At 47.7% G+C, this 141,392-nt stretch overlaps 8 protein-coding genes and 1 long non-coding RNA gene across 10 annotated transcripts; 1 reads left to right on the top strand and 8 right to left on the bottom strand.

Moving 5' to 3' along the window:
* Positions 1-1,366: 1,366 nt before the first annotated feature.
* On the bottom strand, positions 1,367-2,902 carry LOC119701971 (inositol 1,4,5-trisphosphate receptor-interacting protein-like 1). The gene has a single exon (XM_038139291.1). It carries the CDS (start codon positions 2,900-2,902, stop codon positions 1,367-1,369), a length of 1,536 nt encoding a protein of 511 aa, XP_037995219.1.
* A 4,352-nt stretch (positions 2,903-7,254) lies between these two features.
* LOC119701972 (inositol 1,4,5-trisphosphate receptor-interacting protein-like 1) lies at positions 7,255-8,295 on the bottom strand. Its single transcript, XM_038139292.1, has one exon. The coding sequence runs from the start codon at positions 8,293-8,295 to the stop codon at positions 7,255-7,257; it is 1,041 nt and encodes a 346-aa protein (XP_037995220.1).
* A 4,845-nt stretch (positions 8,296-13,140) lies between these two features.
* LOC119701973 (inositol 1,4,5-trisphosphate receptor-interacting protein-like 1) lies at positions 13,141-14,697 on the bottom strand. Its single transcript, XM_038139293.1, has one exon. The coding sequence runs from the start codon at positions 14,695-14,697 to the stop codon at positions 13,141-13,143; it is 1,557 nt and encodes a 518-aa protein (XP_037995221.1).
* Positions 14,698-19,038: 4,341 nt separating this feature from the next.
* On the bottom strand, positions 19,039-20,595 carry LOC119701974 (inositol 1,4,5-trisphosphate receptor-interacting protein-like 1). Its single transcript, XM_038139294.1, has one exon. The coding sequence runs from the start codon at positions 20,593-20,595 to the stop codon at positions 19,039-19,041; it is 1,557 nt and encodes a 518-aa protein (XP_037995222.1).
* A 4,314-nt stretch (positions 20,596-24,909) lies between these two features.
* On the bottom strand, positions 24,910-26,466 carry LOC119701975 (inositol 1,4,5-trisphosphate receptor-interacting protein-like 1). The gene has a single exon (XM_038139296.1). The coding sequence runs from the start codon at positions 26,464-26,466 to the stop codon at positions 24,910-24,912; it is 1,557 nt and encodes a 518-aa protein (XP_037995224.1).
* A 4,321-nt stretch (positions 26,467-30,787) lies between these two features.
* LOC119701976 (inositol 1,4,5-trisphosphate receptor-interacting protein-like 1) lies at positions 30,788-32,344 on the bottom strand. Its single transcript, XM_038139297.1, has one exon. The coding sequence runs from the start codon at positions 32,342-32,344 to the stop codon at positions 30,788-30,790; it is 1,557 nt and encodes a 518-aa protein (XP_037995225.1).
* A 4,605-nt stretch (positions 32,345-36,949) lies between these two features.
* On the bottom strand, positions 36,950-38,317 carry LOC119701977 (inositol 1,4,5-trisphosphate receptor-interacting protein-like 1). The gene has a single exon (XM_038139298.1). It carries the CDS (start codon positions 38,315-38,317, stop codon positions 36,950-36,952), a length of 1,368 nt encoding a protein of 455 aa, XP_037995226.1.
* Positions 38,318-44,145: 5,828 nt separating this feature from the next.
* LOC119702076 (potassium channel subfamily K member 16-like) lies at positions 44,146-61,015 on the top strand. Of its 2 annotated transcripts, XM_038139534.1 has the most exons (6): positions 44,146-44,467; positions 46,483-46,603; positions 48,304-48,470; positions 50,023-50,191; positions 53,240-53,400; positions 59,703-61,015. In XM_038139534.1, exons 1-6 carry the CDS (start codon positions 44,273-44,275, stop codon positions 59,715-59,717), a joined length of 828 nt encoding a protein of 275 aa, XP_037995462.1. In that variant the 5' UTR covers positions 44,146-44,272; the 3' UTR covers positions 59,718-61,015. The 2 variants fall into 2 exon arrangements, with proteins under 2 accessions (XP_037995462.1, XP_037995461.1); XM_038139533.1 differs by lacking the exon at positions 59,703-61,015 and having other exon boundaries at positions 53,240-55,436.
* A 54,981-nt stretch (positions 61,016-115,996) lies between these two features.
* Positions 115,997-118,333, bottom strand: LOC119702226. Its single transcript, XR_005257286.1, has 3 exons — positions 118,216-118,333; positions 118,000-118,035; positions 115,997-116,454 (listed from the first exon to the last, which is right to left on the bottom strand). It is a non-coding gene; the product is annotated as an uncharacterized LOC119702226 (long non-coding RNA).
* Between the last annotated feature and the right edge of the window lie 23,059 nt (positions 118,334-141,392).

A 141,392-nucleotide genomic window follows, 5' to 3' on the forward strand; every position in this document is an offset into this window, starting at 1 on the left:
GGACGGGCCGTGGGGCAACCTGGCCTAGCGGAAGGTGCCCCTGCCCTTGGCAGCACGGCTGGAACGAGACAATTTCTAAGGGCCCTTCCAAGACAAGACATTCTGGGATTCTGCGATCAGAGGGGCTGCCCGCAGCTTCGCTTCATTTCTGTTTTGAGCCGGTTCAGCACTTTCTGTTTGCTTGAGTTCAAGGAGTCCTTTCATGAGCCCAGATTCACAGTGTGTGACAGTTACCGCTCCTTTAGGCCTGGCTGAGATCAATAAAATCTAGCACACTCCAGATTCTGTAAAATTGCATTTTATTGAATGAAGAGCAAAGCATTTTCCAGCTCGCCACTCATAAATGCGCTCATTCTAGGCTATTAATATGGGTCGCAAGAGATAGCGACACTGGATATGGCTTTACATGTATATGAAAATGGTATCATTAATGTAATATGTTACAGGCATCCAGTGCATAATCCATATTAGACAGTTATATTCAAATATAATGTAAACAGCATTTATGTATCATATGAAGGTTTTATATGTTACAAATATATCTATTATATGGAAAGCCTTCCAGACATAGACGTATTAAGAGGAACAATATGTGTCATAAGAGATACTTAAACTAAATATATGCTCTACTGTTAGTATTAAAACGTAATTACATATTCAACTCTTTAAAATTACTTTTTATCCTGACATCATATCTACTTATTTGATATATTTTATGCTATTTATATTAGTATATTGTTTTGTTTTATGGGGATTTACTTGTATATATAGTTTATAAATATTATAGTCTATAAAAGGAATGCACTATCTATGATAGATGAATAGGAATTCATCTATCTATGAAATAAAAATCTAGATTCCTCTATATACAAAATTTCCGGGCAGCTCCAACACAGGTGGTCCAGTGCTGACGTCAAGGTGTCCCTTCCAGGGACAAGGAGAGACTCCATCCATTGACTCATCCCAGGCCAGCAGTGCAGATTTTTCCTCTGGTCCTGCACAAAGGCCAGGAAGAGCTGCTGCATGTTGCAGATGGATGTTGGAGACTTTGGCCCTGCATGTGCGGCATGTGTCCTCTTCATCTGCTTTTTCCGCAGTGGGAGAGTTCATAGGCAAACCGGGCTCAATGAAATCTGGGTGCTTTTTTTGGAAATGAAATGATGCAAGGAGGAAGAACACACCCTCCCGTGGCCCTCCACCTGCTGAGGCGGCAGGAGAGGCAGTGGGACCACCGCCAGAGCCTTTGCACGCATCCTCTTCTCCCTAAAGCACCACATTGGTTCTAGGAGGTGGCTCTCTCCTGCCCACTGTGAGCTGCACAAGCACAGCTCTGTGCTCATAGCCATGACTCCTGCCCTTCATTCGGTCAATCTTCAGCAAGAAGGATTCTCTTCAGCCACTTCTGCAGAACCTGGTACTCATAGAGTGCCTGGGTGTGGAGATCCGGCCGCTGCGCCAGGTGATGGAGGAGATTGTATGTCTCAGCCGTCCGAACATCTGGTGGTAAAATGATGTCCTTAGGGAGCCTCTGGTTACCCACAATGAAGTGGTTGAGGCGTTTTGCTCGCAAACATAAGTGCAGGCTCTCGCTGATATCCTCTAGTCGTTGCAGGAAATCTCTCCTGCGCCACATTGAGATGGGTATGACGTTGAGCAGGTGCATGACAATGGTCTTCATGGTGTAGGTGGAGAAGTCGAAGCCCAGCTGAAGACGGGTGAAGAACTGCAGGCATTTGAGGTGCATGCTGTCAGGGGGAGCCTGCCTGGCAATGTGCTTGAAGAACTCAGCCTCTGCCACAGCGTAAGACTCGGGCCAGATTGTGCTTGCTGTGTGGGCCTCTCTAGTCTGGCTGCTGACAAAGACGGCTGAGTCACCTCTCTGCACCCCAAACAGCATCTCAATCCTGAAGCTTGCTTCTGTGTTCATCACCTTGAATTGGCAGGAGCGTGTGGAGGGCAGCAGCACTAAATGCCAGTTGTGTGACTGAGGCAAAGCTGGCCAGACTGCTTTCACCAGCTGCCGGAACCAGCGGGCCGTTTTGTGCACGTCAAGGTAGGAGCCGGTGCACAGGGTGTCTAGGAGGCTGGGATCCTGATTCCTCCTCAGCTCCTCTTTGGGGTGATGCAGGAAGCACAGCATGTCCCCAGCCTGCTGCTCCCTGCTGCAGATGCACTCCAGCTGCACGCGGACACGGAAGTTCCTCACCTGCCTCTGCCCTGCACTGTCCAGCTCCAGGTGGAAGCTGTGGCCTCGGGGAGGTTCCATGGGTATGAGCACGCGGTAGACGACATCCTGCTCACGGGGACTCCAGCCTTCAAAGGCACTGCCCACCCCGATGGCTCGTTCCAGGACTGGGTAGAAACTGTTTGCCAAGATGTGGCCAAAAAAAACCGTATAATTGTCCATCAGGTGAGTTGTCCAGTGACAGCCTGCCTGCAGGTCCTGTACAGGCCACTGGATGCGCTCCATTATAACTCGTCCAATGCGATCATCAAGCTCAAAATCTTCTTCTTCTTGCACTTCATTTACGACATTGTCATTGTTTTCTGCAATTTCAGCCTCATTGTCATCTTCATTTGCAGCAACATTGTCCACTTCCTCTTCATTTGCACCCCGGTTTGCTTCTTCACCCTCCTCTCTCCTCAGGCTGTTTTTCCACCCGGTAAACCACAGGACCAAGAGCAGGACCACGAGCACAGCAACAGAACAGAGCTGCAAGAGTGGCTTCTCCTTCTGGGGCAGCTGTTCCACCTCCTGCTCCAGCTGAAGTCTCTCCCATTCCAGGTGTTGTGCACGCGCTTGCATGCGCAGACTTGTTTCCTCATCCAGTGCATCAGCCACAGGCTGTGGGTACTGGGTGAGGCTTTTCAAGAGCACAAAAAGGAATACTGTGGGATCCATGGTCTACAGGAGGATAGAGAGAAGGCCTTGAGTGAGGAGAGGAGGGAAGGAACCACTGGTAGCTGCATGGAGGAAAAAGTCCACAGGGATCTGGGGGCAGGAAGGACAGGGCCCCACACAGCTGGCAGGCAGCAAGGCCTGTCTCACTGCCCCCCAACAGCAGCAGCAGCAGCAGCACTGTGGCCTGCCCAAAGCTCTCCCGTGAGGGGCTGTCCCTGCATGCAGGAGGAGAACCCAGCCCTGGGTGCAGCGTTTCGGCCCCAGCCCTTCTTCCCAGACCAGCCTCCCCACCACGTGTGCACTCACCGCTTGCCAAAGCAACACAGGGCCAGCGTCACCTGCTGGGGCCTTTTACAGCTGCCCCCATTGTGACACGTCCCCCGTGATGTCACAGGTGTCACAGCACGTCACAACCCAGCCAAGCCCACCCTTTTTCCCTGGAGCCAGCTGCTGGCTCAGGCACTCAGAGTGGCCCTGGTGTATGGCTTAGGGCTGTCCTCGACTGAAGCTTTTCCAAAGGACTCCCATAGTTGTCGCTTTTGTGATTATTTTCATCTGCTCTTTATCGGCCATCTCCTAGATATGCCTGTAGGAAGGCACCCTTGAGGATCATTGAGTCTAAGCTTTGACTCCTCACTGGTTGAGATACACTTAAATCTTGGGGTCCGTGCGGTTGAAAAAGTCCCTGAAGATCACACAGTGCAGCTGCAAACTTAACACTGCCTACTGCCCCAATCAGCCAGGTCCCCAGATGCCACATCCACACCACTTTTAAACCTCTCTGAGGGCGGTCACTCAGAGCCATTTCCCTAGGCAGCCTGTTCCCAGCTTGAAGGAATATTTCCTAGAGATCCAATCTAAGCCTCCCGTGACACAACTTGAGGTCATTTTCCTCTTCTCATGCTGTTTGTTCCCTGGGCTGATACAATGACCCCCACTTAGCTACAGCATCCCTTTGGGGAGCACCTGCATGGTGTCAGGGCATTGGGCTGTGAGACCAGCTCCTGGCAGAGGAGAGAAAGGTGGTGCTTTTGCACTGTACTGCCTGTGATCCAGTGGGACAGAAGGGGTTCTCAGTTGGCAGAAGAGTTTCAGGTTGCTCAGAAGGGTTTCCACGTGAGGAGAACTTTTCTGCCAAATACATCAGCCAAGGAAATCCATGCCCTTCCAAGCAGAAGGAAAAATCAGAATTTTCCTTGGAGAGAATTGGAAGGCTTGGAGTGACAGTCAGTGCTGCAATGTCCCTGCATGTCCATGTGGATTTAGCTAACCTTCAAAGCCAGGCTGCAAAGAGGGGATCTCAGCAATTGAGAAATGGCCTCCTGCTCTGGGGCCTTCCATGGCACGGGCAGCACAAGTGAGAGCCCTTCCGTGGCCTTTGCCTTCAGCAAGACCCCTGTTTGGCCAAACCCTGAATTCCCTGTGAAAGCGGCTCAGATTTACACAGCCCAAAGCTCTTTGGTCTCAGGACAGGCTGGAGAAGGAAGAAAATCATCACCTGGCTTTGGAGACCCCTGAGGGAAGCAAGGATGAGGAGTGTGCTGGGAAGACACCATCGGCACAGCCCAGCTGCTCCTCTCAGCCATCAATGATAGAAAATTCAAACATTTCTGTTTGTGTTTGGGACCTTTGTTGTGTTTTGTTTGGAGCTTTTTCCCCCACAGGAAAACCTGTGGCATTTGCCATATTGTACACCTGGATTTGAGTGGTCCACTCTCAGTGCAGACTACATGGAACTCAAATTGTGCCTTTGCTCCTCTCTTTCCCCTGGTACAATGTGTCAGTTAAAGGAATTGATGGGTAACAGAGTTTCTCTTTTCTCACCTGGTGCTCAGGAGCTGGGAGAGCCGCCCACCCCCCTCCCCTGTCCCGGCTTGACCCGAGGAGGGTTCTGCAGTAGGGTAAGGTGGCACGTTGCCAGTGGCTGAGCTGCCAGCACTGGTGCTAGCCATGGTGGAAGGCTCATCTGTATGGAATGAGTCAGCTCACAGCTGCCAGCATCTGGGCTGTGTCCCAGCCTGCATTGCAGCTGCCATCACTTCCAGGGGCATAAACCTGACACTGACAAGTTCCCCTGGAAACCATGTCCCCAGGTGCCACCTCCACACATTGCTGAAGGGCCTCAAGCAATGACAATTCCAGCAACTGCACAGGCAGGCGGTGCCAGTGCTTGACCACACTTTCAGAGGAGAAATCTTTTCCTAATATTCACTCTAAGCCCCCCCGGCAGGACTTGAGGCCATATCCTCTTGTCCTCTCCCTAGTTTCCTGGGAGCAGAGGCTGATCTGCGCCAGCCCCACGCTGCTGTGTGGGAGCTGCAGAGAGTGAGAAAGTTCCTCTCTGATCTTGACTGTGGCTGCAGCCATGTGTGCCCCTGTGGCTGTGCCCGGCACTGCCGGCCCTGCTGCCCTGCTCCCGGTGCCCTGTCCCCGGGCAGAGCCGTTCCCTGCCCGGCCACGGCGCCATGGGCTGCTCCCTGCTGCGGTCCGGGCTGTGCCCAGAGCAAGCTCCCCCTGCGGGTGGCCCCGGGCCGGCCGCGTGTCCCCAGCCGGCTGTGCCCGGGCAGCTGCCTCAGCCGTGAGGGCTGCAGAGCTGCGGGAGCCCCCGGCTCTCTGCCGGCCGCACTGCAGAGCTGCCAGCTCCAGCTGGCAGGGCCTCAGCGCCCGCCCTGTGCCCTCCCGCATGCACAGACAGGCCAGGCCCCGCTTGCTGCTCTCATGGCGGCACTCCTGGCCCCAGCGCTCTGCAAGGGCTTCTCCAGGGGCACCTTCCTGCGGCCTCCTTCAGTCCCTGCCCGGGAGCCAGCAGACACCTGCAGAGGGGCTCTTGGCAAGGGCCTGCAGGCACAGCACCAGGGCCAGTGGCTTCCCAGAGACACAGGGCAGCCTTAGGCTGGAGATGTGCGAGGAATTCTGGCCTCTGAGGCTGCTGAGGCCTGGCCCACGCTGCCCACAGAAGCTGTGGCTGCCCCAGCCCTGGCAGCGCTGCAGGCCAGCTTGGACGGGCCGTGGGGCAACCTGGCCTAGCGGAAGGTGCCCCTGCCCTTGGCAGCACGGTTGGAACGAGACAATTTCTAAGGGCCCTTCCAAGACAAGACATTCTGGGATTCTGCGATCAGAGGGGCTGCCCACAGCTTCGCTTCATTTCTGTTTTGAGCCAGTTCAGCACTTTCTGTTTGGTTGAGTTCAAGGAGTCCGTTCATGAGCCCAGATTCACAGTTACCGCTCCTTTAGGCCTGGCTGAGATCAATAAAATCTAGCACACTCCAGATTCTGTAAAATTGCATTTTATTGAATGAAGAGCAAAGCATTTTCCAGCTCGCCACTCATAAATGCCGTCATTCTAGGGTATTAATATGGGTCGCAGGAGATAGCGACACTGGATATGGCTTTACATGTATATGAAAATGGTATCATTAATGTAATATGTTACAGGCATCCAGTGCATAATCCATATTAGACAGTTATATTCAAAGATAATGTAAACAGCATGTATGTATCATATGAAGGTTTTATATGTTACAAATATATCTATTATATGGAAAGCCTTCCAGACATAGACGTATTAAGAGGAACAATATGTGTCATAAGAGATACTTAAACTAAATATGTGCTCTACTGTTAGTATTGAAACGTAATTACAAATTCAACTCTTTAAAATTACTTTTTCCTGACATCATATCTACTTATTTGATATATTTTATGCTATTTATATTAGTATATTGTTTTGTTTTATGGGAATTTACTAGTATATATAATTTATAAATATATAGACTATAATAGGAATACACTATCTATGATAGATGAATAGGAGTTCATCTATCTATGAAATAAAAATCTTGATTCCTCTATAGACAAAATTTCCGGGCAGCTCCAACACAGGTGGTCCAGCGCTGACATCAAGGTGTCCCTTCTTGGGACAAGGAGAGACTCCATCCATTGACTCATCCCAGGCCAGCAGTGCAGATTTTTCCTCTGGTCCTGCACAAAGGCCAGGAAGAGCTGCTGCATGTTGCAGATGGATGTTGGAGACTTTGGCCTTGCATGTACGGCACGTGTTCTCTTCATAGGCTTTTTCAGCAGTGGGAGAGTTCATAGGCAAACCGGGATCAATGAAATCTGGGTGCTTTTTTTGGAAATGAAATGATGCAAGGAGGTAGAACACACCCTGCCGTGGCCCTCCACCTGCTGAGGCGGCAGGAGAGGCAGTGGGACCACCGCCAGAGCCTTTGCACGCATCCTCTTCTCCCTAAAGCACCACATTGGTACTAAGAGGTGGCTCTCTCCTGCCTGCTGCGAGCTGCACAAGCACAGCTCTGTGCTCATAGCCATGACTCCTGCCCTTCATTCGGTCAATCTTCAGCAAGAAGGATTCTCTTCAGCCACTTCTGCAGAACCTGGTACTCATAGAGTGCCTGGGTGTGGAGATCCGGCCGCTGCGCCAGGTGATGGAGGAGATTGTATGTCTCAGCCGTCCGAACATCTGGCGGTAAAATGATGTCCTTAGGGAGCCTCTGGTTACCCACAATGAAGTGGTTGAGGTGTTTTGCTTGCAAACATAAGTGCAGGCTCTCGCTGATATCCTCTAGTCGTTGCAGGAGATCTCTCCTGCGCCACATTGAGATGGGTGTGACGTTGAGCAGGTGCATGACAATGGTCTTCATGGTGTAGGTGGAGAAGTCGAAGCCCAGCTGAAGACGGGTGAAGAACTGCAGGCATTTGAGGTGCAAGCTGTCAGGGGGGGCCCGCCTGGCAATGTGCTTGAAGAACTCAGCCTCTGCCACAGCGTAAGACTCGGGCCAGATTGTGCTTGCTGTGTGGGCCTCTCTAGTCTGGCTGCTGACAAAGACGGCTGAGTCACCTCTCTGCACCCCAAACAGCATCTCAATCCTGAAGCTTGCTTCTCTGTTCATCGCCTTGAATTGACAGGAGCGTGTGGAGGGCAGCAGCACTAAATGCCAGTTGTGTGACTGAGGCAAAGCTGGCCAGACTGCTTTCACCAGCTGCCGGAACCAGCGGGCCGTTTTGTGCACGTCAAGGTAGGAGCCGGTGCACAGGGTGTCTAGGAGGCTGGGATCCTGATTCCTCCTCAGCTCCTCTTTGGGGTGATGCAGGAAGCACAGCATGTCCCCAGCCTGCTGCTCCCTGCTGCAGATGCACTCCAGCTGCACGCGGACACGGAAGTTCCTCACCTGCCTCTGCCCTGCACTGTCCAGCTCCAGGTGGAAGCTGTGGCCTCGGGGAGGTTCCATGGGTATGAGCACGCGGTAGACGACATCCTGCTCACGGGGACTCCAGCCTTCAAAGGCACTGCCCACCCCGATGGCTCGTTCCAGGACTGGGTAGAAACTGTTTGCCAAGATGTGGCCAAAAAAAACCGTATAATTGTCCATCAGGTGAGTTGTCCAGTGACAGCCTGCCTGCAGGTCCTGTACAGGCCACTGGATGCGCTACATTATAACTCGTCCAACGCGATCATCACGCTCAAAATCGTCTTCTTCTTGCACTTCATTTACAACATCGTCGTTGTTTTCCACAATTTCAGCCTCATTGTCATCTTCATTTCCAACATCGTCATCTTCATTTGCGGCAACATTGTCCACTTCCTCTTCATTTGCACCACGGTTTGCTTCTTCACCCTCCTCTCTCCTCAGGCTGTTTTTCCACCCGGTAAACCACAGGACCAAGAGCAGGACCAGGAGCACAGCAACAGATAAGAGCTGCAAGAGTGGCTTCTGCTTCTGGGGCAGCTGTTCCACCTCCTGCTCCAGCTGAAGTCTCTCCCATTCCAGGTGTTGTGCACGCGCTTGCATGCGCAGACTCGTTTCCTCATCCAGTGCATCAGCCACAGGCTGTGGGTACTGGGTGAGGCTTTTCAAGAGCAGAAAAAGGAATACTGTGGGATCCATGGTCTACAGGAGGAAAGAGAGAAGGCCTTGAGTGAGGAGAGGAGGGAAGGAACCACTGGTAGCTGGATGGAGGAAAAAGTCCACAGGGATCTGGGGGCAGGAAGGACAGGGCCCCACACAGCTGGCAGGCATCAAGGCCTGTCTCACTGCCCCCCAACAGCAGCAGCAGCAGCAGCAGCAGCAGCAGCAGCAGCAGCAGCAGCAGCAGCACTGTGGCCTGCCCAAAGCTCTCCCGTGAGGGGCTGTCCCTGCATGCAGGGGGAGAACCCAGCCCTGGGTGCAGCGTTTCGGCCCCAGCCCTTCTTCCCAGACCAGCCTCCCCACCACGTGTGCACTCACCGCTTGCCAAAGCAACGCAGGGCCAGCGTCACCTGCTGGGGCCTTTTACAGCTGCCCCCATTGTGACACGTCCCCCGTGATGTCACAGGTGTCACAGCACGTCACAACCCAGCCAAGCCCACCCTTTTTCCCCAGAGCCAGCTCCTGGCTCAGGCACTCAGAGTGGCCCTGGCGTACTGCTTAGGGTTGAAAAAGTCCCTGAAGATCACACTGTGCAGCTGCAAACTTAACACTGCCTACTGCCCCATCAGCCAGGTCCCCAGATGCCACATCCACACCACTTTTAAACCTCTCTGAGGGCGGTCACTCAGAGCCATTTCCCTAGGCAGCCTGTTCCCAGGTTGAAGGAATATTTCCTAGAGATCCAATCTAAGCCTCCCGTGACACAACTTGAGGTCATTTTCCTCTTCTCATGCTGTTTGTTCCCTGGGCTGATACAATGACCCCCACTTAGCTACAGCATCACTTTGGGGAGCACCTGCATGGTGTCAGGGCATTGGGCTGTGAGACCAGCTCCTGGCAGAGGAGAGAAAGGTGGTGCTTTTGCACTGGACTGCCCATGATCCAGTGGGACAGAAGGGGTTCTTGATGGGCAGAAGAGTTTCAGGTTGCCCAGAAGGGTTTCCACGTGAGGAGAACTTTTCTGCCAAATTCATCAGTAAGGGAAATCCATGCCTTCCAAGCAGAAGGAAAAATCAGAATTTTCCTTGGAGATAATTGGAAGGCTTGGAGTGACAGTCAGTGCTGCAATGTCCCTGCATGTCCATGTGGATTTTGCTAACCTGCCAGGCCTGGCTGCGAAGAGGGGATCTCAGCAATTGAGAAATGGCCTCTTGCTCTGGGGCCTTCCATGGCACGGGCAGCACAAGTGAGAGCCCTTCCGTGGCCTTTGCCTTCAGCAAGGCCCCAGTTTGGGCAAACCCTGAATTCCCTGTGAAAGCAGCTCAGATTTACACAGCCCAGCCTGAAGAATGCCAGAGGACAGACAAGCCCAACAGAGGTGCAAGTGCAATCCAGCTTACGCTACAGCTTTCTGCCTTGTGTGTCTGGAGCCTAGGAGGGGAAGGCTGCGTGGCTTGCGGTGACTTTCACCAGCTCTCCTGCTAACAGCCCTGGGCATCCCAAAGATCTTTGGTCTCAGGACAGGCAGGAGAAGGAAGCAATTCATCACCTGGCTTTGGAGACCCCTGAGGGAAGCAAGGATGAGGAGTGTGCTAGAACAGCCCAGCTGCTCCTCTCAGCCATCAATGATAGAAAATTCAAACATTACTGTTTGCATTTGGGGCCTTTGTTGTGTTTTGTTTGGAGCTTTTTCCCCCACAGGAAAACCTGTGGCATTTGCCATATTGTACACCTGGATTTGAGTGGTCCACTCTCAGTGCGGACTACATGGAACTCAAATTGTGCCTTTGCCCCTCTCTTTCCCCTGGTACACTGTGTCAGTCCAAGGAATTGATGGGTAACAGAGTTTCTCTTTTCTCACCTGGTGCTCAGGAGCTGGGAGAGCCTCCCACCCCCCTCCCCTGTCCCGGCTTGACCCGAGGAGGGTTCTGCAGTAGGGTAAGGTGGCACGTTGCCAGTGGCTGAGCTGCCAGCACTGGTGCTAGCCATGGTGGAAGGCTCATCTGTATGGAATGAGTCAGCTCACAGCTGCCAGCATCTGGGCTGTGTCCCAGCCTGCATTGCAGCTGCCATCACTTCGAGGGGCATAAACCTGACACTGACAAGTTCCCCTGGAAACCATGTCCCCAAGTGCCACCTCCACACATTGCTGAAGGGCCTCAAGCAATGACAATTCCAGCATCTGCACAGGCAGGCGGTGCCAGTGCTTGACCACACTTTCAGAGGAGAAATCTTTTCCTAATATTCACTCTAAGCCCCCCCGGCAGGACTTGAGGCCATATCCTCTTGTCCTCTCCCTAGTTTCGTGGGAGCAGAGGCTGATCTGCGCCAGCCCCACCCTGCTGTGTGGGAGCTGCAGAGAGTGAGAAGGTTCCTCTCTGATCTTGACTGTGGCTTCAGCCATGTGTGCCCCTGTGGCTGCGCTCGGCACTGCCGGCCCTGCTGCCCTGATCCCGGAGCCCTGTCCCCGGGCAGAGCCGTTCCCTGCCCGGCCACGGCGCCATGGGCTGCTCCCTGCTGCGGCCCGGGCTGTGCCCAGAGCAGGCTCCCGCTGCGGGTGGCCCCGGGCCGGCCGCGTGTCCCCAGCCGGCTGTGCCCGGGCAGCTGCCTCAGCCGTGAGGGCTGCAGAGCTGCGGGAGCCCCCGGCTCTCTGCCGGCCGCACTGCAGAGCTGCCAGCTCCAGCTGGCAGGGCCTCAGCGCCCGCCCTGTGCCCTCCCGCATGCACAGACAGGCCAGGCCCCGCTTGCTGCCCTCATGGCGGCACTCCTGGCCCCAGCGCTCTGCAAGGGCTTCTCCAGGGGCACCTTCCTGCGGCCTCCTTCAGTCCCTGCCCGGGAGCCAGCAGACACCTGCAGAGGGGCTCTTGGCAAGGGCCTGCAGGCACAGCACCAGGGCCAGTGGCTTCCCAGGGACACAGGGCAGCCTTAGGCTGGAGATGTGCGAGGAATTCTGGCCTCTGAGGCTGCTGAGGCCTGGCCCACGCTGCCCACAGAAGCTGTGGCTGCCCCATGCCTGGCAGTGCTGCAGGCCAGCTTGGACGGGCCGTGGGGCAACCTGGCCTAGCGGAAGGTGCCCCTGCCCTTGGCAGCACGGCTGGAACGAGACAATTTCTAAGGGCCCTTCCAAGACAAGACATTCTGGGATTCTGCGATCAGAGGGGCTGCCCGCAGCTTCGCTTCATTTCTGTTTTGAGCCGGTTCAGCACTTTCTGTTTGGTTGAGTTCAAGGAGTCCGTTCATGAGCCCAGATTCACAGTGTGTGACAGTTACCGCTCCTTTAGGCCTGGCTGAGATCAATAAAATCTAGCACACTCCAGATTCTGTAAAATTGCATTTTATTGAATGAAGAGCAAAGCATTTTCCAGCTCGCCACTCATAAATGCGCTCATTCTAGGGTATTAATATGGGTCGCAAGAGATAGCGACACTCGATACGGCTTTACATGTATATGAAAATGGTATCATTAATGTAATATGTTACAGGCATCCAGTGCATAATCCATATTAGACAGTTATATTCAAATATAATGTAAACAGCATGTATGTATCATATGTAGGTTTTATATGTTACAAATATATCTATTTATGGAAAGCCTTCCAGACATAAACGTACTAAGAGCAACAATATGTGTCATAGGAGATACTTAAACTAAATATGTGCTCTACTGTTCGTATTAAAACATAATTTCATATTCAACTCTTTAAAATTACTTTTTATCCTGACATCAAATCTACTGATTTGATATATTATATATTATTCATTTTAGTATTTTTTTGGTTATATTAACTAGTATATATAATTTATAAATATTAAAGTCTATAATAGGAACACACAATATATCTATCTATGAAATAAAAATCTAGATTCCTCTATATACAAAATTTCAGCTCCAACACAGGTGGTCCAGTGCTGACATCAAGGTGTCCCTTCCAGGGACAAGGAGAGACTCCATCCATTGACTCATCCCAGGCCAGCAGTGCTGATCTTTCCTCTGGTCCTGCACAAAGGCCAGGAAGAGCTGCTGCATGTTGCAGATGGATGTTGGAGACTTTGGCCCTGCATGTACGGCACGTGTTCTCTTCATCTGCTTTTTCCGCAGTGGGAGAGTTCATAGGCAAACCGGGATCAATGAAATCTGGGTGCGTTTTTTGGAAATGAAATGATGCAAGGAGGTAGAACACACCCTGCCGTGGCCCTCCACCTGCTGAGGCAGCAGGAGAGGCAGTGGGACCACCGCCAGAGCCTTTGCACGCATCCTCTTCTCCCTAAAGCACCACACTGGTACTAGGAGGTGGCTCTCTCCTGCCCGCTGCGAGCTGCACAAGCACAGCTCTGTGCTCATAGCCATGACTCCTGCCCTTCATTCGGTCAGTCTTCAGCAAGAAGGATTCTCTTCAGCCACTTCTGCAGAACCTGGTACTCATAGAGTGCCTGGGTGTGGAGATCCGGCCGCTGCGCCAGGTGATGGAGGAGATTGTATGTCTCAGCCGTCCGAACATCTGGCGGTAAAATGATGTCCTTAGGGAGCCTCTGGTTACCCACAATGAAGTGGTTGAGGTGTTTTGCTTGCAAACATAAGTGCAGGCTCTCGCTGATATCCTCTAGTCGTTGCAGGAGATCTCTCCTGCGCCACATTGAGATGGGTGTGACGTTGAGCAGGTGCATGACAATGGTCTTCATGGTGTAGGTGGAGAAGTCGAAGCCCAGCTGAAGACGGGTGAAGAACTGCAGGCATTTGAGGTGCAAGCTGTCAGGGGGAGCCCGCCTGGCAATGAGCTTGAAGAACTCAGCCTCTGCCACAGCGTAAGACTCGGGCCAGATTGTGCTTGCTGTGTGGGCCTCTCTAGTCTGGCTGCTGACAAAGACGGCTGAGTCACCTCTCTGCACCCCAAACAGCATCTCAATCCTGAAGCTTGCTTCTCTGTTCGTCGCCTTGAATTGGCAGGAGCGTGTGGAGGGCAGCAGCACTAAATGCCAGTTGTGTGACTGAGGCAAAGCTGGCCAGACTGCTTTCACCAGCTGCCGGAACCAGCGGGCCGTTTTGTGCACGTCAAGGTAGGAGCCGGTGCACAGGGTGTCTAGGAGGCTGGGATCCTGATTCCTCCTCAGCTCCTCTTTGGGGTGATGCAGGAAGCACAGCATGTCCCCAGCCTGCTGCTCCCTGCTGCAGATGCACTCCAGCTGCACGCGGACACGGAAGTTCCTCACCTGCCTCTGCCCTGCACTGTCCAGCTCCAGGTGGAAGCTGTGGCCTCGGGGAGGTTCCATGGGTATGAGCACGCGGTAGACGACATCCTGCTCACGGGGACTCCAGCCTTCAAAGGCACTGCCCACCCCGATGGCTCGTTCCAGGACTGGGTAGAAACTGTTTGCCAAGATGTGGCCAAAAAAAACCGTATAATTGTCCATCAGGTGAGTTGTCCAGTGACAGCCTGCCTGCAGGTCCTGTACAGGCCACTGGATGCGCTCCATTATAACTCGTCCAACGCGATCATCACGCTCAAAATCGTCTTCTTCTTGCACTTCATTTACAACATCGTCGTTGTTTTCCACAATTTCAGCCTCATTGTCATCTTCATTTCCAACATCGTCATCTTCATTTGCGGCAACATTGTCCACTTCCTCTTCATTTGCACCCCGGTTTGCTTCTTCACCCTCCTCTCTCCTCAGGCTGTTTTTCCACCCGGTAAACCACAGGACCAAGAGCAGGACCAGGAGCACAGCAACAGATAAGAGCTGCAAGAGTGGCTTCTGCTTCTGGGGCAGCTGTTCCACCTCCTGCTCCAGCTGAAGTCTCTCCCATTCCAGGTGTTGTGCACGCGCTTGCATGCGCAGACTCGTTTCCTCATCCAGTGCATCAGCCACAGGCTGTGGGTACTGGGTGAGGCTTTTCAAGAGCAGAAAAAGGAATACTGTGGGATCCATGGTCTACAGGAGGAAAGAGAGAAGGCCTTGAGTGAGGAGAGGAGGGAAGGAACCACTGGTAGCTGCATGGAGGAAAAAGTCCACAGGGATCTGGGGGCAGGAAGGACAGGGCCCCACACAGCTGGCAGGCAGCAAGGCCTGTCTCACTGCCCCCCAACAGCAGCAGCAGCAGCAGCAGCAGCAGCAGCACTGTGGCCTGCCCAAAGCTCTCCCGTGAGGGGCTGTCCCTGCATGCAGGGGGAGAACCCAGCCCTGGGTGCAGCGTTTCGGCCCCAGCCCTTCTTCCCAGACCAGCCTCCCCACCACGTGTGCACTCACCGCTTGCCAAAGCAACACAGGGCCAGCGTCACCTGCTGGGGCCTTTTACAGCTGCCCCCATTGTGACACGTCCCCCGTGATGTCACAGGTGTCACAGCACGTCACAACCCAGCCAAGCCCACCCTTTTTCCCCGGAGCCAGCTCCTGGCTCAGGCACTCAGAGTGGCCCTGGCGTACTGCTTAGGGCTGTCCTCGACTGAAGCTTTTCCAAAGGACTCCCATAGTTGTGGCTTTTGCGATTATTTTCATCTGCTCTTCATTGGCCATCTCATAGATATGCCTGTAGGAAGGCACCCTTGAGCATCATTGAGTCTAAGCTTTGACTCCTCACTGGTTGAGATACACTTAAATCTTGGGGTCCGTGCGGTTGAAAAAGTCCCTGAAGATCACACAGTGCAGCTGCAAACTTAACACTGCCTACTGCCCCAATCAGCCAGGTCCCCAGATGCCACATCCACACCACTTTTAAACCTCTCTGAGGGCGGTCACTCAGAGCCATTTCCCTAGGCAGCCTGTTCCCAGCTTGAAGGAATATTTCCTAGAGATCCAATCTAAGCCTCCCGTGACACAACTTGAGGTCATTTTCCTCTTCTCATGCTGTTTGTTCCCTGGGCTGATACAATGACCCCCACTTAGCTACAGCATCCCTTTGCGGAGCACCTGCATGGTGTCAGGGCATTGGGCTGTGAAACCAGCTCCTGGCAGAGGAGAGAAAGGTGGTGCTTTTGCACTGGACTGCCCATGATCCAGTGGGACAGAAGGGGTTCTCGGTGGGCAGAAGAGTTTCAGGTTGCCCAGAAGGGTTTCCACGTGAGGAGAACTTTTCTGCCAAATTCATCAGCCAAGGAAATCCATGCCTTCCAAGCAGAAGGAAAAATCAGAATTTTCCTTGGAGAGAATTGGAAGGCTTGGAGTGACAGTCAGTGCTGCAATGTCCCTGCATGTCCATGTGGATTTTGCTAACCTGCAAGGCCTGGCTGCGAAGAGGGGATCTCAGCAATTGAGAAATGGCCTCTTGCTCTGGGGCCTTCCATGGCACGGGCAGCACAAGTGAGAGCCCTTCCGTGGCCTTTGCCTTCAGCAAGGCCCCAGTTTGGGCAAACCCTGAATTCCCTGTGAAAGTGGCTCAGATTTGCACATCCCAAAGCTCTTTGGTCTCAGGACAGGCAGGAGAAGGAAGCAAATCATCACCTGGCTTTGGAGACCCCTGAGAGAAGCAAGGATGAGGAGTGTGCTGGGAAGACACAATCAGAACAGCCCAGCTGCTCCTCTCAGCCATCAATGATAGAAAAGTCAAACATTACTGTTTGGGTTTGGGGCCTTTTTTGTGATTTTTTTGGAGCTTTTTCCCCCACAGGAAACCCGGTGGCATTTGCCATATTGTACACCTGGATTTGAGTGGTCCACTCTCAGTGCGGACTACATGGACCTCAAATTGTGCCTTTGCTCCACTCTTTCCCCTGGAACAATGTGTCAGTTCAAGGAATTGATGGGTAACAGAGTTTCTCTTTTCTCACCTGGTGCTCAGGAGCTGGGAGAGCCGCCCACCCCCCTCCCCTGTCCCGGCTCGACCCGAGGAGGGTTCTGCAGTAGGGTAAGGTGGCACGTTGCCAGTGGCTGAGCTGCCAGCACTGGTGCTAGCCATGGTGGAAGGCTCATCTGTATGGAATGAGTCAGCTCACAGCTGCCAGCATCTGGGCTGTGTCCCAGCCTGCATTGCAGCTGCCATCACTTCCAGGGGCATAAACCTGACACTGACAAGTTCCCCTGGAAACCATGTCCCCAAGTGCCACCTCCACACATTGCTGAAGGGCCTCAAGCAATGACAATTCCAGCAACTGCACAGGCAGGCGGTGCCAGTGCTTGACCACACTTTCAGAGGAGAAATCTTTTCCTAATATTCACTCTAAGCCCCCCCGGCAGGACTTGAGGCCATATCCTCTTGTCCTCTCCCTAGTTTCCTGGGAGCAGAGGCTGATCTGCGCCAGCCCCACGCTGCTGTGTGGGAGCTGCAGAGAGTGAGAAGGTTCCTCTCTGATCTTGACTGTGGCTTCAGCCATGTGTGCCCCTGTGGCTGCGCTCGGCACTGCCGGCCCTGCTGCCCTGCTCCCGGAGCCCTGTCCCCGGGCAGAGCCGTTCCCTGCCCGGCCACGGCGCCATGGGCTGCTCCCTGCTGCGGCCCAGGCTGTGCCCAGAGCAGGCTCCCGCTGCGGGTGGCCCCGGGCCGGCCGCGTGTCCCCAGCCGGCTGTGCCCGGGCAGCTGCCTCAGCCGTGAGGGCTGCAGAGCTGCGGGAGCCCCCGGCTCTCTGCCGGCCGCACTGCAGAGCTGCCAGCTCCAGCTGGCAGGGCCTCAGCGCCTGCCCTGTGCCCTCCCGCATGCACAGACAGGCCAGGCCCCGCTTGCTGCCCTCATGGCGGCACTCCTGGCCCCAGCGCTCTGCAAGGGCTTCTCCAGGGGCACCTTCCTGCGGCCTCCTTCAGTCCCTGCCCGGGAGCCAGCAGACACCTGCAGAGGGGCTCTTGGCAAGGGCCTGCAGGCACAGCACCAGGGCCAGTGGCTTCCCAGGGACACAGGGCAGCCTTAGGCTGGAGATGTGCGAGGAATTCTGGCCTCTGAGGCTGCTGAGGCCTGGCCCACGCTGCCCACAGAAGCTGTGGCTGCCCCATGCCTGGCAGTGCTGCAGGCCAGCTTGGACGGGCCGTGGGGCAACCTGGCCTAGCGGAAGGTGCCCCTGCCCTTGGCAGCACGGCTGGAACGAGACAATTTCTAAGGGCCCTTCCAAGACAAGACATTCTGGGATTCTGCGATCAGAGGGGCTGCCCGCAGCTTCGCTTCATTTCTGTTTTGAGCCAGTTCAGCACTTTCTGTTTGGTTGAGTTCAAGGAGTCCGTTCATGAGCCCAGATTCACAGTGTGTGACAGTTACCGCTCCTTTAGGCCTGGCTGAGATCAATAAAATCTAGCACACTCCAGATTCTGTAAAATTGCATTTTATTGAATGAAGAGCAAAGCATTTTCCAGCTCGCCACTCATAAATGCGCTCATTCTAGGGTATTAATATGGGTCGCAAGAGATAGCGACACTCGATACGGCTTTACATGTATATGAAAATGGTATCATTAATTTAATATGTTACAGGCATCCAGTGCATAATCCATATTAGACAGTTATATTCAAATATAATGTAAACAGCATGTATGTATCATATGTAGGTTTTATATGTTACAAATATATCTATTTATGGAAAGCCTTCCAGACATAAACGTACTAAGAGCAACAATATGTGTCATAGGAGATACTTAAACTAAATATGTGCTCTACTGTTCGTATTAAAACATAATTTCATATTCAACTCTTTAAAATTACTTTTTATCCTGACATCAAATCTACTGATTTGATATATTATATATTATTCATTTTAGTATTTTTTTGGTATATTAACTAGTATATATAATTTATAAATATTAAAGTCTATAATAGGAACACACAATATATCTATCTATGAAATAAAAATCTAGATTCCTCTATATACAAAATTTCAGCTCCAACACAGGTGGTCCAGTGCTGACATCAAGGTGTCCCTTCCAGGGACAAGGAGAGACTCCATCCATTGACTCATCCCAGGCCAGCAGTGCTGATCTTTCCTCTGGTCCTGCACAAAGGCCAGGAAGAGCTGCTGCATGTTGCAGATGGATGTTGGAGACTTTGGCCCTGCATGTACGGCACGTGTTCTCTTCATCTGCTTTTTCCGCAGTGGGAGAGTTCATAGGCAAACCGGGATCAATGAAATCTGGGTGCGTTTTTTGGAAATGAAATGATGCAAGGAGGTAGAACACACCCTGCCGTGGCCCTCCACCTGCTGAGGCAGCAGGAGAGGCAGTGGGACCACCGCCAGAGCCTTTGCACGCATCCTCTTCTCCCTAAAGCACCACATTGGTACTAGGAGGTGGCTCTCTCCTGCCCGCTGCGAGCTGCACAAGCACAGCTCTGTGCTCATAGCCATGACTCCTGCCCTTCATTCGGTCAATCTTCAGCAAGAAGGATTCTCTTCAGCCACTTCTGCAGAACCTGGTACTCATAGAGTGCCTGGGTGTGGAGATCCGGCCGCTGCGCCAGGTGATGGAGGAGATTGTATGTCTCAGCCGTCCGAACATCTGGCGGTAAAATGATGTCCTTAGGGAGCCTCTGGTTACCCACAATGAAGTGGTTGAGGTGTTTTGCTTGCAAACATAAGTGCAGGCTCTCGCTGATATCCTCTAGTCGTTGCAGGAGATCTCTCCTGCGCCACATTGAGATGGGTGTGACGTTGAGCAGGTGCATGACAATGGTCTTCATGGTGTAGGTGGAGAAGTCGAAGCCCAGCTGAAGACGGGTGAAGAACTGCAGGCATTTGAGGTGCAAGCTGTCAGGGGGAGCCCGCCTGGCAATGTGCTTGAAGAACTCAGCCTCTGCCACAGCGTAAGACTCGGGCCAGATTGTGCTTGCTGTGTGGGCCTCTCTAGTCTGGCTGCTGACAAAGACGGCTGAGTCACCTCTCTGCACCCCAAACAGCATCTCAATCCTGAAGCTTGCTTCTCTGTTCGTCGCCTTGAATTGGCAGGAGCGTGTGGAGGGCAGCAGCACTAAATGCCAGTTGTGTGACTGAGGCAAAGCTGGCCAGACTGCTTTCACCAGCTGCCGGAACCAGCGGGCCGTTTTGTGCACGTCAAGGTAGGAGCCGGTGCACAGGGTGTCTAGGAGGCTGGGATCCTGATTCCTCCTCAGCTCCTCTTTGGGGTGATGCAGGAAGCACAGCATGTCCCCAGCCTGCTGCTCCCTGCTGCAGATGCACTCCAGCTGCACGCGGACACGGAAGTTCCTCACCTGCCTCTGCCCTGCACTGTCCAGCTCCAGGTGGAAGCTGTGGCCTCGGGGAGGTTCCATGGGTATGAGCACGCGGTAGACGACATCCTGCTCACGGGGACTCCAGCCTTCAAAGGCACTGCCCACCCCGATGGCTCGTTCCAGGACTGGGTAGAAACTGTTTGCCAAGATGTGGCCAAAAAAAACCGTATAATTGTCCATCAGGTGAGTTGTCCAGTGACAGCCTGCCTGCAGGTCCTGTACAGGCCACTGGATGCGCTCCATTATAACTCGTCCAACGCGATCATCACGCTCAAAATCGTCTTCTTCTTGCACTTCATTTACAACATCGTCGTTGTTTTCCACAATTTCAGCCTCATTGTCATCTTCATTTCCAACATCGTCATCTTCATTTGCGGCAACATTGTCCACTTCCTCTTCATTTGCACCACGGTTTGCTTCTTCACCCTCCTCTCTCCTCAGGCTGTTTTTCCACCCGGTAAACCACAGGACCAAGAGCAGGACCACGAGCACAGCAACAGATAAGAGCTGCAAGAGTGGCTTCTGCTTCTGGGGCAGCTGTTCCACCTCCTGCTCCAGCTGAAGTCTCTCCCATTCCAGGTGTTGTGCACGCGCTTGCATGCGCAGACTCGTTTCCTCATCCAGTGCATCAGCCACAGGCTGTGGGTACTGGGTGAGGCTTTTCAAGAGCAGAAAAAGGAATACTGTGGGATCCATGGTCTACAGGAGGAAAGAGAGAAGGCCTTGAGTGAGGAGAGGAGGGAAGGAACCACTGGTAGCTGGATGGAGGAAAAAGTCCACAGGGATCTGGGGGCAGGAAGGACAGGGCCCCACACAGCTGGCAGGCAGCAAGGCCTGTCTCACTGCCCCCCAACAGCAGCAGCAGCAGCAGCAGCAGCACTGTGGCCTGCCCAAAGCTCTCCCGTGAGGGGCTGTCCCTGCATGCAGGGGGAGAACCCAGCCCTGGGTGCAGCGTTTCGGCCCCAGCCCTTCTTCCCAGACCAGCCTCCCCACCACGTGTGCACTCACCGCTTGCCAAAGCAACGCAGGGCCAGCGTCACCTGCTGGGGCCTTTTACAGCTGCCCCCATTGTGACACGTCCCCCGTGATGTCACAGGTGTCACAGCACGTCACAACCCAGCCAAGCCCACCCTTTTTCCCCAGAGCCAGCTCCTGGCTCAGGCACTCAGAGTGGCCCTGGCGTACTGCTTAGGGTTGAAAAAGTCCCTGAAGATCACACTGTGCAGCTGCAAACTTAACACTGCCTACTGCCCCATCAGCCAGGTCCCCAGATGCCACATCCACACCACTTTTAAACCTCTCTGAGGGCGGTCACTCAGAGCCATTTCCCTAGGCAGCCTGTTCCCAGCTTGAAGGAATATTTCCTAGAGATCCAATCTAAGCCTCCCGTGACACAACTTGAGGTCATTTTCCTCTTCTCATGCTGTTTGTTCCCTGGGCTGATACAATGACCCCCACTTAGCTACAGCATCACTTTGGGGAGCACCTGCATGGTGTCAGGGCATTGGGCTGTGAGACCAGCTCCTGGCAGAGGAGAGAAAGGTGGTGCTTTTGCACTGGACTGCCCATGATCCAGTGGGACAGAAGGGGTTCTTGATGGGCAGAAGAGTTTCAGGTTGCCCAGAAGGGTTTCCACGTGAGGAGAACTTTTCTGCCAAATTCATCAGTAAGGGGAATCCATGCCTTCCAAGCAGAAGGAAAAATCAGAATTTTCCTTGGAGATAATTGGAAGGCTTGGAGTGACAGTCAGTGCTGGAATGTCCCTGCATGTCCATGTGGATTTTGCTAACCTGCCAGGCCTGGCTGCGAAGAGGGGATCTCAGCAATTGAGAAATGGCCTCTTGCTCTGGGGCCTTCCATGGCACGGGCAGCACAAGTGAGAGCCCTTCCGTGGCCTTTGCCTTCAGCAAGGCCCCAGTTTGGGCAAACCCTGAATTCCCTGTGAAAGCAGCTCAGATTTACACAGCCCAGCCTGAAGAATGCCAGAGGACAGACAAGCCCAACAGAGGTGCAAGTGCAATCCAGCTTACGCTACAGCTTTCTGCCTTGTGTGTCTGGAGCCTAGGAGGGGAAGGCTGCGTGGCTTGCGGTGACTTTCACCAGCTCTCCTGCTAACAGCCCTGGGCATCCCAAAGATCTTTGGTCTCAGGACAGGCAGGAGAAGGAAGCAATTCATCACCTGGCTTTGGAGACCCCTGAGGGAAGCAAGGATGAGGAGTGTGCTGGGAAGACACAATCAGAACAGCCCAGCTGCTCCTCTCAGCCATCAATGATAGAAAATTCAAACATTACTGTTTGCATTTGGGGCCTTTGTTGTGTTTTGTTTGGAGCTTTTTCCCCCACAGGAAAACCTGTGGCATTTGCCATATTGTACACCTGGATTTGAGTGGTCCACTCTCAGTGCGGACTACATGGAACTCAAATTGTGCCTTTGCCCCTCTCTTTCCCCTGGTACACTGTGTCAGTCCAAGGAATTGATGGGTAACAGAGTTTCTCTTTTCTCACCTGGTGCTCAGGAGCTGGGAGAGCCTCCCACCCCCCTCCCCTGTCCCGGCTCGACCCGAGGAGGGTTCTGCAGTAGGGTAAGGTGGCATGTTGCCAGTGGCTGAGCTGCCAGCACTGGTGCTAGCCATGGTGGAAGGCTCATCTGTATGGAATGAGTCAGCTCACAGCTGCCAGCATCTGGGCTGTGTCCCAGACTGCATTGCAGCTGCCATCACTTCGAGGGGCATAAACCTGACACTGACAAGTTCCCCTGGAAACCATGTCCCCAAGTGCCACCTCCACACATTGCTGAAGGGCCTCAAGCAATGACAATTCCAGCATCTGCACAGGCAGGCGGTGCCAGTGCTTGACCACACTTTCAGAGGAGAAATCTTTTCCTAATATTCACTCTAAGCCCCCCCGGCAGGACTTGAGGCCATATCCTCTTGTCCTCTCCCTAGTTTCCTGGGAGCAGAGGCTGATCTGCGCCAGCCCCACCCTGCTGTGTGGGAGCTGCAGAGAGTGAGAAGGTTCCTCTCTGATCTTGACTGTGGCTTCAGCCATGTGTGCCCCTGTGGCTGCGCTCGGCACTGCCGGCCCTGCTGCCCTGCTCCCGGAGCCCTGTCCCCGGGCAGAGCCGTTCCCTGCCCGGCCACGGCGCCATGGGCTGCTCCCTGCTGCGGCCCGGGCTGTGCCCAGAGCAGGCTCCCGCTGCGGGTGGCCCCGGGCCGGCCGCGTGTCCCCAGCCGGCTGTGCCCGGGCAGCTGCCTCAGCCGTGAGGGCTGCAGAGCTGCGGGAGCCCCCGGCTCTCTGCCGGCCGCACTGCAGAGCTGCCAGCTCCAGCTGGCAGGGCCTCAGCGCCCGCCCTGTGCCCTCCCGCATGCACAGACAGGCCAGGCCCCGCTTGCTGCCCTCATGGCGGCACTCCTGGCCCCAGCGCTCTGCAAGGGCTTCTCCAGGGGCACCTTCCTGCGGCCTCCTTCAGTCCCTGCCCGGGAGCCAGCAGACACCTGCAGAGGGGCTCTTGGCAAGGGCCTGCAGGCACAGCACCAGGGCCAGTGGCTTCCCAGGGACACAGGGCAGCCTTAGGCTGGAGATGTGCGAGGAATTCTGGCCTCTGAGGCTGCTGAGGCCTGGCCCACGCTGCCCACAGAAGCTGTGGCTGCCCCATGCCTGGCAGTGCTGCAGGCCAGCTTGGACGGGCTGTGGGGCAACCTGGCCTAGCGGAAGGTGCCCCTGCCCTTGGCAGCACGGCTGGAACGAGACAATTTCTAAGGGCCCTTCCAAGACAAGACATTCTGGGATTCTGCGATCAGAGGGGCTGCCCACAGCTTTGCTTCATTTCTGTTTTGAGCCGGTTCAGCACTTTCTTTTGGTTGAGTTCAAGGAGTCCGTTCATGAGCCCAGATTCACAGTGTGTGACAGTTACCGCACCTTTAGGCCTGGCTGAGATCAATAAAATCTAGCACACTCCAGATTCTGTAAAATTGCATTTTATTGAATGAAGAGCAAAGCATTTTCCAGCTCGCCACTCATAAATGCGCTCATTCTAGGGTATTAATATGGGTCGCAAGAGATAGCGACACTCGATACGGCTTTACATGTATATGAAAATGGTATCATTAATTTAATATGTTACAGGCATCCAGTGCATAATCCATATTAGACAGTTATATTCAAATATAATGTAAACAGCATGTATGTATCATATGTAGGTTTTATATGTTACAAATATATCTATTTATGGAAAGCCTTCCAGACATAAACGTACTAAGAGCAACAATATGTGTCATAGGAGATACTTAAACTAAATATGTGCTCTACTGTTCGTATTAAAACATAATTTCATATTCAACTCTTTAAAATTACTTTTTATCCTGACATCAAATCTACTGATTTGATATATTATATATTATTCATTTTAGTATTTTTTTGGTATATTAACTAGTATATATAATTTATAAATATTAAAGTCTATAATAGGAACACACAATATATCTATCTATGAAATAAAAATCTAGATTCCTCTATATACAAAATTTCAGCTCCAACACAGGTGGTCCAGTGCTGACATCATGGTGTCCCTTCCAGGGACAAGGAGAGACTCCATCCATTGACTCATCCCAGGCCAGCAGTGCTGATCTTTCCTCTGGTCCTGCACAAAGGCCAGGAAGAGCTGCTGCATGTTGCAGATGGATGTTGGAGACTTTGGCCCTGCATGTACGGCACGTGTTCTCTTCATCTGCTTTTTCCGCAGTGGGAGAGTTCATAGGCAAACCGGGATCAATGAAATCTGGGTGCGTTTTTTGGAAATGAAATGATGCAAGGAGGTAGAACACACCCTGCCGTGGCCCTCCACCTGCTGAGGCAGCAGGAGAGGCAGTGGGACCACCGCCAGAGCCTTTGCACGCATCCTCTTCTCCCTAAAGCACCACATTGGTACTAGGAGGTGGCTCTCTCCTGCCCGCTGCGAGCTGCACAAGCACAGCTCTGTGCTCATAGCCATGACTCCTGCCCTTCATTCGGTCAGTCTTCAGCAAGAAGGATTCTCTTCAGCCACTTCTGCAGAACCTGGTACTCATAGAGTGCCTGGGTGTGGAGATCCGGCCGCTGCGCCAGGTGATGGAGGAGATTGTATGTCTCAGCCGTCCGAACATCTGGCGGTAAAATGATGTCCTTAGGGAGCCTCTGGTTACCCACAATGAAGTGGTTGAGGTGTTTTGCTTGCAAACATAAGTGCAGGCTCTCGCTGATATCCTCTAGTCGTTGCAGGAGATCTCTCCTGCGCCACATTGAGATGGGTGTGACGTTGAGCAGGTGCATGACAATGGTCTTCATGGTGTAGGTGGAGAAGTCGAAGCCCAGCTGAAGACGGGTGAAGAACTGCAGGCATTTGAGGTGCAAGCTGTCAGGGGGAGCCCGCCTGGCAATGAGCTTGAAGAACTCAGCCTCTGCCACAGCGTAAGACTCGGGCCAGATTGTGCTTGCTGTGTGGGCCTCTCTAGTCTGGCTGCTGACAAAGACGGCTGAGTCACCTCTCTGCACCCCAAACAGCATCTCAATCCTGAAGCTTGCTTCTCTGTTCATCGCCTTGAATTGGCAGGAGCGTGTGGAGGGCAGCAGCACTAAATGCCAGTTGTGTGACTGAGGCAAAGCTGGCCAGACTGCTTTCACCAGTTGCCGGAACCAGCGGGCCGTTTTGTGCACGTCAAGGTAGGAGCCGGTGCACAGGGTGTCTAGGAGGCTGGGATCCTGATTCCTCCTCAGCTCCTCTTTGGGGTGATGCAGGAAGCACAGCATGTCCCCAGCCTGCTGCTCCCTGCTGCAGATGCACTCCAGCTGCACGCGGACACGGAAGTTCCTCACCTGCCTCTGCCCTGCACTGTCCAGCTCCAGGTGGAAGCTGTGGCCTCGGGGAGGTTCCATGGGTATGAGCACGCGGTAGACGACATCCTGCTCACGGGGACTCCAGCCTTCAAAGGCACTGCCCACCCCGATGGCTCGTTCCAGGACTGGGTAGAAACTGTTTGCCAAGATGTGGCCAAAAAAAACCGTATAATTGTCCATCAGGTGAGTTGTCCAGTGACAGCCTGCCTGCAGGTCCTGTACAGGCCACTGGATGCGCTCCATTATAACTCGTCCAACGCGATCATCACGCTCAAAATCGTCTTCTTCTTGCACTTCATTTACAACATCGTCGTTGTTTTCCACAATTTCAGCCTCATTGTCATCTTCATTTCCAACATCGTCATCTTCATTTGCGGCAACATTGTCCACTTCCTCTTCATTTGCACCACGGTTTGCTTCTTCACCCTCCTCTCTCCTCAGGCTGTTTTTCCACCCGGTAAACCACAGGACCAAGAGCAGGACCACGAGCACAGCAACAGATAAGAGCTGCAAGAGTGGCTTCTGCTTCTGGGGCAGCTGTTCCACCTCCTGCTCCAGCTGAAGTCTCTCCCATTCCAGGTGTTGTGCACGCGCTTGCATGCGCAGACTCGTTTCCTCATCCAGTGCATCAGCCACAGGCTGTGGGTACTGGGTGAGGCTTTTCAAGAGCAGAAAAAGGAATACTGTGGGATCCATGGTCTACAGGAGGAAAGAGAGAAGGCCTTGAGTGAGGAGAGGAGGGAAGGAACCACTGGTAGCTGCATGGAGGAAAAAGTCCACAGGGATCTGGGGGCAGGAAGGACAGGGCCCCACACAGCTGGCAGGCAGCAAGGCCTGTCTCACTGCCCCCCAACAGCAGCAGCAGCAGCAGCAGCAGCACTGTGGCCTGCCCAAAGCTCTCCTGTGAGGGGCTGTCCCTGCATGCAGGGGGAGAACCCAGCCCTGGGTGCAGCGTTTCGGCCCCAGCCCTTCTTCCCAGACCAGCCTCCCCACCACGTGTGCACTCACCGCTTGCCAAAGCAACGCAGGGCCAGCGTCACCTGCTGGGGCCTTTTACAGCTGCCCCCATTGTGACACGTCCCCCGTGATGTCACAGGTGTCACAGCACGTCACAACCCAGCCAAGCCCACCCTTTTTCCCCAGAGCCAGCTCCTGGCTCAGGCACTCAGAGTGGCCCTGGCGTACTGCTTAGGGTTGAAAAAGTCCCTGAAGATCACACTGTGCAGCTGCAAACTTAACACTGCCTACTGCCCCATCAGCCAGGTCCCCAGATGCCACATCCACACCACTTTTAAACCTCTCTGAGGGCGGTCACTCAGAGCCATTTCCCTAGGCAGCCTGTTCCCAGGTTGAAGGAATATTTCCTAGAGATCCAATCTAAGCCTCCCGTGACACAACTTGAGGTCATTTTCCTCTTCTCATGCTGTTTGTTCCCTGGGCTGATACAATGACCCCCACTTAGCTACAGCATCACTTTGGGGAGCACCTGCATGGTGTCAGGGCATTGGGCTGTGAGACCAGCTCCTGGCAGAGGAGAGAAAGGTGGTGCTTTTGCACTGGACTGCCCATGATCCAGTGGGACAGAAGGGGTTCTTGATGGGCAGAAGAGTTTCAGGTTGCCCAGAAGGGTTTCCACGTGAGGAGAACTTTTCTGCCAAATTCATCAGTAAGGGGAATCCATGCCTTCCAAGCAGAAGGAAAAATCAGAATTTTCCTTGGAGATAATTGGAAGGCTTGGAGTGACAGTCAGTGCTGGAATGTCCCTGCATGTCCATGTGGATTTTGCTAACCTGCCAGGCCTGGCTGCGAAGAGGGGATCTCAGCAATTGAGAAATGGCCTCTTGCTCTGGGGCCTTCCATGGCACGGGCAGCACAAGTGAGAGCCCTTCCGTGGCCTTTGCCTTCAGCAAGGCCCCAGTTTGGGCAAACCCTGAATTCCCTGTGAAAGCAGCTCAGATTTACACAGCCCAGCCTGAAGAATGCCAGAGGACAGACAAGCCCAACAGAGGTGCAAGTGCAATCCAGCTTACGCTACAGCTTTCTGCCTTGTGTGTCTGGAGCCTAGGAGGGGAAGGCTGCGTGGCTTGCGGTGACTTTCACCAGCTCTCCTGCTAACAGCCCTGGGCATCCCAAAGATCTTTGGTCTCAGGACAGGCAGGAGAAGGAAGCAATTCATCACCTGGCTTTGGAGACCCCTGAGGGAAGCAAGGATGAGGAGTGTGCTGGGAAGACACAATCAGAACAGCCCAGCTGCTCCTCTCAGCCATCAATGATAGAAAATTCAAACATTACTGTTTGCATTTGGGGCCTTTGTTGTGTTTTGTTTGGAGCTTTTTCCCCCACAGGAAAACCTGTGGCATTTGCCATATTGTACACCTGGATTTGAGTGGTCCACTCTCAGTGCGGACTACATGGAACTCAAATTGTGCCTTTGCCCCTCTCTTTCCCCTGGTACACTGTGTCAGTCCAAGGAATTGATGGGTAACAGAGTTTCTCTTTTCTCACCTGGTGCTCAGGAGCTGGGAGAGCCTCCCACCCCCCTCCCCTGTCCCGGCTCGACCCGAGGAGGGTTCTGCAGTAGGGTAAGGTGGCATGTTGCCAGTGGCTGAGCTGCCAGCACTGGTGCTAGCCATGGTGGAAGGCTCATCTGTATGGAATGAGTCAGCTCACAGCTGCCAGCATCTGGGCTGTGTCCCAGACTGCATTGCAGCTGCCATCACTTCGAGGGGCATAAACCTGACACTGACAAGTTCCCCTGGAAACCATGTCCCCAAGTGCCACCTCCACACATTGCTGAAGGGCCTCAAGCAATGACAATTCCAGCATCTGCACAGGCAGGCGGTGCCAGTGCTTGACCACACTTTCAGAGGAGAAATCTTTTCCTAATATTCACTCTAAGCGCCCCCGGCAGGACTTGAGGCCATATCCTCTTGTCCTCTCCCTAGTTTCCTGGGAGCAGAGGCTGATCTGCGCCAGCCCCACCCTGCTGTGTGGGAGCTGCAGAGAGTGAGAAGGTTCCTCTCTGATCTTGACTGTGGCTTCAGCCATGTGTGCCCCTGTGGCTGCGCTCGGCACTGCCGGCCCTGCTGCCCTGCTCCCGGAGCCCTGTCCCCGGGCAGAGCCGTTCCCTGCCCGGCCACGGCGCCATGGGCTGCTCCCTGCTGCGGCCCGGGCTGTGCCCAGAGCAGGCTCCCGCTGCGGGTGGCCCCGGGCCGGCCGCGTGTCCCCAGCCGGCTGTGCCCGGGCAGCTGCCTCAGCCGTGAGGGCTGCAGAGCTGCGGGAGCCCCCGGCTCTCTGCCGGCCGCACTGCAGAGCTGCCAGCTCCAGCTGGCAGGGCCTCAGCGCCCGCCCTGTGCCCTCCCGCATGCACAGACAGGCCAGGCCCCGCTTGCTGCCCTCATGGCGGCACTCCTGGCCCCAGCGCTCTGCAAGGGCTTCTCCAGGGGCACCTTCCTGCGGCCTCCTTCAGTCCCTGCCCGGGAGCCAGCAGACACCTGCAGAGGGGCTCTTGGCAAGGGCCTGCAGGCACAGCACCAGGGCCAGTGGCTTCCCAGGGACACAGGGCAGCCTTAGGCTGGAGATGTGCGAGGAATTCTGGCCTCTGAGGCTGCTGAGGCCTGGCCCACGCTGCCCACAGAAGCTGTGGCTGCCCCATGCCTGGCAGTGCTGCAGGCCAGCTTGGACGGGCCGTGGGGCAACCTGGCCTAGCGGAAGGTGCCCCTGCCCTTGGCAGCACGGCTGGAACGAGACAATTTCTAAGGGCCCTTCCAAGACAAGACATTCTGGGATTCTGCGATCAGAGGGGCTGCCCACAGCTTTGCTTCATTTCTGTTTTGAGCCAGTTCAGCACTTTCTTTTGGTTGAGTTCAAGGAGTCCGTTCATGAGCCCAGATTCACAGTGTGTGACAGTTACCGCACCTTTAGGCCTGGCTGAGATCAATAAAATCTAGCACACTCCAGATTCTGTAAAATTGCATTTTATTGAATGAAGAGCAAAGCATTTTCCAGCTCGCCACTCATAAATGCGCTCATTCTAGGGTATTAATATGGGTCGCAAGAGATAGCGACACTCGATACGGCTTTACATGTATATGAAAATGGTATCATTAATTTAATATGTTACAGGCATCCAGTGCATAATCCATATTAGACAGTTATATTCAAATATAATGTAAACAGCATGTATGTATCATATGTAGGTTTTATATGTTACAAATATATCTATTTATGGAAAGCCTTCCAGACATAAACGTACTAAGAGCAACAATATGTGTCATAGGAGATACTTAAACTAAATATGTGCTCTACTGTTCGTATTAAAACATAATTTCATATTCAACTCTTTAAAATTACTTTTTATCCTGACATCAAATCTACTGATTTGATATATTATATATTATTCATTTTAGTATTTTTTTTGGTTTATGGGAATTAACTAGTATATATTTTTTATAAATATTAAAGTCTATAATAGGAACACACAATATATCTATCTATGAAATAAAAATCTAGATTCCTCTATATACAAAATTTCAGCTCCAACACAGGTGGTCCAGTGCTGACATCAAGGTGTCCCTTCCAGGGACAAGGAGAGACTCCATCCATTGACTCATCCCAGGCCAGCAGTGCTGATCTTTCCTCTGGTCCTGCACAAAGGCCAGGAAGAACTGCTGCATGTTGCAGATGGATGTTGGAGACTTTGGCCCTGCATGTACGGCACGTGTTCTCTTCATCTGCTTTTTCCGCAGTGGGAGAGTTCATAGGCAAACCGGGATCAATGAAATCTGGGTGCGTTTTTTGGAAATGAAATGATGCAAGGAGGTAGAACACACCCTGCTGTGGCCCTCCACCTGCTGAGGCAGCAGGAGAGGCAGTGGGACCACCGCCAGAGCCTTTGCACGCATCCTCTTCTCCCTAAAGCACCACACTGGTACTAGGAGGTGGCTCTCTCCTGCCCGCTGCGAGCTGCACAAGCACAGCTCTGTGCTCATAGCCATGACTCCTGCCCTTCATTCGGTCAATCTTCAGCAAGAAGGATTCTCTTCAGCCACTTCTGCAGAACCTGGTACTCATAGAGTGCCTGGGTGTGGAGATCCGGCCGCTGCGCCAGGTGATGGAGGAGATTGTATGTCTCAGCCGTCCGAACATCTGGCGGTAAAATGATGTCCTTAGGGAGCCTCTGGTTACCCACAATGAAGTGGTTGAGGTGTTTTGCTTGCAAACATAAGTGCAGGCTCTCGCTGATATCCTCTAGTCGTTGCAGGAGATCTCTCCTGCGCCACATTGAGATAGGTGTGACGTTGAGCAGGTGCATGACAATGGTCTTCATGGTGTAGGTGGAGAAGTCGAAGCCCAGCTGAAGACGGGTGAAGAACTGCAGGCATTTGAGGTGCAAGCTGTCAGGGGGGGCCCACCTGGCAATGAGCTTGAAGAACTCAGCCTCTGCCACAGCGTAAGACTCGGGCCAGATTGTGCTTGCTGTGTGGGCCTCTCTAGTCTGGCTGCTGACAAAGACGGCTGAGTCACCTCTCTGCACCCCAAACAGCATCTCAATCCTGAAGCTTGCTTCTCTGTTCGTCGCCTTGAATTGGCAGGAGCGTGTGGAGGGCAGCAGCACTAAATGCCAGTTGTGTGACTGAGGCAAAGCTGGCCAGACTGCTTTCACCAGCTGCCGGAACCAGCGGGCCGTTTTGTGCACGTCAAGGTAGGAGCCGGTGCACAGGGTGTCTAGGAGGCTGGGATCCTGATTCCTCCTCAGCTCCTCTTTGGGGTGATGCAGGAAGCACAGCATGTCCCCAGCCTGCTGCTCCCTGCTGCAGATGCACTCCAGCTGCACGCGGACACGGAAGTTCCTCACCTGCCTCTGCCCTGCACTGTCCAGCTCCAGGTGGAAGCTGTGGCCTCGGGGAGGTTCCATGGGTATGAGCACGCGGTAGACGACATCCTGCTCACGGGGACTCCAGCCTTCAAAGGCACTGCCCACCCCGATGGCTCGTTCCAGGACTGGGTAGAAACTGTTTGCCAAGATGTGGCCAAAAAAAACCGTATAATTGTCCATCAGGTGAGTTGTCCAGTGACAGCCTGCCTGCAGGTCCTGTACAGGCCACTGGATGCGCTCCATTATAACTCGTCCAACGCGATCATCAAACTCCAAATCGTCTTCTTCTTGCACTTCATTAACAACATCGTCGTTGTTTTCCGCAATTTCAGCCTCATTGTCATCTTCATTTCCAACATCGTCATCTTCATTTGCGGCAACATTGTCCACTTCCTCTTCATTTGCACCACGGTTTGCTTCTTCACCCTCCTCTCTCCTCAGGCTGTTTTTCCACCCGGTAAACCACAGGACCAAGAGCAGGACCAGGAGCACAGCAACAGATAAGAGCTGCAAGAGTGGCTTCTGCTTCTGGGGCAGCTGTTCCACCTCCTGCTCCAGCTGAAGTCTCTCCCATTCCAGGTGTTGTGCACGCGCTTGCATGCGCAGACTTGTTTCCTCATCCAGTGCATCAGCCACAGGCTGTGGGTACTGGGTGAGGCTTTTCAAGAGCAGAAAAAGGAATACTGTGGGATCCATGGTCTACAGGAGGAAAGAGAGAAGGCCTTGAGTGAGGAAAGGAGGGAAGGAACCACTGGTAGCTGGATGGAGGAAAAAGTCCACAGGGATCTGGGGGCAGGAAGGACAGGGGCCCACACAGCTGGCAGGCAGCAAGGCCTGTCTCACTGCCCCCCAACAGCAGCAGCAGCAGCAGCAGCAGCAGCAGCAGCACTGTGGCCTGCCCAAAGCTCTCCCGTGAGGGGCTGTCCCTGCATGCAGGGGGAGAACCCAGCCCTGGGTGCAGCGTTTCGGCCCCAGCCCTTCTTCCCAGACCAGCCTCCCCACCACGTGTGCACTCACCGCTTGCCAAAGCAACACAGGGCCAGCGTCACCTGCTGGGGCCTTTTACAGCTGCCCCCATTGTGACACGTCCCCCGTGATGTCACAGGTGTTACAGCATGTCACAACCCAGCCAAGCCCACCCTTTTTCCCTGGAGCCAGCTCCTGGCTCAGGCACTCAGTGGCCCTGGCGTACTGCTTAGGGCTGTCCTTGACTGAAGCTGTTCCAAAGGACTCCCATAGTTGTCGCTTTTACGATTATTTTCATCTGCTCTTCATTGGCCATCTCATAGATATCCCTGTAGGAAGGCACCCTTGAGGATCATTGAGTCTAAGCTTTGACTCCTCACTGGTTGAGATGCACTTAAATCTCAGAGTCAGCGAGATTGAAAAGTCCCTGAAGATCACACAATGCAACTGCAAACTTAACACTGCCTACTCCTTTAATAAACTGTGTCCCCAAATATTCCATGCCTTTTCAATCCCTCCAGGGGTATTGACTCAGCTATTTCCCTAGGCAGGCTGTTTCCATGCTTGATATTAGTTTTCATGAAAGCATTTTTTCTAGGATCCCATCTAAATATCTATATGTGATGCAACTTGAGGTCCTTTTCTTGGTCTTATGCTTGTTTTCTTTTGTCACTGGAGAAACGGAATCTTCACACAAGCCCCTTCTTAGCCTTATATTTTGTCAACAGCTCATATTTAAGAAATATCTCTGGCCCTCAAGTTCTAAAAATCAAATCTATGTATAAAATAAATTATTTATTAAACAGACAGAAGATAATCAATAAACAATCTCCATCAGAGTTACTTACTAATCAGTATAAAACTAAAATGAACTAGAAGTAGAACACAGCATAGCAAACAATGTATAACATGAAGGGATCTGTATTAAAGCTTGTCAAAGAAACAGCATTGATCAGGAGTCATATATTACACATCACAGTGATGATAATAATTTGGATTTCTTTCACTGAACCTCCACATCACTAATTGCAAAACAAGAGTCCTTGTCCACAAGAGAAACACCACACATTTCCAGAGAAATGTATAGAAAATTAGAAAATTTCTGCTTCATGAAAGTTTGGTATGGCTTTTATAGTTACAAAGTGAGGTGCCTGTGAGTCAGAAATCCAGCTTCCCTTTCCAGATCTCACTTCAACAATAGGATGTTTATTGGCAGTTGGGAGATGCCTGCCCACTGTTAGCCCCACGGTGCCAAAAGAACTCACTGCAAGACTGTTGGTCCTGTCTGAATTACCTGAGCAGTTAACAAACCACAGATCAGCTCTTGAGCAGAATGAGATGCCCTGCCACACCCGGGAGAATAAATCAACCTCCACCTGGCTACAACCTCCCTTCAGGGAGCTGTAGAGAACCATAAGATCCCCTCTGCAGCACTTTTTCTCACTGCTGAACACCCCCACTGTTGCAGTGGGCGGTGTTCAGAGTTCTGCGACCTTCTCAAAGAAGCCTCTTAAAAAAGACACCTTGCCGTCTGTGCTTGCGCCAGATGATTTCAGCTCTTTTATGATCCGACTGATGCAGAAGAAGAGATGGGGTCTTTGTGTGGAGTTCCAAGGAGAGCCTTTATTGAGCTTCTTCCTTGAAATGGTCCAGGGACAAAGAACCACTCAGGCAGGGAAAGCAGGGAATTATACAGGGATAATACATCTTGAGGGGTGGGACAGAACACTAGGGCCAATGGGATGAGGGCACAGGGGTGGAGCAAGGGGGAAGGTCCAATGGGATACATTGAATCTGCATGTCACAACAAGGCATGCTGGGAGAAGCATTTTTCCTCACCCTAGCAGGTGGTTATGGCTTGAGGGGTTTTTCCTCCAGGGGAGTACAGTAGATTCTTTCCTTGTTGGCCCACCAGCCTCCACGCCCCACCTCCCTCAGCCCTTCTTCATCAGACTTGTGCTCTTATAGAAACGTTTCTAATAAAAAGGACTAGCATTTGTGGACATCAATACCCTTGAAACTACATGCTCAGAGGCCCTTATTAATTAGTTCCTTGAGCTTGCTCTCCCACAACCCTTGGGAGTAGCTCCACAAACAGTTTTTTCCATAACGCCTAAGATTTTTTACTTAAGCATTTCTTGATTACTGTGACCAAGACAGCACCAATCACCTCTTCACCCACAAGACCATTTCTATGGACAAACAACACATCTAGGAGGGCACTTTTCCTAGTTAGGTCCCACAGTACTCGTGTCAAAAAGCTATTTTCAATGTGGACTTCAGGAATTTTCTGGGCTTGTTCCGTTCTTCTCTATGATGTCTCCATTTGCAGCTAAGAAGTTGAGCTACACCATGAGTATGACTTTGTGTGGCTGATCAAGAGATTTCCTTTCATTCCCTATAGCATCATCCACCAGTGTCATCATCCTGGCTCAGTGATCCATTAGAGACTGGGTGAAGCTCACAGAGGGAATAGATTGTCTCAGAAAAGGGATGACAGTCAGTGTCCAAGTGGTAACAGCACTCTCTCTCACAAGCCCCCTGGCCAGGATCTCTTCAGCTACATCAGGTTTGACTCCATGAGTATGCTTTTACTCTAGAGGAAAGGTGTGGCAGCAATTCCCTCTGCTGATTGAGCAGTGCCTTCCCCATGTCCTGCATTCTCAGATCTGTGTTAGCTTTTCCCCAGGGAGTGTCTAAGGATGGGTATCTTCTCCACGCAGACCCCAGTGAACACAAGGAGGAATATTAGTGATGCCTCTTGCATGGTCCCTGACCAGCTGGAGCTGCCAGCAAGAATTTCTGGGTCCATCTAAAATGGTCACCCTGGCTGTGACAGTATGAGAGGAAAGGGGGATGAAAGTCATCTTTGTAGCTACTGTAGTGGGATGACCCATCCTTAAGGGGAAGGAAGCACCGAAGATTTGTAAATGCTTGTGATTGAAAGGAATAACAAAAGTCAGGGGGTCCACAAACAATCAGAAAACTTTATTAACTAACTACACACTGGGCTTGGAAATCGATATGTTAGTCCCTGACCTACCATATAAGCACAAGGCAGTGGGTTTTGGATAAAGGGGTAGGGTTAAGGGGAAGAGAGGAATTAAAGAGGGAGAGATGAATGAAAAAAAAGAGAGAAATAAAAAGACGAAGAAAAGAGAGAGAAAAAGAGAACACCAGTCCTGGTTACAGTGTTGATTCAGTTAGTGGAATGTCAATCCTGGCTGCAGTGACAATCCAGTGGATAATCCTGGGTTCAGCATCAATCCAGCTGTGCCAGTCTGGTCTATGAGATGTCCAGGGTCCTGAGGGCACTTCCCAGGCTTGGGGGTTACCTTTTTATTGACAGGTTTCTCTGCCCTAAAGACAGCTTTCCCACTTTCCATGTCAGTTAATTAGCATGTACAGTCCTTTCTTTCAGGCCTTTCTGGACATGGGTCAGATGGCTTTGATAGTTTTTGGGGGTCTTAATCCTACTCTATAGTCCATGCCCTCTTCTTGGCCTTATTCTTGTGCTTATGCTGTACTGTGCTCTGGCTCTTTCTCACAGAAAAGTGCTGCACTGTTTCCTCCTGGCCCCCCTTTTCCAGCCAAATATTGGTCTTTCTCAGAGCATGTTAATACCAGCTGTCCTTGGCTATTACCAACAGTCCCTGCTTGGCTCCACTGCCATCCAATTATCAGTGTTAGAGACACACATTTTGGTCCCTTATATTCTGGGAATCAAGAGCTCCAAAGGTCTCACTTTAGACTGCTTTACAGTCACAACAGAGTGAGCTTTAGTCATAGTAATTTTCCATCATTCAGGTCTTTTCTCTGTAACTATATTTGAAAGTTTGTCAACAAAAACACTATTCCACTTGGGGTCTTAATCAGAAAAAGTCAGGAAAGAAAAATAATTCAGGAAAGAAAAATAAGTTTCCAAGGCTGTTCCTTAAAAAAAATGGTGCTAATTAGACACCTCTTAGTTCCTGGGAACAAATAATGTTTCTCATACATTCAAAGGGGGCTTAGTACAAATGGAGTTTGCCAAGGCCTAATGAGTGTTTCTCAGATTGTAGTGCAGCCAGGGGCAGGGGGAGTGCACCGCCACAATCTACCCTGCAATGGAAGTCAGCTTCTCTGGGCCTCCACATGGTAATCATCACTGTGGATGCTGTGGGAGACTGTCGAGATGACAGAGCTGCTGCTGCTGAGGACAGAGGGCTGCTGCACGACATTTTACCTTCTCCCTCTGTATCCCACATTCTCTTCTCGTTGTCTTGGCACTATGAGATGGTTTTCTGGTACTGCCTGTGAGGCCCACAAACGCAGCTCTGTTAATGAGCACCTCTTTCAGCAGCCATTGAGCAGCACACTTGCGAGCCGATGCTGAAGATCCTGGTACTCGCTCATTGCCTGGGAGTGGGCAGCTGGATACCATGCCAGATGATGGAAGAGATTGGGTGGTTCAGCTGATGCAATGTCCAGAGGCAAGCGGATCTCCTGAGGCAATCTCTTGTTGCCTATGATAAAGTGGTTAAGGCATTTCTCCTCCAGGCAGCAGCGCAGCTTTACATTGATATCTCCCAGGCGCCGCAAAAAATGCCTCCTTCGCCATCGTGACACGGGAATGGTGTTCAGGAGGTGCATGACAATGGTCTTCATTGTATAGGTGGAAAAGCCTGTGCCCAGCTGAAGATGGGAGAAGAGCTGCAGGCATTTGAGATGCAAGCTGTCAGGGGGGGCCCGCCTGGCAATGTGCTTGAAAAACTTCATCTCTGCCACATCATAGGTCTCCGTCCACAGAGTGCTTGGGGTTCCAGCATATCCTGGCTGGCTACTCACAAAGATGTCAGAGTCACCTCTCCGCACCCCGAACAGCATCTCAATCCTGACGCTTGCTTCTCTGTTCATCACTTTGAATTGGCAGGAGCGTGTGGAGGGCAGCAGCACTAAATGCCAGTTGTGTGACTGAGGCAAAGCTGGCCAGACTGCTTTCACCAGTTGCCGGAACCAGCGGGCCGTTTTGTGCACGTCAAGGTAGGAGCCGGTGCACAGGGTGTCTAGGAGGCTGGGATCCTGATTCCTCCTCAGCTCCTCTTTGGGGTGATGCAGGAAGCACAGCATGTCCCCAGCCTGCTGCTTCCTCCTGCAGGTGCACTCCAGCTGCACGCGGACACGGAAGTTCCTCACCTGCCTCTGCCCTGCACTGTCCAGCTCCAGGTGGAAGCTGTGGCCTCGGGGAGGTTCCATGGGTATGAGCACGCGGTAGACGACATCCTGCTCACGGGGACTCCAGCCTTCAAAGGCACTGCCCACCCCGATGGCTCGTTCCAGGACTGGGTAGAAACTATTTGCCAAGACGTGGCCAAAAAAACCCGTATAATTGTCCATCAAGTCTATTGTCCGCTCGCAGCCTCTCTGCAGGTCCTGCACTGGCCACTGGATGTGCTCATCTAGAAGCCATTTCAGATCATTGTCAGAAACATGTTCTTCGTCTTCCTCACTACTGTTCTCTGCCTCATTGCTCCTTTTCCTCCAGAAAAAATACAATCCCAAGAGAAGGACGAGGAGCCCAGCAGCAGCCCAGACCTGCCAGGACTGCAAAGCAAACCAGAGCAGGTCTCCCCAGACCCCTCCACTCTGCTTTGGGGTGAGATGCTCCACCTCCTGCTCCAGCTGAATTCTCTTCCTCTGCAAGCGCTTTGCACGCAGCTCCATGTGCAGATATTTCTCCTCATCCAAAACATCACCCACAGGCTGCACGTACTGGATGAGGCTTTCCAGGAGCATGAAAAAGAATGTTATGGCATCCATGGTCTGCAGGAGGATGAAGAGCAGGCTTAAATGAGGCCAGTAGGGAAGGAGATGACAATGAGGGCAGCAGGGATGGGAATAACCGGGATCTGAGGGCAGGAAGGACAGGGCCCCACACAGCTGGCAGGCATCAAGGCCTGTCTCACTGCCCCCCAGCAGCAGCAGCAGCAGCAGCAGCAGCACTGTGGCCTGCCCAAAGCTCTCCCGTGAGGGGCTGTCCCTGCATGCAGGGGGAGAACCCAGCCCTGGGTGCAGCGTTTCTGCCCCAGCCCTTCTTCCCAGCCCAGCCTCCCCACCACGTGTGCACTCACCGCTTGCCAAAGCAACACAGGGCCAGCGTCACCTGCTGGGGCCTTTTACAGCTGCCCCCATTGTGACACGTCCCCCGTGATGTCACAGGTGTCACAGCACGTCACAACCCAGCCAAGCCAGCCCTGCCTTTCGTCCCCACCCCCACTCAGGCACTCAGTGTAGCCTGATGCAATCAAGGGCTGGATACACACAAAGTGCACACTGAACTGGAGTTTAAGTTGTGGAAGGGCTACAGGTGTGGCTTCTGTGAGAACTTTCTAGAAGGTTATAGCTGCAGCTTGAGCGGCTCTCGTGCTGACACAATTCACAGTGGAGTGGAAGATCCGATTGTGGTGGGTCCAAGTGTGTGGTACCACTAAAGGGCTTCTGTACACTCACAGTTGTTTAGGAGGAGTGTCCACCCATCCTTGACTCCCTGGGGAGGAGGTGCCACATTCCTGAGCACACAGGACATGGAGAAGACACGGCTTTGTCAGTGTTGTCATTTTTGCTGCACCGTTCTCTGATGGCAAAAGCTCACTCTGGGAGTCAGATGAAGAGGCTGTGGCAAGGAGCCTGGAACTAGAGACTGCTGTTACCACATGGACACTGAACGCTCTCTCTTTATGAGAGAGTCCAATCCCTCTGGAAGTTTCATGCTGGGCAAAGATGCCAATAAATGGCATCTTGAGCAAATGCTTCCTCTGTTGAGTGTCTGTGCCTCACTTTGGTGGGGAATGCAGGCACCAGTACTCACTGCTTGTGGTCAGTTGACCTCAGCTGGACAGAGAGAGAAAAGAAGGAACAAAGACTTGTGGGCTGAGACAAGAACAGAGAGATTGCTCAGGTTCATCTGGGGGAAGCATATTTAATTTGCTACTGATCAAATCAGAGTGGGATAATGAAAAATAAAACAAATTTTCTTAAAATATCTTTACCACACCTCTCCCTTCTTCCTGGGCCCAGCTGATCTCCGTGTCCAGTGCTATGAGCCAGGACTCACACAGCACTTAAGTACTTCCCCGTGCTGGGTTGCCTGACACAGCAGCCCTTACCTCCTGAACACCAGAGGTCTTAGCCAGCTACCAAAGGCAAGTGACCAGCTTCAGCATTTTCTTCACTCATGAATATCAGCCCATTTCCTCGACAGCTGATAGCTCTCCACAGGAATTTGGCTTTGCAGACCTGAAATAACAAACTAGGAAGTAGGAGGAACTCCGTGGAATCCAGCTTTAGCCCAAGTATTTGATAATCTGGCATAAGATCACAGCATAAAAACCAAAATTACCCACGTTTGAAAACTGAATGTTCTGACCCGTTATGAGGAATAGATATTTATAGGGGAACTGTAAGAAAGTGTAAAAAATACTGATCATTTAATGGTTTTAGCCCTAAGCACAACAGGAAGTACAACCACAATCACATGGTAAGTAATTCCCATGGAAACTGATAATATTTTCCATTAAACTGGAATTTATTTCAGGCTATAATCTGCTTAAGGACACAGAATGCATAATGCTGCAGCAAGATGCCATATGTAGAAAAAGAAAATGGCTAAACTGTAGGTATGACTGGGGTGTGGAGGAGGAAAGGACACACTGAGGACAGGGGACTCAGCGTAAGAAAACCCTGTCCCAGCACATCATGTTACCGGCAGGAAATGTTCCCTGCCCTCTGTTACCACTGGATCTCACTGCCTGGGTTTCCCTGCACTGGACTGGGTAAATAATGCAGGTGGGAAAAGTCAGCATAGCTCCTCCTTCCCTGGTCCCTTAACTGCGTCATGGATCTCTCCTAGCTCAGGAACAAAAAGTTTTAATTAACTGCCTTAGCAGACTCACTGCCTCCATGTCTGCCAAGGCTATGACCAGCCCACCCAAGCTTCCTTTCTATCCTCCCTGGCCCAGGATCCCCCTCCAGCCCAAACCAGGGCTGTCAGTCTGTGTTCCAGTGGCATGGCAGGTTGCCCATTCCAGCTTGCCCAGCCCAGCCATGGGTCCCAAAAAGCCAAGCCCACCAGGAGACCCTGCCTGGCTGAGCTGCAGGATGAGCAGTTCAAGCTGCCTGGCTTGAACTCATCCTTTCTCATCACCATGAACTTGCTCTGTGAACACTCAGAAGGGCTGGCTGAACCTGCTGAGAACCTCCTGGTCTGCCCTGCTCCCTGGATGGGAGCAGTGGGACCGAGACACCACGGTGTTAGCACACTCAGCTCCCGGGCCCTGAGGCAGCTGCCAGCCCTCACAGCACCTGAGCCTGAGGTTTGCAGTGCCATGATAGCCACGTTCTGCCACCACCCCTTGCTAGGGTGCTACACCCCAGCCCACCACAGCCTTGAGCAGGCCAGTGGATCTTGTTGCTGTAACTACAAGCCACAGGTTGGGTGGCAGTGAGGCAGTCCTGAGGGAACTGGACCAGCAGAAGTCCTGTCAATTTATGGGTTGTGAGGAAGTTCTTGGTAGCTGGATCTATTGGTTTCCCACAACTGAAAGGTCCAGAGATGAGGCCTCACTTCCATTTCTTCAGCTCCTTGAGAAACAAATGCCATTGAATAGGTCTGTCAGACCATATGGCACCATACAGGGTTGGAGACTTGAGAGAAGAGATGCTGCCAGCAGAAATTTGTTTTGATTTACAAAAAGAGTTCTATTAACTTGCCTGGCAGTGTTCAAGGCCAGGTTGGATGAGGCCCTGAGCATGGCCCTTCCTGACACAGTGGATGGCTTCCTTGCCCACAGCAGGGGGGTTGGAAGTAGATGATTTTTAATGTCCTCCTTTCCAACCCAAACCATTCTATGACTTCTATGATGACTTGCACCTGGGTGGGATGTATTCATGATCTCCCAATAGCCAGAGGTAATGGTGGCTGGTTCACCAGGTACAGTGTTCCCATTTACCTTCCCAGCTATCTAGACAGGTTATCAGTGTGGTTATGAAGCAGTTGTGAGATGCCAGCATCAGCCTTTGGATGAGGGTATTGTACCTACAGCAGCTCCCAGCACTTGGGAAGTGCTTGGTTTTCATGCCTGGGTGGAATGGTGTCAAGCTAACCCAGTACCCAGACCCCTGTGGGGAAACTGAGTCAATAGTAGTGCTTTGTCTCAAGCCCCTGACACTCAGTAGCAATAACAAGCAGTACAGCTCTAGCAGCCTCCACCAAGAGCATGTTTTGCAGTTTTTAATCCAGGCAAAATAAGGAGAGAACAGTCAACGCTAATGGAAAGTACTCTCACCTTTACGAAGAATGGCTTCAAGTAAAGCATTCCACTGAGTAAATTCCCCCTTCCTTTCTTCCTCAAAGTAACTTACCTGCAAACATCCTAGCAGTGAACTGTGTTTTCCCTCCCTTGTTCCCCGTGGAGGTGTCAACCCAAGTATTAACAAGATGCTGTGTGATGGGATGCTCCTCTCACATCCAAACAATCTGTAGTGGTTATTAAAGGTACACAGGCAGGCTATTAAAGATTCTTTGTATGAAGAAACAGACTGAGAAAAGTCTATGTGTATTCCCTGTTCCAGAGCTAGACAAAAAACAAGGTCACCAAACTTCCTTGCAATCAAAGCTTTCTGGAGGTGCAGGCACAAATAGCCCCTTTGGAGAGGGGCTTAGAGGGAAACTCAACTTAGTACATATATACAGGCTGGAGGAGACAGCATAAGAAAGATGAGGTTTCCTGGCATCTTACCCACACAATCAAACCACTGCAGCTGCCATCAATATTGAAATTCTCATGATCTTCCATGAGTTTAATGATTTTTTAATCCACTTTCCCCTCAGATGAACTGAGGAAATAATGCACTTGTATTATCTTCATGTCTATTGAGAATGATGAAGACGTTGCATTTGTACATGTAAAGAGCTTTATCTTATCTCACGGGGCTGGGAGACTGGAGAGACACAAAAGAATGGAGCCATGGTTGTCCTTATTTTAGAGCAATAATTTAAATCTGAGGAAGAAGCACACCTTTGACGTGTAGCTTCAAAAGAAGTTAAAGGAAATGCGGCACATCCTGTTTCAACAAACCTTTTTCCAGTAACCCTAAGGAAGATCTTCAAACATGTAAGGGTTTCGGAAGCTGCTTACCTTCATTCATAGTCTTCCTGTTTTCCTCTAAGGTCAAACAGATTTATATGTGAAAGGACAACCTGCAGTTGACAGAGTGAAGCCATGTGCTGCTTCTTGTTTACACCAGTTCTGCAAAGCTAATACCAGAGTCTCTGCCTTTTCTTGATATTTTCAAACTCAATAAAACCACAAAGACTTGAGCAGAATAAGTGGTACATTTTAAATGCTTTTTCAAAGGGTGATTTGCTTCAGTGTGTTCTCATTATTAAAGTAGGGCATCTGCTGAAATAAAAAAGAAATTGTACACAAAGCAAATGAAAATGCTGGGAAATATAAAGTCAAGAAAAATTAATGTGTTAACAATGTCCACGGTGCAGCCAAGCTCAGACCTGTCTGCTGTCCATTCCAAAATCAATATCTTCATTCAAGGGCTTCCCTCTCTCACAAATTCTTCTCAGTGGCACCCAAATTCTTCCTGAAGCAAATGGAACAAGCTCTGACTGTTATATAAATGATTTCTCAATGCATGAGAACCATCCTTCTGAAATCAGCAGAGGCTACATTGCTGTAGGAAACAGAGAATCAAAGTCACTTAGGTTGGAAAAGACCCTTAAGGTCGTTGAGCCCAACCATTAACCCAGCACTGCCAAGCCCACCACTAACCTGTGTCCCTAAGCACCATGTCTGATGATCTTTGAGGTCTTTTCCAACCTAAACAATTCTATGATTTTATGACTCCAGGATCCGATGGCATAGCTACTTTTTTATCCATCTCCCTGTGCACCCAGTACCAGTGTAATGTATTCCCCTGGATGCAGTGCAGAGGAATTGCTTGCTGGCAGAAGAACCTGTTCAGATTTGGCACATATGAACCCACGGCCATTTGCCTGTGTGTCCAAGGTTTTGCTCTGAGCTGTTGAGGCTCTGCAGGGCTGCATGACCTGCCCTGTGCTGCAAGCAGACAAGTGAAGCCCAAAAGATCAGTCCAGCTGCATTTCCCTGAGGCTGCCCCCGAACACGGGGCAAGAAGGAGCTCCTGGGATCAGAGGCTTGCCCTGGAGTCCTGTTCTTGGACTCAGCAGGGCAAACAATGGTTTTCCAAGCAAACTCCCCTGTGAACCCCTTCCAGACTATCCTCACCTGTCCCCAGAGCCTTCTGAGCAGGAGATGGCCACCTGCCAGCTGCTCAAATCCTGACCCACTTTTCCTGAGAACTCAGCAAGGGAGAGTTTCACAGACAAGAGGAAATCCCTAAACAGCATGCAGTCCAGAGAATGGAAAGTTTTTTCTTGGGAGGGGTTGGGTTCATTGTGGTTCCCCCCCGTGCTTCCAGCTTCCCAATGAATGCATCTGGCAGCTCACTGTCCCTGCCAGTGCAGGATCCCAGCGGAAACCAGAGCGGGGAGGGCTCTTCCTGCCCGGGGGAGGCTTCCCAGGAGTGTGAGGGATTTACAGTCACCACCTCTCGCTGCCCATCCCCTGCAGAGTCGCCCTGAAGGCCATGTGCAGTGGCAAGCTGCAGACAGCCTTGCTGGTGGCTGGCTACTTTGTCTACCTGCTGGTGGGTGCTGCCGTGTTCCAGGCCCTGGAGAGGACTGCTGAGAAGCAGGAGAAAATGGCAGCTGCCCAGATGAAGGAGGCTTTTCTGCAGAACTTCACGCAGCTCACGGTGGCAGAGATGGAGCAGTTCATGAAGGTGAGTGGAAGTCCTTTCTCTCTCCTTTTTCCCCCCAATCAGATGTTGTTTCCTACTCATCCTCACTGCACAGGTAACTCTTACTGCTTTCCTTCTGATTGTGGTCACTTGGATTCTTCCAGCAAATCCCTCTCTGGTGTGAGCAGGCAGCTCACCCTGATGGTAAATACAGCTTGTGTAGCTGGACAAAACCTTGTGTGTGCTAGCTGTTAAAAATCCCCATCCCACAATATCCTGGGTTTTTTGGGGTCTTGCCTCCTGTTGATTCTGCTTTTAGTGCGGCTGTGCTCTTACACAATGGGTGGCATGGCAAGAAAAATGAGGCTGTCTGAAATGAATAGGTGTGGCTGCCACTCGGAACAGCGTCAGAGATTGTGCAAAGGAACAATAAGAAAAGGTCTGGATGGGGAAAAAAAACCCCAAAAAACCTCCAAATAACTACAAGGATGGTGGCATGATCAGAGTTTAGTTATTGAGGATGCTGCAGAAGAGAAACAGGTAGCCTGGCCAGGGGAAAATATTCCTGGTCATGGCACAGGAAGATGAAGATGAATATTGCTGTCTCTTCACCTTGAGTATTTTAGAGCTCTATCTGCTGTTAATGCAGGAGAAAATGAGGAGTTAAAGCCTTGCTGGAGGCATTTCCACATGGAAAACTAATAAAGTTCTTAAAGTTCTTTCTTAAAACTAATAAAGTTCACAGAATAAAGAAATGTGGGGTAGAACTGGTGTTTGTAATAGCAGAACAAGCAATTCAGCCCCTGTTTCACCCATGCATGCATCCTCTTCACCTTGTTTCTTATGGGTAGGGAAGAAGGTAAAAAAAAAAAAAAGAGAGCTTTTCAAGAAAGGAGGAAAAAAAGAAGATGAGCTTTTAAGACAAAGAAATCTTTGTGCAAGGGCTATGGAAATTATTTTTGTTAGCCTCAATTTTCTGAGACACCAGCAAAAAACTTAGTGAAGGAAGAAGCAGGGAGGAAGATTTTGCTGGTGCAATTTATTCCAGCACACGTCCTGCTTCTGGCAGGGCTCTGTCCTGGATTTTATCTGTAATTTTTGTTTCTGTACAAACCAGCCTGCCTTCCAGATGTCCAGTCTGATGTTCTCTGTATGCTAAAGACAGGGACAACTGGGTACTGTTTGCTTTTAAAATTTCCTTTTAACTTAAAAAAAAAAAAGAGAAAAAAAAATAACGGCACTTAGAATTAAAACCAAGGAAGAGTCTGAAAATGCATAAAGTGATAAATGATAACACTGGAGAGGTGTGGAAGAAATATTTAGTCAAGCCTTGTGTGGCAGGGCAGTCTCAACTCAACCCAAACCATCTCTGATAGATGTTCCTCTAACCTCCCCTCAAAGGCAACTTTGCAAACATGTGCAAATGTGTAAATTTATCTGTGTGTATTCATGCATGCAGTTTGGAGAAGAATGTGTATGTCAGGCTTTGCAAATCAATGGACTTTGTCTGAATTTGATTCTGTGACACTAATCAAAATACAGACTTGAAATTAAATGCTCAGTGTATCTCATGTGTACTCTGGCACAACTCACTGATGCACTGCTGGGAGGGATCAGAGCCACTGCTCATACAGGTGGGTGATCAGATCTTGGATCTACCGCTGCCATCTCAACTGCAAGACCAAATCCAACAATCAGCCACCCCCATCTCTTAAACCAGTGCTCTGCCACATCCTAGTCACTCACAGGATCATGATTTTCCAAACTACTTGGCCTGAAAGAAACAAGGTCCTTGGTCACACTGAAAGAAACCATTTCTCTCCAAACACCCACTAGAGCAGTCAGCACAAACAGGGCAGAAGTTGAACACCCAAAACCAATGGATAATGGCTTCCCAACCTTGGAGGTGAAGGTGTGGATAGTGTCAGACAATCTCTGAAGTGAGGTGAGTGGTACTCACAGGAGAAGAGCAGCAGTTGGCTAAACCTGGAATATTTTTGCGGCAAGCACTTGCGAAAAGCAGTCATGATGATACCAAACTTTGCTTTCTCTCCCAGAACCTGATTGAAGCCATTCAAAATGGAGTATACCCCGTTGGAAATGAGTCACAGTTTGAAGAGAGCAACTGGGATTTCAGCAACTCCTTCTTCTTTGCAGGCACAGTTGTCTCCACAATAGGTAGTCTAATGCTTTCCATTTATGTGTGCTTGTGTGTGAGTGATGTTTATTATAGCTGGTTATTAGGACGTGAATGGATAATACTTTGCAGGATAAAAACTCCAGCCCTTTGTTGTCATGGGTGGCAAGCAGGCATGGACTTAGTCCTAAGACCTTCCCAGTGCACAGTTCTTCATGCTTTATTTTGGCTTGTCAAATATCAGAGGCCTTTCCTATTATTTGCCACTTGTTTCTTCTTTTCAAATCATAATGTTTACTCTGCTGATATTTGTGAGTGGGAGATAAACTTCACTTTCCTGGTGTTTATTCCAGGCTTTAAATTTGAAAGTGCTGTAAACCATAAAAAATGTAAGGAAATAAGTGAATCCTGCTGAGGCCTGGGCACTGTCTCCAAAACCTGTTTTGAGCTATTAATTCACATATTCAATTAGTAACATGCCAGGAGGAAAAAAATGGGAAGGGGTAAAGGCAAATGCTGAGAATTTTACACTGGTGCTTCAAACTGTTCTGACCTTTACATGGCCTGCCTGCCCCTACCTGCTTCATCCTTTCTTTCAAATGTACATTCCAAAAAGTGCAGGCCTGCCAAACTTAAGGATAAAACCCATACTGTTGGCACCTGCTTCACAGTCATGCAGTGGAAGTCAAATCTGTGTTTTTACAGAGTGATGCTGAGGCCTCACTCCCACCAGACCCTAAGCACATCTAATCTGAGTGTGACATGTCCCGAGGGCCCCAGTAGTGTCCCAGCATCATGGGAGCTGTGTAAGTGCTGCCTGAGCCCACAGGGAGATCTCCTGCTGTAGAAGGGGAGGGTTCTGACCCATCATTGAAACCGGAATATTTCTGCAACAGGGAGCACAAGACAGCTCATGCATTTGGAAATTCAGTAGCCCAAAAATCACTCAGTTGCTTTGTCTTTTCCCCCTGAAGAAAACATTACCTTTTCCAAGTAATGGATGCCTTGACATGAACTCTGCATGGGAAATGCAGTTTCCCAGGGTCACTGATAGCATAAAGACATGCACAAAGTTCAGTATTCTTGCACTCAGGCATGCACCTCATGTGGTCCAAGAGTCTTTAGACTAAAGGACATGTTTGGGGTTATTCCTCTACTTAGATAAATCCTCTCTTAGTAGGACCTTAAGACAAATGGCTCTTTGGCATGAATAAATCAGCCACCAGCAAGGTCTGGACTAATTAGCACCATCTCTTCTAATGCACACTGCACTGGGACTGGAGTCAGTATCTGGAGATAGCAACTCCCTGGGATGGAGCCAGGGAGGTCACTAACACACAGGCAGATCAACAAGAAGCTGGAGATGGCTGCATGTGATCCTGACAGCCTGGGACTCCAGCTCTGATGTCTTCCAGATCCTCAGACGTCTATTTTCTGACTTTCCATGTATTTGTCACAGGACAGAGCATGTTTCCCATAATTACATCTTGATTGTGGTTTTGTTCCCACTAAGGCTGTGTTGGGAACACACAGTGCTTCTGCGTTCCCCCAGACATGCAGGGTGAACCACTTCATCTGCTTACTGCCTTTTTCAGAGGAAAAAAGAGTGCATTTGGGCTGAGAAGCACTAGCCACATCTTCTAGGGTCAAAGGCAGGCTGAACTGGACTAAGGGTGAATATGACTGTGAATTGCTGCAGTTCTTTGGAATATCTCCTCTGACCCATCTTTTTTTCTAATAGGCTATGGCACATTACATCCTAAAACTGCTGGGGGACAGATCTTTTGTGTGTTTTTTGCTCTTTTTGGAATCCCTCTGAACATTGTTTTTCTGCACCGTGTCGGTAAGATGCTCTCACTGCTCTGTAAAAAGCTGGGGAAATTCCTGTACGAGAAAGGAATGAGAAAGGTAATTGGTTTTACTTACTCAGGCACAATTATATGCTCATTTCTAGTGTTTTTCTCAAGTTTTATGCTGCCTTATCCTCGATTGTATTTGCTCTTGTGCTGGTTAGATGTTGTTCTCGGGCAGGGAAAGAGGCATTCTTCACTTGCAGAGCTAAGCAGACATGTCAGCCATGGAGGAGATGTTCAGACACAGGCATGCATTTTGTCTTCCCATCTTGAGGGCAGAAATCCAGCCCCCTTCAGCAATCTGTGGAGAGATGGGGCATCCCACCCCACTTCTTGAGACACTTATCTCAGGAGCCAACACCCTAAGGAAGTGTATGCATCCCTTTAAAATCAGTAGCGTGATTAAGCATCACCTTGAGGCTGCAAAAAGCAGGTGAGCTGTGCAAAGCTGTAAAAATTAGGTGAGGTGTAGAGGTTTCAATGGATTTTAACTCAATGCATAGTGTGCTACTCCTCCTAACTGATTGCCCAGTCCTTTAGTCTCTCTCCACCCTTAACTGTGACAGAAAGGAAGCATCAGGCTGAAGTTGTCCATTTGAGCCTGGTTGCTGAAAGATGAGGAGGCACCTGTAGCAAGCTACAGACAGGATGTCTTTTGTCTGGTTTATGCCCCAATTATTTTCAGCTCCTCCCCTTCTCTCAGCACTGCTGAGGAAGTGAGAATAGCTTTTCTGTGTCTCCCAAGGTAATTCTCCTTCAGGACAAGGTATGATTGCTACAGATAACCCTGTTCAGATTGCTAAATTTCTTGTCATATATGGCAAACTTAAACAGAAAATAAGGCTCAGTCAGATACAGACTCAAGTGTGTACACAATACATGAAGACATGAAAAGTTATCCAGCAGTTGCCCTTAATTTCCAGGCATTTGGAAAATTCTATACATAGAAACTATGTGTGTCTGGCTGATAAATCTCTGCATATAGCAAGTCTTTTTCTCTAGTCAAAGCTCCTTCATGACTGCTGGGAAGTAGAATGGTTTAAAGGTCACTGTCCAGGCTCTTCTTTATCAAGAGCTCATTTGTTTTTGTCGGTTTTTTTGGGTTTTTTTTTTGTAGTGAGATATCCACATGGGTTAGGAGCCAAGTTGTGGCATTGATGCAATGAGAAATAAAGTCAGTAATCAAGACTCTTGAAGATAGTACTGTCAGAAATGGTGCAATTGTTTTTTATTAAAAAACTCTTTTCCCAAGCAAATCTGAATTTAGGTGCCAACCCTAAATACCTAAAAATTAAAAATGAAGTTGTATGATGATAAGTGGAAATGGTAAATGTCATTAGATAGGAATTCCTCCATTAGTCACAGTCATTGGTACAATCAGGTAAAAGTCTACATCTTCCAGGGCCACTGTGGGCATGCAACACTCATAACACCTTACTTCCCCCTGCTTCTAAACAAGAATAAGGTATTTCCAGAGCAAAAGCTCTCAGTAGAAATCTTTCAGATCCTCTTGATCCCAGATAGCCACCCACTTTGAATAACCACTATTATATATAGCTTATTTGTGTTTCAAATCATGATTATAATTGAACTGGCTTATTTTTCAGAAGAAGATCAAATTTCTGACCCTTTTGTTCTTCCTGGCAACGGGGATCCTGGTTTTTCTGTGCTTGCCATCAGTCTTCTTCCAGATAACAGAGGGCTGGTCCTACAGTGAAGGAATTTATTTTGCATTTATCACCCTCAGCACCATTGGCTTTGGAGATTATGTTGTAGGTAAGATTGATTCCAGAGAGGAAGCTCATCAAAACACCAGGATAATCACTGTAATTCCCATGGGTTGACTGAATGTACTGTAGACACAAATCTGTCAAAAGTCTTTGCCTGGTCTTTGCCTTGTACAGTTCTGGGGGTAAATATTCACTTCTCTGGGGTTGTATGTGCTTATAAAAGCACATAAAAATATAATGAAATTAGGTGCTTTGGGGTGTAAAGAAGACAAGTATTTTGGTTAGGGAAGAGTGAGGGAATTTTTATTACCAAGAGGGAGCAGTTTATGACAGCTGTACAAAACAAAGTGTGTGTCACTGCTTTAGCCATCTCAGATTTAGGTTTCAAGGTGTAAAGTGAAGAAATAAGTGATCATGTTTCAGAATATATTACTTCACACGAGAGACTAAGAGGTGGAAATCCCAGTCAAGGGAAATTGGGGAAATCTACTCACACTATTAGAAGTGGGGCATCAATATATACATCACTGCAAAAGTGGCCTTCTTTAGTCTCCTGAGTATCTCTGGAGGTTTTCTATCCTCACAAGCCAGAGCTTAGGATTTCCCCTGAAGAAACATTGTTTAAGCTGCACTCAAGCATGCTGGAATGCTTCTCAAAACATTTCCGTGGATCTGCTGGACAAAATACACTCTTTGTGGAATAAGTTTCCAAAGGAACCGCAAAATAATTACCAGGAGCGAAATCTGTGTCCACAGAAGAAGCAGGAAACTGAACTCCATGGAGAATCCAAGATTTCTCTACAACGACCTGTCCTGCCATCATCTTGCCAGCCTGAACTTCTCCTCAGCAGAGATATGCAAAGAAAACTCTGGCTGATACTTGCACCAGTGCTGTCCTCACAGAGGGTCTGGAAGCCTCTCACACCTTTCTTAGGGACAGACATCCACCACACAACAAACCCCAGGCTCTGAAGCCTTGCAGAAGTGCTAGACAAGCCTTGGAGTCTCTCTGTGAGTTGGAAGGACTTCTTACATAAGGCTGATGACTTTGGCAGAGGGAGCCCACAAACTTTTCCAGGCACTGATGTGTGACTGTTGACTGTAATTTCTCTAAATCTATTCCATGAAACAGTCTGCTGTACAGAATGGTGGGGAGGGGCTGGTGCCATGCAGGAGAAAAACTGAGCATCAAAGTGTTTCATTGTCTTTCCTTGTCCAAATCACAGGTGTGTTTTACTATAATGACAGCAAGTCACAGCCTGAAAACCATGACTTCCACAGCACTCCTCTGCAGCCTTATTGCTTTACAAAAACAATTAATTGTATTTTAACTTTCTAATTGTTATTTAAAAATAACAATTAGATAGGCCTTGTGGCTCTATGATTTCACCTTCATTAGGATGACTTAACTGGAGCTGAAATATTTTTCTCTGCCAGTATTTATCTTAATTTGCCTTAACAACAGTAATGAAATGTTGATAAGTTTAATGCTTCACATCTTCACAATGAAATGAGCAGAATCAATGACTGCTCTGAGAATTATGCACTGAGAATTGCTTACAGATGATAAATAGTTTTGCACTGGTCAAGTGGAACAGAACAGGTTTGAGTTGATTTGCATTTTAGTAATTCAGGACTGGATTGTAGCTGACCTTGTTTGGGGAAGGCAGACATGCTGGGAAGATGGCTCAGCCTGGGTTTAACTGTTGGGAATACATGTACATACAGGTGATGCCTCTAGGGTGAAACTCCCTGGGGGTTGTTAACTGAATATTCCCTGCTCAAGTCCAGTTTTGGGTTAACAACACAAAGATGTTACTTGTGGCTTTGCTAACCCCGCATAATGAACTCCAGATAAGAGCACAACGAGGAGGTGCTTTGTACCAAGGCTGAGAATCCCTTTGCCAACTCAATGCCAGCAGCAGAAAAAGAAACGGCTGTTGGATACCTGTGCATGAGGACAAACCTGCCCGCTGCTGCCCCATTTCCAGAGCTCTTGGATAACAAAGAACAAAAATCTTGCCCATTAATCTATGCAGTACAGAGCACTGCAGGACTTGAAAAGAGTTACCAGCACCTGGGCTCCTCCTGGGCAGGTTCACCACGAGGTTTGTGGTGGTCTCTCTGTCCACGCACATTGCTGTGTTATCAACTATGTCAGGACACCTCTGGCAGTGACTTGGAGCACTCCATAAGCAATATCACCACATGTTCCTGCAGATGCCAGGGCCACATCACCTGTGGGGCCAAGCAAATCCTCTCTGTGTGTTGGGGGTGGGCTGCTGACATCTGAAAGATCAAACAAAATGACCCATGCAGAACAGCAGGTGTGAGGTCCTGGCTGATGCTAAGAGGCTCCGACTGCATGAAATAAGCTTTGGTCCACTGGTTTCCAGCATAGAAGGTTCTGTCCTTGGCATGTGTCAGTAAATTCTCATCAGTCATGTAGTTTTTTTAATGGGGGAAGCTCCTGAAGCCATTCAAAAGTGAGGTAGGAATTGCAGCTACCCTCTTTGTATGCTCGCAGGTACCTGTAATTTAAAGGAAATATTTATTAGGTTGTAATCACACTCTATAGAAATACAGGGAATTACAATTACCCAGATAATAATGGTTGTGTGGTTATAGTGGCCCATTGTGCCCTGCTTTTTGTGCTTTGGGAGTTTGGGTGTAATTCCAAGATAATACAATTTAACACTACTTCCCACATTATTTCATTTACCTGTCTGCACAGCAGTAGTACTGGGATTGATATGTAATAAGGGGAAAAAATAACTTACTCTGATGGTAATTCACCTCAATCACAGGATCGTAGAATCACAGAAATATCCTCTTCAATTCCAGTGTGTCATTTGGCAGGCCAGCATATTAGTATCATGTTTATTGCATGTATCAGTTCATTGCAACAGTAAGAGAATTGCCCAGCCTTAATGTAATGCTCTGGAGCTGAGAGTCTCCATTACAGCAAAAAAAGTCACTTTAAAGTACTCAATATAAAACATACTGATAAATTCATTAGGCTGTTCCACTTAACACTGGCAAGGCAATTTTAACTTTTTAATTTTCTCCTTCTTTCTCCCCCCCTTATCTTCAGGCAAACAGTCTGACAGGAAATACTTTTCCTACTATCGAGTGCTTGTGGCCATTTGGATTCTTTTTGGCCTTGCCTGGATTGCTCTGCTGTTTAATTTATTGACAACAGTACTAGAAGATACTGAAAAAATAATTGTCAAGGATCTCCGGCAAATTGGAAAGGTGAGTAAGGACAATGTAGGAAGCCAGCAAAGAAGATGCTGGCCTGTTCAGTTTATTCCAGAAGAAGAACCACTACCACCACGTGCTGGAGGGGATGCAATGAAAATGGAGTCATTAACAGCAGATTCTGAACACACAAAAAATGAGAAAAAGTGTTTCCTAATAGCAAAACTATTGCCGTAACGTGTTGAGAATTGAGTTCTTCATTGGAGAATTGCTAGTTAATTATTCTAAAGAAATTCCCATAGAAATAAAATTTCTCCTACCTTTTGCTGAGATATGACCTTTTAGAACTCAAGACTTGCAGTTACACAAAGCCTGGATATTAATGGTAAGAAATTTGCTCCTCAGTTTGCAGCTAGGTTGTGCTAACAGCCTGAGAAGTGCACTTGCTTTGCAAGGTGTTTTTAAGGTGCTTTCACAAACATGCAGAGGAGGGGCATGGAAGAACTTGCTGCTTCTGTTTGGATTTTGCAGTTTGCAAGAAATCATGTCTCTTCCAGGAACTGACATGCACAAGCTTTTCTGGCATTGCATAGCACTTTTGGAAGAAGAAATAAGGGTAGATAACTTAACAGGTGCCTGACTTGAGCCATCATATTGGATCAAGTGTTATGGTCTGAAAGACATGTTTAAATGACAAGACTTGAGCTCAGTTCAGAGACACTTGAAGCATCTAATGGATAGGGTTATGAAAAGGTTAGCATGTTAGAAATGATTGATTCTACCTCTTCCTCTTTTATACTAAGATGAATAAAGGCAATTTCAGCTTTTATCCCTGTGGCTCTGAAAAACTTTTCTGATGGTGTTTATAAAAAAACCATGTCTTTAATTCGATTTTTATAATAATTTTATTCTGCAAGTTTTTCATGAGAACAGAGAGCAGTTTGAAGGGAGGAGTCCTTGCTGCTATGTTTTGATTCCATAGGAACTATGAAGCCAATTAGCAATGATTCTGCGGTGCTGTTGCTCTCCAAGGGTGAGTGGGGTATAAACCTTCAACCAGGTGGAAAAAAAAGGATGTCAGGTCTGGGCATGGTTTTTCAGACATGCTGTCTGGCCTGCAGGCCACTTCTGGGTGAAGACTCTGACCTCCAAAGGGTTTATCTATGTGTCACAGGCCTTATGTGTGCCAAAAATACATGGAAACCCAGCCCTGAAGAGCTGGCCAAGCAGCTGGGGTAGACAGTCATAGAGGTGAAACATCCCATGTGGGTTTGTGGTCACACCGAAAGTCAGTCCAGCCCAACACCATCTCTGACCATGCCTAATGTGTCCCCCAGCAGTGCAGGGATCAGGCAGCTCTGCCATGCCCCAGCACAGGGGCCAGGCCCTCTGCCAGCCTGGCACAAGGCTGCCCATGCAGGAAATGGGGTCTGTACATCAAAATCCACGAAGTTGCCCAAATGCTGAGCTCACAGCAGCACCCACAGGAGCCCCCAAGGCAGTCCATAGCTTGAGTGCACCAGGTCCCTCACTCTGAGGTGACTTCTGACTTCGACAGTGCTGAAGCTGTCACTTGACAGGTTGCTGTGAGCCCCTCAAGCTCCTGTTTTGTCAGACTGAGTAATTGTTTTTTGCTCACCCTCTGGGTGTTACTTACAAAATGACCAGCCCATGCCAGAGTTATTCCTGTATGAAAGGGAGAATAAATTACAGCTATAAAGCAATTTCAGGTCATAAAGATGCAGTCAGCCTTGAAGCTGGATTCATAACTATCTCAGTCAAACAGAGCCATGCTTCTTGCCAAAGCAATTCTGCTGGTTCAAGACCTGGCATGTGGACCTGGCCAAATATGTACTTTCTTCCCCTCCAGAAATTATTTTTTATTTTTGTTACTCTCTAGGCTGACTTCTCACCTCGTATGTCTCACTGTCAGTAAATGTTTTTGAGGCAGCAGGAGCAAAACCTGACTGAAATCAAAGAAGGGTAGGAGGCACCAGAGCCAAGCAGAGAAAGCAGCTGGATGCTCCCAGGCAGGGATCTCTTCACCTCTCTGTTTCCCCTCTCACTGAGCATTAACCCACATTATTATTTTCCAGGCATCATTCTATTATCTTTTTTTCTTTTTTTTTTTTTCCCCACCCTTCCCAGAAGGATCATTAGCCCCACTCCCAGTCTAATGAGGGGACTGTCAGGGCTGGTTTAGGGGTGTGATAGTCCTGCCTTGGGGTGCAATACTCATTTTGCACAGCCTCTCATTATTCCTTCCATGGCAGTTCCTGGTGTCTGGAATGGAGGGTTTCTTCAACTTCTTCCCACTACTCCCTGTTGTGACAACACAACTCAGCCCTGGAACAGGCTGCACATGTCCCATTGGAACACAGAGTAACCAAAGATGCTTTTTTTTTAGGCATTTCAGGAAGGGCAAGAGAGACATCCCATGGCCTCTGAGTGTAAACAGCAAGCCCAGAGCCAGGCAGAGGCTCTTGGAGCAAAATAGGGCAAATTCTCGTTTCTTTGCCCTGGCAGGTGTTTAACCATGAAACCCAAGCACTTCCCACCTCCAGGAGCCCATCTGTCCTGTGTAGTCATTGCCGTAGGGTGCAGGCATTTTAACTCATTCCTCCTGCCATGCTCCAGGGTAAGGATGTGGCCCAGAGGGACTGAAAAGCCACCCAAGGCCAGAGGATCCAGGAACATTAGGCAGGAATGGCCATCGTGGGGCTGTCCACCTTCAGGCAGCAAGAACTGAGGTGTCCCTCCAAGTGTAGGTGCCAGCCTGGGAGCACAGAAAACACATCCATTAAAAAAATATAAAAATAAAAATTAAAAAAATATAAAAATAAAACCTCTCAGGAGAAGCTCAGCTGCTCTGAGAAAGAAAGCTGCCCATTCATAAATCCTTCCTCCTTTTGGAGAAGGGTCTTAGCTGTGCTCCTTGTGCCCTCCAGTGGCTGTGTGCTGCAGACCCTTTCCCTTCACATCCCTGCCACCTTCGGGGAGCCATTCTCCACCTCCCACTGTGCAGCTCCGTTTTATCAGTGAGAACCAGATGACACTGCCCTGTGTTTTTATCCAGTTCACACAAGCTTGCAAAAGGCTAAAAAAAAAAGCCTCATTCTCCAGAAAGAGATGGGGATGAACACCTCAGCCTGGTGCAGCCAAGGTCCCTGCCTCATGCCCACATGGAGACAGCTCTGTGGGGGCCAGCTGGGGATGTGGTGGCTTTCTGCCAGCAAACCATCACGAGAAGGATCCTCCCTGGCAGCACACACGGTGCTGATGGTGGGGAGCACTCCCATCACATGCCCCATGCAGAAGCTTGCCATGCACAAAATCTGTTTCAGGGTCAAGGCGCACATTCCCACCCCGTCCCACAAGGGAAAGGGATTGGTCTGGGAAAAAAATGTGCAAAAAGGCAAGTTTGTGTGCAGAATCTGGGGCCTGGAGAGGCTGGCTCCTTCTGCAGCAGCCTGGAGGGCAGGCAGTGCCTCATGCAGCACCAGGGGTGGAGATAGGAGCTGCAGATATGTGGAAGGAAGAACCAGCACCAAAGGGTGTGTGGTCCTCTCTGCTGGGAAAAGCAAGGGGAAAGCCTGGGAAAGCTGCAAGCCAGGGTGGGAGAAGAACTTTTTTGGATGTGATGTTGTTCCTCGTTCTTAAGCGGAATGATAAATCTGTCTCCAAAAGGGCTTAGGCACAGTGACAAATCTCTCCAGGGCTGGAGCAAGCAGCCTTTTCCAGCATCATCATCATCCTCAAAGCATTGCACAACAGCAGCAGAAGTTGTCCTCACATCACCCCTGGAAGGGGGAATTGTTGATTCCTGTGCAGGTAACAGGGCCCCAGAGAAAATTCAGTGTATCCCAAACTCATGCATCAGACCTCTGGCTCTCTCAGCCGGGACCAGGTGTCCTGGTATTGCTTACTGATAAACCAGACCCAGACAGTGGTTCTGTACTTGTTGAGGTTAAAAAAAAATAGACTTGAATTGAGAGCAGAATTAGAGCAGAGATTCTACTCCACATCTGGAGATTTAAAATAATCCCAAGATTTTTAATTCATGAGTATAAGCCAGGCTTTGCTGTTCTTCTGCACGTTCTCCTTGCCCAAGGGACAGAAACCAGTAATAAATCTGTTCCAAAATCCCTGTTCTGCCAAGTGACAGAGTGACAGAAATCCTCTGGGGACCAAGCAGAAGGGTTCTCCACTGGCAGATCTGTACAGCCTGCAGCCTTTTCTGGGAGTTGCTCAGAGCTCTCCCTGTCACCCATTCCCACTGTGCCACACAGGGGAATCCAATTTTCACAGAGCAGCCTCCTGTGCAACTGCCAGCTCTCCCACTGCAGCTTGTTTTCAAATGGGAAACATTTCCAAGGCAAGCCAAATACTTTCCAATACATTAAACCAGTTGCTGAAAAACTCCAGGAGTAGGATTGGGAAATATATTATCTGGGATTAAATGGCAGCAGCATGTTCCTGCATTCACTCTGTGCTGCTCCTCATACATCACCCACATCTTTGCTGCCAGCTAGGAAACAGTGTGCACTTCTGCGCTTGAAACCAAGGAAAAGCCATGAGGAATTATTTTTCCCCTCAGAAATTCAATTGCCTCCAGAGAGAACAGGAGATATTACACTTTGATCTGTCTTTAATTAGTATATGGGCTGTTAGGGATCGTTTGAGGTCTCCCTCAATTAATAGCCAGTTCATTTGGAGAGATTATTTTTTTTTCTGGAAGCAGAGGCACTACTCAAAACAGTGGAACACCTTGGCTAATCTAACATCACACAGCCAGTGGGATATTTTTTTTTTTTACAGCAATTGCTAAGCATGGGCCACACACATGCTGTTTTCCACTCTGCCACACTTGGACTTGTGCTTTCTTGCCTGACTTGTGACCAAAAGGCTGGATCCAGCTCAGAACTGGTTTAACAAACATAACTAATCACTCTACAAAGGCTTGTTTGTAATCCATCCCTCATAATCACACCCAAAGAAACAAAAACCCCAGGTTTTGGTGCCAGCCAAGTCCCTCATACCATTCTAGTAGGATTCAAAGTGGTGTTGAACATGGATTTGACACCAGATCTCACAGTGTGAGGAGAGGGAAACCTTTGGGATCCCTCACGTGGATGACTGGGGGAAGGTGTGATGGGATGTCTGAGGACCAGCCTGGGCAGCACTGACTTTATCACAGGTAAAGTCAACATTCGGCCCTTCTGGGGCTAAAAAGTTGGGGGGAAGTAAAAATTCTGCCTCCAGAGAGCCTTGTCCATGCTCCTGCATCCCTGCAGCCAGTCTCACCTCCAACCCAGAACAGGAACTCAAATCTGCTTAGAAAATTCAGTGTTTACTATCATAAGTGGTTCTGGACTCAATTAGGATAATTCTCAGTCATGGGTTTGGAAGGGCTCATTATGCTGAGTTAAAATTAGGGCAATTATTGAATCCATTTGATTACCAGACATGATTTAGGAGATGTGTCTCTTGAATAAACACTTTCCAAATTTCTCTTTCAATTACTCTTACATTTGTGGTTAGAAACTACATATGTACTTTGTGGTGAGATGCTGAAGCATGAAATAATACATCCCCAGAAAGAGAGATACCCTGATAAGCAGAACAATAATAATAACAAGCATGAGTCATTGAAAAATGAAGGGAGGTACAATTTACAGTTTAAACTGATGGCTTCCTTGAGAGGGATTAGCCAGAAAGATGCTGATGTTCTCAAAGAACAAATGTGGTTTGAGGTGGATCCAGCTTCTCAAAGTAAAAGATGACTCTTCATCTTTTGGCATGGAGAAAATCATGCATCAAGACCAGGAAAGAGCATAAGTCAGAATTTGTGCTGAAGTCCCCATTTAAATGTTCCCTTCATTTAAATGACTCATTGAATGCTTTAAGACCAAGGACAAGGTCTTAAATTTAAAATGGTTTTGGAGATTTTACTGGAAACCTAAGCAGGTTTCATCTGTCCATTCTCAGCTTCAAAAGTCCAGGCATTAATCTCAAAATAAAATATGCAGTTCCTGAGAATTAGAAAGATGCAAGAGGCCCAGTATGGGCACCTTACAGTTGCTGGAAACAAATTCTCCTCATCCAAGCAGTCTGCCTCTTCACAAAGCATGCAGGAGCTGTTGAGTGTCTCTGTTGTTCAAGTCTGTCAAATCAGTGCTAGGGTTGGGGCCTGTATATTGCCCCAGATTAGATATAAATCAATTAGAGGTCAATGCCAATCTCTGCAAAACTTCAGCCACTTTCCCAATTGACAGTGTAAAAGTCCAACACATAATTTTTAAAAATATATTATTTTCCTTTCTTCCTTTCTTTCCTGATTTTTTTCTTCCTTACAGCCTTCAAGCTGGTGATGGGATGAAGGATGGATGCAGCAGAGCTCACTACAGTCCCAGAAATGCATGGGCAGCTCCTGGAGAACATGGCCCAGCAACAAGGCCTCCAAAGTGCTTAAAGGCTGAATGTAATGACAACAGTGGTAGCACAGTTGGGTGATGCCAAATGGCCAAAAATTGCCAGGGGGAAGCAAAAAAGAGGAATTTCCAGCAGTGGTTGTAAAAGTCTATTCCTTGCTTGCAGCAGGTCTCTGAGCAAAAGCCTGAATACAAGCTGCCCACACTTATTGCTCAAACATGGGTCATTTTTTGGGCTGGGGTTTGGTAACAACACTTCCCAGTCATCTCTGTAGGTGCTGAGCTGCCTTAGCAAACCAACCAGTGAAGGTGGAAAACATCCTCTAGGATGTTCTCAAGGGAGAAGCACAAGTTTTGGTGCATGAAATTTGCACACTGGCATTTGTAGTGGTGAACAGTGCTCAAGCATACTGGAGTGGAAGGGCTTTGGTGTGGCAGCCAGGGTGCCTTCCAGCTACTCTGCTGGGAGAGAGAGAGACCCCACAGAGACCCCTGCTTTGGCACATGGTTTTCTCAGTGAGCATGGTTCAAGGACAAAACCAGAGAATGGCAAACTCCTGCTCAAACCCCCAAAGCCCACACTTACTTCACACATGCCAAAAAAGCAGAGCAGTGAGTTACAGAAATGAGAAATGTGTTCACTCCCCGACCAAGGCCATCTGTCTCATGTGGAGACAGCAGGATGAGGAGAGGTGGTGTAAAGGACAGGCAGAGCACTCTCCCCTGTGGGATTATGGATAGTGGCTGGTTTTTTGGATCAGCCTACACGATAGGTAAACCCCTTTTTGCACAGGTGTCCATCAGCTGAGACAGTGCATTGTGGTTGTAGATGGACTTTATACAAGGACAGGGAGGGACAGGACAAGGGGAAACGGGCTTCAAACTGACAGAGGGCAGGGTTAGGTTAGATGTTAGTAAGAAATTCTTCCCTGATAGAGTGTTGAGGTCCTGGCACAGTTGCCCAGAGGAGCTGTGAGTGCCCCATCCCAGCCTTTTTCCTGGCCAAGCTGGATGGATGGGGCTTGGAGCAGCCTGGCCTAGTGGGTGTCCCTGTCCATGGCAGGGCTTTGGAGCAAGATGGTCTTTTAGGTCCTTCCCAATCCAAATCACTCCGTGTTTCTAGGATTCTGTAATGTCACTGTGCACACACACCACAGGGCCTCCAGATGTCACCATCGACCCAAGCAAGAAAGAGGCACAGCACAAACCGAGTAGAAAAACCTCACTCACAGACTTCTCCTTCAGTCCCTGCTCCCCTGCGTGGGACAGACAGACAGACAGACAGGAGGCTTTCCAGTCCACCTGGATAAAGTGCTTGAATCACAGACAAAATTAACGAATGTGGTTTTTAGCTGTGCATGCAAGAATTTTGTATGCGCATTATGCTGATGTAGATCACATGGGTGCTTCCCTGTGTGTAGGTGCTCATTATTTTACATACATATATCAAATCACCTATGTGTGTGTGTGTATATATATATATATGTATATAAACTTATATATATAACTTCATACCTTTTGGTCCGGAGAATCACAGGTTCTTTGCCATCAACTTTACCTGAAGATAAAAGCAAGGTGTGTTCTGCGGTGCCTTTTCTAACCATATACATATTCATCTCTTCCAGTACACATTCCTGTGTCCCATCCAGCTGATGAGCTGAGAAATGGAGCAATCAGCCCTGTATAAAGGATCTGAGAGCATAGGCACCGTGTTCCCAGAGAAAGAAGACAATATGCCCTCAAGTCTGTGTAGTAAGGTCAGTGTTGACTTTTCAAGGAATTGGTTGTCTCTTCTATTTCCCTCGGCTTGTTAAATTCATTTTATGGCTCTCTTTCAGCAACCTAAATTTGCCTGTAAAGAAAAAGAAAAAAAGGCTTAAAAAAATCACAACTCTGCCTCTTCTTCCCTTGAACTCCGCCCTCTCCTTACCGCCCACAAGATTAGGTGCATTCAACATTTATGGGGAAGGAAAAAGCCCTCAGCTCTGCTCAAGGCTGGCATTTACATTGTCCCTGTCACTGCGTGGAGCTGTGATGCAGAATAAAGTCACAAGCAGAGCCAAGCATTGAGGCAGCAGAGGTGTGGAACCCAAGGGGCACTGCTGGTCACCCTTCCAGGGCTGCAGAGGGGTGTGCAGGGTGGCAGAGCACCCTCCAACCTAACCTTGTACCTGCAGAAAACTGGGGGATATTCGGGGGCTGGTTGTTTAAACACGCCACACACCCTTCCCCCTGAACGTGACATTAAAAAAAAATCACAAAAGGAAATGCCAGATTGGGTTGGGGAATGCTTGTAGGGTACAGAGGTGTTGTTTTTACATGAAAAGACCCTCAGGGTGCTCCTGCACCAAAGTTTTCATCCTCACAAAGTTTGAGGAGGGCCTGGAGGGATGGTGACATGGAAGATTAATGGATCTCTCCCAGCCATAGGTTGTCAGTTAAGTCAAGCACTGCTAATGCAGGATGCTGTCCTGAGACCCCTGTTAGCCCAATGACAAAGCTTTTTTTAAGTCCTCTGTGTAAAAGGCATAATCCTTGTATGCCAATGGATCATATCCTCGAGATCCCTAGGGAGCAAGGCAAATGTGGAAAGAAAGGGAAAGGAAATCCCTTATTTCATAATGGTGCAAACAGACATGTCAGGAGAATTACATCAATATGCAGCACATGTGAAATTTAATACTCCTCCTAATGCATTTAGATGAGGCAAAACGTAAAGTCTGTATTGCCTCTGGGAATAATTCTGGTAGGAAGCTTTCACCACTAGGAACCAAGGTCTTTCTACTTACTCTGGAATTTGAGCCTTTGTTTTCAAAGCCTTCCTGAGAGACTTCAAAATCAAGTTTGTTAGGTGTACGTTACTCTTTGAAGATCTGTCTTCCAGAATGAAACACCAGTGCTCTTCCCAGCCATGCTGGTGTAAATGAAGAGCAGCAGGGTTGAAAATCAGTCAAATATTCACAAGGGCTCATCCAACCTGCCAGAGGAGAGGTTTTGCACTGCAGAAAACCAAGATAAGCAAACACAACAGAGCTCTTATCCTTTGCCTGGTATCAGCTGGCACTGCTGCAGGAGTCCATCAGACTTGCATGGATTTCCACCAGCTTTGACTGTGGCCCACAAGGCTCTCAAAGGCTTAGAAACACAATATTTGATTTGGAGTCCTCCTGCAGACAGGAGGAGCCTGAAGTCTTCTCGCTGGTTTCCCTCCCTTTTATCAAACCGTGGATATGGAATTCAGCAAAGGATACAGCTCAGATGTGGCTTGAATTCAGACAAGTGACTTGAAGTGATGATTTTCCCCCCTACCAGGCTGCAGATGATCGATGTATTATGCATGAAAATAGTGCCAGGCACAGATGGGGTGGGAGTAGAAGGTGTGAGCTGATAATGACAGCAGCCAAGTTCTGCTAGAAAAGACTCTACAACACACTTGCATGTTGGGCAAAAAAAGGATGCAACATGCATGAGAGGCTAGCCACGGTTTAAAGGGTCAAACAGATTAATTACAGTCAAAACTGAGATTTATGCAAAGATTTGAGTGGCATGGTTGCCAGAGAAACAGGGGAATAGCCTTGATGATTCAAGGAATCATCTTCCAATCTTGTGTTCTTGAATAACCATTAGGGAGCTGAGTAAAACACGTTTTCTGGGGTTTAAAAGCTGAAGACAGGGAATCCAAAGGGGTGACATAGTCCTGCATCAGATATTGCCTTCAGCAGGATCCTGGCACGTGCTCAGCACAGCGCTGAGAACTTGGCACCAGGTCCAAAGCTGAAACAAACAGGAATTTCTTCATGGACATTTCTAGGGTTTGGATCCAAGCCACTGAAGACCAGCATGTGAGGCCTAATCCCGTAAAAACAGTCAATGTTTGGATGGGAAACATGTCACTGAGCTGGAGCCAGGTGGGTGCAGACTTCCGTGGGAGGATGAGTCAAGAGAGCTCTGGCATCATCTGCAAAAGGACCTGATGCTGTGGGAGAGAGCTTAGCAAGTGTAAAAACCCATGAAGAAGCAGTGATGGTCCAAAGAAAAGCCCACAATTTCCCTGGTTGTCCTTGGAGCACTCTGGAGATCATTGCAAGACCAAGCACTTGAAATAAGCTGTTTCCCTTCAACCTGTGAGCCATGAGACAGGGATGGTCTGCTCCTCACACAGCTCCTCTGAAGAAACTCCAGCCTTGAGCACAGGACTGGCAAGATGCCATTGGCTTTGCCAAACCTGACCACAGCTGGTCCCTGATGCAATAAAATCTTGAATCACCAGAATCTGAGAATGTGATTGTCTGGAGGGTCACCAAGAAAAATCAGCAAAGACTTGCTGGCAACTTGCAATGCATTTGCCAGTTCCAGGCTCCATGGAAACCTGACCTGCCAAATTTCCTCCAAACAGGGCTCAGATGCTCAAATTTGCCAGTGGGGAAAAGCATTTCTGATAACGCTGCCCAACTTAAGCCTGCAAAGACCCTCAAGCAGAGAGAGCCTCACAAGGAATAAGGGTTTGTCTCACAAAATTCCCATACCCAAAGGGGTTGCAACCCACTCACCAAAAACCAAGAGCAAATGTGTGACAGAAAGGATGCACTGGGATACTGGGAGTAGCTCAGCATCCATGATGGTTCACGAGTGACCCATCAGCTCTGCCAGCCACTGGACTGGGATTTTTCTGCTTCCCCTCCGTCTGCCAGCTTGGCAAACCATCTCCACAGGGATCCACACATATCCTGAGACACCTTCCAACAGGCTTCCCTGTCACTGCAGCCCAACACTTCCCTAAAGTACAGTTTCACAACCCAACAGTTTCCCTAAAGTATAGGAGGACCTGAAGGGCTTGAGTAAGATCAGTTTCACTGGTTGCCCAGAAAAAAGCTGTGGCTGCCCCATCCTTGGAAGAGTTGGATGGGGCTTGGAGCAGCCTGGTGTTGTAGAAGGTCTCCCTGCCCATGAAACTGTCAGGGGATGGACCAGGGTGATCTGTAAAGTCCCTTCCAACCCAAACTATTGTGATTTCTATGGTTACTATGATCTCACTAGTTTTACACCCAATCAAGACCTGCCACAGACTAGTGAAAGCCCCTTCATTCCCACTCTAGCTGTCCTTAAGGTCACATTTTGTGGTGCTAGCACCATCGAGATCTGCTCATCAGTCCAGATCTGGCCTCCATCTGTCCTGCATCCTATCTCATTTTCAAGGAGCTCAGCAGAAATTTATGGATCAAAGCTAATCGATAATACCAGAGCCCTTTCACCATATTGCTTTCACTAAATTACTGCGTCCTTTAAAAACAGAAATCTTAGCAGACCGCAGTACAATGCCAGACAGACTGTCACTTCCAAATTATGTTTATTTATTCTCCCTCTGCCTCTTGGCTGGCCCCATTACCAGCATATCTCAGTGTCTCTCAGCCATCAGCATATTTGCCTCCCCTCCCTTCCCCCTACCCCGAGGTACATCTCCTCTCAAGTACAAAGTGGACTGACACGGCAAGTTTTTGAGCCTATTTAACACCAGCTTTATCTGAGGAGAACTAGATTCAGTGACAGAGCCTCAGAATTAATTACACGAAGGTGAATTCCCGTCACAGAGCCTGGCACGGTGTCACTGCAAACGTTTTAACAGCCAGTCCCTGCCTTTGTGCAGTGTAAAGCAATTATTTGTACCTGCTTGGTGAAACGTGTGGCATCCCCTTCAGAGGTGCTGCGACACAGCAAACACACCTCAACCCCTGTTATTCACAAGGAAAAGGGTGTGTAGTAGATCTTGGCTCTGCACAAAGTGCCTGGTGCTCAAGCTCAAGCTCTTCAGGGATCTGAATGCAGCAGTTTGTGTGTAATCTACACAGAGAATACCTTGCAGATGAGGCCCAGGGATGTGGCCAAAAGCAGAAATGGGACTCGAGGCCAAGGAAGCAAAGTGCAAATCTCAAACAAGCACATCCTTGCTGAGCCCCACCAGCAGGGAGGAATGGAAGACTGAACCCCCTCTTTCATCTCCCTTTTGTCAAGTATTTTCAGTCCTTTTCTCTCCCTTTTCACCTCCTGCATCCCAAGGGTACCTCTGGTGGAAACGCTTTTCAACTCTCACCCCAGGTGCAACTGCTTTCCCTTCCTGTGCTTCAGCTGTTACAGCTGACACATTCCTACCACATTCCTTCTTTATTCTCACCAAAAAAAGAGAAAAAAGAAAAAAAGAAAAAAAAAAGACATGTTCTGGGCATTTTCTTTACATACCTTTATTACGAATTTGCACAGAGCTGGAGCAAGGAAGGGAAACTGTTTCTCCCTTCCACTGCAGCATGCTCCAGGGCAAGGAAGGAAGGATGGAGGGATGGAGGGATGGAGGGATGGAGGGATGGAGGGATGAGATGAGGTTTGTTACAGTGCAGAGCAAAGGAAATTGAGTGCATAAAGGAGAGATTGGGGCACAGGGCAGAAACAAGCATTGGAGGGGACATCTCTGCCTTTCCTGGAGGAAAGGACCTGTCTGCACATCCCAAACTCTCCCTCCATTGGAGAGGGACTATGAGGCTCTTTTAAGATCAGAGGCAGATCAGATTGAGCCAGGGCCTTTACTCCTGGAAGAGTAAAATTGAAGATCATCTGTGGAGCACCTTGAGATGACCTGGGGAAGAAGTGCTGAAGGCCACATTGCTCCTGGGCAGAAGGTTCCTCTGTGGGGGTATGTGGTGGCCTCCCCAAGCAGAGGGGGACAGGATGAGCCATCAGCCCAGCCCCAAGAGAGGAAGTTTTCCAGCTGATGGGCAGGAAAATGGGGCTATTCTCAGTGAACTCCTCTGTGGTGCAGAAACAAAGTCCTTTCTCATTAGGGAGGAATTCAATGGGCCTCTCTGGGAATCAGCACCACAGCACGCAAAAGGTCAGGTCTTGTTCTGGAAGCCTTTTTTCCTTTTGCCAGCCGGAAAAAATATTTTAAAATATCACCTAAAGAACACTGTTTCCCCATATTCCCTTCCAAATACAAAAAGGAGGAAATTGCCTCAATGTGGGGAGCGGTGCTGCGGTGGGGATGGCAAATCTCCCTGTCCAGCCCATGGGAGCCACGTTCTCTTTGCACCTGACAGCTTTGTTATTAAAAGACCGTGGCTAATTAAGAGGGGAAGGAACAATGGGAACGTCATATTCCCTCCACAGGGCATGGTGCAGAGATTGCCACATCTGTGGAGACCCTGCCAGCATCAGCTGTCACGGTGTGCCTGTTTGATGTGAGACTTTCTATGGGGAAATTCAGTCTGTTTGGTTGTCCCAGTTACACCTCTGGTGCCATCACTGGCCTGGCTCTGCCTGCCCCAATCTGTGTAAATTCTCCCAGTGCTCCAGTCACCTACAGAAATGTGCTTGCCACTCTCATCTTGGGGTGAAGACACATGGAGTCTACTCTGGCAATCAGAGCCATGTCAACACAAAGGTTTCTCACCTCCATGACCAGTTGCCATGACTCAATTCTGCTTTTGTAGCCTCTGAAAAATCAGATTCCTCAGGACCCAAGGACGTCCATCTTCATGTCCCATAGCCCAGAACATCCAACCTTTGCTGAAATCATTTTGAGTCCATGTTACATGGGAAAACTGAAAATGGTCTGCTGTCTATTGTAATCTTTCTGTGCCAGTCCCCTTTGATTCTCAAATTGTTTGTGAATATGAAATTCCACTTCTGTGATCGAGGCGAATTATTTGCTTAAGATAATTTATGGTTACTCTAAACTCAGCATGTTGACTAGGTAGTCATTTATGGATTTTCAAATGGACTTGTGGAGAGCTTTAATCACACATTGTCCAAACCCCAGGACCTGAACTGAAGGAGTTTTGTTTCAGCTCCCATCAGCTCCAGAGGTCACAGTTAAGTAAAATCGGCTTAAGCAGGGATTGGAAAACTGTGTCTACTACATTAGCAGAGAGATCAGATGACAGATTTGGTCTGGCCTCATTATCTAGCCATAAAAATGTAAGGGCCTGAAGTATTTAGGGAATGGGAATGCAGAGAGCAGGAGGGATTTCTGGAGGATCTCTATGCAGTATTTGCTGTCTGGGAAAATGAGACCAAAGGACCCCCCCACCCAAACTGTCTGATGTGAGCTCTTATCTCCAACAACAAACCGAAAGCAGGAGAATCAGTCTCTTCCTTTTGCAAACAGCTCAGGGAACAGGGGCTCCTGTATGTCTACAACATCTTGCATTTATTTTTAGCTTCATCTGTTTGGTTAGTGAGGTCACTGGAGCCCAGGCTTAAACATGTTCCCCTGACCTGCCAAAGCTCTGGCTTGCCTGTAGCTATACAGACCCCAAAGAAACAGAGCTAATGTGCAAGAGAATTTTATGTCAGTATTTTATGCTAGACTTTGAATCGCTGTGTCCTCATTTATTGCAACACTTCTTCTTTGGGTATGAAAATTGCAAAATGCACTTTGAGCAGTTTTGATCCCAGAAACCCATTTGATTGGGCTATTTCCTGGCTAAAGTAACTCCCATGCCTTTTCCAGTCATTCTGCATTTAGGATTTAATTTACACAGTTCAAGGATTAAATCACAATTTCCAGCCTTTGGTATAAGAACAAACAAACAAACAAACAAAAAATCCAGCCTTCCTTCCCCCCAGAGTTGGGAAGCATTATCCAAATCACTGCTAGGAAATGGATGTCAGGGTACCTGGAGCCACCACCTTCCATCATTTCCATCCTCATCTAAGCCAGAAAATGAGTTTGTGGGGGAAAACTTTCTCATGGAGCTGCAGAGGAATTAGCAAATAATGCTTTTTGGAAAGATAGCTTGTTCTGCAAATGCAATAAATTCCTGATGGAGTCCCCAAGCCCAGGGCTGGAAGCATGCCAGGACAGAGGTGCTGGCGAGCAGGCAAAATTCATCACTGCTCCACAAGTGAGGTGAAGCTGAGGAGCCTGCAGGAAACTCAGCAGGTGAGAGGGGAGGTAGCACAGCCCTGGGTCTTACAGGGTGAACTCTTGTCCTGACAGGCTTTTTGAGTGCTCTGCTGGGAACCATGAGCACACTGGCTTAAACCTTGCCTCCACAGCTCCTGCTCAGAGAAAAGATGTCCCCCAAGGAGAAAAACACCTCCAGAAGTGTGCATCTATCTTTATTTTCACTCCTTGAGTCATTCTGGGAAAAGCCCTTTTCTAAATGCTGACATAACCCTCTCTTCCCTAGGGAAATATTCGTGCAGCTGCAGGTGACTGAATTAGGGAAGCTCAGAAAAAGTTCCTGTTAACAAAATAAGCCACAGGGACTGCCCGTGTGCAGACTTTAGAGCTCCTGCAAATGCAAAACAAAATGTCCCTGCAGGGTGACTGGAGCTAATGTGCTTTGCTTTACATTTGCATTTGGCTCAGAGTCACACGGAGGCTTCTTGCTGGGGCAAAAGTGATAAAGAATTAAGCTTCTATTACTCAGCTGCTTGCAAGTATTTGCTATTTCTCTGGTGGAAAAAAATGTTGCAGAAAAAAACATGCCTTTTCCTCACATGCAACCAGAAAATGTTAAAGATTTGGTTCAGCTCTCCTCCTCTCTGCTTGGTGTGCCTTAAGTTCACACGCCAAGAAGAAATTCCCACTTTTCTATTAGCAGAATAAGAAATATTTCTGCAAGCACGTTATTCATCTAGAGAAGGCATGGTCACTGCCATAGCAGATTATATGAATCAAGGTACTTAACTCCAGAAAATGACAACTTGTTGACTTTCATTAAGACCTTCTGTTGGGTTTTTTTCATTGTTTCTGTCTCCTATCCTAAATTGTTAAGATATGTCACCTCCTTCCCAGAATGCCAAGAGAATGACTTATCGTGGAGTCACAGAATCATGGAATGGTTTGGGTTTGAAGGGGCCTTAAAGATCTTCCCATTCCAACCCCCTGCCATGGGCAGGGACACCTTCCACTAGTTCAGGTTACTTGGAGCCCCATCCAAGCTGGCTTTGAGCACTTCTAGGGATGAAGCATTGTTAGGGGTGCAGATACAGATATCCCCATGGATCCACTACCCATTTGCTAATCGCTGGTCAAAACTGCAGATAATTTGTGATCTATTTAATTGTTGAAACGTTTTGATAATCAGATTAGCCAGTAGGTCCCAGCATAAATGACATGATGGGAAATTGTTCAGAACTCACTGTAAACTGCTCGGAGACCTGTGCTGTGGAAAAGAAGTCTTTAAGATTTCCAGCCACACAGACCTGAGTATCCAGGCTCATTCTGAGTTGTTTGAGAATGGGCAGGAAAAAAAAATAGAAGAAAATCCCCTGATAATTCATCTGTGGAGGCTAATTTACTGGGTCTAATCAGAGCAAACATCTCTATGGCTGGAATGCTGAAATAAATTAAATATAAAGCCTTCAAGGTCATAGCTTCCCAAGCTAATAATGCAGCACTGCTGTGCTCAGGTGGAGATGCTCTGTGCTCCACGGTGAAAAATCTCCATCAGCTGGATGGAATGGGAATATTTCAAGCAGTGATCAGACCTGCATGAAAGAAAATGGAGTGAATAGAGGATATAGAGGATTCATTCTTCAGACTTGAGCAGCTCAATAAACGAAGTTTAGACGCTCAGATTGGAAATAAAATACCTAAAAAAAAGACATTTACATTTGGGGTGGGGGAGAGGTAATGTGGAGAGTTTGGAGAATGTTGCTAGTAAATGTAAGCTGTAAGATGCAAATCTTGCTGTTCTGCTCCCAGCTGCTGATGCAGAAGCAATTATGTATTTCAGGAGTGTCCAGGTTACACATCCCAACTCCTTCAGGGACCATCCCCCTGGATCAGAGGTTTATAACCCTCAGGCAGCCCCAGCTGACCAGAGGTTACCACCCCACCAGATGTGCAGCACAGCCATTCCTCTGCCTTTCCAATCCCAGCCCTGAAGAAATGGGGCTGCAGGAACAACAAATATCACCTTAACGAGGAGCAGGTCTCGGCTAAAGGCAGCCAGGAGGGGATGGATCAGGCAGGGGCAGATGAGGCAGGAAGCAGTGGAGACTCCAGACATGGGCACACTGCAGTGCAGGAAAGTCTCCTGGCCCATGTCTGGGTGGGTGGATGGCCTGGAAGGATCCTGGTTTCGGGTGAAGTCCTGAGCTTTTGAGGTCAGCCTTAGCAGCCCTGGTTATTGTCATCCTGAAACTCCTGGGAGGATGCCCTGAGATTTCTTTGCTACCACAGGCTTACTGTTCTTTGATTTTGATGTCAGCAGACATCAATCCATAGCAGGACTGGAAATGTGGCTGGTTTTATTTTTTTTATTGTATTTTATTATTTTATTTTAATTACTTTATTTTTTATTATTTTATTTGATTTTGTTTTATTTTGACAAATATGCATTTCACAGCCACCCTCAACTTCACACACTCATGCCTGTGAATCTCACCCTTCAAAATGACTGCTTCACCCTAGCTGTTAATTTAAAATTAGATCCTGTGCCTATAAATGCACACACACACACACACACAGTGCCATCCACTTTGGTTTAGTCTCCTCTGCATACATTATTATAGCACAATCTTGAAAGATGTGACCACAGACCTATTTGTCTGCCCTCCGTCAGACCCTGCTTTGCTCCATCCATCATGATCCAGACCCCCACACTGGGTGGTTGCTGGGTATTTCTCTCCCTGTTCATCACACAGCCTCTCATCCTCATTCCCTCTGCACACCTTTCTAACCCTGGGCTCAGCGTTCCTGTGAAATGCTCCCTCTTTGAGTCTGAAAATCTCACCAGCGCTAATGGGTGTGTCTTCAGCAGAGCCCTGTGCCACAAAATGATACCATTATCCCCGTTTTTGGAGATGGGGAGCAGAGTCGCAGCGATAGGAAGGTCAACAGCATTAAAAGCATCTGCTAATTTGAGAAAGCACAAGGCTGGATTTTTCAGAGTGCTTTTTTTCCACAGCACTTTACTTGGTCACAGTACAGGTGGCCTTTGACTGCATCTGTAATCATGAGAGTTTCACCCCGGGGTCTGGCAGAATGGGGTCACAAGCTGGGGACCAAAGCCACCAGCAGCATGCAATTAGTGCCCATCTCTGAGGGGTCTGACCCGACCAGAGACACACAGCAAAATTCCCTTCTGAAGCAGGCTGGGCTGGCAAAGCTCTTAAAAAACAAACACTGCATCTTCTGATGGAAAATATCACATCTCTCAGCTGTGGCTGAACAGTTTCCAACTTGTGGCTTGTTTCTCTGTGAATTCAAGCCTACCAGGAAGGTGCTGAGATTGCTGTGGAGGCATTCATGCCTCCGCTGGAAAAACCTGGGTGCGAAAATCAAAGCTGTGAAAACCACCAAATTTTGCACAGATGCCACGATAATAAAAAATAAAGAGCAGGCAAGAGGCTTTCCAGTGAGCTGGGAGACTCATCAGCTGAGTTGTCAGCTGGAAAACAGGCATTCCCTTTTTTCCAGAACGGGAGGTTCTTTTGCCAGTACCTGTCTGAGCTGAGATCCATCATGTTGGGGATGCTGCTTCTTCCTCTTTGCTTTTTTTTTTTTTTTTTTTTTTTTTTGCAGCACAGCCATAAAATCTGATAGTTTAAGCACCGTTGTGGTTACCTTCAATATTTAGACACCCTGTCAGCAAAACCCAAGCTGTCCTACATGTTCAGAAAAAAAGAACAAATGGATTGAAAATCCGAGGGATGGGGAGGAGGACCTTCTCCCTCTGCTTCCTGTGGTTACACAAATTCAAGTCTTTTAATAAAAGTATGTAATTCCCCATTTTCTGCCAAACTTTCCATTGTTTCTTTAACCTGAGGTAAGATTCCATGGCTTTTTTTTGTGTGCTTTCCTTTTTTGCTTATGCACAGCAATAACTGCACCAGCAGAGGTTTCAGCTGGTGCTTACATAAAATTCCACCTGATCACATTTATGATCCAGGGTTTTTTTTTAAATAAAACTAGTTTCATCAGGCTCAGTCCCAGATAAGGGCATATGCTGGCCAAAATGTGAAATGTTGTTGAAGAATTTGGTTTTTGTGCTTTCCAAGCTATTTCTGAATTTGCCAGAGAAGGAATAAAAATGCTAGAAAGCAAATTAGTTCTAATATTCTCTAACATTCACCCTTTTCATTTAGATAATGGTGGTTTGATTTTTTCCCCCAGTGTTCAAAACTAAAAGAATAAATTGCAATGAAAAACTCATGAAATTTCTGTTTCTGGACCTTATGCAGAGGTTCTCCTTTAGGGCAGGGGTTTTGCCCTGTGTGCTGCTGAGACTTCCAGGACGTGTCCTGAATTTTGGCAGGGTGTCAGCCTTGTTTCTCACCTTTATTTGGCTGCATGTCCATTTACTTTGAGCCCCTACAGCCTTTTTCAAAGCCCAGCAGAGCCAACAGAGGGATTTCTCAGTAATCCAAGGAGCCTCAGGTGTGGATGCCAGTTTAAAAAGCTGTGGTGGAAGAAAGAGGCATTGAGGGAGGTGGGGGAAGAGATCTGCTCTGGCACTCCAGGGTTAAGTTTAGGTAAATTGTGCTCACAAAGTAAAGTGTAGGAAATTAGGACAAGTGACAGATTGGCTCCAAAAGCACCCATTTAGGTTAAAACAGACTGTTGATGCAGCTGCACCCATCAGGGGCCACCTCGCCTTGGAAATGCAGCTCTGAGAGCTCCCCTTGGCAAAAACCCAAGTGGTTTCAAGAAGAAAACTCTCCTTCAGGGAGATGTGGTCCCCACCTGTGTTTCATCAACCCCCTCAACAAAATGTAGCAAAAGCAGCAGAATGACCAGCTTTTGCCTCGTCTGCTCATTCCAGCACCAGCCTGGTCCCAGAAATGGGGATCTGGTGAGGCAGAACTGGGAAGAAAATCCTGTTTTTAAGGACCTAATGAGAAAACCACCTTACAGATTTTGGCACACACGTTGCTCAAGCCACCAGAAAAGAGTAAGGACTTTGTTCCACCCTCATCGTCATTCGTATCTAGTAAATTGGCAAGGATTTAGGACATTGCCAGTATTTCCACATATGCAAAAAAAAACCCCACTACCCCCCCAAAAAGCTCTGTAGCCCATTACTCACATCCCCAGAGAAATCATAATAAGAGACACAGAGTTTACCACCTTCAAGCAGGAAATAGCTGCTTTTCTAATGCTTGCTAATTGCTTCACTTAAAACTAGTTTGATTACTTGGCACCGAGACAGTATTTTAAAGCTGAATTATTGCTTGGAACTTTCCTTTCACCTACCAAGAGCCCAGGCCATTAAAAATGTGTAGCAAAGGTCTCCCTTCAAGGTGTAGGATTGCCTGTTAACTCTTTAGTGAATTATAAGAGATGTTTGGCTTCTGGGATGTCTTTTTCTCTTGTTATATTTTATTAATAAGAGGTGCTATTTATTACTACTGGGTGCTGGAGGAAGTCATACCACGGAGTTATCAGACATATTCCAAAAAGCTTTTACCTGAAACCAATAGGATAAATTAATCACTCTGAGATTCATGTGAAAACAAATTATTTTTAAATTTGGCTTGACTTTTCCAATCAAGCTGGGCTACTTTTAGGGGGTGAGGGACATCAGGAGGATGAGCTGCACATACTGACCTGGAGAAGCACAGTGGCTTGGTTGTACCAAACATTGTCATTAAAAATGTCTTTGTCACAGCACTTCTTTAGGATCAGAAATTAGCTTGCATTTTGTACTTGACAGGAAGTCATTAAGAAATCTCCGCTGCTACAATAACACTGATGTGTAAATTGCAATCTTTCAAAAAAGAATTTGAATCTCAATGCCAAGCATCAAGAAGGTAAGAAGCAGCTCTGGAGCTGGTGTGTTCCTGATGTGTGTTCCTGGAAGTCTCCCTTCAGGTCTGGAGGAAAACCAGGCTCCATGGCCAGGGATGAGCCAGGCAGCAGCCATCTACCTCCTCAAACCCTGTCCAAACCCATCAGTTCTGTTCCCCACCAAATTCAGGATGAAGTTCCTTTATCCTCTTGGCAAATGAAGCTTTTCACAGCTATAGGAGCTGCCCTGTAGGATAGGGAACAGTTGTGGCTTTCTCCACACCCACTCCACTCAGGAGCAGGCAGCTCTGACCTCTGATTTATCTCTGAGGATTTGGGCAGCTTTGGCAGCCTTGCTGCAGAAAATCAACCAGGGGGAAAAAAAATGATGAAAAACTGGTGGTGACGTGGGTGTAGAACACAGCCTGGATCTAACACAGGATGTTTTGAGGCAATTAGTCAAAATATGTGGAAGAGGGTGGGCTTTGCTATCGTGCCATCACTTTTTTAGGCAGCAGGCATCCAGAATAAAAACTGACACATGAAAAAGTGTATCTTGAAAATGCACATAAAAAAAAAAAATCATCCTAAGTGCTACTCAGCCACAGAGAAAAGGCTTCCAATGAGGGACTGCATGTAGATCTATCCCCAGAAGAAACAGGGAATTATATATATAGCCCATGCATATGCACTGCACATGGCTGGGTTCATGATGTCTATTTCTGCTCTCACCAGGGCAATTTTTGAGCAAATTAGAGACTCTCTAGTGGCCAAGAGAACATTCTGAAAAGGGTCACTAGCTAAAATTGGCCTATTGATCAGGAAGCAGTCAAAAGGAACAAAAATATCTGAGCTTCTGTGCAGAGCGAGGAAAATAACACATTTTCTTTTCATCTTAGGAAGCCACTTGCAAAGCTTTCCATGGGAAGCAGGCAGATAAAACAGGCAGATCTAAGTGAAGAAATGCTTAGTGCACCAGACATGCCCCTGACTGGGAGCTGTCTCATCTAATCTCCAGTCAGCAATGAGCTTTAGTGAGAAAAGGCACTGGCAGGGCTCGAGTCTGGCATGGAAAACACCAGTTTCAGCTTCTTCAACAGCAGCTTTGGCACCCAGCATGACAGCTCTGGGTGCAGGATTGATTGAGAACATTGAGATGTTATTGAAGAGCCCCTTCACTTGCTATGTAGAAAAGGCCACCCCATACCTCCAGGACAAATATTTGTGTTCCTATGATCTTTTCTCCTCTTCAGCCCACTTCCTGCATCCTTTACCAGCTCCCCATACACTTGATGAAAGACTTACCAAGATCATGGCAGGAACTGAAACTTAACATTTTTGTTTTCAAGCTTCAAAAATATTTCCCAAACATCTCTTATTTCTCTGCAGGAAATCCCTTTAAAAACATTCTCCAGTGAGCAGTTAAGAAGTTAAACCAACACACATCTCATCTCAGGTTTCTGCTGGTAATTAATAAACCAACTGAATATCTGGTAGGATGGCAACTTTTATCATTTCTAGATAAATATTAATGCATCTGGTTATTTCCAGACCTCTGCTGATGTGATCAAAAAAGCAAATTAGACAGTGTTGTAGCAGTCTGCCTGACATTTCTTCTTTTGTGCTATTACTGTTAATTTATTCCTTTAAGCCAATTTTTGCTCTGTCACTACTGCAAAGGTTTTTCTCAGAAATTTAATTACAAATAAGAACCCTCCAACATGAAACTGCTACAGGATAAAAATCCATATTTAAGGTGTCATCTTAAAAGCAGCTCATACCTTCTGTGTGTGAGAGAGAGAGAGGGAACATGTGCACACACACCCATCAAGCTTATTTGAATGTGTAAATTTATAAACTCTCCTCTTTTTTTTTTTTTGTAAGGAAAACATTTACCTTGATGTTCTTTCATCCTTAGAACTAAATGTTTCTTAGTTAACTTAATATACATTTTTGCTCTGCAGAAAATAAAAAGATTTTATTATCCCTTAAAAAAATCCCGTGCATCTGAGGAGGTCCAAGATTTTCTGAGAACCCAACATTTTGTAAAGATTTTTGAGCATGCATAATTTTTTTGCCCATAAATGCCACCCACTCAGAAACAAAGGAACCAAAGTAGGCTGTAATTACTTCCCTACACAATGGATTCCAATTGCTTCCATCAAGAAATATTACATAATTATTATAACTTAGGGCTGTGATTATATATTTGCTCAAAGAAGAATCACACATAATAGCAAGCAGTGGAACTTATGGCTCTTTGCCTATTGTGTCAACTCATACATTTAAATTATTTGATTAGAAAACTAAATAAAGACCTTGAGTCCTAAACACTTTCTCATCAGTTGTCAAGACTGAAGGAAGTGATAAGTGATGGGACAGGCATATTTGTGTAGGAAAAGTGGAGAAGCAGGAGAGGAGAAGTTGTGTTTCTACCTGTGTCCTTAATCCATCCATGTCCATCCCTCCATCCATCCGAGTCTTGGGCAATCCTCTTTGTGCACATCTCACAAGGAATTTGCAAGGAGCTGATGAGAAAGATCATTTCTCCATAGAAGACAATGACAAAGGTCAGCCTGTGGAAGATGTCAAGAAAAATCTACTCCTCTTCCTCCTCCTCCTCATTTTCTTCTTCATGTTCTTGCAGCCTCTCTCCGTCTCCCCTCCCTCACACCAGCTGGATTCCTGGCTATTTGTACATCTCCCAGTGGAAGCAGGGTCTGCCCATGCTGGGATGTGGGAGGATGAGGAGGAGGCAAGGCTTCACAGGGGCTTGTCCTGCTTCTCAACAGTTCTGCGCGTTGGATTGAGATGGTTCATTTCTGGTGCTCACAGCTCGTGCCTCAGATAACCCACACATCCTGGGTGCCACCAGCACTTGGGATGAGTCCTCCAGCTCTGTATCCTTGGATAACCTGCACAAAATAAGAGACAGATGGCCATCAAAACCAGGACAAACAATCAGCTAAAGAGGGCAGACTCTGAGGATAAGATGCTGTTGTAGAAGGTGAATTTGATGCTGCTGAAGGTGAATTCCCCTTGCAGACAACATCCCTTGGTGCTGAAGCGCAGATCCCTCCATGCAGTCACCTGTTGCACTTACGACTGCAACAGTCTGCATTTTCTGAAAATCAAGAAACAGAATTTTAAAAAGAAATAAAAGGAGGATCCCTTTTGGGCCTGCAAATCACCATGCTGGTCATAGTAGTCTGAGAGAAAGGAGGGCACAGATTCAAATTTTGGCAGCAAGTCCAGTGTCTCTGTTAGCACAAAGGGCCAGCAAGGCAGCTGCAGATGAGTCTGTGACTTCTCACTGGCACTGAGCCACAGCAACTTCAAAGAGAAATGCCATAAGAAGCTGATTTTTCATGTGTGAGTGTGTGTGTTCTTTTATTAGGAATTTTTGTATTTCTGCCTCGTAATAGCAGAAGGAATATCACGATTTCCCAAGTGTAACAAATTCAATGTGTCATACATGCTGGATGGAAGTAATTTAACACGAGTGCTCTTTAATTTCATCGATCTCTGGCAAATGGGTCCTGGTTAATGATCAGGGGTTTGCTGTTTTTCCTTTTTAAAGTTAAATCTTTTAAAGTCCAGATGGAGAGGGCTTGCTACAGCTGTGCAAGAACAGTGACACTGATACATGCTGAACTCTGCGGGTGGTATTAAAAATCTGTCATCTACTTTAAAAGGATTTTTTTTGAAAGTCATTTTAAAGGGACATCATCAATTTGAAGATCACTCTGGATCTCATAATATTACAAGTAATATTTCAGACTATCACATGAAGCCAGCTGTGGGGACAGAAATCGATGCTATGTGCCAAGCAAGCCTCTTTGTATTTTCGTTATATTTTACACTGGACTTTTAAAATCTTCCAGGGAGAAGTTACAACTTCTCCTGCAGAAGTTACAAATTCTACAACTGTGAACTGCTACCGGCTGGCCAGGTAAGCCCCAGCACTGGTCACAGGCTGTTACATCAAGCCCAACACTTCCAGCAGCAAAAAAGGGCTGGGACTGGCCTCATCCTGTGCTGAGGGGGACATTCTTGGCAGCAGCCAGAAGCAGAGAAATGCTGGTGGTAATTTCCAAAAAAGAACATTTGTTTTTTTGCAACACTCCTCGGCATTAGGACAACATTTAGAGATGCAAGGAAGCCTCCTGGTCCCAGCTGCTTTGGCTCCCACTGTGACCTCCTCTGGTTTTTATTAAATCTTGGTTAGGACTGCTCCTTGTTCAAGGTGAGGGCTCTGATTTACAAGGGGCTGAGGCCGCACTTTATCTGCAGAGAGCAAAAATGCTTCAGAGAGGGAAAGCTCTCCCCATCTGAGAAGCTTCTGGAGTGGAAACAATGACCAAATTGCTTGGAAAGGTAAATCCCAGCACAGGGAAACACTAGCCAGGCTGTGGTCTAGAAGGGGATCGAGGAAACTAAACACTTTACAACTGAAAATGTGTTTTAGAGCTGGGGCAGGCAGCACATTTTTGTGCCTTTTCACAACCACCTCAGTTGGCTCACCACATAACCTGCTGGGCTTCATTTCAAAGCTCAGGGGTTTTATGAGATGAATCCATCTCGAGTCAGCTTCCAGGAGAAATGAGGGACGACTGGGCCTGATGGTCTCCAGTGGGACTGAGATGGTCTGGGACAGGGCTGGATCCATCCTGTCTTGGCACCCTCACTTCCAACCCAAACCCTTCTGTGATTCCATGATCCAAGCCAAGAGCTGAGGTCTAGAACTGAAGTTGTGTGTTGGTCTGGGATTTTTTGTTCCCTTTAGAGCACCTGGTACCTCCAGAGGTCATGAGGCTAAATTAATTAGGGGACTGGGAAGCCATCAGGTACTACAGGAATTAATATGATGGTGTAAATCCCTATTCATCATTTTCTGCTGTCCTCTGGGTTGATACATATTGATCAGCTGGATCCCAGCAGCTGATAACTAGTCCTCAGTATCTGCATTTTCTGTAGAATCGTTGTGTGACATGCATTTAAAAAAATACTCTTCTATTTATTGCAGCTTTTTTGCATAAATTTAAATAACTGGATTTCATTTATGTAGTTGAAAGCATTCTGCACGACACATCTTGCTTGGTGTTACAGCTGCAAGTGTTAAAAGCCCCCTAGAAGAACCACTGCTTATGGAAAGCTTCCCCAGAACCCCATAAACACGGAGAGGGCCGTGGGGATGATGGTCTGTGCTGTGGCAGGGAAAGGAGCCCCTGCCGGGCACCAAACCCAGCCTCCAGCTGTCTCTGGGGACACCAAAATGCCCTGAGGAGGATCTCAGTTCCCTGACTGGAACACTGACCTCTGCTGCAGCCCCAGGGAGCAGAGGGAGGTGAGGTTGGAGGCTGATGCAGCAGCCAGGACAGAGCAGTGGGAGCTGAAGGTGTGGGCAGAAATCTGGGAGCCAGCAGAGAGGGCTCCAGCTGGGTGGTGTGCTCAGAGCTCCCTCTCCTGACAGGCCAGCACCGTCCCTACAGGATGTGACCTTGGTTTTTACCCTCTCTGAGGGATGGAAGCAGAGCCAGGACTTTTCCTGGTGTCCCTGAGCTCTCTAGGAAGCACCTGACTTTACATCCCCACTCCTCTCTGGTCAAACAGCAAGCAAGAATATAAAGCAAATACATGTATCTTTAATTAAATTCCAGGCAGCATTAGTGCTGCCTAATCTTCAGAAAAGAGCCAACACTGCTATTTCCCTCATAAGCTGGAGTTTCCTTCCAGCCTGACAAGGTGATACACTGCAGCCCTTTATTTGAGGAATGGCACATTTTGTTTTTCTTTTCCTTGCCCTGGTGATCCGTGTGTAATTTCATTTAGCAGCACCAGTGTGCTAGGCTGCCTGGAAGGGAAAATCCTCACACTAAAAGAGCTGATCCAGAGAACCAGTTCCTGAGGAACAGCCAAACATCTTTTGCAGCATCTTGGCATATTGGGACTTTTCTAATTTGGCTTTACATTTCCTGGAAATTGTTGAAGAAATGTGTGTGTCAGTGAGGCTGCAGACCCAGAGGGAGCACCCAGCTTGTCACCATTTATTTTAGCCTCTGACTTCTTTTGGACTTCAGTTAAACTCGTCATGGGGGTAGAGAAACAAACCAAAAAAATCCCTGCTAAATAACAAAAGCCATAGATACATTGTGCAGCCATTGCATTTTGCAATCTAATTACTTTAACATGTAGGGATGGAGGAGGGGGTTATTGCTCATAATACCGGAAAGCTTTCATGGAATAACACAGAATTATTAAACTTTTCAGAAAGAATCCAGCTTGCAGTTCCCACTGCACGTTTACCTGGGCGATTTTCCCTTTTCCTGTGGCTGAGAATCACTTTGTGTTACACTTCCCTGCCCATAAAAGAAGCCCTTGTTCGTAGCTGCCCTGAGGTGCTCATAATGTTATTGGTTCTGTGCTAAGAAGTTGGGGTTGCTGTGAATTCCTGCCTTGTGGCTCTCCAGCTCACAAAAGTAAACACATTTGCTGAGTTAGCTCGGCTTCATGGTGCCCCAAATCCCACAGGGAATGGAACGTCCTATCGAAGGAAGCTTTGAAACCCTAGTTGCTCTACACCACTTTTCTCAGGCAGGAGAGCACACAAAGCATGCTTCTGTGCTGTATTTACTGCTCTTTTTCTTTTTTTTCTTTTTTTTTTTGGATCCAGTGCATAAGAGCTGCATTGAACCTTGGCAGAGGGGAAAGAGCTCCCCTTGGAAACGTGCAGGATGCAATGGAAAAAAAAATTAAAAAATCTGTGCTTTTCAGTCCTTACTAAGTCCCTTGTGCTCAACACACAGGTGGCTGCCTGGAGATGAAAAAATCACTCACGGGTGAAGGGAGAAGCAGCCAAAACAGTAATTTTCCTGGCTCAGATGCTCTTACTAAGAAATAAATAGGTAAAGCCAAGGCCAGTCGGGGCAGGGGATGCCTGGGGCACGTGTGTCCCTGCTGCCACAGCAGCTGAGTGCTGTAGGAAGCCCTCTCTGTGGTGCTTAGAGAGGTGACATGCTGGGGATCTGTCCCCTGGCATGCAGCCTGCTCTTCCTGCATTGTGGCTGCCTTCAATGTACACCCACAGGCAAAAGAAACTCTGAAAAATGCCCGCTCCAGCCACAGCTTCTCAAAATCTTCATTTTCTTCCAGCTCTAATTATATCCAGGTGGATGCTGGCCTGGGATTTGGGTGGGGGAGTGTGCAGCAGGAAGAACCAGATGAGCACCAGTTAATTTAGCTGAGAGGGTGCTGCCCAATTAAAAATCATGAGCACTAGTATGAGATTTTGATTTGGAGGGAGGATGTCTTTGTTGACCCAGATTTTCTCCAGCACAGCTCTTGCAAGAAATAAAAGCACCTGGGAAAAGTTTCCTGGAGAAAGTCCCTCCCTAGAATGACCTCCACCTACCCTGGAGCCCTCTCCCTCCATTGAAAACACATGGGACAACCTCCTGGGATGGGGAGAACCAGAGGGGATGCTGACAGCCAAGGAGATGGCCTAAGGTGACAGCATCCTACAGTGCAAGCTGGCTCCCCAAAGGACAGACTGTCCTCTCCTTCCTTGCACGGCATCCTGTGGGGGGTGGTGTGGACAGCTGGCATGGGATTATCCTGGGAAGAAGGGCATTACCAGTGATGTCTCCATGCCATCCCTGCTGTGGCAAAGCTGTAACACGTGTGACAGCTCGCCCTCACTCCAGGAATGGTGCGTGTGCTCAGGACACCTTCCAGCTGCTCATCCCTTTGGATTGCGGTGGATGGCTCATGTGTGCTCACACCCCCAAGGCGCATGGGCACCATTAACTGGCACACTAGTCCCTCTCTTCTCACGAAATGCCCTTTCTGCCTCAGGCTCCTTAATCTGAAATGAAATTCTAGCTGGGCTGTGGCTCATGGCTGAGCAGGGCATGGGGAGGCTGAGGAGCAAATCGCAGCTCAGCGCTCCAATCGCTCGCTCCCGACGCTCATGTCGTGTTGCCATCAGACACGTTCCAGAAGTCTTCATTTTCTAGGCATGAAAACATTTTAACAATAAACAGAAATTCTTCTGATTACATGGTTATATTCGGCTGCTGAAAGCAGACTCTTATTAAGTGAGGCAGAGAGCAATTAATGTCATGTAGAGAGCAGTCTTCCACATGGCAAAAAGCGGGACTAATATATCTTTCCCACATCCAGCAGCTGGGACCATGAGTTAAGGCTTCAACTTTGCAAAAGCTTATTAAGATGCTTGTTGTAAGGATGTGAGCAGCTCCACTTAAATTGGAGCCTGGTGAAAATCTGTCTGTAATGAGATCCATGGAAGTTTTAGCATTGACTTTAGTGGCGACAATGTTTTGTACACATTCTTCAAAGGGGTTTTTAGCTCAGTTTCACTCCTTCCCTCCTCTAGCAGCCTGGATGGATCATTCTTCATTTACATGCCGGACATTGAAATGATGCAGAAAACATAATTGAGCTGGAAGATCCTCACCAAAGGAGTCTTGAGGCTATTCCTATGTGTCTGCAGCTCCTAAAGGAAAGGAAAAAACAACATAATGAAGCTGAGCCGCAAATTGCTTCACAATTATTTTTACCACCTAATTTGGTGCACGAGGCTGGAGGCTTGCTCTTTGCATACCACACTCCTGCTGCAAACTCAGGAAGAGCCCGAAAGGCCACGGAACAGACGAGATATTCATTATCATCTCTTTCATGTTGCAGCTGCGACAGAGGCCCTGGAGAATTTGCCCAGCATGATATTTGCAAATGCCTGCTTGCCTCTTTATTAGCTCGACTTGAGAATGGCTGCTGAGGATGACATTCCTCCTCCTGCCCTACTCCCATCCAGCCAGCCCAGCCCTGCCACCTGGGAAGGGCAATCTGGACCAACTTCCAGGGGAGTTTCCACTCCGTCTCTCTCCTGATGGGACGCTTGGGGACGTGGAGCAATGATCCCACCACAGCTCAGGCTGGAGTCACTTGTGCTCTGCAAGCTCTGGATGCTGCAGGAGTTACAGATTTTTGCAGTGAATTATGGTGCTCCTTGATGAGACAGGGAAGCTACAGTAAAACCACCAACTCCACAATGAAAGGGCTTTTATATGCTCTGCTGCAGCCGTGGCTACGGCTGCCAACTCCGCACAATTCACTTTCAAGCACAAGAGCAGCACAAACTGGTTTAAGACGATTTCTGAATGATGAATGTTGACTTGAGAGGTTTCCAGAACAACATAATTACCCCGCATTAATGTGCAATACACAATGGTCTATATGTATCTCAATGGGAATCTCAGTGGGACTTCGTGGGCTCCCTTCCAAGTAACCTCTGCTGGGAGTCACGCTCGGAGTTCGACAGGCTGACCTACAAATAGATCCCATATTCATTCCTGAATTATTCCTGTGCAGAATCAGACTTGAGAGAGATCCAGGGCCATATGCAGTGGTGTGTGGCAGCACACAATTGTGCTCAGCTGTAGTGCTGCGCCCGGGTCATTTTGTCTCCTTGGCCTGATGTGTTTTCCTTGGGCTAATGTATGCACACCTTAATCTTTAGTGGCTCAGAGACAGACAACTCTAATGAACTCCCCACAGCTTCAAAGATAAGTGAGATCAGGGAGAGGAGACTCAATCTCTTGTCCTGACCAAAGGCCAAATTGAATGAAAAATTCATTTACTTATTCCCAGTTAAGCAGCACACTCTTTGAGATTTCACCTAACCCTCAAAATGCACGGTAATCCTCCATAATGACTGTTCTTCTACTGAAAGAGTAGATTTAGATTTGATATTGGGAAGAAATTCTTGACTGTGAGGGTGGCAAGGTTGTCACAACCTGGCAGAGGTTGTCCAGAGAAGCTGTGAATGCCCCATCCCTGGAGGGGTTCAAGGGCAGGCTGGATGGAGCAAAAGCTGATCAGGATGGGATCCTGCTTAGCTTTTGAATATCTCAACATCTGGCTTGTTTTACTACTGCCAGAGGCCTGGGGATCCTGGCAATGAGCAGAGGATAAATACATTCGGGGGAAAAAAAAAAACCAAACAAAACCCACTCACTAATCAGTTCTTGGTCCTGGGCTAAAACTTCCCTCCAAAGCTCAGAGCTGTTTGAAGCAGGGATTTTCCCCTAGGCTGATTTCCAACCAGCATGATGGCTGTACTGGTTTGTCCCACTGTGCTGCTCTCAGCCCTGGAGATGTGGCAGCCTCCTGCAGTTCTCCTGGTGGGAAAGAGCCAGTGGGACACTGGGCAAAGGAAAGCATCCCTTACTCCTGGTCCCAGAGGGGTGGAGGGGGAATATTTAATTAACTGTATGGGTGATTCCACTTCCCTGTTTGCTTTTGCACTGCCAAACGCTTGCGGTGGGGGCAAAGGCAGCTGTGAAGGGGCTGTTAAAAGGACTTGGAGAAGTAAAAACAGAGGTGCAGGGAAGTGCATGCAGATAGGCAGCTTCAAAGGCAGGGGGATAACAATGGCTGGACACATCCCAGGTGGAGAGAGCTACTCTTCACAGAGCTCAGCTTAGGATCAAAGTAGATCTCAAACCTCCAAGACCCTGGAAGGCAAAGCAGGTTTGGGTGGTGGCAAAAAGAGTTGGAGAATGAAGGAGGATTCCCTTTGACTTAGTCAGGGCAAGCTGTGAACAGATGAGTTCGTTATTAACCACAAGCAGTTAGCTGCCTGGTACACAGCAGGAGAAGGTGAAGTTCGTGCAGAAGGAGTAGGAGCCATTTTTACCTCAGGAAACAAGGTTTATATGAGGATACAGCCTGTTGGTTCCTCTCCACCCTCAAACTTTTGAACCAGCTCGCCAGTTTTAACCACATTCAAAAGTGGGGTAGATGCCTCCCAGATAACGCTCCCACTGATTTGTTTCTCAGTTAACAGACAAAGAGAAACTCATCACCTGCACAAAAAGGAGAGAAACCCAACCAAGCACCCCTGAAAGAGGAGGAATGTCTCTATCTGTTCCCATTAGCACCTGGATGGCGGGCAGATCACCTCGCCCTAATCTCCCACCCAGCCAGGACACAGAGGTGAAAAGAATTATGACCTAAAATGGTTCTGAGTCATTTTTCATCAGTTGATGCCCTAGGCTTTGATGCAAAATCTTTTCACAGGCTCAAAACATACTAAATTCACATCAGGGGTAGGGCAGAGGGGGGTTAGTACCCTAAGCTTGCTGCCAAGTTGAGTAGGTGAGGAATGGTGCCTGGGAGGGGAAAGATCTGAATCAAGCACTTAGAGAGACCTCTAGGATGATTCACTCCATACTGGAATAGCAAACCATGTGAAACAAATAAATGAAATGGGATGAGGAACAGATGAAGCTGAACTGTTTGGCTCCTGCAGCAGCCCTAGTACAGAAGGAACAGGGACTTGAGACCTCTTGCAGAGCAAAAGGATGTTCTGGCATTTAGGATGCTCACTTGGAGCTTAAGATATCCAGGAGCAGCTCTCTGGCACAGATTTCCCAAGAGGAAATGTGCGTGTTGCCTGCCCTCTGCCAGTTTCCCACCTGTTTTTCCTCCCCACCTCAAAATCATCAATAAATCACTACAACCCTTTCTGATCTCATCATATTTGAGGTCTTTGGGTTTGTTTCTGTTGAGACACCAATACTGTAAGTGCAGGAAGGTACATTGATGCAGTTGTACTTTTATTGTAAACATGCTGCTGTAACCCCAAGACTGACTCAAAATCTCTTTGCCCAGAAACATTATCCTCTTCCAGCCATCTCAAAACCCACAGGACTCTTCCCTGTTGTTTTGTTTCTCTTTTTCCAGAGCTGTGGGGCCAATGCACTTTCATCTGCATCCCTGGCTTCCTGATGGGTCTCTATATCTGCTTTCAGGGGTTTGTTTTAATTACCCCTTCCTTATCAGCCCAGTCCCTAAAGGTCATATGTAACCATGCCATCACCAGAAATCTGTTTAAACAAACAACACCTGGTGAAAGCCCTTCTGACAACACACATTACACATGGAGAGAGGTCAGGACCATCTCAAATACTCTGCTCTCTTGGGGAACACTTAATCTTTCCAGGCCAGGTTTATAGGAAACAAATGATATAATTTGAAAAAGCTTATTATTTCGAAAGTTCATTCTTGAAAATGGTTTTTGTTTTTTTTTTTTATCCTCAGGAATAAGCATTTCCTCAGGCTTGAAATATTATCCTTACAAACCACAACAGCTAAGCACTTCTTGATTTTTATACTGGCAGAGTGATGAGCCAGGAAGAAGAGAGCTCTTCTGTGGCTAAGAGCTTGTCTTCATTTTGTCAGAGACAGCTATCTTGGGGTTCAGCCCAGTTTCCAATTCCTGGGTGTGGTGCAGAGAGCTGCAGTCCCACTGAGGATATGTGAAAATGCAGCTGGGGCTGGTTTAAGCCCATTTGCAGAGCACAGGTCTCCTTTCTGGACCCCCACCTGTCCCCAGATGCCTGAGGACCCCATGAATGCAGTGGGGTTGTTTGCACAGACCAGCAGGAAGCCCTCTTTGGCCAGTGAGAGGAAATATTACCAGCCTCTAAGGACCTTTGCAGTGTTGTTTCTGGACTGTTTCTGCTCTTCTTTTTAGTTTAAAGTGCTGTCCTTTGGCACTTTCCATCCTCTCTCCAAGCACCACATCCAGCACGTGCAGATGTGCCAACAGCCCCCTCAGCATCTCAGTGATGGTCCCCTGTGGAAACCCAGGGCACTGGGAATATTTCTCTGTATGCTCTGGGGTGCCCTGACCCCCAGGGGAGCACTGACCCTCATTCATGGAGAAAGTTTCCCAGACTTCAAGATAGACTGGAATCCACTAAAGTGTGAAATAGATTATAGAGAGCAGTGTAGGTGCATCACTTGGTGAGAAATTGAGGTTTTGGGATTTTTAGTATGCTGTGGATGGAAGCAAGATGGAGGGCACAGGGTGTTGTCCTGGCTTTCTTCTTCATGCTTCTTCTTCCTTCTTCTTGTTTGTGGATTTAGGTGGCATTCTGTAATTGGGCAGAAAATTCTGCACTGCAGGCTCTTAGGGATCAGTTGTTGAGTTAAAAGGGAAAATAATCCAGGTGTCAGTTCTTAACTGGATAGTTTAGTCTTAAAAGACCTTGTAACAAGAGATAGTTAGCCATTTTGTGCCTTCTAATGAAAAGCTGCAGAACTCACAGCAGTGAGACTGTTTTACAATAAGAAATAATAAACACTTGAGTCCAAACATGAACTACTGTCTCGAGTGCCTTCAATCCAGACCCAGAGAAACCAACAGCTGGGACCCCCACAGTCCCCCAGCCCTGTCCCATCCCATCTCACCCCACTGGATCCAAAGCACAGCAGTGGAATGCCATGCACACGTGATTTGAAATGGCACCTCTTAGAATAATGCAAACCATTGGCAGTGCCACTTTTACCAGCTCCAAGGCCAGGAAAAGGAATGGCTGTGTCTGTTCTCCCCTTTGTTTGTGCAGGAGGCTGTGTAAGTTTGACACAGGTGAAGCCCAGCCAAGCCTTGCAGCTCTCTCCCAAAGCCCAAATGACCATCACCTTTGGGTCTCCACATGTCATATTCCAGCTCCTCTATAACCTTCACCTTTGCCACCAAGGCAGCGCCCTCCAGACTGAGTCATTTTGGTGGATTAGCCCGGGAAGGGCTCCAGGCCAGGCTGGATGGGGCAAGCTGGTCTAGTGGAAGGTGTCCCTGCCTGTGTCTGGGGATTGGGACTGGATGGGCTTCAAGGCTCCTTCAACCTCAACCCTTCTGTGATGCTGTGATTATCAGATATGTGCTTCTGGATGCAGGAAAATTCAAAAGTGGGTCAGTGGACTTAAAGCCCGCAAACTTTAGTGGTCACAGCCTCCAGCCTGCCTGAGTTCAGTAAGAATTTGGATAACACTCTCAGGGACATGGTGAGATTCTTGCTTCTGTCGGGGGCAATGAACTTTGTGGGTCCCTTCCAACTCAGGATGTTCTGTGATTCTATGAGATTCAGGTCCAGCCCCAGCTGAGAATTTGCCCAAAGCTGTGTGGTGAAGGTGAGCAGGGAAAGAGCAAATTTGGCCAGGGAGGGCTAGCTCTGGTTGTCCCAAGTGCCTTCCTACAGGAGCTGCTCTCAGGAGTTAAAGGCAGCAGGATCTCCACTTTATTTTAAACTCTGACAATACAACCAAACTTTCTGTCAGCTCTCCAAAGACTTGTCTTCACTAGTGAAAAACAGTTCTATTTTCACTGGAAGGTAACTAATGGCCAGCAGCTCTCTTCAGGTAAACAACCCAGCCAAGACAGAGGACTTGGTTTTTGCTGTGGATAAACTCACCAAGGTCAATGCTGTGATCTCACTTGAAGTTGACCTCTGCAAATTTATCTCACAGGGTGCTTCAGTTTTACTGCCTTGTTTGTGTTTTTACCTCAGGATATATTGGATGAGCACTTGTTTCCCTGGGGTTGGGGAAAAAAAAAAAAAGATTAAAAAAATTTAGCAGCAAAGACAAGACCAAACAATCCTCTCGGAGGGGAAAATATCTCTACAGGGGCTAAAACAGCTGTTCTTTGTATAAGTTGACTGACACAGATGTATATGCCTTCCCCACTGGCAGAAAACAGTGTAAACCAAAGAGACAAGCCTGCACCCTCTAGGAAACATGATCACCAGGAAAAAAAAAAAAAATAGTGTCACTAGGAAAGTGTGCTCAGCTTGTATAAATCTACCAGCAAAACTATGGAGGAGGAAACTCTTACAGTGCCAGCGAGTTAACAGCACTTTTACAGGAAATACTCTACTCCTGGTTAAAGCCCAAACACAAAAACACAGCCCTGGATTTGGGGCCAATAAAATTAATGTGAAATTGGAAAAAACAAAGCTCTTGCTGTTTGCAAAATTACATTATGCTTTGTTATGAGGAATTACATACTGAGAGGTTTTTTTTTTTAAATATAAGAAGCCTGTCTCCAACACAAAACTGCTTAAAATCATTCAAGCATTGTGTCTCAGAAGCATACACAAGGTTGAAAAGTGAATTAAATCACATTTTGCCCTCTGCCATGCACATGGAAATACCAAATGATACAACTGAAACCAGGAAGCTGTTGGTTGCTTTCCAAAGCAGTTGTGGAGACTTTAGCCCACCAATATTTTAAGACTGGTTCAGAAAAGGAATGTGGATGTCTGGTCTGTGCCCTGGGTTTTTCAGACACTGGTGGAGAGTTCTGGAAGAAGTTGTAGGGATTGTCTCTACCATCATCAATTATACTGCTCCTTCCAAATAAAAAAGATCCAACAAGCAAAAAGTTTAGATAATAGTGTCTTTAACCTAACGACTCTTGAATTTTCATCAAGACATTTCCAAGTTTAAATAATATATTCATTTGACCCAAGCGAAAGAAGTAAAAGTTAAGGAGAGTGCAGAACTCCCAGCATGGTTTTCCCTTTCTTTGCCCTTTCTTGTGTAATAAAACTACTCTTAATCACAGATATTTTCAAGTTACAGAGCAGTACAAACACAGCCTGTATCTCTGCTGTAGGTGGGGCAGGAAATTATCTTCAGCTAATATAAATGAGCATACAATATAAATGAGCATAAAATAACAGCAATCCTTGTGTATTTACATAGCTGCATATCTACCCTCTGACCATCCATGCCCTCCTCTCCTCTGGAAAATCCCCTTGGGCTCAGAATGTACATCATCAAGACACAGGGACAGCACAAGCCCATTATTTAGGTTGTGTGTCATGTGAGGAATGAGGATACTTTCTTTAACAGGGCGTTTGCTGGCTGTTTGCTGAAGAAATTGTCTCTTGCTGGAGGTCATTTTCAGCTGTGCTGTGGGAACAGCTTTAAGGGGAATCTTTAGTGCAACCAGAGCAACGTCAGGAAGGTCTGAAAAAAAATGGTTTTCCAAAGTGTTTTTTTTTCTTTTTGTAACAGAGGAAGTTGCTTTAACCTACATATCTACTCAGAAAATATATTTTCTGTTCCTAGGTTATTTGACTTTAGTAGAACAATAAATTCACAAGAGTTCTTAAAAAGATCAGTCATGCCTCTTTGTTTTAATGGCATATTTTGAAGTTTTGCCTCCAGAATATTGATAAGAATCAAAGTAACTTTTGATATATGGCGTTAGATATGCTCCAGGAATAAGATCCCTCTCAAGTTAGACTGTCTGCAGACAACTCAGACCACCCACTTTCAGCTTAAACACAGCCTGTTCAAAGTCTGCAGCAACTCAGATCAGAGCAGTAGCTGTCTGCTCAAACTGTGAGATCTTGGCATTCATCAGACATGTCCAGCACACATCTGATAACACAGCTTAAACTGCCCAGGGCCATTGCAAGGCAGGTGAGGGAAAGCTAGGAAATATCAAAGTTGGAAACAGCCTAATCTTCAACTCAGCGCAGTACACATTTTGAATTTCACACGCATTCCACAAAATTCCCCAAGTCCCAGAAGCTTTAATCCAGTCACTTTGCAACATATGTGTGTTTTATTTAAAAATAAATTATTCAGTATTACTTTTCCTTTCTTGTATCCAGCTGGCAACATTTTCAGTTAGTTCTCCAGGAGCCAACATAACCTCCTATTAGCTACAGTCTTGTCCATTTGTCTGCATCTTCACCCAATTTTCTGCAAAGCCTTTGGACAATGCACTCAGTTGACTTTTCAGGCAGTTAACAGTGCTCCAAGGACTTCACAGTGACACTTTTCCCTCAGAAACTGTGGCTGCCCCATGCCTGGAAGTGTCCAAGGCCAGGTTGGACAAGGCTTGGAGCAGCCTGGGATAGTGGAAGGTTCCCTGCCCATGGCAGGGGGTGGAGTGAGATGGTCTTAAGGGTCCCTTCCAACCCAAACCATTCTCTGATTTTATGGTTCTGTGAAACTTCAGCATGGAGGTTGGTAACCTTTGACAAGGGGAACTGTGAAATGTTCCATCAGGAATGGAGAATTAGCCAGAAATCCTTGCTGAATAGATGTTTAAGGCTATGATTGGCCTCCACCTTGAGTATTGTGTTTCTTTGCCTTTCACCATCTCAGCAAGATGAAGCAGATCTGGCACAGAGGAGGGTGCACCAGTTCAGTGGGTACAGAGCTGCTCAGAACCAGGAGATTGAGACACCCCAGAGAAGGAAAAAAGGGAGAAACCAAAGATGATAAATGACCCAAAGGATGTGAATGTGGAGATACCCCTCAATACCACACATCTTGCAAAAACTGAGGGTCAGCCTGTGAAATTATCAGTGGCAGATAAAAACCAGCAGCAACAAATGGCCACAAAATTAAAAAAAAATAAAAACAAAAAATCCCCAAGAGTTGCTCCATCACACTCTGTTGGTTTAAATGTGGTGCTCCCCACTCTGGGGCACAGCAACAGCTGGAAGTTTCCTTTGCTTAAGCAATTTTGAGCCACTTTTATATGGAAAAAAGCCCCTCTGGGTCTTTTACAAAGATACCACTCTGACCTGTGAACCCTCTGCATTGCAGCACAGTGGAGGAGTCGATCAGAGAATTATCACTATAAGCAAGTTTTGTCCTGCTGCTTTTCCCCAGGCGTGTGCTGCTGGCTGTGGCTGAAGGTAAATCAAAGTGTGCTTCTGTACAGCTCAGTGTGCTTTTCACCCAGCTCAGCACAGCTGCTACACCTGCAAGTGGGACCTGACCCCCCCCCCAGGTAAGAGATCCTTTCTGCACCCTCTGTGATCCATAGCTTTTGCTTCTTCAGCTGGTGATGGAGTTTTTCCTGTCCTGCAGAGAATCACCATCGAGCTGGAAAGAGTTTTGCCACGCAGGTTTGCCTCGTTGCCTGTGCAGGGATTTTCTGCAAGGAAGTGGCACAGGAAGCTGGAGGTGGTTTTACAAAATGCCCATTTGTGATGTTTGAGAAAGGCAGGGAGAGATCTCAGAGGGTTTAGGCATGACTGACACGATGTGAGCGTTTAAATTGATGCAGATGTCTGCAGACAAGGCTGGTGGTGTCACTGGGAGGAGAGGGACTCCTGGGGCGTGCTGGGGGACTGAACAGAGGCTGTGATGTACAGCAGCAGGGAAGGGTGATGGGCTTTGTATTGCCATTTCAGGAGGTGCCAGAAATCCTTCTGAGGTCATGAAGCAGCTGTGTGGCCTTGGGAAGAGTGTTCCTCCTGCAAGGAAAGGCCACTGAGGTGCTACCAGAGCTGGACCCTGTGTGCTGACCCAGACAGAGCCAGCAAGGCCAATCTTCCCACCCCATAATGTCTCCGCACATCCTCCAGGAGTTTAGGACATTGCTGGGGGGTCTGTGGAAGAGTGGAGGCAAATGGCTCTTCCACAGTTCCCTCCCCAGGTCCTGCCATGGGGCTTCTCCAGTTCTCCAGGCAATGACTCTTCTGCTCTGTAGCCTGCCCCCACCTCCCTTGCTCAGTAGGAACAAAGCCACCACAGGCCAGTGGGGTGGACCTGGGTGACACATTCTGTCAGACAAGATTATGTTCCACTATCCAGCAGGAGACAGCGTTATTCTGCAAAAACAGGTGCCTTCCCAAAGCCAGAATCTGCTCTACCATGGTATTTGCCTTGCTTTCCATGGTCAAGAGCAGGCTGGCCAGCAGCCTGGTGCCTGCCCAGCCTCTGCCCCTGCAGAGCCCCTGCGCAGGGGGACAGAGGCTGGAGGGCTATTTCCTCCACACATCTTTGTTTGAGGGCCACCACGTGTGCCTGCAGCACGGTGGGAAACTCTTCTGCCTGTGGGCCAGGCTGAGCTGAGACCCCAGAGATGAAAGTAGGGAAATGCTGCAGAGTGCAAAAGGGAGGGGAGGAGGGAAGCTGGAAGGGAAAACCTGAATTTCTGAACTCCTAGAGGGGAAAGCAAGAGGTGTAAGGAGGTGGTGTTGTGAAGCCAGGTAGAGACAAGTCACCAGGACTCAAGAGAACACTACATTTGACCTAAAACCATAAAGGATACTTCTAAAACTAATTAATAGCACTAAGATTACAGATATAGAATGAATTGAAAATATGTATCACCAAATAAAAAGCTTAAAATTAAAAAAAATTAAACTTAAAATTTAAAATTTTGAAATTAAAAAACAAAATAAAAGTTTTAAAACAAAAACTAATCTTCCTTTTTTACCTTCTTCTTCAGAAGTTTAAATAATATTTTATAATTAAAAAATCCACATTACAAACTCCAAATAACTAATTATTAAGTTAAATTCAAATAATCATTATTAAGTAAAAAATAATTTAAGTATCATATCTTAATTAAATAATTTAACCTTAAAAAAACTTATAACAAAAAATGATTTATACCTTATAACCTTATTAATGAAAAACTACAAAACTCACTAGCTATCAAACTATAACATTAATTTAAAAAATAATAAACACCTAAATCTAAACACAAATTATCATCTCATATACCTTCAATACCAACTTCAACAACAACAAACAAACAAAAAACCCAAAAAACAGCATTTAATGTTGGTTAACAGCATTAACACAGGATGGGACACAGCTGCAGTGGGCATGGGACAGTTGGTCCTTGTCACCACAACCAGCTTGAACACTCTGCCCATGCCTGCAAGGTGAGGCTTGCTTAAAGAACAATTTTTCCTGCCATTTCACACCCTTGACTTTCACCCAGCCCGTCTGCATCTCACATCCTGCCCGCCCAGGGCTCCTTTTCCAGCCCAGCCTCTCCCCTCCTCCTGTGTGAAGGTGGTGTGAGGAGACACCCGGCAGGACGGTGATGAAATGGCTGTTTCAAGAGGCCAGAGGCAGCACGGAGAGTTATTGCAGGTCCAGCCCATTTATTTTCTGCAGCTTTACATATTTTCAATAGCTGCTCAGCCACATCCTTACCTATATAACACAGGGCTGCTTTGAGCAGCGCTCGTGGCAGGGAGGGGCTGCAAATCAAATGTTGTTTCTCTTTGCTCTCTTTGCTCCAGGGTAGCCTGGCTTTCACTTAATTTAACAAGTTTTCTGAGAGGGTTTCCAGCTGTGCATGGAAGGAGCTGCAGGACTGATCAGAGCTGGAGGCCCCAGGCTGTCATCAGTAGCTGAGGACACCACCAGGCCAAGCAGGGACTGTGGAGCTGTGAATGCTCCTGGAGAAGAAAGGCTCTGCAAGGTCCTGCCCCAAAATTTCCTTGGTGTGACTCATATGGACCATCCAGGATGCTCCATACCTGTTTTATGTCAGCTCTTGCAGCTGTTCATGAGTATGAGCAGGAGTCTCAGCCACTTGAAGCATAGTGTAGAAATCTTTTTTGCCCTCTACACACTGGAGGAAAAAAAACCCCAAACTTATAAACTTACTACAATAGAAACAGGATTCAGCTGTGCTCAAGAGTGTAGAGAAGGTGGCCAGAAATTTAAAAAAAAAATAATTGTAATATATTACACTAAGCTTTTGATCTTTTGGCCCCCGAAAATCAGGTTTTGGGAGTTATTTTATATACACACCAAAAATCCTAGCCTGAATATTGGCTAGAATTAAAAAGTGACCAGCAACAATGTGGAGGGGCCTCAGGGTGTGAGCAGGAGTCCCTCAAGCTGTGTCAGCTCCAGTGGTGTCTCCTGGGCTGGGGATGTTGCACAGAGGGATCTGCTGATGGCCCATGGGAGGAATCCCCTCCCTGGACCAGTCATTTTGCAGAAACTCAGAGTCCACATAAGACTCAGACTCCACTCATACCCCTCCTCTGTCATGCCAACATCTCCTCTGCTCTTGAACTTTTTGTTGTCCCCAGTGCAAAGCAAGAGTTGTCCTTGCTGGAAGACATAATATCTGGTGTACACAGAAGGTCACTGCAGAAAATACCCCTGCACTGGACTGTGGGGTCAGTGCTGGAATGGCAGAAAGATCCAGCATCAACGTGAAGCAAGCTATTAACTATGAAAATAGGATTTTAAAATGGTATTATTGATTTTACATAATGGAAAGCAGTTTCCACATTCTGGTTAGAAAGAAAGAAATCCAAATTAGACAGCCCCTTATTAAAATCCCTCCACTCTATTTCTTGGTCTAGTGAAAATCCCAAGTGCGATTTTTTTTATTCTGCTGTCTTAAATGATTGTCTCCTTTTAATCATCAGCGAGAAAATTAACCTGCTGAACAAAGACACTTCCAGCATTTTCATATTCAGTCGCATAATAAAAGACAAACTTATGCTAAAACATCAAAATTGCTGCAAAACTGAAGGAGAGACAAAGACATTCCACAGGGAAAGGGGGAAAAAAAAAATCTGTGTCCCTGAAGTGCAGCAATGCACTAAACTCCTCTGAATCCCCACCTGCACAGCCCTTCACTTGTCATGTCCCATCCCCGCCTCAAGTTAATTTATCACTGCATCACTTCATGACTTCGTCAGGCATAAACACAGCAAAGCCCACGCCTCTAAAAAACATGTTTGGGGGGTTAATTAGAGCAGGATAATTGACCAGCTTGAGGCTGCTGGAGGGAGCAGAGTGCCAGCCTGGTGTTTTTATTAATAGGAGGCATCGCCCAGGCGCTGTAACGAGGATGGAGGGGCTGGAGGGAGCGTGAGCTGAATTCAGGTGCTCGCCGGGAGCTCTTTAATCCGCAGGTCCCCGGAGAGGTGAGGTGGCTGGAGTTTAATCAGAGCCATCTCTTTGTCGCCGAGTGTCCCTTCCCGGCGCGGCTGAGCAAGGTCGTGGTGTGGGGCTGCTCATTAGTATTCCCCGCATCACGCCAGCTAAATTTGCCATTTCATTTACAGGGCTCCTGTTTGCATTTTTCTTCCGTATCTCAGGCCTCATCAGAAGAAACAGGTGCTACTGGGTAAGATCCAATAAGCATTTATACATATTTACAGCAAATGCTGGACATGGCTCTTTTTTTTTTTTTTTCCTTAATATTGTGAATATTCAATGAGCGGTTCGTTCTTATGCATTACAAAAGGCAGAAAGGCTAATTTGGAATCAGTGCTGTAAATATTTGCAGGGAATGAAGGATAAAAATCACAGCAGAAGGAAATGGTGCTGTGTGCCAGGGTGGGAAAGAATGGCCCTGAGACACACTGGTTCATAGAATCCTGGAATTTCCTGAGTTGGAAGGGACCCATGAGGATATTCCAGTCTGAGCCCTGACCAGAGCCAGCCTGGATCTGGTTCTGGGCCCATTTCAGGAGGATGTGGGCTGCACCTCGGGGTGCAAAGCACCTCATCCTGCTTTAGACCCCTGGTAAATCCACTGCCCGGTTCTTCACCAGCATTTATTCCAAATTCCTGATGAAGCAAGGCACTAATGAGTTAACGCACTGATGCATTGAGTGCAGTGCTCTCAGAGCAGACTCTAAGTGGGTATTTTATTTCTGGTGCAGCTTCTGCAGTTCCTTGAGGTCCCACTTCCATAAAACAGCATTTGCAGGTAGTTTGGTGTCAGTGCAAAAACACTCTTGAAGGGGTTGCTGGGTCCAAGCAGATCAGCCCTGGATCTGCTCCAGATTACCCCCAAAACTGACAGTTTGGCCCATTTCCCACCTTTTTTTCTGCCACAGCTTTCAGGACAAATGGCCACCAGGCAGGAGGACTCCTGCCCAGGCTGGCATGAGCAGGGGACACTCACTGAAATTCTCTGCTCCACAAACTCAAGGCACAGGCAGAGCTGTCACAGTGATTGAGACTTCTGCAGTGCCTGATCGAGCTGCAGGCTCTTCTTTCTTTCTTTTTTTTTTTTTTAATAATTCCAGAGGTGCTTTTTGCCAATATCAATTTCTAGATCTAATTCATTACAAACCCCACCCTGTAGCATTAAGGGTGTCAGCCATTCTTGCATTTAATTGCCTATTCCAATCATTAATGTGTGCCCATGTTCTTATGGAGGCTGTTAAAAGGTAAGCTCTTAAATTTCCCAGGCTCTCGTAATAACACAGAAAATACCATTTTTCATACTGGCTAGACTGGTGCCACAATTACACATTGACTGGCTTGGCTTTAACATTATATCCCTTCCTGGTATTTGAAATATTCAGTTAAAAAAAAAAAAAAGGTAAATAAATAAAAAATCTGGTCCCACCACCAGGAAACAGAGAGAAAGTCCCAGAGCCTCTGGGGCTCCTTACAAAGAACTCCCTTAGAATCCTTCCATGAAAAAAAAAAAAAAAAAAAAAAGGAAATTCAGCTAATAATACTTTTCCACATAAATAATGTAGATTATAACTGGCCTTTGGAGAAGCCTGAGCATAACAGAGGTCTCTTTGTAAGGCTGAGCAGTGATTGCATGCTGCTGAGCCCTTTCATGATGATAGCCTTGCAAACTACAGCATCTCAAGCACACTTAAAATTAACAAGCCAGGCTGCCTCCTCTGGGGCTTCACCGTCCCAGAAGATGTGTCTTGGGATGGATGTGAGCCTGGCAGATGTCCTGTGAAGGGACCATGGGCCTGTCCCAGTGCCATTTCCAGGCTGCACGAGCTCAGGTCCCTGCTGATGTTCGCCTCTGCCCTTGTACAATAACAAAGGGATTAACAGCATGTCTACCTGCAGTGGCAGGAGACAGGATTTGGTGACCCCTGAGGTTGCCCCTGCTCCTATTCCTTAATGAAGCAGGGAGATAAGCCCTAATGCATACATGTCTTTGGGAGAGGAGATTGCTATTGGAGCCACTTGTGAGGGCTTTAATCCCAGAGGTGGCTCTGCCGTGGCCGTGAGCAGCCATGACAGCAAAGATCCCCCTTCCAAAATAATCAGTGTGCCCCTGTCCTCCCTCCCCTCTATATCACATATGCAAAAATAGCCTTTTTCCTTTTTTTTTAAACAGTTCCAAATGGAAGATGTAGATGCCAAGTGTCACCATGATCTCAGCCCTGGTGGGAGCTGCAGTCAGGAGCCAAGCTGATCTGTGCAAACCTTTGTTGTTGCACCATCCAAGTTCAGCACTCAGTTTTTGAGGTGCTGGCCATTCCATCTCTTGTGTGAGATGAACAGAACCAGATTAGTTAGGAAGTCTGCACCTGGATCCTCTCCTAACAGGAGATATTTTCCTGGTCTTTAATCACACGATGCTCAGGTTTGGGTACCACTTTGAGAGATTTTGGTCCACTTGGCTGACTCTACAACAAGGTGGCAAAGAGTTTGCTTCTTTTAAACACATAAAAAATTCAAAGAAAACCACATTTCCTATCATAAATGGGAAGCAGAATGTCTAAATCAGAAGCTGGGGGCTGAAAGGCACCCAAGGGCCCAGGCTTGAGGACTTGGCTTGCAGCTGGATTTGGAAAGGGAAGAAATGAAAATTCTTGTGTCCTTACCTAGCAAGAAATCCTTGGCAGAAATCATCAAAGTTTTCGGGCAAAGACAGATCAGACACTTAGATGTGTGTTGAATTGATGGGTTATTGCTGTGAAGAAACTCCAAACTAAAAGCTGAAAATAGCTCCCTTCTAAACACAAGCACAAACCTTGAAATTAAGCACAATATTGCTTTGCTGCCACAAAAGAGCTCTATTTTCTGACAGCCAACATCCCAAATTAAACAGCTTCCACGTGTGTCAATAAAAGGCATTGGCTTCATTATTTGCAGTCCCCCAGTGATAATTTCTAGTCTCCTTTAGTAAATGTCATTACAGTTCCAGACAGACATCTGCACCACGGGCAAATTGACTGATAAATGCTCCTTGCTGAAAAAACAATTCAGGAGGGAAGGGAGATTCCTGGCCAGATTTGTGAGGGCAGGAAGAGTGGGCAGCCTCTCCCAGAGCTGCATCCTCTGTGCCAGTGGAGAGAGACCCTTGAGTGCGCACAGGGAGCTGGGTGAAACTGAGCTGGTGTGTAAAACAACCTGCTCCTAATGCACCTGAAGGGAGAGGATCTGGGTTTTCCTGTCCCAGTTCTCCTCCTGTTCTCTCTGAGTTTTCTAACACTCTTCTCCAAGTGGTTTTCAGATCCTTTCCTTACTCTCCACAGCTTGCTTAGCACTGGACATACCTCTTCCTTTTCTGTTCCTCACCAAAGTGAATCAGAAAAATGGAAAATCGTGGGGTGGCTTGTTTTTTTGTTTTTTTTTTCCCAGTGGGATGTAGCTGTGAGCATTCTCTTGATCCCAAATGGATCCTTTTGAGGAAACCAAAGGTCTCACCTGCTGCTTGTTGCTCTTCTGGTGTGTTCCAGGACAGGACCTGCAGCTCTGGTGAGCACCACAAACAAGACCCAGACTGTGCTCAGAGGGACATGCTGGATTCACCCATCTCAGAAATCACATATCCCTTTTCCTGCCTATCCTCTGGCTCATTACTTTATTCTTACACAGCACTGTGCAGTACCTCCTGAATAAAGGGTGCTGAACAGGAGAGAAGGAGCTTATAATTTTGGTTCAGGACAGCTGGCAAGGCTTTTACCTTATATTAAAAATTCATATTGTGTTAAGCAAACCCTCACTTGGGCCTCCTTTCCCTTCAAAGTATCCCACACTCAGTAAATCTACCTGAACAGTGAGCAAGAAAGACAATTTACTTCATTCCCCAACAGAAAAATCTTGATTAAAAAACCCTGCTTGCCAAGTTGATTGGAGTTGCTAATTGATCAGCAGAGCCCCTGTTGGCCCAGGTTCTCAGCCGTGGCAGCAGACCATTCCTGCCTCGAGCTGTCCCTGCCACATGGGAAAAGACACAAGGAAAGCAGTGGGGCTGACTCTGTCCCCACCGTCTGCACTGGCCCAGGACTGATTCCAAATTCCCCTTGCATAACTAACAGCTAAAGCAGGCCCAACAATTTCTGTAGCAAAACTGTCTTTGTGTTGAAAAATTACCCGCTAAACTTTGCTTTCCAGTAAATGCCAGACTGCTTTTCCCTCGCCCCATGCTACAGCTTTTCTTAGTTTATTATTTATGTCTCCTTTCACAATTTCCCACCTGCACCATCTCTATCAGTGTGCATGAAATAAAAATCAATAGCAGCTGGTTGAACAGCACAGCAGCAGCTCTGGTGTTAGATCCCAGCCAGGAGCCAGTGGGTCATCCTGCTGAGAAAACAGGATCATTTTGTACATGCATGGGGGTTAATTCCTCTGCAGACTGGGATATTCTGGGGAATTGATGTGTGAGAAGTGGGGAAAAACTGATCTTTAGGGATATAGGGAGCTGGTCATACACTTGGGAGACTGCAAGGAGCTTCACATCTGGCTGGTTCTGACTGTCCCTTATCCCTGATGCACCTCTGGTTCATCTTTTCCCAGCAGAGACCTGTTTTTCCAAATTGCCATCAACAAGGATTTCTGCAGGCAAAATACAGGTGTTTCACTGTCCCACTCACAAGTTCTTCCTCAGCTCTAGCACTTTAATTCAGCCAGTGTTGGATCCTATGGATCCCTATGGCACCAGGAGGCTGGGTCCTGAGGTACGTGGCTAAGCCTGCATGAAATTCCAGTTCTACTTTGCAGAAGTATTTATGCTGTCAAGTGGTTAAAAATAAATTATATCCCACCTGGAATGAGTGATCCTAAGTCTTTGAAAGCAGTGGCAACTGGAGGCGTGTGTCTTCAAGGAGTGCAAAAGAGCAGAGGATAAATTTGACTACTATCCCTAGCAGAAAACCTGGAGTAGGTATTTGGTGCCTCTCGTGTCTCCAATGCAGTATCCAAATCAGTCAGTGACACCCTGCTGCAATAGGACAATGGCTTTATACTAAAAGAGGGTCAATTTAGATTAGATCCAAGGAAGAAGGTTTTTTTACTACGAGGGTAGCGAGGCACAAATTGTCCAAAAAGGGTGTGGATGTGGATTCCTGGAAGTATTCAAGGCCAGGCTGGAAGGAGCTCTGAACAACCTTGTTTAGTAGAAGGAGGGATGGAAGCTAGATGGTCTTTAAGATCCCTTCCAACCCAAAATGTCATAGGATTCTGTGATCAGTCCCAAGAGACCCTCAGATGACTCAGGAGCCACAGCCAATGCCAAGCAGGAGGATACCTGAATCACATAGATCACAGCAAAACACAAATGAGGCCTTGGGACTACTAAAGAAGCCCACACCACAAGAGGTTCTCTTTTGAGCTATACTTTTCCCCTTTCCCAGCAGTTTCATCTCCCTGTGTGCTGTTTTGCCTCATTCCCTGTGGCACCAGCCTTATTTTCATCAGGAACCAGCACAGCCCAGCCCAGACAGGGAGCAGCTTGCTGAAGCCTGGCACCTCCTGTGTCAGTGGCATTTATTGCTGAGCAGTTTGGGCTGCTCTGGGAACACCATGGAAATAATGTGACTTCTGATGGCTGTCAGGTGTTGCCCATGTTCTCCCCTTGAGAGCTGGCCCCAGGAGATGGCAGCTCTCTCTGTTTGGTGCTGCAAATGGACTGGAGGGCACCAAACCTGGGCAGGCACCAGTGAAAGAGACACAGAGGTGGGAGGAGGGGGAGTGAGGGTGACTGGAAGTGTCCCATTGTCAGAACCCAGGACATTCCTCTGGCTGTCCTGGATGGCTCCAGACCCTGGCAGGGGGCTCAGACTTTGGCACAGAGTCAAAGACACCTGTGCCTTTGATTGTAACCCATGGAAAAAATTACGTAGCTTTGTGTGAGGATTTCCAAGCCACAAGAGTTTGAGTAGAATGATAGTTAATTTGTCACAGGGTGAAAAAGTAGAGTTTTGGGGATTTAGAACGGGAGTTCAAGAGGAAAGATGGGAGAATCTGGGTGTGTCCCGTCCTCCTTCTTCTTCTTGCCCTCCATCTTCTGCTGTGATGGTGACACTTTTGGATTGGTTTAGAGTAGAGACAAACTGACATGAACAGAAGACCTGAAACTGAGTGAAATCATGTCTGAATCCAAGTAATTCCTCTATAAGAGAGAGGATTATTAATAGTCAAGTTAGATCATGGCTCCTAAATTGCATCTTTCCCTCTGAAGGAGGTTGCACATGGGCTGTGCTAATTGTTTGAATTGATGATCTTAGAAATCTTTTGCAACCTTAACGATTCTATGTTAATTCCTGCCTGCTGTGTGTGGAGATCTTTGCAAATGTCACTTTGAGTTTTAGGGCTGGAAAGAAGTGGGGCAGCTTCAAGATTCTCTGCCAGGTCCTACCTCCAGGCCAGGAACCAAAGCTGCAGGGCCTGGAAGGGTTCCTGTGCAAATTCAAGAGCTCAGCAAACACAGGGAAAAACTTCCCTCATTATTGAAGAGAAGCACTGGAGTGCAGCTGGGCCCAAGCAAGAGAGACAGAGCCCACAGGCCCCTGATGGTGAGGGCACAGCCTTCCCCCAGCAGGTATTGAGAGCACTGGTAATTGGTGCTCCTGACCTTATCCTCCTCCTATCCAGAGGAGCTGGATGTTCCTCTGACTCTGGTCCAGGGGGTTTTCCAGACGCTCCTGTCCCATGTGGGCCACCAGAAACTGATGCCTTGAGTAGGCTGACCTAGAAAATAGTAGGGATTTATTAGAAGGCTTCAATGGATCCACCTTGGGCAGCACAAGAGCCCAGCCAGGGCTACACCCAAGATGAACCAAAATGGTCACAAAATGCACGACTGGCCATGGGATCTCTCACTTTTAAAAGTCTGCTCCATTTGCATATTGGAGTTAATTGTCCAATTACAGCTTTAGCTTATGAAGTCCCATCCTTCTTGTTTTTCTCTCTTCAATCCACTGTTGTTTTTGCTCTTGGGCCTGAAATTTGGATCATTTGTCCTTGGTCCCCAGCTAGAGCAGGAATTGTTTCATCTCCCTGCTCTGTGAAGAGAGCTCACCATCCCCTAAGCTCAGAAGTATACACTAGAGCAGTATAGAATCTGAAAAATATAAACCCTAAAACCTGAGGCCTCACTCACACCTACTGGCAGTGGAACACAGGAGGACAAAACCTCAAATTCAAACAGGATTTATTGGCCTGAAAACCATTCAACAGGGTTTAAAGGCAATGGCTTGACAGGCTGTGTTCCTGCTGGGGCAGAGCTTCCCCAGGGGGAGGAAAAGAAACCAACACCTCTGAAGAGGGTAAGGAAAGTATCCAGGAAGAGCTATGCATGAGTTTTACAGGAGATACATCCATCTGTGGGGGATTGCACCCCCATGTGCTCCTGGTACTGAGGTGGGGCTACACAGGACTCCTGGGATGACTAAAAACAGCATCCCCTCTCTGCCTCTAACTCAGACCTAATCTAACAACAGCAGGCTCCAGATTTTATAACTTGTAAGGCATAACCATACCCACAAGAATTTTTAAAAATAGTGTAAAAAGCCTCATGTCCTATAAGGCAAATGAATAGTACAGCTGGGATCTGTTTCTCATTTTTTTGTACAATGCTCTCTTGCACTTTGCTGTTCCAACCTTTAAAATAAACCTGTGCTGTATTTGCAAGAATCCATTTGCCATCACAAGGGAGAGAAGAAAGGGAAGTCTTACAAGAAAAATTCACAGCTTCCACGGAAATCACACCTTCCTGAACACCAGAGCTTGGTGTGAGAGGCAGCTCTGCTGCTTGCAGGAGCAGAGATGGAAGTGGAAAAGGCTGAAAACACAATGTGGCTTCTTCTGCGCCATCTCCCAGCAAAGCTCAGCCCAAGTCCAGCCAGCTGCACTCAGAGCTGCCAGGCCAGCAAAGCTCAGGAATTACCCCAGGGCTTCCTGGGAGCCCTCTAAGTCCCTGCTGAGGTCCTGCCTTTGAGAGAAAAGCCATGCTTTCCAGGGACAGCTCCTGGCCGAGGCCTTGGTGTTCCCAGGCTCCCCAAACCACACATCTGAAGTGTGAGTCCCGCAGCAAATTACACCACCCTGGCCACCATCCCTTGTCCCTGTCCCTGGGTGGATGGGGCAGAGCTCTGCAACTCTCTGAAAGGAGGTGGCAGCCAGCTGGAGGTCGGTCTCTTCTCCCGAGTAACGGGGGACAGGACAAGAGGAAACAGCTTCAAGCTGTGTCAGGGGAGGTTTAGCTTGGATATTGGGAAAAAGTTCTTAATGGAAATGGAGATCAGGCATTAGAACAGGTTACCCAGGAAAATGGTGGAATCCCCATCCCTGGATGTCCTCAAAAGACATGTGGATGTGGTGGCACTTGGGGACATGGTTTAGTGGTGGTCCTGGGTTAATGGTTGGGCTCTATAATTTTAAAATGGTTGGACTCCATGATTTCTAACCTCAATTGCTCTATAATTCTATGAAATGTGAAAAAAGAGCTTTGGCTTCAGGACCAACAGGACCAGGATTTCATCTCTCCAAGGGCATAATTCTGTGTAACTTCAGAACTCTGAGCAGCCCCAGCAGAGCCCTGTGGCCTGTGCAGGGATGGGGGAGGATTGTGTGCAGACTCCAGCCAGTCTGCAGAACGACTCTTTGGAAAAGCTGCTCATTACAAGCAGGTACTTTGTCTCAAACTTCCAGTTTGCTGTGCTCCATTGACCTCCCCACTGCTCTAAGGCCAGGAGTTCTGACATCTTTGCCCAGCAGAAACCCTGTGTTTTAACAAGCCAGAGAAAACATCCTTCTTTTTCTCCCTTTTATCCTACAAATGAAGGCTCTGCAAGCCAGTGGGAGCAGCTACCAGCACTGCTGGGACTCGTCTGTCTCCATCCTGTGGCAATATTTCTGACTCCTGCACCCACTGGGCACCCAAAATATGGGACCAAGCATGGCCCATCAGTCCTGGCTGGAGCTGAACATTACCTCACTCATTAAGTTGCTTATAGAAACACAGGAAAAGCCACTTTAAGACTAGGAATACTCAAGGATCTGCTTCTCCAGCTCAGTATGCTCCTGGAATTATGTCAAGTTACCTCAGCAAGTGGAGAGGAGACTGCAGCATCCATTAAGCCAGAGATGTATTTATATGAATGTTTCCTCTCCCTCTGCCCACCAGTTGGCTCTTGAGGGTTTTGTAAAAATGACTTAAGCTGCAAAGAACTGTGTCCTCAACAGCTTTAACCTTTTCCACGCCAGCTGCCCTGAGCACAAACTGCAGCCTGCACCCTGCACCCAGCAGCAGAAGGTGAAGGAGGTGTTAAACCAGCATGTGATGGACACTAATGCTGTCAATAAGCTCCCAGCCCCACTGATGATGAGAGGAGGAAGAATACATACATTGAGGACAAAATCTGTCTTGTCAGGACAATTTTGACAAGGCTTGAGATGGGAATTTACTGGCTGGGTTGTACAAGCTGGATTGAAGCTTGAAACAGCTTTTCCTTGGTGGCTCTGGTTTCTGTGGCTCCAGCCCCAGTTCCTGAGCTCCCAGTCTGTTTCCAGCTCCTCCAGACTTGGGGTAAGGTATATAGGGGAAGTTCTTACTCCACTACATCACCCCAAATGTTTATGGCTGGAAGAAACTCAAGAGCACCTCCCTGACTCTCAGGCAGTGGAAGCCAATGTCAAGAGCAGGTCATGCTCAGCTGTGGATCTGAGGAGCCCTGGGAAGGCAGCAGGGTGGGCAGCAGTTAGGTAGGGACATAGCAGGGACCTTGCACAGCTGGTAAAGAAATTATAAATCAGGAAAAAAATATAAATCACACATGAATGCAGACCCTGCTGCCAATAATTCCCACTCTTGGCTCAATTACCACTGCTCTTCTTGCAGCTGCACACATGCAGTCATCACTGAGCATTTTGGCTAAACTTATTTTGTCTTCTTTTAATGTCTGCCAGCTGAATCAAAGGTCTCCATGCAAGTAGTGTGCACCATGACACAATCCATGACACTTTCCTGGGGAACTCTGAATCCCATAAAGCAATAAATTGATTACAGCATGAAAAACATACAAAATCCTCATCTTTCCTCTCTGGAAAAGAGACACAAGTGTGGTCCTCGTGAAAAGCTACATCTCATCCTTTCAGAGGAAAAGCACCACCCCTGAGCAGGAATAAAGTGAGTTATTGCTAATGTGATGAGCTGAGGTCATAAATTACAAGTGCCTTTCCTCCAGGATCATTTTCTGGCTGTGGTCTCTGAGCACACACCTCGCTCCTGCTTTCCTGATGCGAGATGTGCCATGCACAAGGCCAGAGGTTTGCATGGTTCCAGTCCCACACAGCAGATGCAGCATGTCAGGGGGAAGGGGAGGAAGGGAGGGCACAACAAGGGCAGTTTTATGCTCCCAAAGTGCAAATGTAGAAGGCTGTAGCACAACAAACAAGCATGGCCATAGCCATCAGAACACAGATCAGCCTAACTCGAGAGGAGATGGCTGTGGAAGAGTCTGCCTCTGGGAAGCAGTTACTGATATTTCTCCAGCTTCCAGCTCTTTTTAGCACAAGGGTTTCCCAAGACAGATGTGGTTTCTGTGCATCTCTCTTCCCTTCTTTAGTGTTTGCTGGAGCCCTCATCAATTTTGTGGCACCTGTATCCACAGCTGGTCGAGGCACTGTGGCTCTCCCACAGGCACTGGCCTTACATGGGAAGGTGCACCTCCTTTTGTGTGTGTTGAGTTTCTTCTCACTTCCTCCTGGTCTTTGTGGTGGAAAAAATAAAAAGAGTGAAAATCCAGTTCCAGTCCTTCCTGGCAGTGCCACTATATATTCAACATTTTAACATTTCAGTATGTTTTCAACATTTAAGGGGCAACCTGCATGGCACACACAGCACTGGTGAGGTTTGTGATTCAAGCTTTTCCTTTTCCCAGTAAGTTTTCCAAAGTAGGTGTCTCAAGATGCCCATCTAACAAAGCTAGAAGACATAATTGTCCTGACACTGATAAACACATTTGTAACCCTAATCCTAATTGCTCTGTGACCTCTGTGATATTTATGTCATGGGAAGGCTTGCTGGTTTAGAGTTCCCTAGGGTAAAACCATGCCAAACTTCTGGTGAATTACTGTCATCTCATGTTAAGGCTTTCCCAAAGGAACTTGTCCACTGCCAGCAATAAATCTGAAATAATGGAAGAATTCAGTCAAAGTCTTGGTGTATCTACCCCTGAGAAACCATTTCAAACAGAAACCTCCAGAATTGCCCAGGCAGGTTTGACACAAACTTTGGCCTTGACATTCAGATTTCACGAATAGCTGGTGACTGGCTAGAGGACATGAGGGTTTAGACATATGAAACCCCTCAAGGTTGCAAATCATTAAAACTGGAGCAAAATGAGTCCCTGCAGAGAGCTGCAGCACTCACTGCACGATGAGTGACCCTCCATCACTTTTTCCACACAAGCAGCAGGACACCCCAGAGGTGAGACTCTGACCTCTCATGTGCTTGGCTCTGTAATGCTGTATCTGCAGAAAACAAGGAGTGATGAAGGAAAAAGTCAGTCCAGGAAGCTTTGTCTACAGATCAGGAATCCTATATAAATAATCATCTCTTTTTTTTCTTTTTTTTTTCCCTCCTTCTCTAGAGTCAGCTGCTGGAAAGTGCAGGAGCATGCCAGAGAAATGTCTGGCATGGAAGTGTCCCAGACCAGGTTGGATTGGGCTTGGAGCAACCTGATCTAGTGGAAGGTGTCTATGCCCAGGGTAAGGAGGTTGGAAAGAGACAGTCCTGAAAATCCCTTTCCACCCAAACCATTCCATGATTCTGTGATTCTACAAAAGTCTGTCTTCCAGTTCAGACCTGGTCCTAAGCAGAAGTTTGGGCTCTGTAAGTGGTCACAGGGTGCACTGTTTTCATGCTGCCATCACAAATCCTGCTTAGCAGAATTATCTTCAGTCCCAGAGAGGAATGTGCACTTGGTCTGTTCTTTTCTGACAAAATTCATCTGTAAAAGCAAGGTGTTCTTGGAACCTTGACTGTGAAAGTGTTCTGGAAGGTGAGCTAACCAGGAGAACAAAGGATGACCCTTCAAAAGCACTGAGATTTAAATATTACAGGATGAGTACACAACCCTGTAAGATCCCAGTGAGTAAAACAGTGTTACTTCTTAGGAGAGATCTGAGCCCACAGTTTGACCCTGGAATTGTCCCAGACACAACAGCAATGATTTAAAATGTAAATTAATGCATCTATCAAGCTTATCCAGCATTATCCTGATTAATGATAAGCATGTTCAAGAAGACTTTTACACCTAAAAGTTTAAACCAGCTCTTCTGAGACAGCAGGAGGGAATCAAACACCAGGAGAGCACATCTGCAGGGAGACACTGAGGTGGTGCTGCAAGGATGTCCATGCTAAGTGTTCACAGATGTGCAAATCCCTTTGGTGTCTCTGTTGCATTCATTTTGCCTTGCATTGTTTGTTAGGAGGGAATTTGTTTATTCTTAGCTTTTTGCCTCCTTCTAAAATGGCACATTTCATCTCAGTGTCTTCCTTAGGAAATGCCATGCTGCTGGCAGGGACTTCCACTGGCCAATATCCACATTACCTGATGTCCTCCCTTCATCCCCTGCCTTCTCCTCCGTTTCCCAAGAATACAGACAGCCTGTTGCAAGGAAATCCCATTCTGCCTGCTTGTTTGGAGAGCAGCTAGTCTCAAGGTCACTTTTGTATATAAATTGCAGATATCATATTAGCACCACTATTTAGGCATTCAGAACCAAGCCTAAGCAGGAGAGCTCATCAGTTCAGCTGTCTCACAGCTAGACCTTCACCATTATGCATGGCTTCCTTTCCTTACTGATTACAGTACAGCAGATTCATTATTATTATTTTTAATTTGGTTATATACAACTGCATGGTGTCTTTTAATAGCCTTTTTATTTTTCCAATTGAGCCACTAAGGGATGTAAGCAAATTATATGGCTTAAGAATTCTGCCTGCTGCAGACAGACTTGTGTGGCCAACACACCAAAGACACTGTGAAAACATTACCTTTTACTGGAAGTGTAAACTCAATAAACCCCCAGGAGAGCAATAAAAATGCAGTAGCCAGCAGATTTAACAAGGACATGCTCAGTGCACAGTGTAATCTTATTATGTGCTTAATGCCCAGTGGAATTACAGGAATTTGATTTAGCAACATCAGATTTCAGTTTTTCAAATTATACTGACTGCTTATAAATTAAGACTGCGATTTGGGATAATTGCTTTTCATTTGCATTGGCAAAGCCCGTATATTATATTTATTCTCACTACACTGTTTATATGTTTGAAGTGTCACAGAGAATTGCCTTTGGGACTTAAACTGGGGTGATGGAGAGCTTTCCTTTGCATCAACGACACTCATGTTACTTCCCCATTAAATCCTGGTAAATGTTCTACCCTGGTGATCTTTATATGCTTGAAAGGTCTATTTTATGGTTTCCCAAACCTGACTGAGCAGAGTGAAAGATGAGCAACTTCTGGGGAAAACTCTGTCTTCCTCTTCATCAGTCTGAGCTGTGACATATTCATTGGAAAGCCACTGACCTGCAGATGTGCAGGGAAGGAATAAGCACAGCAGTGTCCTCCCAGCCATACCAACATCATGCTCAGGAGTGTTTTCTCTTCTTGTGACCATTTTTTGGGCTTTGCCACTGCCGGGTGTGAATGAAGTGGGGAGAATGAGGCAGTGAGTGATTAATTGCCTCTGGGGAGGGGAGTGGTGATGTCAGCAGGGCCACCAGAGGACTGGCAGGTAATGTTTGCAGGGCCATGAAGTGTATCAGTGAATGGTTATTGAACTGCATGAGCACATCATGAGCACTTGAACTCTGGGACAAATCATTTCATCTCAAGAGAAATGAATGAAATAATTAAATATAATGGAATGAGCAAAGGGCACAGGAACAACTCTGGAAGAAGACAGGAAATACCTTTGCTGCTGATTTTGGCTTTCATGTCTAAGACATCTGTAAATTCTTAAACAACCATCTCTCTGCAAACTACAGTGTACAGTAGAATGACTTCATTTACTGAAGATCGTTCAAACTGGCTCCCAAAGCCCCGGGTTATCGGCATATCCTGGTCTGGAAAACCTCTACTGCTCCAAAGTCATTAAAAGATTATAATGAGTTGATTAAAAAATTAACAAGGCAACAATTCAATTAAGCCTTGTACCACTGGGCAACAAATGTGGCTGCAGTTGGTAAACACATCAACAAATTGCTGAGCTCAATGCACAGCTCTTTGCTTTCTGCACGTGAACCCAATGGCTCTCACCAAGGATGGGGGAGTAAGGTGTCATTTAAGCATTTTGGGATGGCCATGGATATTTGGTGTGAGTCACAAATATCATCCTTTCTCTGATGAAGTAGAACTAATCCATCAAGCCCTTTAGCCCGAGATCAGGCTTAGGCGGCAGATCAGCTGTGGATAACTCAGAGACAGCTACAGAATTTTTACTGACCCCAGACTTATTTGGAAATTTAACTTATTCCTTAACAATACTGTGTAAAATGACAACAAAGTCCTCTAACATTTTCCTAGGCTTCAACTCATATTTTCTAAAGGAACAAAAAAATTTGAACACTATCCCAGTAGCTGCTGGAGCAAGACTGCAGCCCAGGGCTTTCCTGGGTTTTAGGGAGCCTTTTCCTAGGGTGCATAAGAGACTAGGACACCATTTCTGCAGCCCTGAGCTGCACCATGGGCACAGCATCATACCTGGGCTGGTGGTTAGCACTAGCCCAGTGCCATCACACAGTCTGTGCTGGGATCAGCCCAGACTCAGAGGCTCCACAGAGGCAATTTCTCTGTCTGCAGTCCCCGAAATGGTTCCCCTTGGCAGAGCAGAGCCCCAGCATCCCCCTAAAGCTCTGGAGAACCTAACCAGACCTCTTCTGGGACATACTGCACTGGAGCTGGTCTTTCAAAGCTCAGAAAAGTTCACCCAAGATCAGCAAGAGAGACGGAAAGCCAAAATGTCCCATTTACCTCGGTGCTCCTGGCAGCTGAAAGCAGGGACACCCGTTATAGCTCTTTTTTTTCATCTTTGCAGCTCTGGCTCCCAGAAGGATTGTGTTCAGAGCTGTTTCTGGCAGTGTTGTGCTTGCACTTTTAATCTGCCCCATCTGCACTGGGGAGATGCCGTGCAGCCACCCTTCCCAGCGCCGCGCCTGGCAGATTTACGCTGTCGGCTCTGCGCTGCCGCGCTGCACTGCGCTGTTAACCTTCATTAAGATGTTTTAATAATTGAATAAACGATGTGCCAGACATGCAGTTTAACCTCCGAGTGTAACGAAACAGAGGACACGATATTAAGTGCAGCCCTGGAACAAATATCACCATAAATACCACTAAGTAGGTATCACACAAAAACACCTGCCCTTGACATTAAAAAACACGCTCAGCCACACTGAGAGGGGAATACAATACATGATACATTACATCTTATCTGCATCTCAATGCCATTAAATGAGCATGGTTAATGCTTTAATAATCTGCCAGGGAACACTGTGGGCTCTACATCTGAGCTAAACCATAAAAGAGGAAACTCTCTCATCTGTTGCCTCGAGCAAGATGAAATACCATGGGCCTCCCCTGGCAGAGAGGGGGCTTTTTTGTGCAATGACACAGAGAGGGTTCAGGAGGAGTTCTGCCATTGGCGGTACTTCAAAGAGTGACATCAAACTAGGGCAGGAGGACAAACTCACAGAGATGCTTATTTGTCCCTGTGGAGGGAGGATGAGGAATCCCATGGGAAGTGAGGACGTGTTGGGGATGCCTGTAAGAAATGAGGGATGGACAAAGGGCCTTTCCCAGGGTCTTGCACTGTAGATCTGTCTGCTGCTGAGCAGGTGGCCGTCTCCCAAATCCCTGTTTGCACCTGATGGCCATCTCCCAAATCCCTGTTTTCACCTGATGGTCACAGGTGGTTCTGTCACCGGTAAACGTGTCTATCTACTGTACACCCTTTAAAAATCTTTGGCTTCTACAGCTGCAGGATGCAGCACGATCCTTTTCTGATCCACCCTGTAAAGAAATACTTCCTTGAGGTTTTGCACCCTCCTAACAACCTCCTGGACACTGATGGGCATTAAGGAGGCTTTTGTTGCCTTGCTGTACTCCACACCCTGCATGACTTCACAGATCTCCTTCACACCCCTCTCCCAAGATTTCCCTGTGTTCCAGTTTCTGACAGATCTTATCCTTTTAATCACTAAGACTGGATTCATCAGAAGCATTCAGAGCCTCCTTGCTTGGCCAGCTCCAAACCTAGGGAAGTTTGGGCAAAAAAAACCACTTTGGGACAGGGAGGGTTTCTCTGGATGTACACATTGACCAGCAGGACGAGGACATTCAGCTTGCCAGAACTCACAGGCCAGGTTGGAGATTAGTTTTCCAGCTTTTAATTTATCTGTCTCACCCAGGAGTTCACTGTTTTCCCGTCTTTAAATAAATATTTTTTCTTGTGCTTATAATTTTTTGGGGAGTAATAAAACAGCTTCAAAGATCAAAAGCTCTTGGGGGGTCTTTTGGCACCTTCAAGGAATTAAAAAAAATGAGCTGGGTTAGAGGGGGCAGCCCTGCTTCCAAGCAGACTTGCAGGCGCACATGTTTCCAAGTGATGCTTTCATTTTGAAAGGAAGCAAGGAAACCAACTTGAAAGTCAGTAATTTTCTAATTTTCTTCTATGGGATAAAAAAAAAAATCTAATGAGGAGTTTTTCTTGGAAGATTTGGGAAGGCAAAATCCAAAGTGCAGGTATGATGCTTTCCTCATTTGCATTTGCACCTGCTAGCAATCAAACTGGAATTTGCTGGGATCTAACACTTCCTGATCCCAGTCTTTTTACTGTAAAAGTAATTCCAGATGTGGGAATTTCCAAGTAAATTTTAAACTAAATTTCTAACTGAAATGACCCTTTATCTAGGTCCATTTCTGGGAACCATTTATGTTTATTTGCCCATTGCAAGGGCTCCTGGTCCTGTGAAGAAAATCAGCAAAACTCAGCAGAAATCAGCTGCAAGACCGAGCTGTAGAGGGAAAAAAAAAAGAAAAAAAAATTGGTGTCCCTTTGGGAAAACTGCTGGTGCCATTGAAATCCATATCAGAACTTCCAGTGAGTTTAATAAGGGCATGATTAGGCCCCATGCCTAGTTCTGCTGGCAAAGGAGATTTATCAGTAAAATGCTAAGGAGCCTCAATGGAGCCTGATTTCAGCAAGAAATGAATATGCAAGGCTCCTCATTCTAGCTCTAATTTTGGGTACTGCAACATGTGATCCCAGTCCAAACTGGGGAAGAGAAATCTACAAGTACAAAAGCCATTACACTGCATGTTTAGAGAGTAGCTGGCGTGTCTGAAGCAGAGATTTCGATCAAGCTGTGCTTACCCAAAGGAGATTTCTTCATGTTACAAGCCCCAGAAGATTTTCTGCTGGGACAGAATCACTTTCTGCATAGTTTTTGGGCTACGTGGAAAGTCACACCCCACTCTGGTTTTTCTGTCACCAGCACACAGAACAGCCAGTCCCAGTTCAGCTTTGCCTCCTACAGGATTCATTTTAGTGTGCTTAGGCTGAATTTTATCCCCTTCCATAACATTCCTTCATGCCCTTATTCATCCTTCAGGAACCTGGCCCCACACCCTCCAGGTTTTCCTCTGTGTCCAGGGAAGGGACAGCCAAGCTGGGCACAGGTGGCATCCCTGGTGGCCCTGATGGATGCTGCAGGGGGTGAAACATGTACTGAAGGATGTTAGAAGATGGAAGAGAGCTGCTGTTCCCATCCACATCTCCTGGGGCCCTTCCAGTTGAGACCCACTCAGGCAGGAGAGCAGCCCCTGTTTATCTCTGAGAGAGTCTCCAGCACCATGTGGGGTGAAATAGGAAAAACAAACCACTCATTCAACCTGTCTGCAGGGGAGTTGAATGTGAAATTTAGATTAAACAAACCATGCAATGAAACATCCTAGATTCCCATTAACGGAAATCATAGCTGCAATCAGGAAGGATGAAGAACAGGGTCACATTTCCTCTTCTGGCACTGCCCCTCTCTCACAGCCACCCTCACACACCGCACACACTAACAGATCCACAAACACACAGCCTTTCTCCTCCTGCCACTCTCCCCTGTGCATTTATAGGGAGGATGTCTTCTCCAAGTGGTGACCCACCACGCCATGGCTGTGCCAGGGCCAATGACACAGAACAGTCCACTTGCCTTGGGATTGCCAGGGCTTTTAAAAATAATCAATGACTGAGTATTTTATAACAGATTTAAAAGTTAAAATCCAGGTGAGAACAGGTCCTTCACAATGGCAGCCACTTCTGCAAGCCACTGACCCCCCTGAGCATCCCCACCACCTTTCACAAGCCCCAGCTGCCCCCCCTTCATCCCATCCCTTTGTTGGACCAGACTTCACCCTCCAAAAAGCCTCTCCAAAAAGCTTTGCATGCCTGAGTCTAATTGTTCTATCAGAGCAAAGCTTGAATTACACTTTTAAAGTAGAGAAGACTCAGCATAAGAGAGGTTAAAGCATAGGGGGCTGCAGCTCTCCCTCCCCACCAATGTCCCGATGGTGCCGGGAGCGTCCCGTGGTCGCAGCCTTGCAGGATGTCCCAGATCCCACTGTGCCTGGCTCCACCTGGACAGCAAAGAGCCTCCCACACCGTGCTGGGAACAAGCTGAATTAAACAAACACCATCTGCCACTGCTGCTGTCAACCAGAAAGTGCTCACCACACTGCAAACACTGATGGAGCCGCGAAACGTCAGGAGGGTCAGCGAGACGACGCCGTGTTCACGAGCTCTAATCTCATTACGTCTACACCAGGTGGCTGAAAAGCTTTTATTGGGGTGGGAGACCTGCAATTCTCCATAAATGAGTCTTTCCAGAGGGGCAGATTTTCTGTGTTTTAACTTCTCACCCTGCAATTCCTGGTGAAGGTCATTGGCTTTACGCCATGGTGGTTTTAGGGAGAAAATCTGAGGGAAGCTGATTTAGTCAAATCTGTGAATGAGCTGGGGACCAAACCAGCTTATTTAGCCATGGCAAAAATTGATAAAATTGTACATTTCCACAAAGGAATGGAAAGGTTCAAATGACAACCTCATCTGTCATTCCTAATTTCTGAGCATTTGGAGAAACTGCAAGCCCTGTCTTGCTCAAATACAGCAGGTGCAGGGTTTAGATGGATGAGGTGGGACTGCAAGAGCAGTTCAGTAACCAACCAGCCCTTTCTCCCCAAAGAAGAAAGGAACACATCCTCCAAAGGCACAGGATTCCCAGGCAATTCATCAATGAGCAGCAGCTTTTATTGATAATTGTTTATCTGGAGCTCAAATTCTCAACCAGATTCAGATAACTCACACCAGCAGAAAAAAAAACAACAAAAAAATCCCGCCTTTAAAATTACAGAATCATTCAGGTTGGAAAAGATCAGACCATTGAGTCCAACCATTAACCAACACTGCCAGATTTGCCACTAAACCATCCCCAAACCAACCTCAGCACCACATCTACAGCTTGTGTGAGACAGAGACAGCAATTCCCCCCTTCCCCAGGCAACCTGTCCCAATGCTTGGCCACCCTTCCAGGGAAGAAATGTAAAAATCCCAGAGAATCTTTTTGTGTTACAGGACAGCAAACCCACAAAGACATAGCCAGTGTCGAAGTGCAAACATGGCTGAAATTGGAAGGAACAAGGGTGTCCTGGTCACGTGGATCCATGGTCGTGGGACCTTGAGACATTTCTGCTCACAGCCTCCTGCATGGCCACAGGGCTCCTTGCAAGAGCAGGGAAGCACAAAATGTTCATTTCTTTCCCACTGAGGCCACGCATGGGGCATCTGGTGACAACCACCATCCCCTCAGCCCCTCTGGCTGCTGCTTCCATGGGCGTGAGGCACATTGGGTGGAGCGCTTTGTTCAGCTTTCAGCCACTTTGCTGGCTCTGTTCCTGCTCACTTTAATGGACACTTTACCCAGATGAGATGTGGTATTTGGCCTGCCATGAATTCACCTCTGCTGGTTTGGAATCAAAGCACTTAGTGGGACTGTCCTTGGGCTCAACTGGACTCTGCAGTGAAAACACCACAAACAGCCCCAAGTGCTTAAACATCATTCCCTCTGCCTGCCTTTCTAGGATGCCAAAGTCAGAGGGGGAGGCAAAACCTGGTGTGGAAAACAACTCTTTTTAATCATCCAATACTACATTTCTGAAGGCTTCAGTGGTGCTGTTCCACATCAGCAGCAGATCTGTTCAGCTGGGGTTACAGGAAGGTGGTTGTTTTCAGGGTACAAGGGCCCTTCTGCTTTCCAGCCAAATAGCTGCACCTAGCAAAAACATTGCTGGTAAATCATGTGTTAGCGACTTATTCCTGATATAATCCAACCAGGCTTATTGTTGGCAGAATGAAGATTTCAGCAAGGCATAATATGATTTTATCAAAAGACCACACCTAATTTACTGCATGTAAAGTAACATTCAATATTCCTTTTTCCACAGTAGAAACTAAACAAACAGGCACACCAAGCAAAAATTGAGGGGTTTTTTTCCCCCTGATTGCCTTCTGTGTCCCAGAGGCTGAGTTCTGCCTTTTGTTATGAATGAGTTGACTTTTCCCAGACTGTCAACTCACAATCCTTTTTGATTTCACATCTTCCCTGAAAGCTCCCTGTGCAAAAGCTCTCCACCATTTCCTCAGGGAGCTCTTCCCAATATCAATATGCAAATGCTGAGATCACAAACCCCTTATTCAATCCACGTACTCCAGTAAAGACAATGTAGAATACAAGCATCCCCTGCATCCTCATCTGCAGTACCTGTCCTGCTACGTCGGGTCAGCCCCTTGTAGGAAAGGACTGTTTTGTTAATTGACCTGCTTATAATCTGCTGGGATAATCCTTTCCTTGCTAGGGAGCTGTATCTGACCTCTCTCCAGCAAATCCTACATTGCAGCTTGGTAGGAAAGGCCACATCTGGGTGCTTTTGTCACTTCACAAGAAGCATCATGTTACAGAGGTGATTTATTTTGTCCCAGATAACTAACAGACACCCCATTTCTAATATCTCTAACAGCATGTTCACCCTCCTTTAAGCTCCAAGAAAACACTTGTAGATCATTGCTTCTGCATAAATCTCTTCATTTGGTAGCTCCATATAGCTTTCTCCTAAAAAGCCCCTGTGGCTCTTTAAAATGCTAATTAATCTTTAAATGGCTTTTTCTTTTTACATCAAACCACCACTTATACTTTCTTCTTTCTCTCCTATAAATAGTAGAAGCTCCCAACAGGTAAATTGAAAAGTTTTCTTAGGTTTGTTACCTAACAGGCATAAATGTCTCTCCCATCCCTGTTCCAGGCTGTATCTCATACCCAGAGGCTGGACGTAAGCTGGACGCTGCTCCATGGCCAGACAAGCCCCAGAAGGCTGAGGAGCAGCCAGAGCCCTCAGGGTGCCTATTTCCACGTGGGTCAGGAGGGGTGTGAGCACAGCACAGTGACTGCTGCCCCCCCCCCCCGATGCAGTGCAGATGTCTGTAACCGTTTGGGATTGCTGTGACTCGCTGCAGGGTCCTCAGCCAGCTGATAGCATCACAGCACAAGGAGGGAAATCATTTCTGATTGCTGCAAGGTACTGCAACAAAAGCCATCTCAGAGCTCCTGTTCCATTTTGGCATCTGCTCCACGCAGCATTACTCATCATCTACAGAGACCTCTTAGTCTATTAAGTGAGGAAGTGGAAGACTCAGTTTTTTCCAAACACTCTACCACGAGAGCAGCTTGAGGAATGAACACTCAGCCCAGCTCCCCTGTCCCCACCCAGCCTGTCCTCCCCTCCTCATGCCACATACATTAACTCTGACAGAAAATATTTACCTGCATTAAATTCGGTGGGAACTGGGATCCCAGCCCCTAAAAGAGAAAAAGCCAAATATACATTAAACTATAATAGAGACAACTGTGTGTTCTGCAGCTTGGAGGCATGTAACATTCTCTCATTAAAACCCAAACATCAAATAAATTAATTGTAAATGGCAACAATAGGAACTAAACCTGGTCTGTGTTTTTAAGGCATCCTAATTGAAACCAGACCTGGGTTTGCACTTCCTTTGTGGTCCAGGTGGGCACTCGTCCTATGATCATAATGAAGGTGCTACAAAGGCTTTTCCCCAGCCCTGCAGCCCCTGTTCAAGATCACAGCAGCTTGCTGGGTTTGAGAGCTTTCTTCCTCTGGTTACACAATGCAGGGAGAGGAAGCAGGGGTTGTTATTGCTGCAGCCAGCTCGGGCTTTTGATAATATTAAACTGTTTAGGTTGGATCTGAAACCTGACTTTGTTGAGAACCATATGGCGCTTAAATGATGTTGTTGCCTTGCAAGTCTGCAGGGTGGAAAACAGGGCCAGATTCCACAATATCTGCAAATTACCAAAGCTGTGAATTTAATGAAGAAGGAAGAAAGATTAAAGAAGTTCTGCCTTTGGTGGCAAAGGTATTTCACAGGAATATCTAAGGGGGAGAGAAGAGGCTACTGCAGTAAATTACAGAGCGTGCTCAGGTGTGGATTTAATTATGAGCAATAAGAAAGGAGGATACTTCAAGGAGCTCAGAGCCCACAAGCATTAAGCTGAGACCTCACCTCTCACAGGCTAAAGGGAACGTCACCACCATACATCTTCTTTAATAACTATAATAATCATCATACTTTTCAAAACTTTATTTGGTCATGATAATGCTCAATAGTGACCACCTGCAAGGTTTATAAGTTTCCATTTTATTATAACACAGCATTTCCTGCATCAGCCTTCTGTTCTTAATAGGTGACACTGCACCTAGAGAGTGCACTGCACCAGAGGGATCTCAGTCAGGATCTGTGGGACCACAAGATGTTCTCTCAAGTGTGCCTGCTATTTTCTGCCTCTTTGGCAGGGCTGTATGTAGGTGGTGAAGTGCCCCAGCATCCTTTAAGATGAAAAGTGTCACATATGTGTTAAGTAATACTGTTAAACCAGGGAAGAAAATATGCGCTCTGAGAGTGCCTGAAAGCACTGGCAGGAACCACCAATCCAGGCTTCCTGACAAGAACAAGAGCCATGGGATTAGTTTTCCCCAGTGTGCCCAGATCATGTATTATTTTTCGGCTGCATCAAGGACTTTTATTTAAAAAGAATTAGAAAACAATACAACAACAAATAAAAAACCACAAAGGGTTTTTTTTTTGAAAGGCTCTTTAAAAATTCCCCTTTAATTTATTCTATTCATCTCAGGAAAGGAAGAACTCCTGGAAGAAATACCTTTGATGTAAGAAAGCCTCTACGACAGAACCGGAGCTGGCGGATGAATCCATTGCCTTGTTGGCCTGGATCCTGGGAAAAGCCCTCAGAAGGCTCTTACTAGAGGACAGAGATGAATTCCTATAGCCCAAGGCTCCCAAGAGGTGCACAAAAATTGAAACTATTCAGATAGCCTTATTGGCATCTACAGCCAACTCTGGCAGTACAGCTGCTGAAAGCAACAGCTCAAAAGGATGCACCCATTCCTTCCAAAAAAAAAGTGCCCCCATTGCTGGGGCAAGTTCCATGACAAAACCCCATGGAAAAGTCCACCCCACCCCAGCCTAGTGTTCTGCTCTGTCAGACAACAGTTTCAGTTCTCCAAGGGTGTTTACACCTGGCATGGTGAAAACAGACCCAAGAAGCCCAAGTGATGGACACCCCACAGCCTCCACAATGTTCTACCACACCAGTTTGCAATCCTTACATTAAAAATTGTGACTAACATTTAGGCTTGCTGCAGGTCAGGTTTAGTTTGTTTCCTTCCTTTTTCCAGCTACTTTTTGTTCCTGAAGACCATCTGGGCCAAAGGATCCCCTGCATTGCCCCAGTTGTGGTTGTCCCATCTGAACTAGTAAGGGACAAGTTACTGTGGATGAGGTGGACACTTATCCTTTATTAACACCATCTTCCCTTTCTGTCCCTGCCTTTGTTTCCCACCATGCACTCAGTCTGAAATCAGCTCCATGCCAAGCAAACCAGCTCATCCCATTGCTCTCTGCCCTTATGAGCTCCAGCCACCTCTTTTTCACACCAGACTCCCTAATATTTCTGGACTGTATTAATACCCACAGGCATCTCTTTTCCTGTTTCTATCCAAACAAGGGAACTGGGCCCTCTTACTGGGAACTCCCATGATTCTGCAGCCATGCTGTCCCATCCCAGCACTCTTCCTTCCCTCTACAAAGTCACCCACTGCTCCCCAGAAGATACTCCAGGACTTTGTGTCAGGGACAACTCGTGCTGTCCCAGCTGTCTGTTGTCAGCTCACTGACAACAAATTAGACCTCATTTCAAGGCCAGCTCTTGAGGGACTTCCCCAGCAATTTCTTCCCGTTCCCCCCAAATATTCATCTTTTAGTAAAATCCACTGGTTCTTCCTTTTAGACATTTTTATATCCCCTCACCTCCAGTTCTTGTATTATTCTTCCCCTGTCAGCTCACCTTGCTGTTTTTCACAAGGCACTATATTCACTTCACTGAATCCAGCTAGGAAATGCCATAGATCTAATCTACATCTAGAAAAATCCATTATTTTATCAAAGATATCAGGTTTATACATAACAACCTGTCTTTGCTAAACTCAGGCTGCATTCTTTCCAATTTTCTATTTAACTTCATGCTTTATTTTTCATTTCTATCCATGTAATTGGGGTCACAGCGATGGGCTTCCATCTCTCCTTATACACAGACCTGCCTTTCCTGTACCTTCAGTCATCATCCACTTCCCCAGTTTGATGCCCTGAAGAGCCACCATTGCTCCTCAATGTGCATTTTCCATGCTCTGAGTTGGAGATTTTCTGTCTTGTTTCTGTCCCCTTGCCACCAGCCTAAGTGCACTCAAGTCTGAAATTGGCTCCTCTCATGACTGTGGTAATTTTGGCACCCACAGCCTCATTATCACTCCCCTACCTGGTTTTGCCTTAAATCTTCACTTCACTGCCTTACTCACAACTGAGGCAAAGGATTTGATTCACTTCCAGGCCACATTTAAGGTTATCTTTAATATCAGCCTCAATCTCATTACACAGAAAACTTTTCTCCCTTCAATTTAAGATACGGCCATTGAACAGAACCATATTTCTTTAAATTTTCTCAATAAAAATACTCTCTCACCTTGCTAGCAATGCCTGCTTCTTTTTCCAGACATCAGCACATGTGCTGCTTCCCTGATGAGCCTCACCTCCAGGAAAAGGGCCAGGTAGTCTTTTTCTTGTAGACATCCAAAGGGACATCAACAGAGAATGGTTTCAATTTCCAGCTCTGTATCAAGAGCCTGAGTCAAACCACATCCACCTAGCCTTTGGGACACATTCCCTCCTTGTTGTAATCGCAGAACCACTGATTTCTATTTCCAATTTCTACTTCCAAATCAAATTTATAACAAGAAAGCCCCGAGGAGCCCCAGGGTGAACAGCAGGTAATGAGTGAAAAAGACAAATAAAAGAGACACGATTCAAAATTACACTGCAGGGAAAGACCTGGGAGATCCCTCAAGCATCCAGAGGAGAGGTGGGCAGAGCCCATCTGTCTGCACCCCAGGCACCACCCTCGTAAAAGGCTGAGCTCCAAAAATACATGAGATCATTACAGCCAGCAACTGAGCCCTTCTGTGGTGCCTGTGCATGCTGTAAGGGGAAAAAAGTGCTTGTGTTAGCACCGGAGAGGTTTGCCAAGGAAAGAAACAACTGCTGGCAGCCTCAGCTCCTGAGCACGTCAAAGTGAGCGTTCCAGTCTTGTCAGGAAGACAAATTAATGTCCAGATGGGCTAAATGTGGTCCATCCAAATGAATGGAGCTGTTTCTGATTGATACCAGTTAGGAGGATGGCCCTCTGCCTAGCACGGGCATTCGGTTTTTGGGAGCAAAGCTGCTGCAGGATGACTAATCTGGAAGAGTCTCCTGCAGTTTCAAAGTTGTTGTATTTTTATTTCTAAGTGTTCGATGAGGACACAATTTGCATGTTCTCCCCACCTTCGTTTGGGGCATGGGAGCAGCAGGTTTTGTCACGTGTAGGGCTAACACTTTGCTTTGGCATCTGCAGTGCTGCAGGGCAGCTATTTCCTCCTGGGCATTTCCAGTCTGTTTTCCAGGTCCTTTTAAGTCAGATGGTCAGAGCTGTGTCTGACAGAGTACTGGGATGGAGCTAACACTAAATGCCAGCTGCCATGGGAGGGGGGTGGAACTAGGTCATCTTTAAGGTTCTTTCCAATTCAAACCATTCTAAGGTACTGTGATCCTGTGATTCTGGCTTTGGTCAACCTCACTGGAAAAAAGAAAAATAAATTAATGTCACACCAAAACCCGCAAAAACCAAACCTCCATGCTTCGTGCAGGAGAGGAACTCCCAGCAGAGCTTCCTACCCAGTTTCTTCGGACCACCCGGCTTCCCTGCCAGCTGAAACATCCCCGATAGCGATTGCGACAGCCAGGAGAGTTTTTATCGGCCTTTTCTCCTGCTTCCCCATTGTTCCTAAAGACTTGCAAACGCTGCGGAAATTCCCGGCATTTCTGTCTGACCACAAACCTTCTCTAAAGAGACTCTCACACGGTTTATTACTAATCCATTTTATGAAATGAACGTGATGGCAGCCTACTAATTAATATCTGGCAGGGATTAAGTGAGAGCAACTTCTAATGGCACTGCCTCCCTGACTGGTCAGTTCTTCCATTCCTCTGTGCATCACTCACAGAATATCCTGAGCTGGGGAGGGATCCCCGAGGTTCATTTGAAGTCCAGCTCCTTGTCCTACACAGGAATAAATACTGACTTAGAGAAACTGCAGGTAGTGTTTGATCAAAAGATTCAGCAAGTCCAGACCTCGATTTGGATGGCAGGGGAAAGGCCGGTTCTCCAGGAAGTGACCTTCCAAAAATCTTCACTGAGGGTTTTACTCAGCTGAACATCTGGCAAATGTGGAGCTTTCACTGGCTGATTTCAGACAAAACAGCTTTAAAGCCTGCAGAAAAGAAAGTAGAGGGGAGTGAGCAGAATTAAATAGCAGCTATTAAAAGAAAAATAATATTGCCTTTCGTACCTCTTTTCCATTTTTCCTACCTCTTTTTTTCCCCCCTCACTGCTTTGGCAGGTGCATTTGATGTGCTAAATCCATCCCTGGTGGTACTATACCAAACCAGCATTTATATGTCAGGAGAAGAGCAAATTTTGTCAGTAAATAGGGCACAATGATATCCATCTGTGTTCCTGAAATGCATCAGGTGAAGACCTGCTTAGAAAAGTGGATATAACCACTGAAATGAGAGAGCCTACAAAGTATTTACCCTATGAAAAGCAGAATGACTTCTCCAAATAACATTTCCTTTATGCAGTGAAAATGCATCTTTTGTCCTCATGACAAAGCAACACAAAAACAGTATCTCTGGAACCATTTTTAAGCAAAACACTCATTGCAGCTGGTTAGATGGGTAATCTACTGTGATTTAGCTTCAGCTCAAAATTTACTCTAAGGCCCTGGCCTTTTTAATACATGATAATATTCATATAAACATAGTTCTGCTTCTAATGGGCACCTGTGAGACTGATTTAGCAAAAATAAGAATTTGCATTAGGACTTGGCTAAGATGAATTCGTATGGAAATAGTTTACCACATGTTAGAGGATTTGGCCAGGGAGCATAAACAACAGCATGTGGGTGAGGAAGAAGTCAAAGCATTAGAAAAAAATATGAGCTGCACAGTTGCAATGGCTATTCCACACCTCAGAAGATGCTCCTCACAGAATTTCCAATAACAAATGCATTTATAAAACATCTGATTGGGTGAGAGTTGGTTAAAGCAATATTGTACTTACTGGAAAGTCTAATGTGAAACCAACACCAGGAAAAAAGGGATTTGTATTAGGAAATGCTGCAGGTTTCACTGTGAAGGTGCTGAGGCCCTGGCACAGGTTGCCCAGAGAAGCTCTGGATGCCCCTCCCTGAAGTGCTCAAGGGCAGGTTGGACAGAGCTTGGAACAACTTGGTCTAGTGGAAGGTCCCTGCCCATGGCAGGGGAGTTGGAACTGGATGATCTGGAGGTTCCCTTCCAGCCCAAACCACTCTGTGATTCTCTGAGGTGACATTAAAATACCGCACAGTGTTTCAGCTGGAACACTTCTCCTTCATTAGCCTGGTTTCAAATGTTAGCGAATCTATTTCTGTAGCGCAAAGAATATTTCACCAATAGAGGACCCATTTCCAAACCTCATCACGCACTGGGACTCCGATAGTCTTAACTTTCAAACTAAGACCCATCCCAGTGAAGGGCTGGATCCTTCACGGTGCTTCCCTTCCTCCCGCCGCGCCGTTGGGTGGTTTGTTTTCCTTACACTCCCTCAGCGCTCCCTCTCTTTGGGCCTCCACCACCATACGGGCAATCTCACGTCTCTTGGCTCGCAGGATGCTATTTCTGGAAACACCATCTTGCAGAGAGCCGTGGCGTGGAAGTTATGATTCATACATTTCATAGGAGCAGAAGTGTGAGTGAATTTGGGCAGGTGGCGGGGTGGCACCGCGAGCGTGAGGTGGCATGACAGATGTCAGCAGCCAGGAAAGTGTGCTCCAGAGGTGCAAGACATGAGGAGTTACAAGTTCCTGGGGAGCTGTATCCACTTACATCAGACTTGGGAAACTGGGCATCATAATCATGCTGACGTTCAATGTTTTGCCTGCCATTTTTGCAGCTTATGTCACAAGAAACTGCTGTGTCCCGGCTGTCTTCTGTGTCTGAAATGTCTCTTTATGGCTTCTGCTTGTCTCCCAATTCCACCTTCACCACCTCTGTCACTCCTTCCCACACGACTGCTCAGTCAGGACCAAGACATTACACCATTTCCCCTGCAGCTTTCCTCCTCTCCAGCCTCAGCCATCCCTCCTGCTGCCCCTCTAGACTGGAACTTTCTCCTCTCCCTCTCTCCTACACAATCACAATGCAGCTGCTCCCCAAGCTCTGTTGCTTTCTTTCCCTCCAGATCCAGTCATTTTTAACCAATTTATTGTAAAGATGCTTAATTAGGAAGTCAAAGCCCAAATAGGAGCAAGAAATGCTTCACAACACTGCATGGTCCAAGGCATTTCAATTCCGAAATATTGTCTTACATGATAAACTCTTTAGCAGCCCTTGCCCAAAACTTGTATTGCAAATTGTTGAAGTTTGTAATAGATCACAGTTTCCACTAAAGCCAGAGTGCAGCCAAGCCTCAGAAAGGTGTTGGCCCAACTCTGCAGCTGCTTTCCAAACCATCCGTCTTCACCTCCTGCTTTGTGCTGCAAACAGAGCTTTGAAACTTCAATTCCAAACCATTCTCAAAGGACCCTCTTATTCTGAGGAGCTAAATAAGGAGTCTAAATAGTCTTCTTATATGGTGGGAAGAATGGATGCTCCGTTGTGAGCCAGGGGAGAGAAAACAGCTCCTCTGAAAGCAGCAACACCCCATCCAAGGCTCATGAGTGCACAAGGAGAGGGCAGAATAGAAAGGGCAGCCTAAGAGGAATTCAGTGGCAGGACGAGTGATAATGAAGCTACAAGAAAAACCTGGCACAGGAGAGAGAACAGCACCAGCCCCAGAATTTGTGAACTCCTCTCTTAAAAAGCGGGGCAATGTATGTTATGTACATACAAGGTATGTAGTTATGGGCTGCATACAGACCTATTATGTCCCACACAAATGGGGCAGTGGTGAGGGATGCTGAGAGCTTGATCCCTTCCTGCTGTGCCAGCAGCTTCCCAGCCTGTTCTGGGCACAGTGAAATGCAGTGCCCCAGGGTCTCTAGGGCCAGGACAATCCAGCTGAACCCCATTTTCTGGTGACAACCCATGAATCCCTGTCCTGCACACATACAGCCCATTCATCCATCTCCGGCCGCTGCGCGCGGCGCTGGCCGATCCCGGATAAACACTGTGTGGTGTGTGTGGCTCACTGCAGTACTTCAAGGACGCTGGAATGCACTTTATCAGCACTTTTAAACACTGCAGCTTTATGAGGGGAGCCTGAAAATGTATTTACCATTCCAGACTGTGCACAGATGTGCTTTTAATATAACATCCTGATGGGGTTTTTTCTCTTCTCATGACCCCTTGCTGTCCAGGCAAGGGCGCTTGCCTTTCCCGGTGCCACCAGATGCTCCAGGAGTTCTTTCTGGAGAACCAACCACCGGAGATTTCCAGGACTTGTGGTAGGTCCTTCACACCTTCTGATGATGTTCTTCTATGTCTGCAATGAGGTTTGCTTCATGAGGTACCTCTGTAACCACCCTTAGTTGCCTCACAGATGTTTCCTAACCCGTCTCACCAGTGTTTACATCTCTCCAAGGAGATTCCTCCCATGCACCAACTGCGTGTGCAGAGCTGTTGATTGCTCAGTGTGTGGCATAGCAGGTCATGCAGATTGCTGAGAACAGACAGATGACCTGGGGCTCCTCCTAGAAGGCTGGAAACTTGTGGAAATGCCTCCTGTGTTCCTGAAGTCCCCACATGCTCTGAGGCAGAGCCCTCAGGATGGCTTTCCCAATCTCAGGAGTGTGTTTGGCCACCAGCCTCAGACCTGAAAGTGAAATATGAGCAATGAAAGATTCACCTTGGCTCTGCTGGTTGTAATGGGTCAAGGAAAAGGAACTGAAGGAGAAAAAGTAAAGACTATAAAGGGCAAGAAAACAGGGAGAAGCAGGAAGGAAGAAAAACCTGCAGAACAGCCTTCCCATGGGAAAAGCAAGAAGCACTTAAAGCTATTTTCTCTAATTGGATCTACTGCTTTTACAGCTCCATTCACAGAAGCCATTTCCCAGCTATATTCCTCTATATCTGTGTCATCTCCCTTCAATATTTACTATTTATGCAGAGCCTCCCAGGTGCTACACCAGGTGAGCTGCCAGGCCCAGCTAAGATCCCTCTCTGGTGCCAGGCCTCCGTGTCTCAGAGAAAGCTGCTCACAGACAAGGGGTTGTTACCAACCAGGACCTTCTGTAACACACAAAGGCATCACCTCGTCCAGAAGCTGGCATGTTATGCTGAACTGTGGGGTTGCCCCCTCCATTTCTGGAGCAGGGCTCACACACGTCCCCATGGGTGTTGCAGCTGGTGCCCCCAGAGCTCAGCACCAACCTGAGCTGGACAAGGCCCACTGTGACCACTGTAGGTGACCACAAGCCAAACAGCACAAGGGAACACATGAAACACATAAGGCCAGCAAATGACAAGAATATAAAATAAACTCATCAGGGACTGGCTCAGCAGGATCATGATTTGTTCCCCTGTGCAGATCCACCTGTACACTATTTAATCCCTGGAGCTGGGGCCAGCTCCTGTTTGTGTCAAGGGAAGATTTTCCATTTACTTCAACAGACCTGGAACAGGCCCAAGCAGAGCTGTATAATCAGCAATGGCTTTATGAAACAAGAGAAATAGCCTTCTCCTTGATTCCCTCTCACTCCTCTGCACCAGCTGTAGACCAGAATCTGCCACTTCTGCTTTGGAGACTGAGTCTTCTTCCGAGGAGCTGGGCATTTGTTTCAAACCAACAAATCAAACTGGCATTTTCAATGGGGGCAGAGATTTATCCATTGCCAGGGACAACAGCTTCAGATGATGAGCTGGACTATGCCTGACTCAAACCTTCCAACTCATTTTCTGAAGAACACCGTGTTGATTTTATACCCCTCTTAGTTTCTAAACTGGGAACTTCATACCTCTTGTTTATATTTTCCTTTGAAAACATTTCTTATCTTGGAGCAGTAGCAGGAGCCCAGACAAATACACAAGTTGAAAAGACAACAGAAATGTTTTGTGCCAAGGAAGGATGGATGTAAGCGAACCTGGCTCTAATAACCATGGAAACAAAACACCCGTCGTATGAAAATGATTCACTCTGTTTTGAAGACTTTTCTGGAAGGCAGTAACTTACTGCCTTGGAGGCTGCACAGCAAAACAGCACAACCAGAGAGTCAGGAGAGATGTGTCAGAGCAGGAGTACAACTTAGAATCATAGGATTGTTTGGATTGGAAAGGACCTTCAAGACTATTTTTTTCCAACCCTCTGCCATGGGCAGGGACACCTTCCACCAGACCAGGTTACTCCAAGCCCCATCCAACCTGGCCTTGAACACTTTCAGATGTGAGGCATTCATGTGTCAGAGATCAAAGCCTGCAAGCTTTGGACAAAAGAGAATATACAAAATAGATATTAGCACATGCCCAGCTCACTTTCTGCAGGTTTGACCTGCAGCATCAATCAGCCCCTGTCCTCCAGAAGCTGCTCCCCCTTACATGTGCATGCGTAGGATCTCCCTGGCTCTCCCAGTTCTCACACTATATCCTCACCAAACAAACAAACAAGAACCACACACACCCCTCCCAGCCCACTGTAAAATACCTGACACACAGTGATAGCATTTAATCCCCCTGGCAGGGCATTACAGGGGCTTTCAAACACTCTGCACCACCACAGCCTTACTCGTGAAATTATTTATCAGGGGCTGATTTATAGAGTCCTTTACAAGCTTCCTATCAGCTAATAATGGCCTGGAGGTCTCACATCCTCCAGTCTTGACAGATTCCATGTTCACCAGGCTGGGAGCTTGACTCCTGGAGGAGATTTGCAGTCTGGAGCCGTGCTGTCTGCCTGGCCCTGAGCAATGAGAACCATTTGGACAGCAAGAATTGCACTGGGCACGGGCTGGGCTGGGTGTTGGGGGCTCCTGTCCCACAAGAGATGGGGTCCAACATGGCTCGTCCCCTCACACAGCACTGGCAGTAAAGTGTTTTCCACCAGACATAAATCAGAGATGTGCTTGCATCCAACAAAGCCCCAAAATTAAGCAGATGCTGGCAAAGCTTTCTGGTGAAGTGTTTTCAAGCTGTGGTAGTCAGCTCTGGGCAACAGCCACCCCTTTGGATATTACTGGAAACTTCAGGAATTTTATAGCTGTTAGGCAGCTCAGGGATCCCAGCCCAGGAGGAACCTCTTCTCTCCATTGCCCCTGAGTGCCTCTGTGTGATCTTCCCTTCAAATCCCCTGGGAGGTGCAGATAAAGCCAGGCCCAAGAAAAAGCACAGTTTGTTTATCATAGCAGCCAGTTCACAGCAGAGATTAACAGATGGGAAATGCTGCAGAATAAAAATGTTGTTGTTGGGTGACAAGCTGGTAGCTTTTCTCTTGATGACCTAAAGTATAGGTATGTTTATGACATTAGAGTGAATACCCTGGGATTTGGGGCTTATAATATAACAATCAGCTACAAATTGCATGGTAGCTGTAAGATTTAAAATCCAGAGATGCAGGTAAGAGCTTCATTAGGGGGATTCAGAGTGCATGTATTTGCATGAACCTATATGGAAATGTAAAACAAACACAGTGTGGAAGGTGAGAAATCTTTTCTACAATTGCATTTGTTATTGACCATAACAGGGAAAAGCCATAGGAAGACAGGTAAAAGCTTTTGTTTTGGAAAATGACAGCCAGCTTAGGAGAGATGTAACTGGCAGGCACCAGTTAAGAGCTAAATGTATTGAAAGAACCTCCTGTTTCTAAATCTTAAAAGAAAAAGAAAGAAAAAAAAAAAGTAAAGAGAAACGAGAGTGGCATTATATTTTTTCACTCTCATTTTTTTATTTTTTTTTAGGATGAGCTTTTTCTAGGCAACAATGAGAAGAGACCAAGTTCTTTCTTTCCTTTCAACATCAAGAAAATTCTGCAGTGGGGAATGGGCAGCCAGCAATGCCCAGGGCAGTCACTACCTGCACACAGGGAAGAAGGGAGTGTCCAGAGTTGCTGAACGTGATTCAAGGAGCAGCAAGCACCACTGCATGAAACAGCACAAGACAAGCAGATGCAAACCTGGATGTGTTTTGGCACAGGTGTGGGCACCCGAGCTCAGCTGTGGCTCAAGAACCAGCAAAGATTTTTGGTCTGTACAAGGTCTGGGGTGTCAGCTCCGGCAGCCCCAGCACATCTGCTTCAGCCTCAGAAGGGGAGGCTGTTCCTGGTGTTGGCTCTGCAGAAGCTCCACAGCACCAGGAAAAGCCAGCCCACAACGTGGGTATGTCCCATGGTCACATCCATGAGTTTTATGGCTCTTTCACACTGCCAGAGCATCCAAAGGAGGTGAGGGTGCAAGTGCACCTTCCCCAGCTGGCTGGGCTGGTGCCAGCAGGGGTGAAAGGAGCTTGTTTGGGTTACCTGCCTACGTGAGACACAATCCTCACTTCTGCCACCTGCCCAACGCATGTTGCCAAACAAATCACTGACACCAGGCACTCAAGAGGCTTTGCAGTCCCACCCCCACACACACTCTGTGCTTTTGTTACCAGCAACAGCATTTCGTATTAATGGCAGGAACCAGATGGCCCCAACATGAAGCCAGAGCGTGGCAACCTCTGTTCTTTCCATTTTCTAAACTTTCCCTTGAATCCATTATTCATACAGGGTTAAATGAAAACCACAGCATGTTTCGTACCTGCTAGAAAAAATTAGAGCTTTCATTGCACAGCGTTCAGACACCCTTCCCTTTCTCCATGGGAAGTCACAAAATTATCACCAAACTGCTTGAGCGTGACAGCAGAGAGGATTTGGAAGTGACATTTAGGAGAAGGAGAGTTAAATATGTTTACTGCAAGCTCACTCAAATGAGAAGAAAGTGAGATGGTTTAAGTTGCTGAGTAGAAAGTGCTGGTTTCACAGTTCAGTCAGCAGGTGAGGTGACATTTTCTAAGAGACTGGAAAGTGCTTTGGGCCAACACCATAGCACACCAGAGAAGATTGAGTCCAGGAGATTTAAGGTCTTTGGAAAGACTGGTTGGCTCAAATGTCTTCTGTCTTGTTTGACAGCCAGAGGGCATTGAAGACCAAAATTTTAGTAAGCTGCAAAACCTTGGGGATGCAGAAAATATTCCATCCTTGGGGATGCAGAAAATATTCCACCAGGTGAAAGAACTTTTCAGTTTGTACACTTTGTGAGTGTACACAGGCTTCTCCAAACTCACAGCTCTGCCACTGGTCTCCTTCAAACCCAGTTTCTAATAATGTGTCTTCCTTCTAATACCAAGTTGTGCTCAGTCCACTTTCTGCTACCACAGGTAGCCTTTCTTCAGGTCACCAGCTCTAGAAATGTCAGTCCCATGCTCTCATTTTGGAACTCCTTGCCAAGTGCTTAAGGGCAGTGTCCCAGCATTCACCATCATGATCCATGGGCAGAAGAAGTTTTTAGGACCCAAGCTTCCTTGTTATCCATATTTACATGAGAATCAGTCCCGAAATAAAAATCTCTGCAATGTCCTGCTCCTATATTCTGCTTTCTGGGCAACACGCTCCCTTGCTGCAGATCCTCAGAGAGGTGCTCTTGGCTGCCTTCCTGTTGCCCACCTCTCCTCTGTGAGCTCTAAGTATTGAGGTTATATTCTTCCAAAGATCACAATTTCATGGAGGCCTGAGAAGCCAAAATAGGTAATTTGCTGTTTATTGTCAACACTAAGAAAGGGAACTGGAGCTGATGCTCCCAGAATTCCCAGAAGCTGGAGTTTGCTGGAGGCATTGTCAGCTCTGAGGTCCTCTGGCAACACAGCACAAACAGCTATTTGCACATGGGGTATATAATTAGGAGTTTCATGAAGAATTTAATTAGAGTCCTTAAACTAATGGCTGGGAATAGCTAAGTGTGAGATGATCAAGAGAAAGTGATAGGTTATTTGTTTTCCTGCAGAGACTGCTCTGTTCCTTCTCTTGGTAATTGGAATTAGTGGACTGGAATTAGTGCTGCCTGCAAAAGCATATCCAGCAAAGCAGGGTATCACTGTTACTTCCAAGCAGGCTGAATTTTAAAAGGTGAACCCAAGATCTGAAGCTCAGGCCAATGTAGACACAAGAGCCCTGTTGCAATATTCAGGGAATGACAGCAACATGTTGGGGATTTTGTCTCATATTGTCTATCCAGACCCTGGAAACGTAGCTGAAAGCCAGCAAGAATTAAACCTTAGAGTCCATTTTTGTATTGCCAGCTTTCCAGGAAACATTTACTTTTGATTTCATGGTTCTAAACTCAATCTTTCCTCAGTGTACAGTTCACCATAAAATGAGGTTAAGAGGTTCCTATGCTATTAAAATTTTTTTGGGGGGAACAAGAGAAATGGAACACAGATTTTCTTTTAGTCAATACAAACACTTCAAAAGCTGAGTAATCTTCTTAAAGGACCTGACTGCATCCTGGTGCCCTGTTTTCCCAGCTGAATTCTGCTCACAGGAGCAGAATTTGATTTTAGAGCTCTGCTGTATCAGTCCAAAGACTTCTCAGAGGGGAGGGAAAGGCAGCACTGGGGTCAGTGGCTGCAGCCTGGTCCTTCTCCCAGTTACCCCAGCACCATGAATGCTGGATGAACATTTCTTTTTCCAAAGAAGATACAGGAGAGGAAATACCACTGTGGGAACGAATTCCAGCTGTGCCATGACATGTGTAAAACACTGAATATGTCAGTGAACCTCAGAGCTCAGTATTTCCTTTTATCTCAGAAAGGAGGGGGTTTGCATCCCCTGCAAGCCTCACCCAGGGACACACTGGAACTGAAATCTGTCCTCTGAGGCCACACAGTGCTGCACGGCAGGGAGACCTGCCCTGACACAGGGATTTCCACCAGGCTAAGGGACACTGGGAAAATTATGAGCTAACAACAATGGTTTTTCAGCCTAGCAGCCTGTGCTTCCATCTCAGACCATACAGACCACAGGGTGTGGAAAGAAGAGGAGAAAATCCACCTTGTCACACTGACTAAACTTATGAAAAGCTGAGCCTGTGTTTCTCTTCTCTAAAGTGGAGATGGTGAAGTCTCTGAGGGCATTTTAGCCAGAACAGAGGTACCGGCCATTTCCTACAGCCTGGCCTTGAAACTGCTTCATAGACTGGCTTGCAACCCTAAAGTTGAACAATTCTTTGACTACCAGCTGCCAACAGGACTTCTGGGATCTGGATTTTATCCAGAGTGTATCCACATCACCACCACAGCCCAGGGCGTGCTGAGCCTTGACTCTGAAGTGAGACAGGCAGTGAACCCTGCCCTGGCCAGGCTGCTGGTCCCCAAGCTGGCTAGGGGAGTCAGGTGAGACAAGCCCTGTTCAGGCCACCCGTGCCAGAACTTGACCCTGGAAGATCCCACAAGGCTGGTTTCACTCCCTGGAGCAATGACCTTTCTTCTCCATCTCAGCCGTTCACATGCTGGTGCCTGGAGCAGAGGCACAGGCAGAAGTCCTGCCATCATAGTCTTGGAATTCCTCAGCACAGAGAAGGAAGCAGACAGCAGCTAAACAGAGAAATGGATTTCACACAGTTTCATTGTGGAGATTAAGAGCTAAGAGCAAATCAAGGAGCTGCTGTGTGAGACGTTACCACGCAACAGCAGTTTACCAGCTCTTGGTCCCCCACTGATAGCAGTGAAGAGAATTACTCTTCTGTCACCAGCTAAAGATATCACACTGAGACTTACTGGAGTTCACCTTCTTGAGGAGAAGAGGGTTTTCAGTAGCCTCTCCTAGAATAAATTGTCAGGTAAAGCAATGAACCTGAAACAGCAGCTTTAGAATTCAAACACAATTCTGATTGAAAGAGGAGGAGATGTGTTTTGAAGAGGGAAGGCAATTATCCATTTGACCCAGCTCCCAAGAAAAGATGTGAATCTCTTGAGAGTCTTCTAGTGGAGATTTTTTCTGGTGGTAGGCAGTGGCCAAACACTCATTCCCAGCATGACCCCAGTCACCAGTGGGTCACAGTCCCCACCAAGCCAATATTTAATCCAGAGGGCCCCTTTGTCTCTTACACAAGATAAAGAGGTGACACGTGTCCAGGAAGGCAAATTTGTGCCCTGACCCCCTGGTGGAAACACAGAATGACAGAATAGTTGAGGTTGTAGGGGACTTCTAGAGATCACTCCTTGTTCAGGACAAAGCCAGCTTAGATCAGGCTGCTAAGGGCATTTTTCCTAGCAGAATTTTTAACATTACCATGGCCTGAAATTCATACCTGTGTCATCGTTTTATCACTCTCACCGTGCAAAAAATTCCCCTAAGACCAAATCAGACTTTTCTTTGTTGGACCTTCCATCCAGAGGAAGCTCTTGGAAGCCAGAGCTACACATCACTGTTGCTGGAGATCAGCTCAGCTCCGAGGAGCATCAGCATGGTCGGGTTTGAGCTCTGGTGTGGGGTGAGAGAAGGGTCCTGCAGGACCATGCCAGCTTCCCTCCCGTGCCTCCCCCAGGGCTCCCCGACCCTCTCTGCTGATCCCAGCAAGCTGTTGTGTGGTCTGTGCAGGGAGGTTGCAGTCTGCCAACACTTTGCTCTTTTCAGCTGGTTTAATTATTCTCTCATAATAACTCTTCCCCTCTCTCTATGAAGAACAGATGATCGACACGGATTGCATGGCGTTTCAAAGGCTGCTGTGTACGTCGAGGGAGCTCTTTCCAGCCACCTAAACCCCACCTCCCCCCAGATCTGTGGGGGCTGAGCTGCTCCACTGACTCCAGAGTCCTGCCTCCAACAATGGCAGTGCTGCCAATACCGACACTGAGCTAAATGCTTTCCATGTTGGGGCACAAGTAACAATAGTCAATATTTTGGTGAGGCTGAATTACAGGCAGGAGTTGCAACAGCTGCCTTCAGTTTTGGCTCCAACACCCAGCTCCCCAGTGAGGTACAACACACCATTTGATGAATTCCACACTCTGTTCTTCAGTTACAGTTTATTAAAAGATGGATTAAAACATTGGCACAACAGTGGCCGCAGGAATATTTTTCCAGCAACATCATCCCAGAAGGCTTTGGAGACGCAGAATTGTGTCTAATTTGGGACACCATTCATACATGGTTTGAACTGGTGTTCAGGAAGACAATGCTCACTGTTAAAGGAGTATTTTGTTACAAAAGAAAATAAATCTCTGTCCTCTGTAGGCTCAATATTGACATGCACCATTACAGATATGGTAAAGTCTGAGAAGCACCTTTTGAGCCTCGAAATCAAAGAATAGAGGCCAGTAAGACTGGGAAAACAGCAGCTGGTAGGCATCATGTGTGAGCAGCAAGAGCTGCAAGGAGTTCAACAAGTTACTCTTCCCGTTGTGCTGCCTGCCTGCAGAATCAGGGGAAGTGGGGCAGGCATTGAGTGGCCCTTCCAGAAGACACACATTACCTGTCCCACACAGATGAATCCTGTATCCCATTTTATATCCCTCCTGCTCGTGGCTCCTACAGAAAAAGTGAGACTCAGTGAATATGATCCTGGCTTTAACATCATGGAAAAACCATCATGAGCAACTGAGTTAATTCCATGCAGTGTCATGACAAGTTATAATTCAGGAGGAGACAGGGAAATGGTGGGAGCTGAAGTCAACAGAAGCCAAGAGGCAGCAACCAACTCTCATTTTGAGCTGAAATTCTCCTTTTTCACCCCCTCACTTTTCCTGCTGAGCATGCAAAATGCTTCAGGAGATCTTAGCCAAACCACTTGGTGTAAGTGAAGACACAGGGCAGAGACTGAGCTTTCAGAGCTGTGGTCTGATCTCTGCTGCACTGGGGAAGCCCAAGTTCAGCTGTTTACTTGTGTGCCAAGCCAATAATCTGGACACTGTCAAAGGAGTGAGAGCACTTCCTCCCCTTCATCTCACATTTCCCAGCAGCTGAGATGCTCCATCCTTTGGACCACTCCAGCTGAGGGATGGGAAGAGCATTCCTGCACACAGCACTAGCTGCCCTGGGCATCAACTTTCACTTTTCATAAAGCAGCTGCATATCTCCAGTGCCATTCAGCCAGGCACAGAGACTGAAGGGTTAAACACTAATCCAAATATATGCCAGATCTCAAATTAACTAGCCAGTGTGAAAAGGAACTTGAGCTTTCACATGGATTTAAAATACTCCCTGTGCAGCTCATCCACCGGCACGGCCGCAGGACTGTGTGGAGCCACTGAAACGTGCTGGCCATTGTCCTGTGGCCAGACCTCCTGGAGGACGCTTGCTGCTCTCTTTCTTCCTTGGTACAACTCCCAGCTTCACCCTGAGAGGAAGAAAAAGCGTCTGAAAAAGAACATTTCATGGAATTGGGCTGCAATGTTTCAAAGCTGTGGGGTGGCTGCTTGCTGGCTGGCAGCGGGCAGGGGCTGTGGTTGGCCACAGAGGCTGTGGGCATTAATGAGGTGACAGTGGCAGTGACAGGGCTTGCAAAACACTGGATGTGCTCCAGGGCTGGGCAGGGGAAGGGCACCCCTTGCAGACTTCTTTTAGATTTTTTTGGGGGACTTACAACTTTATTCACAATTCCCAGAGGGAGAGCCTTCACCAGCCTGCCCCCTGCACCATGAAATGAGGAGTTAAGGCTTCAGCTTGGTTCCTCCTGCCCTCCCCAACTGTACTTTCCATTTTCATCAGTAACATACACAGACATGTGCTAACACCCTGTTCTTTGGGGAGCTGGCCCGGATTTTCCAAAGTCTGTCCTCACACCACAGCATGTCAGAAACCACTGGCAGATGTGTGGAGGAGTGGGAGGGAAGGGAAAATTATTTTGAATTTCATCTGCCTTTGTGCTTTTGTATTTGTTATAAGGGTGTGCAAGCTGGGTTCAGTCCCGTTGACATACCACTTAAAGTGAGATTAAAAATATTTTATTTATTTTTAACAGCACTTGGTTCCACAAAGGCTCCCAACACAGTCTAATAGCCCTGCTCCCGCATTGCTTTGGAAATCAGCTGGGACACAAGAGATCTTTGTTCTGAAGCTGTGTTTTGTCCCAAAGCTGGACTGAAAAAACACGCTGTCTTCAAAGTGAGTAAATATTTTCTTGGAATGGGTACCACGGGAGCCCTTTCAGCATTCCCTCCCCAAAGCAGACAGATGTGCATCCAGCTGCTTCAGTAGCTCACTACCAACCTTACAAAAAGGCAGATTTCTGGCAGCTGCTGTTGAATGCTGAAGACAAGTCACCTTGAATACAGCCAAGAGATAAGGGAGCAGCACTTACATCCAAGAGACTGATCCCATCCTGACCAAGCCAGCCACGCATCGGAACCATCCCAGCTCCTGCCAAACAGGCTCTGTCTGCTGAAACCAAAGTCTGCTGCAGCCCAGGCCCTTCCGTGGGAGCAGCATGAGGGCACAGACATTCCTCCCACCTGGAACAGCTCCTCTTCCCGGCAGATGCACCCAGCCCAGACTCCCAGATGTGTCAAGCAGAGCTTGATCACATGGACTTCCTGTGATGGGAACAAGGGCTTTTCATTACTGTATGAGGAGAGAAGTAATTTGCTTTGCATGCAGCTTTGGCTACATCAGGCCACACATGCAGAAGCTTGGGGTTTGCATTAGCATAACTCCACTGGCTTTTGCCAGACCAAAACAGATGTCCCCCATGTCTGTGGCAGGTTGAGTGCAAGTCAAGCCCCCAAAATAGCACAGATCTTTAGCAGTCAGAAGGACAAACGTTAATTCTTCCAGACCATTTACCATGTGTTCTATTTTGGTGAGCAGCATCCTTCAGTAGAGAGGAAAAAATGTCACATGCTGACATAGGCATTCATTATAAATATTTCAAGTCTGTCAGTCAATTCCCTTTCATCTCACCACTTAAGGGAGCCTTCAACTGTACAGGGGACCTCACTCAGAGCCTGATGTGAGGGTGGGACAGGCTGTGAGAAAACACCTGCAAGTGTCCATGCCTTAATGCAATCCCTTCGTGGAGACTGCAGCATTTGCCATGGAAAGGTGCAGTTGTTGAGAACTAACACAGTCCTTCCAAAGAGGAGGAACCTCCAATAATAAACAGTTCCAACCCAGAATGTGCAAGGTGGTGTTTTGTCCTGGGTGCAGGCCACAGTTGCTATTGCACTGTCTGCATGTTCCTCATGCCACAGCTGTAAATAGTTGCCCAGAGAAGCTGTGGATGGAAGTGTTCAAGGACAGGACAGGGCTTGGGGCAACCTGGTCTTGTGGAAGGTGTCCCTACCCATGGCAGGGGGTTGGAAGCAGATGACCTTTGAGGTCCTTTGCACCCCAAGCCATTCTGTCAATCTGTGCTAGCACAGGACACCAGGGACTTGTCCCACCACAGTGTTCTGTTGTCCCTACACAGGCACAGTGACATTTCTCTAGGTTGAAAGTTTTGGAGGGGTGTTTCTCCATTTCAGTTCCCCCTAAATTATCCACACGGGAGACCTGACCTCTGCAGGAATTTGCTTTCATATCAGAAAGCTCATTAAGGCATTCCAGCCTTTCAAAAGCCAGCTCTGCCCTTGTATCTGCAGCTCACAGCACTGACTGCCCTGCCAAGCAATGCAGCAGGAAAATGGAACCCTGACACTCACATCAAGGAAAGGTGAAGCCTCCAGAAACACAGACATCCCAAATCAATAGCAGCAGACCCCTGTTATGCACAGAAGATTTCCTCCGGGCAGGCAACAAGTGAAAGGTGGACATTTTCATTTCACAGGTCTATTCATCCCCAGCCTTAAGCCTCAGCTTCACAAATCACTGCACAGCAGTGGAGCAGAGCCCAGAAGCATCCCCTGAGCTGGAAGCAATAACAGGAATGATGCATCCCTTTACATTGACCTAAATCTCAGATCCTCACGGCTCCTGCTTGCTGCACACCAGGGGGATGAGCATGGGCAGCTGCCACAGCTTGGCCGTGGCTCAGGAAACTCCATTTTTTTCCTCATGGGCCATTCACAGGCACAGTTTTCAAGCTCACTCACTTTGCTGTACAAAGTCAAAGGAATCAGCCATGATCCAGCAGGTGCTGTCACCAGTGTCCTGCCTCCTATTGAAACAGCTGGTGCAGAGGACAGCTTAGACATTTAAGATTAGTTGGATAATGAATGATTAATAAATAGCTCACCTAATAAAGAAGATTATTCTTCACTTAGCAGCTGTTATCTGACCTCCCAAAAAGCATGGTGATTTATAGCTTGTGTACCACTAAGTCAAATAAGTCCTCTCTCTCACATTTTCTTGTTTCTATTTTAACCCCTCTCAGCACTGGCCTCAGGGATAGTGCCTGGCGCTATGGGCAGATATTCCCTTGCACCTGCAGTGATGCCAGGGTCACTGAGGCAGGACAGATCTCTGTGAGGCCAGGAGAGGTGCACACCACTCAGAAATGTCACTGTGGACAATCTACAGCCCTTCCTCCCAACGAGTTTCTCTCTCCCACTATTCTCCTGACCCCACCAGAGCTCTCTCCCACTTTCTAGGAGCAAGAAGACCTCAGTCTCCAGCAAGACAGCAGGCATTTCCCTGGCATTGCCAACTGTGACTTTCTCCATCAGTGTTTCTGACCACTCACAGTCCCAGATCTGTAAGATAAAACCACCCTTCCAAGCCCAAGTGACAGCCTGGGCTGTTTGCTGCAGACTGCAGCCCTGTGCACTGCCAAGGACTGGGACCAGCACAAACACACCACAAGAGGCCAGAGACCCCTTCACTCCTCTGAGCCATCTGCCTGCCTTGGCAGCAGCAACCATCATCCTGGGAGAAAAGCTTCTTCTCATTTGGGGGTGTTGTGCCTTCCCTCAAGAGGGGTTTTCTCACCAAACAGGGGGTGGCGCACAAAACTGGGTAATGGTGAACTTTCCTTTCTCTGGCAACAGGAGAGGATGTAAGTGAGCAGGAGCCCTGCACTGAGCCTTCCCCAGCACTCAGGCTCATGCTGATTGCAGTCGGGGCAGGGAGGGATGCTGTAATGAGCATCTCCCAGTGAGATAAGGTACATTCACGCCACAGTCCTCCAACTGAATAGCTGTAAATACAATCAGGGCTGGATTTCAGCCAAGGCCATGTTCAGTTGACAACAATTTACAATTAGGCACGAGGCATGGTTTTGTTTTGAACTGTGAGACTGCCTCCCCAGGGCTGCAGGGGATTTTCCATCAGTGGCATTATTTAAACCCTCGGATGTCACACAAGACGAGAGAAATGACGTTGGGTTAGTCAATCCCTTTCTGGCTGTATAAACCACTGCCTCAGACACCAAAGGCTCATGCAAAGGACCCTCACGGGATAAGAGTGGAACCTTGTTTTCTGAGAGCACCTTTCTAGTCCATGTAACTAAACACCAGAAGAGCCTAGACAGCAAATGGTGTAAGCAATTCATCAAGCCCATGGCTAGCCAAGAGTTTCTGGCTGTGGCACAGCCACATCTCAGTGCAGTCCTAATGCTGCCGTGGTGTCTTTGGGCTCATCTGGGCTTTGGACCCCAGCCTAGCAGCATTTCTGCATAGAAGAGAGCTTTGCACACCCAGAGCAACAGACCCAGGCTGCTCCAGTGGCCTTTCCTTGAGGGATCTTGTTCTAATGGCAGGAGGAGAAAGGAGTCCCCACTGCTATGAGTGAAGGATGGGGCAGCACTAATAGAGTCACAGGGATGGACCAGACACAGTGTCCCAGAGCTGCAGATTAGGGTTTACATCAAGGGGAGGAGAGGGAGGAACAGGGTAATCCACCCAGCCCTGCTAGATCCAAAGCTTTTGTGTTTGCCTCCACTGAGTTATTCATTTTGGCTTGCAATCACAACCGAGTCTGATAAAAAAAAAGGCAAACAAATTATCACCTGATTGCTTCTGCAAATCCCACACCCCCTCTGCAAACATGCGCACAAGTAGTGACCCCAGCCCCCAACATCTGCTTTAACCACTGATCCCCTCAACCCTGCAAATCTCCCAGCCCTGCTTCGCTCCAGAGCCGTGTCCCAGCCAGCAGCTCCTCCATCACCACCACTGGCCTTTCAAACTGGGACCAAGGCACACCAGGGAAGGTGTCCTGCAGGTAGGGCATGTTCTCATCTCTCCTTCCTCAAGGGTGAGCAAGGACCAGAGCCAGCAATGCTGGAGGAGGCAGAGGCCCCAGCTTGGCCCTGGTCCCAGCTGAAGACATGATGTAGTGAGCACAGATCTACCTAAAAGAGGTCAGTCAAGTGCCTCCCACTTAATATTTAGAAGTTGTTTCTCTTTTCAGCCCAGGGTCTCTGGGGTGCTCCTGGCTCACAGCACAGCAGACCACATTCACATTTTTTAGCTGTGTATAAATGTTAAAAATAACCTGCCAGGTTTCTCTCGAACAGGGATGAGATAAGGCTTCTGAATAGCCCACTGCAACTACATATCAACTTGCTGTGATCCTCAGGGAAGAAGGGAAGGGTAGGGGAAAGATGGAAAGGTATTTATAATGGAAAAAGTGATTAAATCAGCCATTTCCCTCCGAAG

Source organism: Motacilla alba, chromosome 5, assembly GCF_015832195.1.
Source record: "Motacilla alba alba isolate MOTALB_02 chromosome 5, Motacilla_alba_V1.0_pri, whole genome shotgun sequence".
Taxonomy (NCBI): Eukaryota; Metazoa; Chordata; class Aves; order Passeriformes; family Motacillidae; genus Motacilla; species Motacilla alba.

What these genes read in the sequence shown, in the direction of transcription:
- LOC119701972 (XM_038139292.1), bottom strand. Translation starts at nt 8,295, where the DNA reads ATGGACAATTATACGGTTTTTTTTGGCCACATCTTGGCAAACAGTTTC.
- LOC119701973 (XM_038139293.1), bottom strand. Translation starts at nt 14,697, where the DNA reads ATGGATCCCACAGTATTCCTTTTTCTGCTCTTGAAAAGCCTCACCCAG.
- LOC119701975 (XM_038139296.1), bottom strand. Translation starts at nt 26,466, where the DNA reads ATGGATCCCACAGTATTCCTTTTTCTGCTCTTGAAAAGCCTCACCCAG.
- LOC119701976 (XM_038139297.1), bottom strand. Translation starts at nt 32,344, where the DNA reads ATGGATCCCACAGTATTCCTTTTTCTGCTCTTGAAAAGCCTCACCCAG.
- LOC119702076 (XM_038139533.1), top strand. Translation starts at nt 44,273, where the DNA reads ATGTGCAGTGGCAAGCTGCAGACAGCCTTGCTGGTGGCTGGCTACTTT. An exon ending in CACAGTTGTCTCCACAATAG is followed by an intron (nt 46,604 to 48,303) that starts GTAGTCTAATGC and finishes TTTTTCTAATAG; the next exon opens with GCTATGGCACATTACATCCT. An exon ending in ACGAGAAAGGAATGAGAAAG is followed by an intron (nt 48,471 to 50,022) that starts GTAATTGGTTTT and finishes CTTATTTTTCAG; the next exon opens with AAGAAGATCAAATTTCTGAC.
- LOC119701977 (XM_038139298.1), bottom strand. Translation starts at nt 38,317, where the DNA reads ATGGAGCTGCGTGCAAAGCGCTTGCAGAGGAAGAGAATTCAGCTGGAG.
- LOC119701971 (XM_038139291.1), bottom strand. Translation starts at nt 2,902, where the DNA reads ATGGATCCCACAGTATTCCTTTTTGTGCTCTTGAAAAGCCTCACCCAG.
- LOC119701974 (XM_038139294.1), bottom strand. Translation starts at nt 20,595, where the DNA reads ATGGATCCCACAGTATTCCTTTTTCTGCTCTTGAAAAGCCTCACCCAG.